We start from the raw sequence: 143,647 nt of genomic DNA, 5'->3' as shown, positions 1-143,647 counted from the left end.
TCCGGGTCTGAATGTGTGGGACTGTGTGAATATGAAGCGGGACGTTACAGAAAAAAAAGAGCATGTGTTCTCAGTCGAGTTTCCCCTGGATAAACAAAAAAGGCACAAAATACACTTCCTCTGGTCTTTTCCGTGTTGCAGTCGGGTTACAGGTGGTCAGTGTGTCCGAGGGCCGAGTCTCCCCTCTGCCGGTATCCCTCCTCATAAATGACATCATGGAAAGTTTACGGGCGACCGGCCTCAGTGGAAAGGATGAATCTGCCTCATAAACTGTCAGTATTGTCAGGGTTTTACAGTATGTGCCATAGAGCCTCGCCTTGTTGGCTTTTACAGAGACACAGGTGAAGCGTAGCACATTACGCGGTTGAGAATCAGGTGGGTGTGTGCGTGCGAGTGTGAGTGTGTGTGTGTGTGTGAGAGAGAGCGAGAGAGTGTGTGTGTGTGTGTGTGTTTGGTACAGTAGTGGTACACTGGCAGCTTTATGCCTGCCTGGTTTGTGAATGCCAGTCTCTGTAAGCAGAGAGGGTCAGAGAGACAGACTGCCCTTAGTACTCTGAGTGTGTGTGTGTGTGTGTGTGTGTGAGAGAGAGAGAGAGAGAGCGAGAGAGCAGTGCTTTGATGATCCCTATTGATCTTTGTTGAGATGACTTTTTAGCTGTTCACCACAAGCGAGCAAAGACAGTAGCTGATACACAAATATAAAACAAGGCGTGCAGACAGATCGGGTTTTTGTTCCAGCAAGAGGAGACACAATTCAGAGTTGTATTCAGAAAGAAGGACCAGTCCAATATCACCGAAATGACACTAAAGTGAGGAGAGATACAGTAGCAGTGCTTCACTTTCGCCTTATTCACTTTGGACCTCAGGGACGGATATTCAAGCCAATTCCTGTGTCTGCAGACAGCGATTTCAACCTATTTCCATCTATTTCCAAGTCTTCTACAGCTATAAGAGCGCGAATAATAGGAGGAGCAGAGCCAGAACGGCCTAACAGATAATAAATAGGGCTGCACAATTAATTGAAAAAATATCTAAATAGCAATATTGACTGCTGCAATTTCCGAAGTGCGAGAGGAAGCAGTTTCTTTTCTTGGAGGAAAAGACGTTTTCAGGCAGCTTTCTAAACAAAGTGTTCTGGTACTTTGCAGGATCCCTGGGCTACAAATCATGTTGCATTAGCATCTCATTTTCTCTCCAACACAGTTTTTTTTTTTACATTTTTTAAGTGCTGAAGAATAAATTATCAAGGGAAAGCTGTTTCCATATGTATGGTAATTCATCGCAATCGTAGCATTTGGCAGGAAAATACGGTTTTTGGTCAATATCATGCAGCCCTAATGATAAGTGTATGATTGGTTTCGACAGATCAGATTCTATGTCGTGATTTCCCTGCAATATCCAGATATGGGTTGATTTCTTTCTTTCCTTCTTTCTTTCTTTCTTTCTTTCTTCATTTCTTCATTCATTACAATCGCGCGTCTAGAAGAGTTTGCGCCGCGCCGATTCTCAGATCATATTTCAAAATCATAACAACCTAGAGTGAGAATTATACAGCTGTGGCGGGGGGGGAAATGAGGACTTGAAATATGGAAACACACTCTATGTATCCCTCTCTCCGCTCGTTTTCTCGCACATTTTAACGACAAATGCGCGGCGGCGGCAAAGAGCGGGCTCTTCTTGAAGCTTTCCCGCCGTCTGAAGATAAGAGAGTCGAGGTTTTCTGTTGCCGTGTACAACACTGATAACGACTTTTAGAGTGAGATTGAGTTAAAATGTATGGGATTCTCGCTCTCCTTTCTCTCTCCTCTCATTTTCATAGCCAGTCATTCCCCATTTGTGTTTTCTCCAAGTTTTGATGGACAAGTTTTCCAGAGAGAATGGATGCGGTTGCTAATAGATACTGCATATGCACTCACACACACACACACACACACGCTCACTCACGTCTAAATCAATATATCTGTATGCTGTAGCCACTAACACTGACCAATTTATCATTTAGTGCAAGCACACGGTGGAACTGCTGACATGAAGGTTTGAGGCTCCTGGGACCTCGACCAATCAAACGGAATTGGCCATATTATGTGGAGCCACTAACTACTTTTATCGCCGTGGTGTAATGACTCTTACTAGCTCTTTTTCCACTGCTGACCCGTTAGTTCACGCCGTCCACAGGCGGGTAACGCGCGGGGAAATCGGTCGGTAATGCTATCTGCTCTCCCATGGGAACGGCTCGACGCGGCCAGAGGTCAGCGACCTCCATCACCGCTTCCTCTGAGAGTCCGATATCTCCTCTCTCATCTCCTCCTCCTCCTCCCTCTTCCTCGCTCTCGTCCCCCCGCTTTCATCGCAAACCACACGAGGGGCTCGGCTGAGTTTCTCGGGGAGGAGATAAAATGGCAGAAAGTAATCCTGTGGAAAGAGGAGCGATAAGGAGAGGCAAACCGAGGCAGAGAGTGAGAGATGACAAGATTCCCTCCCTTGTCTCTTTCCCCCCCCCCTCCCGTTAATTACAGTGCTTGTCCTCCTCTGGGATGGAGGGCTGTGTGGTGGTTGCGAAAATTTGTGTGAATCATAGCTTTATGTCTCTGAGCGGATAAAAAAAAAGGGAGATTTCCATCAACAAAGAGCCGTTATTCGCTCGGCGCTGTTACGCCTTAGTGGGCTTTGATGTGTCGGCGCTGCCATGAATAGGGAGGAGTGGAGGGGAGACAAAGAGAAAAGGAGTGGGCGGGGTAGAAAATGAGGAGTTTTTCTTTAGCGAAGTTGTTCGTCATCCATCATCGCTTGTCGACTTGTGCCTCCCTCGAATTGTATTTGGGTAAATGAAGCACGCCTGGGCTTGATTTGACAGGAGAGAGAGAGGGAGAGGCAAGCGTGGTTGGAGGGGCGAGGGACAAAGAAAGCGGCGGGATGGAGAGAGTGCGGCTACTCGCCTCCCACATCCTAACTGGTTAAAATAGAAAAAATGAGAGAGATGGGAGGTCAATAACTGGAGAAATTCATCCTGATAGAGAAACCCAGATAGCTCGCATGTGAAGCATTGATTAAGACAAAGCTGCACGAGGGTCTGAAAGAGCAACGACCTGTAACCTGTTCTCCCACATGAATATCCGATAATGGGGCTTATTTAAAAAGTAACAGCCTGTGAAACACAACTTTCATAGACATAATTATCAAACATCTCTGTTTTTTCACCCCGTGACTTCTTAATTGTGGTATTTCCGTCCTGGATAATTGATTTGAAGGCGTGGAACTCGTCACAAAAGCGCTTTTGTACGTCGTTGTCATCAGATAAAGAGGTGTAAAAGATCGGTTTCCTCCCATGTTCTCGCAGCAAGCTGTGCACATGATGAATTGGCTACTTGCGACATGGTTGAAGAGTTGCTTCAAACAGCGACACACACAAACCTCTTCAGTCAAGCTGTCTACATGTGTAGCGCGCGGCGGTGGTCCCGGTGTCCAAGAGTTATTTCAGCACTTCATTTCATCGGCTGCCTCTTTCCCCCCCCCGTCTGTAGTCGACGTAGCGCTGAATGGCCGGCCTTGTCGCGAGCGTTATAGAGCGGTAAAGATGCAGGCCGCAATACGATCAATTTAGATTCCCCCGAGGAACCCGGGGCACTGCCCTGGAGGGGAATTCAGACCCAGAGGAAAAATAATCAAGAGGTGTAAGAAAACATTCCTGCTCTTCAGATGCGAAGCCCTCAGGCTCAACCTTCCTCCCCGACTCAAACTCCTTTCCCTTTTCCCTTCCCTCCTGCTATGATTCCTCCATTACAGCGTCACGGTGGATATGAAATATGCCCCAGCTGAGTGATTGCTGACTGGATCCGCGCATATTGAACACTATATATCAGTAATATCTCGCAATATCATTATTTTGCTTTATCCCCGTGGACTAATCTCTATCATAGGCCGCTGAGCGACTGAGATAGGGGGAAAAGATAGATGTAGAGTCAATAAAGAGATGAGTATGATAATAAAGCCTGAGATTAATAACGCTCTCCCACATCTGTCTGTCTGTCATCGTCTCTCTCTTCATCTCGGTCTGTCTCTCTCTCTCTCTCTCTCTCTCTCTCTCTCAATTAAATTTTTGATTAAATTCAAAACACTTTATTGGCATGGTGAGATTTTCCTTGCGTTGCCAAAACAGTTATACAGCATCAACGAATATAGAAAAAAGGCAACAAAAGCAAACAACAAGACAACAAAATAGATTATAAACAGAACGAACTGTAACCATTTAAGAGACATAGGCTATAGAGATTTCTCTCCAATCTCCAATCAGCCTCAGCTGGTGCCATCATGAAGGTCCAGTGGAGAATTGGTGTTAATAATGTGTTAATATAATGTGTTAATATATACCAACCAGGCTAGAAAAAGAGAGATATCTGAAAAAGATAGTGGTGTGTAGATCAATTCAGTAACATTATAAAACTGAATAGTCAGGTTGATTTGTTTCCATATTTAGTCTCTTTAGCTCGTCTCTACTCCAGAACACTCTGAGTTAAGTAAGTTGTAGCTTGAAAAGAGTTGACTGCTCAGTTAACTTGAACAAGCAGTTGGTTTTTGGCTTCGTTAGCTAGCTAACTAGCCAGCAAGCTAATTTAGCACTACTAGCCACTGCTAACACTAGCTTCTACTAGGTAGCCTACGTTAGCTAGTGTTAACACACGTATTAACAAGAAAACAGTAATGATTAACATATACTATGGTACAAAATGTATCAGATTTATCAGTGATGATCAGTTCCCAGTCAAAAACAGCACAGATTTAACCAATTTGTGTGAGCTGTACGTTTAGAAACACAATCAGCGGTTCACAACCACTGTTGCCCAAGAGCTGACCTCCAATATGGCCGCCGGAGGGAAAGTTACCTCCTGAAATCCCTTTTATTTCAATATCACAGCAATATTTCTCTCTCTCTCTCCCTCCAGTCGGAGTTGTCCGGCGCAGCCGTCCTCCACCAGGCCAGGAGGGACCAGGTCGTGGATTCTTGTCGGGTCTACAGCGCGTCCAGCCGGAAGAGGAGAGTCCTGACGCCCGGAGACCTCAAACACCTGGTGGTGGACGAGGACCACGAGCTCATCTACTGCTACGTCCCCAAGGTGGCCTGCACCAACTGGAAACGAGTCATGATGGTGCTCACGGGCCGGGGCAAATACAGGTTGGTATCTATCTATCTCTCTCTCTCTCTCTCTCTCTCTCTCTCTCTCTGTCTCTCTCTCTCTCTCTATCTATCTATCTATCTATCTATCTACACACACAAAAATGAATATTGACAGGTATTAAGACATGACATTGACATGACATTGACATGGATTAAGGTGGTTTTATCCAAATAAACTCAGTTTCAAGAAAATATTTTAAAAAAAGAACCAATTATCTGTCTCTGTCTATCTGATAACAAAACTAATATCGGATATTAAAACTAATATAAGATAGACAGAGACAGATAATTGATGATCTATGTCATGTATTATGATTTCAGTTTGATGGAGATGTTCCATTTAGACACTAATAAAACTAACACATTTGAAATGTATTGGCATTATGAGCACAAATTGGACATATTTAAATTTAGTTAATGTTATTATACTCATTACTAATATTACTACTGAATCATTTTATTATAGCCTGCCACCCTCATAACAGAGGAGGTTCTTTATGATCGTAAGATGTGAATGCATATTGTTTGTTTTGCGGTTACTCTATCTATCTATCTATCTATCTATCTATCTATCTATCTATCTATCTCTCTCTCTCTCTCTCTCTCTCTCTCTCTCTCTCTCTCTCTCTCTATCTATCTATCTATCTATCTATCTACACACACAAAAATGAATATTGACAGGTATTAAGACATGACATTGACATGACATTGACATGGATTAAGGTGGTTTTATCCAAATAAACTCAGTTTCAAGAAAATATTTTAAAAAAAGAACCAATTATCTGTCTCTGTCTATCTGATAACAAAACTAATATCGGATATTAAAACTAATATAAGATAGACAGAGACAGATAATTGATGATCTATGTCATGTATTATGATTTCAGTTTGATGGAGATTTTCCATTTAGACACTAATAAAACTAACACATTTGAAATGTATTGGCATTATGAGCACAAATTGGACATATTTAAATTTAGTTAATGTTATTATACTCATTACTAATATTACTACTGAATCATTTTATTATAGCCTGCCACCCTCATAACAGAGGAGGTTCTTTATGATCGTAAGATGTGAATGCATATTGTTTGTTTTGCGGTTACTCTATCTATCTATCTATCTATCTATCTATCTATCTATCTATCTATCTATCTATCTATCTATCCATTCCTCACTGTCCTCATGTCTCTTTTCCACAGCGACCCGATGGAAATCCCCTCCAACGAAGCCCACGTTCCCTCCAACCTGAAGACGCTGAACCAGTACAGCATTGCTGAGATCAACCACCGTCTCAAGAACTACCTCAAGTTCCTCTTCGTTCGCGACCCCTTCGAGAGGCTGGTCTCCGCCTACCGCAACAAGTTCACCCTCAAGTACAACTCGTCCTTCCACAAGCGCTTCGGCACCCGCATCGTCCGGCGCTACCGCAAGAACGCCACGCAGGACGCCCTGCTCAACGGCGCCGACGTCAAATTCAAGGAATTCGCAGAGTACCTGGTGGACCCGGCCACGCAGCGCGACGGCCCGCTCAACGAGCACTGGCAGACCGTCTACCAGCTGTGTCACCCGTGTCACATCCACTACGACCTGGTGGGCAAGTACGAGACGCTGGAGGAGGACGCCAACTACGTGCTGCGGCTGGCGGGCGTCGGCGATTCCCTGCACTTCCCGAGCTACGCCAAGTCCACTCGCACCACAGACGCCATGACGGCCCAGTTCTTCAGCAATATCAGCACTCAGCAGCAGATCCAGCTCTACCAGCTCTACAAGCTGGACTTCCTCATGTTCAACTACTCCACACCCAGCTACCTCCGGCTGGACTAACGGAGGACGGGGCCGGGACTCTGGGAAAGGCCGCCTTGTTCGAGGAGAGGCGTAAAAAAAGTGAGCGAAGAGGGGGATTTTTTGGAAGCAAACTTGATTAAAAAAACTGTCGTCGTCCCTTGCAGGGGTGGGGTCTGAGGTAGACATACGGACAGAGGCTGAAGGGAGGAAAGGTGATGTGTGCTTGTCTGGGAGGCTGTCCAATCAACTCTGGGTAATACAGTATGTGTGACAGAGAGCGCTGATTGGCAATGAAGATGGGAATTGGGAGTGAACGGACCAAAAGCATGCAAAGACTAAATGTCTGGGTGAAGCAGGTCTTCAAGGTGTTTTAAAAGGGGAACTTAACTTTAGAGGGCGGACGCGCAGGAGGATTCTCATAGAGAGCAGATGATGTTCCCCACATGTTTAAACGAACTGCTGACAAATTAGGCTGCTTCAGATTCTGCAAAGCAAACAGCGGCCTCGCACGCGCCCTGACCCCAATGCATCGTGGGAGCTGAGCTTATCTCCCTCTCCCCCCTGATCAATAGAGAATCTCCGTCAAATTGTAAAACGCATTTCATGTCCTTCACCGCGCTGCCGCCGTCGGTGTGTGTGTGACAGCGCCCGTCACCCTTGCTCTCATTGGATTCATGCATTTCAGACGGAAACTGGCTCATTGCCACCTCAAGGACACCCCATAATAGTTGGCTATTGACTTTACTCTCATGACCTCTACAACTGTAACTATGGCGGCATGGCCTTAAGCCAACAGTTTTAAAGAAACAAGCTCTGTGTCACTGGCCTCAATCATTATAATGTTGGCAGAAGGGACCTCTTGCTTTACACCCCGAGGACCCTGGGAAATCGGAGACTCCCACCGCAGCAGCGAAGTACGCAAGTGCTAAATCATCGCCTGTAACACCAAGCACCCTTAACGCTTTGAGCCGCGGGACGTGGTCGGAAAGGTACGAGATGCGCCCGGTCAGGACGTGAGCGACAAAGTCTTTGGTGCCTCCCACTGAACTGACTGAGAGCGACAGAGAAGAGACGGCCTGTGTGGTTGTGAAAGGGTTAAAGGGACAGGATCTCATAACCCCGCCCTGCCACGCCCCACCCAGGGGCCCGGGGGACACGCCCACAACGCCCCTGCTCCGACGACCAAACACGTCTTTCAGTAAATTAAGATTTTCTTTTTGTCCTCATGCTTTTTTGTTTGTTTTTATTGTCTTATGAAGCGTTGCTGCGAGCAGCAATAACAAAAGATTATTTAATTTGCTTTGTGGATTAAAAAAAGAGAGAAAGATTTAATATTTTGTTTTCTCGGGCTGATGAACATTTTGGGGAGATTTTTAAAAATTGAACTGTTATCATTATGAGTTTTGCTGTTGTTCATGTTGATTTCTTTCTTTCTTCTCAACTTGCCTCCGATACACTCTTAGTGCATCACAACGTTTTCATTCCTGTTCATTTCTGAAGGGCGTACAGTACATTTCAGCCCATGGCTTTGTCCTTCTGTGTCTGACATCTGAGATTTATCGGAGTTATTTTCCATTTCCTGTGGTCAAAGATTTGGTGCCAAAATATCTGTGCGAGCCTCAGAGATATACAGTGCAGTCTGTGCTCAGTGCGTATCTCCGCTGTTCACCATATCCACGGGAAGACTCCCTCTCCTTAGTGTACGTTTCAACAGACTGCTGCCCACATCACTGAATCAGAAATTGCATCGTGTAATGTGACTAATGCTGGCGATGCTAAGCAATGTCAAGGTTAATAACTGCACTCTCCATCATGCTGTGAATTGGATTACAGGCTGTTGTGTAAGCATTATTATGTGTGGAGGAGAGGGAGAGGAGAGGAGGGAGACGGAGAACATCTGACCTGACTAACACACTGGAGGGAGAGAGAGAGAGAGAGAGAGAGACGGAGCGAGTCATCTTTGTTTTTTACACCCCTTTGTAATTTCTCAACCGTTCCGACTACAAAGTGAAAGAGACGTTTATTGGGAAAGTGGCGGCTCTTTGTGGCACTTGACTGTCGGGAGAGGAAGCGGCGACAGCGGCGCAGAAATAATGATTCGCTTATTCGTGCACCTCTCTCCCCTCTCCCTGTCTGTCAGGCGGGGTTTAGCGAGGTTCTGGTTTTAATAAGACGGTCTCGTGAATGTTTCGGCTGCAACCCTCCTCCTCTTGTAGCTTTTGAAGTATCACTGCATGTGTGTGCGTGGGTGAGTTATAATGAGAGAACTGGGTTGTTGTTTTTTTTTTTTTTTTTTACCCACATAGACATCTGGCTCTAATAAAGGGGGGAAAGCTACTGGCTTGGCCTTTATCCCTAGCCTTCATCCTCCTGTAGGAACAATGAGAGCTTTCTGGGCCTCCTCCTGAGTTAACTACATGCACACACACACACACACACACACTCAGCTCGCACATTAGCACTCCTGCCGATGTCGATGCCACGCAGCATCTTACTCAGCAGCTTTAAGGAGGGGAACGGGCAGCACCTCTTCACTTTAACACACTGACTGAGCCTCGGCTTAAACTGCTCATTTAGCCCCCAGAGTGGAAGACGGACGATACACAAAGGACCTCGTAGCCTGCAAACAAGCTATTACAGAGGCCTATTTTCTCCTCTCCCACCTCTCTCTCTCTCTCCAAAAGTGGCCTCCTGTGAAAAAAAAAGAGGTAAGTGCATTTTTCGGTCGGTGTCAGTGATCCCTAGCGTCCCTGCGGGAAAAGGGCAAGACTGCTTAAACAAACAAGAGCTGGTAAAGAAAAAAAAAGAAAACACACACACACACACACACACACAGGGATCCAGCGAGCAGCGAGAGGCCCCCGGCCGTCTGAATCTGGAAAACTGACCGCATCTCAACCTCTTTTGTTCCTATTCTGAACACGGTGTCAGTAAATCCATTTCCGTTCAGTGTCCAGTTGTCTTATACTGTAAGAGTATTTATATTCGAGTCAGGCGAACGGGTATATTTATGTTGTTTCTGAACGACGTCTGTTATCGGACCGAATTACATATTTGCTGTTTTGCTGAAAGAAAGTCTTCTGGAGCGAGGGAGGGGGAGTTTTTCTTAAAGAATTCATCCAACCAAGACTGGGTGATGTAGTGTTATTTGTGCTTATATCTTTATTTTTGTTATTTATGCACAGGTCAACACGTTTCTGTATATAATGCATAGTGTCATTAGTGGGTAAATACCAGTCATTACTCAATATCACCAATATAAGTGCAAAAACCATCCTGGAATATTTCTGTCATAGGCGGGAAATTATTCTTATGGTACAAAGGTCCTATATTATTAACTCTTTGGCACCGACTGCATGATATTTAAAAAATGATTCACTTTTATTCATCGGGATATTATCGCATCTCATGTTCGTCAGCACCGAGGGACAAAGCCGGGAAAAGTTTTTAAACCTTGCTGTTCTCTCTCCTCCTGCCTGTATGTATTGGTTGATGTTTTTATTTGTTTGTTTTATGTTTATGTTGTTCTGCCACAGTCCTACAGTACCGACGCAGGTTTTGGTTCACGCCATAGAGATGTACAGTATAGACCTGCAACACGATGTCATTCATTCTCATGTGTTGTTCTGGAGCTGTGATTGTTGGACATTTAATGGTTCTATATCAATATGTTTCTCTTGTTGCCTCACACACACACACACACACACACACACACATCACATGGCACTCTGTTTTCTCTGTGCCTTTCAAGCCATGAAGCCACCGAGCCGCTGAAATGATCAGAGCGTCTTCTCGGGCTTCTCTCTCCTGTTCGGAGCACTTTGCTCTTATTACTGTGGTCACCTGGGCCTTCTTTCATGTTCACACACACACACACACACACACACACACACACACATCATAGGTATCTTCCATGCTAGCAGGGACAATTTCTTTCCTTCTGGAGTGATTCTTTCCCCAGTCTCAAACCTACAAATCCTGTGTCTGCCATCAGGATGGGTGGTTCTGCATCTCATTGGGTTATTTCATAAACAATTAAAGGTGCTATGTGTAGCATTTGAACATCAATAAATCATTACTACCACATTCATTTTTAAACAAACAAGACCATGAACAAGACGATTGGCAGCTTCTAGCGGCCTCTACACTCCCTTTTACATTATGAGCCACCTGGTCGGATTTGGAAATGTGCTGGATTGAGAAATACAAAAAAACTTTATCTCAGTTTCACTCTTCTCACTGCATAGTTTCAACCTCTAAATGCATATTTCCTGTTATCTGGGGCTCTCATCAGCTCTTATCCTTCTTCTTGCTCTTCAAAACAATCCCACAACACGAGCAGCGACATGCACTTTGCAACTGGAAGCAGAGGGGGTTTATGGGAAATGTGGTTTTAATTTCGAGAGCCGCAAAATGCTACACGTAGCACCTTTAAGGCAAAAGGACAGAGACTACACTCCTGAAACTCACTTCTCACATGACAACAGCAGGAGACTCACTAGTCACACACACACACACATGCATGTACACACACACACACACACCTTGGGCCCCTGCAGAGGCCCATGTGACCGCAGCAGGAGACGAGCAGAGCCTGCAGGCCTTTCGGACAGCCGCGTGGTTTCACATGTACGCCCTTCTTCCCGAACCACAACTCTCCCTCCCTCCATCTCTCAGCTGCACCGCTGTCAAGCAGTTTCATCTGCTGCCAGGTGGCGTGGATGTGCGCTGCATACTGTACAGTGTGTGTGTGTGTGTGTGTGTGTGTGACTTCTTTTTTAGGTCTTAAATCAACGGTGTCGAGAGTTTGGGAATCGACTCCTCTGTTACCGATAACCATGTCAGCATCAGCATTTTTCGTCGTCGTGTGTGTATCGGAGTGCCTCGTGTGTGCCGTACCTACAAGTGTCTGGTGGATCATTGGTGTGTGTGTGTGTGTGGGAGTGTGTGGGAGAGTGTGTGTGTGTGTGTGGACAAACTCACTCTGTGCTGTACCCACTCTGCCTTACAGAGCGTCTCCGCGGACGGCGAGACTCTCGTTGGAACAGGCTCCACCTATTTATTTATTTATTCGCAGACAACTTACCCATACTCCTTGCTGTCACCATGGCAACACACCTAAACTCTCCGCATCTCTCTCTCTCTTACCCTCCCGGGACGGCCTCCCGCCGCTCCCATTTTTTTTTAAATTCTTTTTCGGTTCATTTTCAGGCACACACTCACCGAAAAATCATGAATAATTGACTGTGTATATCAAGTGTGGGAGAATAGTTTCGATCCTACAGCGGCGCGACCCATGGTTCATTCTGTCTGATGTTTTCACAATAAAATACCGCAGAAACTCTTGACTGCTGCTTTAATGCGTGGATGTGTTGGTGTCAGTTTGGTGTCTAATATGCACAGAACATGTCAGCTGGTACATGACTTCATCTGGAGGCGCTGCCATGCCAGAAACACACAAACACGCCATATAGCGCAGGAAGAGGGCCATGAATTCATCTCCGTTTCCATAGTTACCTCCGAGATGTCTCTTTCAGAATGGGAGAAGATGGCAGTGATACCCCAAGAGAGTGTCTTATTTATTTATTTATTTTTAACTGTGATTATTGGTGAGACGGTGATGCAATAGCTGTCTGCCAACATCACCGGAGTATCTGTAATTGCAGTAAAGAAAGTCCTAAAGGGGGTTTACAGCTTCTATATATAATATGGTTACTGAGGAGTGTGTTCTGCATGAAAGTAGTTTACATACATGAGCATGAGACATGAAGAAAAAAAAACTGACCAAAGAATCTCACCAGAAAATGACCAAAATGGATTTAAAATGCAATTTGAAGTCCATGAGAACTGAAATTTTCAAAAGAGCAAAAAACAAAACTGATGGAAACATGGAAAAAATGGGTTTAAAATGCAATCTGAAGTCCACAACAGTGTATTCTGTGTACGCATATTTATTTGATAGCTTTTAAGATGGCATTAACTCATTTTTAACGAGGTTTCTGATCTTATCACCCCGAAAATGTCAAGTGGTGCAACTGTATTAAAACTTTAAATAATGCCCTTTCAATGCATTTACTACCAGTGAAAATCTGATTACTGTAGTGTCTAAAATGCATAAAACTATTTGATTAACAAGTGTAAAAAAAAAAATGTAGGTTTTATTGCAGTTTTGTTCTCTTCATGTAAGTTCGGACGGTTGCACACCACTTGGGAACACCAAAACTCCAAAAATGAATCGCATTTCAATAAAATTAAAGTTCTTTGTCATGAAGTAGATATTGTAGAATAATTTGATACATTACACTGATATAAATACACTACCATTCAAAAGTTTGGACACGCATTTTTCTTAATTTTTTACTATTTTCCACATTTTAGAATAATAATAAAGACATCAAAACTATGAAATAACACAAATGGAGTTATACAGCGACCAAAAAAAGTGTTAAACAAATCAAAACTATCTTATATTTTAGATTCCTTAAAGTAGCCGCCCTTTGCCTTGATGGAAAGGCAAAGGCTGTGGAAAGAAATTCATACATAGGATCAACTTCACTATTTATATTTGTCTAAGAAACACATTTCAAGCATTTAAGCATAAAACCTTTAGATCAAAATGGCTTTAAGAGAATGAAAAATATAATACATTCAGTCAGGTGTGTCCAAACTCTTCGCAACCAAGGGAATTATCAGCGCGGTCTGAACCATCTTTGACCAATCAGATTGCTTGGCTGGAACCTGTTGTGTAATGCTGTAATATCATTCATATATTCCTGATGGGCCACAGTGGGCTAGTTTTCCGGTTATGTTGTGGCCTTCGACAGCTCAGCGTACTCTTGCATTGATGCACCTGCTGTTTCCAAGCTGTGGCTCATTAAAACTGCAGCAGCTGTGTTTGTCTCTCTGCCTACATAGCTGTCCGTCTCAGTGCCTGCGCTGCCTCGCTGGAAGGCCCCGGTCTCTGTCATTACGCCGACCTTCTGCTGCGTTCAGTGGTTCTTTTCAAGTGGCCTGCTTTGAAGAAATGGAAGAAAAAAAACCCAGAGCCAAGCAAGATAGCTCTGATCCCTGAAACTCCACAGATCAGCATGTTGTTATTAATAAAAAACACAACACACTGACCTGCATGACCTGCAGAAACAAGCTGTCACAGAGGTCAGAGGTCAGACAGTCGAGGCTGCCCTGGAGCGTCCGCTGCACCAAAATTAATTCTTCAAAAGACTCTTTCCAGCTCTACAAAGAGTTCCAGAGAGTCGTGAGACATTTGATTTGTTTTATCTTATTGCAACATAATTATTACTTATTTTAAAGATTGTTTGATGGTGTTTCTGCTTTATCAGACAGTTTATACAGAGAGACAGGAAGGATGGGAGAGAGAGGGGGGCGGGGTGACATGTGACAAAGGTCCCAGGACAGATTTGAACCCAGGATGTCACGGTTACATGATGAGCCTTGGCCAAATGAGCCAACATAACTATTTTTAAGCAGTGATTTTGAGCTAAATGACATATGACCTTAGAAGCTACAATCTACTGGTTACTAGGTTTAGACCGATATATTGCTTTGACAATATATCAGGCCTTTTATTAAATACTAACAGTCTGGGTTTCAGTGGAGAGTTTTAGTGTCCCATGATGGTCTAAATGCTGTTTCAGAGGCTTTTCCACCCTGACAAGAAGAAATGATGCGGGAAACACTGAATACTTATAATTTTTGAACATAAATATATTTAAAATTTAAAGATACACAAAATACTAGCTATCGCAACTTCAGTGTAAAAATGTCAGTATTGTTATCGGCCTTCAAAAACAAAAAAAAAATGTCTATTCTCATTTTTGGGCCCTACAGCACGCCATACAGGATCTGTTTCAGAGCTTGGCCTGTATAAAAATGGTGACCGTCATCTTCTGCATCCAGAGGTGTGACCAAGTCAACTTTGCTCGAGTCCCATGTCAGTCTCAAGTCTTGAGGCACAAGTCTCAAATCAAGTCTCAAGTCTAAATGTAGAACAGCAAGTCAAGTCAGAACAAATCAAGAGTGCAGTATCAATTCAATATCTTAAAGAAAACTAAATATCGAGGACTTTTCAATGCAATATGGTTTTAATAGGATAAAAACTTGGTAAGAGCATCATGAGTTTGATTTCTATAATCAGTTTCAACTTCAATAAATTCCATACAAATTCAGAAAACAGAATTTAAATTCAGTCGTCCGCTGGAACAAATCTCATCACTTTCAATCTAAGTCATTTACACAAACACAAGATCTCAAGTCAAGACTTTAGAAACCTTTTCAAGTCATCAAAGTACAAGTCAGAGTCAAGTCCCAAGTCACCAGAACCCAAGTCAAGTCAAGTCTCAAGTCTTCTCTTCATGCATCGAGTCAAGTCTCAAGCAACTTAAACAGTGAGTCCAGTGTGACTCAGGTCCAAGTCTCCACCTCTGTCTGCACCTCTACATAATAACACTGACACCGTACTATCCCGTTATATTCCCGTCCCCGTCCCGTTGTAAACAGGACGGGTGTGTGAATGTGTTGACGGGGGATTGGTTGCTATTTCGATGGCGAGGCCTAACGTACTCATCACGCCCCCCCCGACCTGGCAGCGTTCCTCCTCCCGGCTGACCTTGTGGTCCAGGCTGTGCGATGTCAGAAATACACGCCGCCCTCCCTTCCCTCTCTAACTATACACCCTGTCATTAGAGGGAGGCCAACTCCAGCAGGGAAGTGGTGTGTGTGTGTGTGTGTTTTGGTGGAAAAAGCAGAAAAGCAGCTATATGTTCAAACCGAGAAATGGAGCGAGAGAGAGAGAGAGAGAGAGAGAGAGAGAGAGAGAGAGAGAGAGAGAGAGAGAGAGAGAGAGAGAGAGAGAGAGAGAGGTTTTCCACGCCACCCGTCTCTTCTGATTAGTGACTTGAAGAGACGCATTTTGTCACGTTGTTTGGGTTTTTACGTCCTTTTCTCAAAACAGAGACAAAAATAGAAGTAGTGCAGCCTGAAAGTGATGTTGAACTCTGGTAGTGCCTTGGGCTGCCTGGCTGCCTGGACATGAGAAAACCACAACATCATAAAAAAAAAAATAAAGGTGAGAGACTCGTTTTTTTTATATATCGGCAGAAGATTCCTCCAACCGGATTTCGGTGTTGCACTTGTTCAAATTGAAAGGTTTCATAAAAATAAAGAAAGTGATTCATTTAAAAACAATTCAGCAGAATGACAATTTTTTTTTAATATATTGTCAGAATCTGCTTTGCATTTGTATTTGGTAGAAGTGTGATCTATCTATCTATCTATTTATCTATCTATCCATCTATCTATTTATTTGTCTATCTATCTATCTATCTATCTATCTATCTATCTATCTATCTATCTATCTATCTATCTATCTATCTATTTATTTGTCTATCTATCTATTTGTCTATCTATCTATCTATCTATCTATCTATCTATCTATTTGTCTATTTATTTGTCTATCTATCCATCTATCTATCTATCTATTTATCTATCTATCTATATATCTATTTATTTGTCTATCTATTTGTCTATCTATCTATCTATCTATCTGTCTATCTATCTATCTATCTATCTATCTATCTATCTACTATCTATCCATCTATTTATCTGTCTATCTATCTATCTATCTATCTATCTATCTATCTATCTATCTATCTGTCTGTCTGTCTGTCTATCTATTTGTCTATTTATTTGTCTATCTATCTATCTATCTATCTATTTATTTGTCTATCTATCTATCTATGGTTAGTTCTCAAATCTCCAGTTTTCCGATCATATGTGACACAAATCTGATCTTCTCATTTCCTTCTTCACAGTCTCAACAGATCAGTTTTACATTCAGATTTTAATGTGACTGATATTTTGCCGTTCCACTTCTGTCCAGCTGATCACATGAAATATATTAAGCCTTAACAGCTGAATATGTAAAAGTTAAGATAAGGCCAAAGTAAGACAAGACATAAGTTGTGTCATTCTACAAACTCACATTGATGATTATAATTCCTCCAGACTGTGCAGGAGATTTTGAACGCTACCGTGGAAACCGAGCCGACACACACTGCAGCGAGTAACTGTGATTTTAATGCCTCAGAGTACCAGATAATATCTGAATTACCGAGGTTTCTTATACAGCTTTCACATGACTGGGATGAAGCTTGTGACCAGAAGGCTGCAAGTTCAAACCCCAGGGTGACTTTTTTTTTTTTTAAACCTTTTTTAATCTTTATTTATCCAGGCAAAGTTGACTGAGCAGAAAGAGTCATGAGATGATTTATGGGATAGGAAAAAAAAAAACATATTTCTACAATGCCAATTTCTTACCATGTAGATTTCTTCAGATTTTTTCTCTTATTTTAACCTTTTTCTTGTGAAAGAGGCCTACAGTACGTCCTACAGGCGTCGTTCATCAACTTTCCCTGGACAAATAAAGATAAAGAAGTGCGATCAATACACAGATATCCTGGCAGGATATCAGGACACAATGGATTATCTGATGTGGAGATAAATCACCCTGCTGATTTATGTATCTGATGACACTTAGCGTTAAAAGATAAAGGAACAGAACAGAGCTGCGTCATTCTCCTCAGACACCAGAGAGTTTTCATAAAGGAGGATGAAGCTCTGCTGAAGTGTCCTTGAGCAAAACACCGAATCCCTACCAGCTCTGTACTTTCTTTACTTTTTTATATGGTTTTTCAGTAGGTGACCCTGAGGTTTAACCCACCTGGAGGGGGAGGGAAAGCGAAAAAAGAGGATTTTATTATTTATCGGCTCTGAGAGCGGATTACTAGATATGCAGCACGAATAATCACTAAAGCTACAACTTTTCACCCTGAGGCGGCGAAGTGTATCCCAGCACCTGCCAGTCATCTTGATGAGCTGTCTACTTTGAAACACCCGTCCGACCCGAAGCGGAGGTAAGCGGCGTCCGTAAAGCCACGACAAGTGTTGGAGAAGCAGGTGTTAAACGCAATAAAAAAAAAAACAGCTGTGTTTGTCTGTCGTACGTTTGGCTTCGCTGTTCTTTCCTTTCTTACCGCTTTCCTCCATTGTTTTTGATGTGACTTTATAGCCTCACCTTGATACGCCCACTGCGAATGGTACACGCCCCCCCAAAACGTCCCGAACATCACTGACAAGCAAACACACAGACAGACACAGACTGATACCGTATCATATATCCTGTTTATTGTTATTTTAATGTGAAAGAAGTTACATGTTGCAGCTTTGAAGTCAGAAGGAAACGGCATTTTCATGGCGTCTTGCTTCTGCAATTTGAATTATTTCCAGGTTGAATTTCCAGGATGTTGGTGCAGGACATAACGCGGGGGGGGGGGGGGGGGTTCAAAAGTGGGCAGGTTGGACCAGAACAAACACGGAAATTGTTTTGACCATAATCTTGAGCTGTCACAAGTTTTGGATTCTTCAAAATGAACAAATCCCAGCCACCCGGACGCAACTGTGGTGCTTTATGAAAAGGAAACAGGGTTTTCTGGGGTGAACACCTCAAACTCCACTGCCGTACCTCCGTGTTGACAGATTTTATATGATGGAAGGGGTATGATTGTATTATTAATTGGAATTTGTATGTACTCTTACTGGTACGCCATGAAGTAACCACTAGGTTTTCCAGGAAAAAGTAATGGGATTTTGATTTTAAAAAAAAGAAAAAGAATTTATTTTTTTTTGTAATTTTTGGGGCTTTTATTGTTAAATAGGTGTATGTTATGATATGCAGGTGAAAAAGACACTTTAAATGTCATTGTGACTTTAACACTTTTTTAACTTATATAGCTCCTTTATCCATTATGTTGGTTTCATTTTGTGTATTAATCTGCTGCAATTTTCTCCGTCGTTTTACTTACCTCAGTTTTCTGCTGTTTTTATATGTATTTTATATATTAATATGTGAAGCACATTGCGCTGCATGAATGTATGAAACGTGCTAGACAAATAAATAATTGATTTATTGATTGAACACTCTGCATAGATAATACATTAGAGAGGGAGAACCACTTGTCTGCCAACCAGGATGCTTTGCAAAGCCCATGTATTGCTAAAAACACACTTCTGAAGGACGTTTGGAGGCCGTTTCCCAGGAGTCAGATGATGAGCGGTGCCGATCAGAGGAGCAGGTTATGTCAGTCGGACCGTATCGTCAGTCCGGCCTATTTGTCTCCTCTCCGTCTCTTCCTGGTGACGGGCAATTAGTGTAGTCTCGGGTGTTTCGCGGGGCGGCACGCGTACAGCTGTGCTTCTCCGCCACAGAATAATAGTCGGCGTCCTCCCCCTGCTGCCTCTGTTCGGCTCCGGTGCCAAATGAGATTGATAAAAGCCTAAATAAAGACGGATCGACCGGCGTTTCACTCCAAGAGCACTGAGCACCCACTACAGGCTGAGTCATCTGTCCTCAGCGACACGCCGATCGATCTTCCCTCGCCCCTAGTACAGTTACTGTCAGTGAAACAGCTAGAGGACGCCGTGGGGGGGAGGGGGGAGGGGGGAGGGGGAGGCGCAGAGGTCGCAGTGTCACATCCAGGCCAACCATCTGCTTGTGGGTTTTGGAGAAATGACTCGGAGGCGGAGGGGACAGAGGGCTGAAGAGGAGTCGTTCCCTTCGAGGAGGACAGAACATGGCAGGTCAGGCCGGGTCAGCGCCGCCGCTCCATAAACTCAGAGAGTTAGGAGTCTTCAACAGGGAACCATTCAAACTATGTACAGTCTCTATCTCCATCGGCCCCAGAGGAATGTCACCGCAGGGTGTCAGGAATTTCCCTGTTTACCCAATAAGAACACAGAGGTTTTCCTCCGGTCAGGCTGTCGCTCCATCTGCAGCCTCGACTCAGAAGAGCACAAGGCAGTGAAAGCTGAATAATTAGAACTGGATTTCATATATTCACGTTTCTTACAGTCGATTGTTAGCCATTCCCACATCAGCAACACTGGGACTCAGTCAGATTTAAAAGTGTCATGCTGGATATTTTTTTATAACATGGTTGGCTCTAATAATGGGAATCAAACCTCTTACCTTGGCAATGTTAGTGCCATGCTCCACCTATTGAGCTATACTGTCCTACAAAGGCAAACTGCAGTACCTACTTTTTGTGTATTGTAAAGGTCAAAGGTCATGCTTAAGGTTCAGATTTCATTTCAAATAGAGGCTTTGCAGTGGAGAATTGGCTGGGCACAAATAATGGCAAAATATATAACAACCAGGCTACAATAAGAGCGATTTCTGAGAAAGATTGTTGTGGTTTAGGCTAATTCAGAAGAGTTAAAGTGAATAATCTGATAAATAGATTTCTTTCCAGATGTAGGTTACTGTCACACAGTAAACTGTCTTGTCTTTAGCGCTAGTCTCTACTCCAACACACTCTGAGTTGTATCTTGAGAAGAGTCAGCTCAGTTAACCTGAACAAAAGTTTTTGGCATTGTTTGCTAGCTAGCTAGCCAGCAGGCAAAAAGCAACTCATTTTAATGAAACTATTAGTCACTAACTCAGATTTGTTTACAACACAGCGATGGTCAGCAACCAGATACTGTGATTTGCAAGCTAACAAGCTGACATGACCTAAACACAAAATTGATCGGCTCAGTGGTGAAATGATGAGTTTCCAGGCAAAAACAGCACGGAAATGAACCATGTCTATTGAATTCTGTTAAACCGGTCAAGTTGTAGGTTACACAGAAACACCATCAGCTGTTCACAGCCGTTGTTGCCCAAGACATGAAGACCTCCAATATGGCCGCTACATGGGGTGCATTACGTCACCAGAAAGCCCTCTATAACCACAAATGCTATTAAATGAAACACAATCCACTCCTGCACCAACAACACTTTTGTCAGGCCATGAGATAAACTTTAAACTTGTTTTTCTCAGTTTCACCCCCACGAAGTTACTGCTCTCTGGTTTTGTAGGGCAGTTACTAAGGGACACGGCTCACAACATGCTTGAGCACCCCGACTTGACTGGCTAGAAAAACACGCCTCTGGACGAATCTGTTTCCAATTACGTCGGTGTGTGAAGCAGCTATTGTTTTCTCCAAACGAGGACCGGCACCTCAGCGCCCAGGGAGCCGCTGGGGTTTTCGGATCCGGGCTACCAGCTTACCTCGAGACCCCCCCGTCTGTCTGGAGGCTCCACATTAACATGCTGCTAATAGCCCCTGGGGTCGCTGGGAGACTGACAGGGAAAAGGTCCACCAGTGGATTAGGTTTCACGGGGCTTCTGGTCCTGTCTGGGTCACTTCTTCCCATGGTTCCCCCCCAAAACTCCATACCCTTGTTTATCAAGCTAGGTCCACCTTGTTAAAAAACGGACCGTCTAGACGCCAACAGAAGTGCATTGTTAAGCACATGCACACACACCAAACACACACCAATCAAGGTTTTGCCCTATAATAAAACCGGAGAGACGAGTGCCAGGACTGGCTGTTCGGCGCTCTGATAACACGGTGGCTCCAGAGGTCCTGCTGCGGTCGTTATGGTCGTGGCACTTAACAAACCTCCTCAACCATAAAAACCATTTCATCAGACCCCGATGGATTCTCAGAGCCAGGGAAAAAAAACAAAAAAAAAAAATCCTTAAGCATGAATAATCTATATCAACTACCTTTGGCTTTGATCGCATGAGAGGTAAGAAAATCCGTTTGACGAAGTTGGAAAGTCGGAGCGGTTGGAACGCTTCTCGCCATGTTCAAAGAAATGGGAAATCCATTGGTTATACAACAGAGGGCTTTGCATTTAGACCACGCACCAGGTCTCCACGCACCCCGTTTCCTTTTGATCCCTAACTGCCTTGTCCTGTTTCCAAGGAACGCTGCGAGAGAACACCTTCTGACATTCAACTTTGAAGTTGTATCCCATTTCCATGCTGCCATGTTGGCTCGGCTACTTTCGCTAGACGCCACACAATTGCGAAGACATGCGTGCACTTTTATCTGAAAAGTGCCGGCGTCCTTATCAGAAGCCGGCACAGCGGCTCGCCTGCTGCAGTGAATCGATTCTGCTGCTGTAACTTCTGAGGGAACTTTCAAGTTCTCTGGCGCTGCGGCGACGGAGCGACGCTTCACACTCCAGAGTTAGGAAATCAATCAACTCTTATCCAGAATGACAGCTATCATGCTAATTATCCATCGAGTGGGACGTACTAACTGGAAGAGACAGACGGGCCTGTAGGTGATACAACCGACTGGTCCGCTCCCACACTTCATAATGAGTCCAGGGTCAAACACTTCTATTCCAAAGTGCTTATATTTTATCATTAGCACTTAGCCAACAAGTGCTTATGTTGCCTACTATTCTTTAAAGTGTACCATCATTTGTTTTAACTGGGTGCTAATCATTTTGTAAGAGCAGAGCTGGTAGATATCTCTAGATCTTGTATTGCTTGGTGAGATCCTGTGCTGTTCTCCATCCCCAAGTTCCTCAAAATGCTAATTCAAGAGCAGTTATTACGGGGAAACGTAAGCCATGTGTCGGAGGTGGGTGTAAGTGTGACATCTGTGCAGAAACGCATGTTTTTCAAACAACGAGGTCAAGAGACAAGATGAGAACTGCCTGTTCGTGTTGTCATGGAGACCAAGGGAGAGCATAGATTATATCTAGGGCTTACTTGAGGCAGAGGGGGAAAAAAAATGATATTTACTGTTCATCTCAATCACAGTGCTTTTCTTCCCCGGCTCAGTGTTCAAGCTGTGATCTGCTGCAGTAAGAGCCGATGTGATGGCTGTCATTTCCTAACAAAGCAGTAATGACTCTTACTCTGCATGCCCATCTGGATAAGAGCACAGCTACATGACAAGTAAACTAGTAAAATAATCACAAAGGAGATATTTTCCCCAAACGCGAGACATTTATTAAAACATTTAGGCCATTATAAGCCACAAAGCAAACAAAGGGTTTCATTCCAAAATGCTACACACCCATTTTAGACAAAATAAGCGTTACCTGATGTTGATTGCTCAATATTTCCAAAACACAGATGATTACATCCTGTAGAATTTTCTATGGACAACTTCTATTAGCGCGTTTTGTCAGAGTAGATGTCTTTTTTTTTCTTTTTTTTACAGGGGGGATATCTCATTTTGGAATGAAACTCTTCAAACGTTCAAGAGTCAATGTCTCGATAGAACCGATAGTGAGTACAAAAAGAAAATAAGTCTTAAATTGCACGGTATTACAATGCAGTAGAAAAAAATAACATTTATGGCATGACAGAGAATAATACCTTGTCAACCAGTGAATCTCAAGAGGCACATATCATTGGAATTGGGTTGAAGAGAGCCACTGGCCACGTTTACATGCGCACAATACTCCAGTCAATAATCAGGTGGTACTTTGATTTAAGTGTTTACATATAAGTAATGTGATTTCCCACAATAACCTGGGTTTACACGGACTGAATCAGGTTTATTGGTCGCTGCACATTTTGAAAAACTGAATGAAATCGAGGCCAAATAAAACAATTCATCAGAAACGTAGGTGTTAATCAGATTATGCTTACGCTGATTATGACATTACTCTGAAATGATAAGATAATTAAGACTAATAAGTTGACATGACAGTGGCTGCAGTCGGGTTACTGCCTTGATCCGTTTCAGACTGGATTATCTGTGTGCATGTAGACGTACTCACTGTGCATACATGTAAACAGCATGTGATTGGCGTGCAAACATCCACTGTCAAATGTAAATGGTCCTGCTGGACTGGCGTACTGCTCCCGCTCTCTGTGTGTGCGACTGGACCGCCATCAAGGAAAACAGACAGAGGATAAACAAATAGAGGAAATGAACGAGAGAGAAAGGAGAGAGGGGTGGAGGTGGGGAGGGGGAAGTAATATACAAAGGGTTTCTTGTGGTTTGTTTTACATGAGTGTCAGGAAGTACCGTTTACATTTACATACGTATAATAGAAGGCTGACCGTGCAGAGGACAGCGTAGGTAAACTCATAATGCTGACACGTGAAAAATATTATTGTGCGTGCTGTAGACAGAAGGTGAGACGAGTTCAGACACCGGTAAAACACAGCAAAAAAACAAAAGAAAAACAAAAAACAGGGATAAACACAAGAAGAAACGGTGAATTTCCGTACCAACCGTACAATGACTTATGTGTTAAATGATCCCTTTTAATTTCCGGTGCTGGTACACCTGCTACCAAGATAGGTGTGTGTGTGTGTGTGTGTGTGTGTGTGTGTGTGTGTGTGTGTGTTCAAGCCACACTCCACATATCATGGCCTACAGTCGTTTTCCTTCTTCTTCCCTTTGCTACTGCTACTCCACCCTAGCTGTCTGTGCATCTGCCCTCTGATGTGACGATGCAAGGCAAGAAACAAACTTTCCGCCGCCTTGGGTGGTAAATCCCACAACAATTCACCAGCCACTTCCACTATATGACCAACCAAATAGACTTTTATAATATAAGACCTCCAAATGACGCTTGGCAACCTGCCAGACTGGCTGGTAGAGTTGACAACCTTGCCACCGACGGCAAAGATTTACCAGCATTTTGGGTGGGGGCTGTTATTACTGTTCCCACCTTTTTAAGGGTCCAGCAGGATAATATGCCTTGGTGCAAACAAACACGGGTCAAAATCTCTGACAAACGATCAGTGAGAAGAATCTGAATATGTGGAATATAGTGTCATTGGTGTATATAGAAAAAGAGCCAGGAGCAGAAAATAGTCCAATTTTTTTTTTTTTTAAACCATCATGTGGTTTAAGCACCTAGTTGTCTCTGACAGCATTCTGATAAGTGCAGTGAAGTTTCGTCCGGTACGAGAAGCAGAGGAATGTCCTGGCTAGCGACAGAGAACACCCCAAAATCCCACAAGGCTTTAAGGGCATGAGAAGCTGGACGGCGGGTGGAGAGATTCCCTTCACCGCCCCCACTTTGAGGGTGGGGGTGGGGGGTGGGGGGGCCATCAAAGGTCGCCTCAGTCGCCCACGTCGCTGTCCTGGTCCCCTATGAGCCAGAGGAAGTGGAAGCTGAGTGCCAGGAGGGCGGTGCCCAGCAGGTCGCCCAGGGCCGTCAGGTACGGGATGGAGAAACTGTCGGGGTCTTTGCCGCTTCGCCACATGGAGTGCACCATCCAGTCTGATATACACAGCAACAGAAACACCTGAAGGAGAGAGAGACAGAGAAAGAAGATTAGAAGAAAGAGTGCGAGCGTAATTTATAACTCGGAATGGAAGGAATGGTGAGATAGAGAAAAGGGGAAAAGTAAGTGCATGTTGTCAAGCATGGAAGGAGTAGCGCTTAAAGATGCTACGCACAGTAGCATTAACACCTGAGATACACATCGAAAGCGCACGAGAGAGAGAGAGAGAGGGGGGGGGGGGGGGGATAGAGAGACGAAAGAGAAATGGAGAGAGCTCCAGAGAGCGAGAGGAGCAAGAAAGAGAGAAAGTGTTATTCATAATTCAAGTTCTCAAGTGTGGAAGGAATGGTGCTGAGAGAAAAAAGAGAGAGGTCTATTAAAAGATAAGGACGAGTCTATAATTTAAGGGGAAATGAGCTGTCCAGAGTCGGTAGTACAAACATTACAAAAACAAAACAAAGTCTTGCGTAGTTGCCAATTAGGATGAGCTGCAACACATTCACCGAAAGACACCGACACCCACATGCTAAGAATACAAGCGCTGATGATAGCATCAAAAGGGAGTAGGGGGGGGAAATGATTACATTAATATATCATTTTAAACATTCAGAGTAAAAAACACACTAGATTTATGGCTCTGATAACCTGTGGACTTGTCTTTGAATGTGGGGGGAATTTTGTGATGGAATGTGTAATCCTGTTAAACAACACGGACTCCTCGGTTCCTTTCCAATAACTTTTAGTCGTGACATGATAAAAGAGCCTCAGAGATGCACAATAAACTGTCAAAACTAACTATTCACGAGCGAGCGAAGCAAGGGTGTCACGGGTTTGTCCTTTATTCATTATGACAGGGTGGAACGGTTGGATTTCTTCTCAATTGTTCCTCGCTTTCCCACCAACTCACTTTCATATTGTCACCTGTCTCAAAACTGCCAAGTACAATCGATCATTTACAGGATTTCCTATCTGGGCTATTAGTTTTTTCGTCCCCCTCCACTCCCCAGAACCGCCGGAGAAATAGAGAAACAATGAGCAAGAGACAAGAAAGAAAGAGAAAGAGCCAGAGAGAGAGAGAGAGAGCAAGAGAAAGAGAGAGGGAAAACAAGAAGGAGAGAAGGAGATGAGAGAAAGTGAGAGAGAGCAACAGAGAGACAAAGAAAGCAACAGAGAGAGGGAGGGAGACAGAAAAATATAACGAAAAAGATTGCAAAGTTTTGTGTTGTCAATATTTCAAGGAGCCAGATCCATCCAATTTCAAAATTTAGGGAAAGTAAAAGAGAGAAATATAAAAGGAGATCCATCATGCAGTCTTTTTCTCCGTCTCCACATTTGGTTCCTTAATCACGTCTGTGTGGCGAGAGAGAGAGAGAGAGAGAGAGAGAGAGAGAGAGAGAGAGAGAGAGAGAGAGAGAGAGAGAGAGAGAGAGAGAGAGAGAGAGAGAGAGAGAGAGAGAGAGAGAGAGAGAGAGAGAGAGAGAGAGGGGAAGCGTCTACAGAATAAACCTCAAACATTGTTTGATCTCCTGAGATGGTCATGCTCACCAGCATCAGCCTTTGTGCCCATTTCTCTAATTACAGATTATTTACACAGGCAGGGAAAGGAAAGATATGGTTGAAAATGATTGTTTGAATGTTTAAAAGAGTTTGTTTTGAACGCTGATGGTGGAATAAGTGCAAGACGGAATGCTGTTCCCTCCTAAATATCGCTGGACAGCGGCCGGAAAGATGCCAATCTTCAGTACAAAGATAGTCCTTCATGTGTCTGTGCAAACCCATTGGTGAGGAAACTTGGTACTAGGTTAGTTATATTCATTACCGCCTTTCTTCCATCCTTTATACTTCAGTATAAAGTGACAAACTTTGTGGATGACTTTGTGGAGAGTCAATATATATTCAAGTCATCCCTAAGCATAATTTTATTCAAGTCATGTGCAGGAGTAGGTTATTATGCAATATCTGATTAACTCTGTGAAACAGCTTGTTGTGGTCTGCAAATCAAGCACTTCAGTGAGCATTTATTTTTCCTGACGATAAATAACTGCAGTGTTCAAAACTAGCTATTAGCGTAACTTGGACTGATATAGCGTATGATCCTTCAAGCAGGATTCACAGGTTTCTTTGAACGCAGGATTGAGGGTTGTGTATACTTGCATACTTAAGAGAGGGGGAGGAGGGGGAGTTGGGTACGGAGTAAATCCCTGAGCAAACAGAAGGGGGAACTTTCCGTGCCTTAGAGAGAACAGCCTGAAATAGGGATTGCATTTGTACCAAAGCTGAAATATGCCACGGACTGACAGAAACAAACATCTAATACATGTGAAAAACTGATCTCCAGCATCAAGTATGTCAGTAATTTGATATAATATCAACATGTTTTAATAATGAGCCAAGAAATACAAGGACGTAAACATATTCAAGAAGTCCTCTATTCCACATGCCATTTCTCTGATGAATTCTTAATGTATTGCTTTATTAGTTTCTACCATGGCACTTTGATTTGATGAATTTCATGAAGGCCTACTGGTTACTTACTTGAAGCTCTGTATCTGTTTGTGTTGTCTAGGGGTTGGTCTGTTTGGAGACTATGCTGTTTGATGCTGTGTTGTGCTTTTGTGGTTCATGTGTATTTTATGTATTTTTTACTACAACCATGATGAAGCCAAAGGGAAATTTCCACAAAAGTATCTATCTATCTATCTATCTATCTATCTATCTATCTATCTATCTATCTATCTATCTATCTATCTAAAATGTGAAAAGGTAATGTCCAGTCGTCTAATGTCCAGGTCGAGTTTCTTAGCGATGTTGGTGCCAATGTGTAGAGTAGATATGAACCCTGACCTCCACATCATAAAAAGGAGACCAGACCCTTCTTGTAATCCAGAACCCTCCCATCTCTTGGGGCCAAAGTTTGGAGTAGTAGGGCCTTTTCTCTTTTCTCATTCCCATTTCTCAGGCAATCCAGTAGTCCATTCTCAGAATTCAGTGTGATCTGTCCCTTCTTCTTAACGGACCCTCTGGTCCTTTAAGTCTTCCCCGCCACTTCTGTCTCAAAGTAATACCTGCCGGATGATAAGTTCTGGTGTCCTAGCACATTGGGGAAAATCTCTCTGAGTTGTACGGGAGCTCGTTTCATCACCTGGTTGTCTTCAGACAAGATGAGTTTGGAATGCAACAAGGTCCAGAAGAAGAAGCCACAGCTCTCCTCACAGCGCTCACAGAGAGATGAATGTGGACTCTGATGTCAAACCAGTCCTTGAAGTGGGGAAGGGTGCTCAAGGTTTCATAGTTCATAGGGATGTGGAGGCTACTTCACTGATCCTAATACGTAGCTCTGAATTCCTGCTCCAGCTCTTTAATGAAGCCATCGGCCTGTTTCTCTGAAGACTTCTCTCAATCTGAATCTTTCTTGTTAAGCTTTCTAAATTGTTTCATCTCCTGAACCATCTGCTGTCAGTCCCGGCTCACCTGTCTAAACATTCTCCTCATATTTGCAAGCTGTAACTTTCCTCACTGCGCACTCTTCCTCTACAGAGAAAAGGATAGAGGAATTTGTATTCTGTCTGAGTGCAGAGATGAAAACACATCTGATGAACTCGTCTATACCCGTGACCCCCATCTTCTTGAATTGCTCTACGACCTCCCTCGAGCTTGTGTCGAGATGAAGTTCAAGTCTTTTCGGAAACGTCTCCTCACACACACAGTGGACACTAACTCGGGGGAATTATCTCCCAAAAGTTTTAGATTCACGCCAGGCACAAGTTGTGACCACACTGAACAGAAACAGGAACACTGAAGACATCCAGACTGACTGAACACAGCAACTGCTCCGCAAATAGGATACTGCTGGCAGAGGCTATATCTAGACATAGATCAAGTCAGACCCAAGAAGCTTCATTTTTTAAAAACGTATTTATCCGGTGAAAATTTACTGAGTATGCACAGATCTTTTCAGCAAGGCCCTGCTTCACATTCACACAGTTAGACAGATTCACACCTGGGAGTGGTCCAACACAACCACAGTCTTCTGTTGGCCACTGAGCAGCTCCACAAGATCAGTTGGGGGTTAAGTGCTTTGCTCAAATGTGTCCTGCAGGATCTCTTACCTCTGCAACCATTTCTTTAAAACAGCCAAGAAAGCCTGTTTAATACCCAAATACAGTGATTCTGTTATGCTGGAATACCTGAATTAGTTTGCATCAGTCACAAACTACTACTGTTAATGTTGCAAGACTTGTGTGATCTTGACCTACCGTTGCATTGTTGAATACGTTTCCTTGTACAGAGTTTAATTTGTATTTTCTTGTTTTTACTGTTCTTTGGTATACGCTGTGACCTTGAGAAAGTGTTTCATTTCACTGTGCATTTGTGTAAGGTGAAATGAGGATACAGCTGCACTGAATTGAAGACTTTTAACAATGAGTAAACCATCATGTGCTGTCCCCCCCAGTATGTCAAAATATGCAGAACCGTATGTTGATTTAACTACACTCATCTTCCTTTCCACTCACATGGGTAACTAAGCTGAAGTGGCTCTGTGCATACTTTTGCCATCAGGCCCGTTGAGATATGACAATGAATTGTGCCTGTTCTGCAGAAATGTCTCTCAATTTCCATCCTAATTTTGTATGGCTTTCACTTTAAAAAGAACATTATCAAACCGCACCATGAGCAATTTGTGTCCGCTTATCACTGCTACTAAAGAAACAGACTGGAACAGTACTTTTATTTTAATAGAATGACATTATCAAATTCCACCAAGTCAAGCACTGAGGAGACAGAATAAAACTACACCATAAAGCCTGAAGAATACATATATATATCTTAATCTCAGGTGGATGGGAGTCTGACAATTGGTTATTTACAAAGCTAGGATGGAAATATCTATTCATAGGCAAATTCAACATGTATTTCCATACTCAGGTTTTTTGCAGGAAACACTAAATGCAATACAACTGCATGGATATTGTAATAAACTGATTTCAGTGTTCAGATATGCAGTGACACAAACATCTTTTGAGGGCACAGTCTGGACAAATACTGTCAAATAATCACAATTCGATTTTTTGTCAATATCTTCCAGCCCTAGTCTGAAGTGTCCTCTGAATTGAGTGTCTCTGCTCTATCTCTCTTAGCTAGTAATGGAGCGATTAGTTGCAAATAGGGAAACAAACATTAAGAGGAATGTTCCACATGAAATTGAATTATAAATTACTCTGGGGCCTGACCATCCACACCCCGGCTAACACACACACAATGGTGAGCTTGTGTGTTCATTTGAGTTCATTGTCAGGCGAGATGATGAGAGTGGCAGAATTTTTATTACCATCATTAACGCGGGGGCTGAAGTACGGGTAGAGTGGCTCAGTGAAGGTGCAGCAATGACAGGAGTACAGCTGCAGCATCTTTGTCATAAAAGGAGACCAGACCCTCCTCATAATCCACCCACACCTCCACCTCCACCTTCTGAGGCTTCGTTTTCAGAGAGGACACCAGCAAGAGCCTTGTACTCATTTCCATTCCTCAACCACATAGTCCAGAAGCTATTCTCAGCGTGCAAATTTCCACTTCCCCATCCTGTTGATCGACCCTCTGGCCACTCCTAAATCCCAGTCAGTCTTTCCTTTCACCTGAAACTCATCGGAAAACTTCCTGGAGGAGAATCCTGAGGGACAATGGAAGCTCTTTGGATCCTACGTCTCGTGAGTTTTGGATTTCCAATATTGCTGGATCTGTTTCACCTTTGACACGGGTTGCTTCTCCAACTCTTTCTTGAATGTGTCCCCCACCTGAGCCAGTACTCTCCTCACCAGCTGTTTGGAGGAGTTTGGAGTCAGGGATTGTGTGCTCCAGAGGAGTTGAAAGTGGTCTTCAGTAAACAGGAGCCACTCCAGCTTCATGCTCCTCCTCCTCAGCACAGAGATGTCCTGTTACAGCTCATTTATGACACCTTCAGCTCGCCTCTCAGTAGCTTTGTGCTTCTTCTAAATTACCTCCCTCAGGTCCGTTTCGCCTTTCACAATGGAGCCCACCAGCAAAGAACTGCACACCGTCTCATATTTCTCTGTGTACATTTTTCTTTCTGCTCTCTTCTTGTGTACCAGAGTTCCTAAATCTTTAGAATTTACTCCTGATCTGCTGTTGAACCTCAGCGTTTGTCTTTATGAACCCATCTTCCTTCTTCACACTCCTCTCTTCCTCTAAGAGTGCAATGTGCCCTGTGGTCTTGTTGTACAGCAGTAGTAAGCCAAATCGAAATTGCACAGTGTGCATGTTACTGTATTACTATTATATTTCTTGAAGTGCTCCCACACGTTGCTATATTTTAGTCTTTGTTTCGAAGGCTTGCTTGAGGGCTCGCCAGCCTCTGAACTGCTGCCTGCATCATCCATTTGCACAATACAAACAAAAAGTGAGAGGAAGTATGCTTGAGTATCTGGCGACGAATCAACAGTGATAAATGCTAATCTGTTTTTTTTTTGTCAACATTGTCAATAATGTTGAATAAACCCTAGCTGGCACAAATATTGTCTTTTTTACAACTGCTCATGGGGTCTCTAATGCTTCCTGCACATCCTGTTTTCCAAGTTCTCCACAGGGGTAAAGCCTACGTGACGAGGCTGCAGGCGAATCTGACAGTATGAGGCCAGACACACCAAGCAGAACTTCGTGGCCTTGAGTTTGAGCCAAGGACAAACATCACAGGGAACTTCTGGCAGCGGATTCATCTGTACATCTGACACTCTTTTTCTTGCGATGCTCGACAACTTTTTTTTTTATGCCGGGGTTTGTTTTCAAACATCGCATAAAAAGGCGACACACGTCAGGTTGCTGCTATCCCAGAGCTTTGTGACAGCGGCTTAACAGAAGGTGTGTCCACATGAAGCGGTAATGGGATCAGTGAACACATCCGGACAGAGAGAAACTGGAGCCGTCTTCTGACAAGGGACTAATGAAAAGGACCACATCTAGACAGAGACCAACAATCAAATTCAAAAGCCTTAAAGGGACATTCTCCCTAAAACAAAATTTTGCCCTACAAGTCACTTTTGTATTTTCGGAGAGTAAAGTCAATATTTGTTATTGTGAACAACAGTTGCTTAAAACTATAAAAATCTAATCTAATTAAGATATATGATATAATTAGATCTATTTATCCAGGAAACTAGATTAAACTTGGCATTAACAGACCATGCCTGCTCGTTTTCAGCAACATCCTACGCCACACTCACACAGGTTCACACATGGGAGCTGTCCAGTACAACCAGAAACTTTATTTTGTTGGTCACTGAGCAGCTCAAGAGTACATTGACAGTGATTATTGATGGAAAGGAGTGTTGCCTGATCACTTTCCCTTTCCCAGCCAGTCTGAGGATTCAAACCGGCAACAAGTCCACTACTCTAGGGGTCGTTTATGTTCAGAAATCAAGACGAACTGCGAGATAATAGTAGTGATCTACATGAATTCTGTTTTGTGGTGGACTTTCACCTAATGAATAAACAGTAAATAAACAGGTGACATTTAGCTTGCCATAAAAAGGCTCACATTTCACCATGTCCTAGTTCTAAAAATGAGCCTCAGATTAAATGTATTAGGCAAAAAAAATTATTAAAATCTATAAATGGTATTGAGTATTATATATTCTATTATTATACACGGTATTCAGTCTAATCATTAGTGTCTGCTATTCTGTCGCGTGTCTTTAGAAATGCACTGATGGCCAAAGCAGATGAAGCACAAATTGTTTGAGTTAATTTTGTTGCATGCTTGAGTGAACAATTATTCCATAATCACATTGCTGCTATAAAGCTGTCTAGAAACCATCGCTCAAAGCAAAATCCAGGCAATTTCCTCCAGATGTCACTGAGATAGATCAACAATGACAACAACGGAATTCAGGAATCATTCAGACATGCAACGGCTTGCTGCTTTTGGCCCGGTACACTTTGTAAGCAGTCAAACACTTGATAATCGAAAAGGCAAAGTGTTTTTTATATACTTGCATCCCACTAAAAATGGTAGGCAACAGACTGCTCGGTGCCTCCTCTCTCCGTAGCGATTGCATTACAGTGTGACAGAGGCAGTATCTAGACTGTCTTTCCACCCTCGCAGCCCCGAGTGCCTGTCTCTGTCATTTGAAGTGTTATCTAGTACCGAAGCACTCTTAAAGCAGCTCTATTGGCTACAGACTTAATTGATTTGGAAAGTCTCCAACTCCACAGTGGCCAGGATTACATACTAATGTTGTGTGTATGTGTGCATTAAAAATGTAAGGGACCCTTTCACTTTCCACTTAAAAACATACCGGAGAGAAAGAGTCTTCAAGCAAAGCAAACATCCAGTGCATACACAAACACACGGCACCGAAATGCCTTAAATTCCAGAAAGTTAAGACATGTCATGGCACACCTGAAAAAGTGAAAGCAGCAATTCATATTTCAAGCCTCGCCTTCCATAATTGTCCGTCTTGATTGCCATCAAAACAGAAAAGAAAACGTGCAGACGTCAGATTCCTTCAGGCATTACCAGAAACCAAAGCGCTGTAGGAATTCACAGGATACACACACACCTGTTTATCCTTCAGTACTTCCGTAAGAAGGCAACACATGTCCATGGATTCATCTTTCAAAAAGGACTTATTCATATTCTCAGTCACGAAGTTCATCAAAGGCTCACTGACGTTAACACACTTCTGAAACTAGTGACAGGTGGGTAACTGGCCACTGGGTAAATCATAATTTTGCTTCTGAATAAATATGCAAACCAACAGTATCAACAGGATAATTTCATGCAGATGCAGAAATTGTTTTGCAAGTTCAGACTTAAAAATGCAAACCTGTATTGAACAGTCATGGCTTATGGTGAGTAATGTTGGGTAAATTGGCATGTACAAAAACACCATCCAAAACAAGATTTGCAAAAACTGACATCTTCCTTGAAAAAAAATATTCCTTTCTTCTCCTCTTATCTCCTAACTATGGAAGATAATCGAAGTCATTAGCCATCTTGAAAGCCCTGGTTACAAAATAGTACCATTTATAAGATTCATTAGTCTATTATATTTAAATAGTCAGGTATGAAGGGTTATAAAGGGTTTTGAAATTAATTGCTACCGGAAAGTCATTAGTCAACATTTCAAAAACACAGATAACTACAGTATATCTGCAAAGACATCACTATTTTGTAAGTAAAAGTCTTAAAATAATTCAGAACTTTAGAAATAATGTGTTTTGATTTCAGGACAGCGATCATTTTGTGAGAGCAGGGGTCATTTTATTATTATCATTATTTTTTAAATAGTAGCTCATTTTGGAGTGAAACTGCTTGGAAATAGAACCGACTAGAATATCATTTAATTCATCTTTATAAAAAAAACAGTACCATAAGCTTCAATAACATTTCTGTTTTTGGAATAATGAGCAGTGAACGTCAGGTAGTTTATCCGTTCCAAAATGGATATAGAGCATTTTATAATTTAACTCTTCACACATCTTAAGGCGTGTTGGAATGAAAGTCTTCATGTGCTCACCTGAAGCAGAGCAGCGGCCAGGTAGACGGCCATGAAGATGGGAGTCAGGGTGGTGTGGCCGCTCTTCATCAGGTGGATGGTGTAGAGGAAGATCAGGTGACCTGGGACCACCAATAGGAGAAGCACCTGAGCAGAACGGTGATTGGCTCCTGAGAAAACATGTGGAGGATGGAGGAAGGGACATTAAAGTCACGATGAAACCGCATTTTAAGAGAGCACTTGCTTATGTGATGCATTTCCTGTTGAAACAGGATGTTGGGGCGGGACATAATGCGGGGAGGGACCATTCAAAAGTGTAAATCCATGGGATATCAGTTAGGGAAGGCTGTACTATTAGATGGGAGGGGCAGGATTTTTCAAAAATTCAATGGTTTTATTGGTTGGAATTTTTATGTCTCCTCCTGGTACACAATGAGGTCACCGCTAAATATTTTCCAGAAAGTAAAAGTAGTGAGATTTTGATATAAAAATATAACTTTTTGTATTTTTTTTGCCATAAATTGTCAAATGGGTGTATGGTATGATAGAATGAATTTCAGTGCAACTTTAAAAGTGAATGCAAAGCATCACCAGTAGAAATGAAGAGTTTCACTGCAAAAGGAGACATCCACCATTTAGAAATGTAAACATACTCAAAATAATTGATTGCATACAACTACAACAAAGTACTGCTTTTCCAATATATTGAAGATGGACGACACTGACTGGCTGATATCTGATTTTAATAAAAGGGCATTATCGGTAGTTACCTGTACCGCAGAAGGTGCGGCAGGGGTAGTAGCACCCCTTGGCCTCCTCAGGAACCTCCCCAGGAGCGCTGTGGAAATGCAGATGAGTGGAGATCCTGCTGGACTGAATAGCCACCAGATTCCCCCCGATACCTGGAGATGACAGACAAGGAAAACAGGGCTCACGGTCTATGGTGGCAACACAGACTCATAAGAGGGTAAGGGTAAAGTCAATGACAACACTAGAGAAAAGAGCAACTTTTTGAGCATTTTTCCAAACTTTTTTCCAGAATTTTCAGATCTCACAGCACAGGAGCTCTGAAGGTTGACACCGCTCTGTGCTACAGTCATTTTAATCGCTTTTTTTGGTGCAGTGCTTTTTTCTCGTTGGGACAAAGCATGAGACACCAGTGATGAATGGAAACAGCTTGAGAAGCAATGAATAAACATTGGGGGACAAACAAGTGAGAGAGAGAGAGAGGGAGAGAGAGAGAGGGGGGTGAGAGAGAGAGAGAGAGTATGAGAAAGATATTTTTCTGTTCCCCCTTCATGTTAGATTTTAATTAACATCAAGCAGAGGAACACTCTTCATGAGAATGTGGCACGCCATCTGTACCGGGAAAAAGCGGGGCCATTTTGCATTCAGTAACAGCAGCTATCACTCACTTTCCCTTAGGCAAATAACACACAGACAAACTTCCTCTGTCTTTCATCATCGTACCCGCAGTCTGGTGACTAGCTGGCATCTAGCCAGCGCAGGATAGCTCGCGCATAAACACCAAACCTCCAGACAGTTGGGCACAAAGCAGCTCACGAGAGGAGGAAAAGGCTTTGCTCAGAGTTTGTGCCTCTATTAGTGTCAAAAACCGTGCAGGGTAGAACTAAGGAACGTTGGATAGGATGAATAGGATTCTTCCTAGAGCTCGAACAATTAATCGAAAAAAAAGAAAAATCGAATTCGCAATATGGACTTCAATATGGACTCTGCAATTTAGAAATTGCAGAGGCTGCAATTAATTTCTCAAGAGACAGTTGCATCCAAAATAGATTTCTGAACAAGGTGTTTTAGAGCTGCAGGTAATCTTTGGTCCATGAATCAAGTACAATATTGGTGAAAACCTTTCATCACACTCAAACTCAGTAAATCCTGCACACTGACATCAAATTCTTTTTTTTCCACAAAATCACTTTTCTGCAAACAATTTTAAAGTTCTAACAAGTTCTGACAAGAAAAACTTGTGATGCTATGAAGCAGTTTAAATCACATTTGCAATATTCTGTTTATTCTGCAATCTCAATTTGATCTCTCAGGTTTAATTCTTCCTTCAGAATCAAAAAACATGCATCATTCAAATGCTTGCGGTTCGGCGGGTAAACAAATCCAACATGTGTATAACGTGGTCAGCTGAGTCACTGAAGCGGTCATGTATACCATATGTGAAGAAAGAGAGGGAGAGGGGGAGAGAGAGGGGTGTGGGGGGGGTGTCTCTGTGTTCTCCCCTCCCAGCCATGCTTGTTGTTGTGGTGAGTATATTAAATTAGACCCCACAACAACCTCCGGGCAATGTCCACTTAATTCAATCTATTGTGGCCCTTTGTCTCCCTGGTGACATTTTATTGGAGCAGTACCAGCCGTCCCAGGGCTTCTAGACAGACATAACTTCACAACGTACATTCACACTCCCCCCCCCCCCCCCCCCCCCCCGTCTTTCCCCTTCCTCTCCCCTCTTGCAGCATCTTCCCTGGTGCTTCTTGTCCAAATTATGAAGTCCACTGATGAGGTGAATCCAGGTCAAAGCCATTATCCCTTATTGATTTCCCATATTAAATCAATACCGATCACAAAGGAGGAGATGGAGATAAAGAGAAGCTGACGAGTTACAGAAGGATGAGACAACGGAGAAGTGGATTGTGCAAAACTTAGTATCAGGAAGGTGTCGCTAATATTTTGTACATTCTGTGTATATGCTGTTGAAATGGACTTTAAATTTGGAAATCTGTAAAGTGCAAGCATCTGTAAATCTATCATCAGCCATCATAGCGAGAATTACTTTTGGTCATTAGAAACTCTTGATTTTCATTTATCAATATCCTATTCTTTGCTGCTGATGCAATGACCCGCCTTCCTCTCAGGGATTAATAAAGTTCATCTTATTTTATAATATTTTTGACTATGCCGATCTCCCCTCCTCTGTCTTTTTGGGGGCTTGGGTGAAGGGTGAAGGCTGGAGGGGGGTCGGTGATGTCCTTACACCCCAGCAGGGGGTAGAGGTGGGGTGACAGAGGTTTGGGGGGGTCTTTGCTTATCCAGGTCACTGGGTCTGACAGGCGGGGCGAGGATGAGGAGGATGAGGAGGTTCGGGGTGCAGCGAGGCTACGCTGGAGCAGCAGGGGGTCCCCGCTCCTCTCAGCTGGGCCGCTCTGCCCAGAGGGGGGAGACAGACAAACTGTCTGCCCGCCTGCCCGCTCTCATCTCGTCTTCCCTCCTCTCCTCAAGCTTTTATTTAGTTTTGCTTATTTGTACAGTGCTAAAACAAAGAAGTGAAAGGATAAAACAAACAGTGGTGACATACAATGGGGAAAAAAATAATAAAAACACGGACAGAAGAGAGAAATTGCTTATTTGTGCAGGTGAGATGTAAAATACACACAACCTCAAAACAATCAAAAGAAGGAAAAAGACAAATAAATGTCAAAAATGTGAAAAAGACGAGCAAAGATTCAAGACATCTGACATCAGATGCATGGTGGAAAACAGCAGAGCAACATGGTGCATAACATAGCAGGGTATCTGCAGGTTTCAGGACGCCAAATTTAAGACTTTTCAAAACCTTACGAATGCTACCTGGAATTAAATTAAGACCCAAATGCCAAAATAAAGAAAGGAAGCTGGAAAAAGCAGCCTATTTCCATAGCAAATGGAAGTTCTGGAACTATACATGGCCAGGATAAGAAAAAAGAAGGAAAATTACAGGAAATTAATTGGTAAGGGAAGTTCAATTGTGTTTAGTAAAGCAGATACGGTTACAAAGATACAGATATGAAGCAGAATAAAACATATTCTGCTCATTGTATCATATAAACCCTGTTCTATATTAACTTAAGAGTGGACAAAAAACCTATCATTGCATGGTGAGAAATGAGATTCCTTATAACTGTATTTAAGATATTTTAATACTTTTTAAGGGCCTTAAATTTAGGTTACTTCTGTTGAAATGGTTTTCTCCCTCCATTGTACACTTAACCTGTTTATTTCTTTTCTTCTTGTGCTCTATACATCTCCTTCTCCACTCCTTTCTAATCAAACCATCCCAACAGCATCCTCCCACAGCTCCCTCTGCCCTCTCACCAGCCTCTTTGTTGTGCAAGAGTGTATTCTTACTCTTGTTACAATAGGAGGTACGGTGCATTTTAAACAGCTAAAATGCACCAAAGCCCGCCTCACTGTCTCCTGATCCATGAATAATATGTTGTAAATCAGAGACAGTTGAAAAGGTATGCTGAGACCTGAGTTCTCCCGACACCGCACACACACAACGCAATACAACTCGTACGCACAAACAGACACACACGCGCAATTCCCCAGCTGTTTTGTGCCTGGGATACGTCTCGGCGGAAAACCAATTAGAGACAGAATCATCTTCCATCTCGTTAAATGTCTCTCATTAATGCCGTTTAATTAAAAGCTTATCTGTTGTTGTCGAGGTGCCAGAGCCCTGGCAACCGTGGCCGAGCCCGTTAGCGATGGGAGACGGGCGGTGAGAGGAAATGGAAGAAGAGCAGTTTTATGAGGTGGAGACAGACGGACAGGTTTCCGTCTGGCCGCTGCACAACCCGCAAACCTGTCTCATTATTTTGCCCAATTATACTGATGACATTTTAAGAGTCTTTTTTTTTTTTTGGTAACCTTTATTCATCCAGGGAATGTTGACTGAGCACACTTGCTCTTTTTTTAGCGACACCCTGCTTCACGCTCACACACATTCACACCTGGGAGCTGAAAAGTATGAAATATATTGACTCTATGGCCTGCCATCTATCTTCTGTTTACATATTTGGTTTCTATGTCAGCTCCAAGGGTCACAAATTGCATTAATTACAAAACCGAGAGGGTAATAAAGGCAAACAGCAATACGGCATGGTTTCTGCTTTCTTTGCAGTGTAACATTTTAATGGTAGTTATCCTGCCTTAAGTGCTGTTGGAAATATCATAATTACAAGCTGAGTGCACATGAGCGACCCAACAAACTGGGAAAGTGGGAATTTTCCATGACACCCGAGTTGCTCAGATGTGATTGCAATTATGGTAAAAGTGCTGCTTAATACAACATCTTCTCATAAATACATTAATTAAAACATCAGTTACACAATGAATTAATATAACCACAGTCTTCTACTGTTGGCAACTGAGCAGCTCCACTGAGCCGTTAGGGGTTAAAGGAAAAATCCACCCAAAAAACACTTTAACTGTTTAAAAAACAGCTGTTGGCGATGTACCTTACATTTGTGGCCCAATTTTGTTGTTTGGTGGTGTATCATTATTATTATTATTATTATTATCCCTGCAGATAACTGCCAAAATGTACATGATGTGATGCCTAGAATGGAGTTTCATTTTCAGCTATCTAAAACAAACACCAAAAATCATCAGGTTTTGGTGTCAGTCCCTCAGAATCAAAGAGCGAGGGTTAATAGACCAGAATGCAATGCAGCCATGTTGTGTAGACATGCTGCGTCTTTCCATCCAAAATATTACTATTTTCCACTGTCATCAATATAGCTGTCCAGATATCTAAGAGAGACCATTAGCGAACTGAAACGACTGTAGCAGCTATGTCTAAATTTATAGATCTTTTTTTTTTTTTTTATGGATTATATATAGAAGACCTTTTTGTTTAAATGCGATGGCATGACATTTAATTAACTGCTTTATCGAAACAAGTGAACAGTAAGAATACAACACAAATGTACGGGAAAAAACTAAAAAAGTAACATGCATAACATTGTTTATACTCAGCAGTTAGACATGCACACTTAAATTTACTGTGCATTTTGGAGGTATCAGGCAGAAAAAGGAGCAGTCTGGGTGAGACGAGCACCAACTGCACGCTGCTGGCCGTTTCTATGGTAACCACGCGTGTAGCGCTTCACGTTCCGTCTGTTTACGCGGAAAGCGGGGAGCGTAGCGGAGAGGACTCGCGGGTCTGCGTGCGCCGTCCCGCTCGCCATCTGAAAAGCGCATTACTCATTGTCTTCCCCCACCCACACTTCCCCAGCTGGTGTGGGGATCAACCAGACCGAGAAACAGGACTGGAGGTGGGACGGCCAAGCGCTGTGTCCCAAAATCAACTTGGTCTCAGCCAGCAGGCGACCAGATTTTCAAATTCCAGCACTGGTCCGTCTTCACTTGTGCTGCACTTGCACGGAAGGGTCGATACGGGACTCGATACGGGACTCAGGACTTGAGCAGTCTGTGTCTGAGATTGAGTGACTTTTTTTTGCGTTTATCTCTTTTCTAAATCCCCAAGGATTTAAGAAGCTATTACATTAGAACCCGTATTCGGCCAGCCGCTTGTTGTCTGTGTTTGCACTCGAGATGCAAGTAAATGCAAAATGAATAACAGCGAAATCTTGAAGGCGTTCAGGATGGAGCTAGCCGTGCGTATACTGTGACTCACCGTTGATAACCGGGGTGTACACTACGATTCCAGCCAGGTTTGGGTCGGACACCGTTTTGTCCAGGATGAGCCCTCCGATGCTGCAGAAGACAGAATGAACAGATCATAAACTGATATTATTATATTTGTTTGTGTGTGTATGAGACAGAGAGAGGCACTGACAGAGACACATACTGAGAGAGCGAGAGAGAGACAGAAAGACAAGAGATAGAGAGTGAGAGTTTATTGAATTGACTTCATCTCAGTGGTGTCCAGAGCCAATATTTGTGAGCTTCTCTATAAATGTCAGTGAAAATGCGGCACCGGCTGCACTGAGTGTTGAAGAGCAAACAATAAAGAGACAGGGAGTAAGAGAGAGAGAGAGAGGGAAAGAAAGAGAGAGAAATGGAAAGATATTTGAATTGTTTTCAGCTCATAGTGTCCAGGGCCAATATTTGTGTGCTCCTCTATAAATGCCAGAGAAATGTGATATCACCTGCACTGAGCGTTGAAGAGCGAGCACTAGAGAGAGAGAGCGAGCGAGAGAGAGCGAGACAATTATTCTCTGCCTAGTGGCTGTATTTGTAAGGCTGCCAGGCTCAAGGGTACCCGAGGGTGTATGTGCTCGGGTGCTGCAATTTGTTTAGTGGATGAGTCATCAAGCAAACCAGACACTGTGAGTCGCAGACGCAGAGTAGCTGTTCTTTCCCTTTGAAGACTAAACACTCACACACACACACACACACACACATATATACACACACCTGCTGATGACCATGGCAGTGATGACTGGCTCCCATCCGGAGTACAGCAGGGTGCGGCTGGCGGGATGCTTGGAGGAGATGACCATCCACAGCGGAGTCAGAGACAGGAAGAAGGCGCACACCAGCGACGACACATACGGGTAGGAATCTGGAGACAGAGAGAGAGAGAGAGAGAGAGAGAGAGAGAGAGAGAGACGAGACACCGGTCAAACATTCATTTGTTTGTTTTCTTAACCTGCTTATTCCTGTCCGTGGTCACGGGGGAGGGGGGGGGGCTACTGGCACTGGGGGAAGAGGCGGGGAGACACCTCGGACAGGTCGCCAGTCCATCACAGGGCAAACAATCACTCACACCTATAATTTAGTCTCCAGTCCACCTGACTTGCATGTCTATTGAATGTGGGAGGAAACTCACATAAAAATAGGCAGAACATGCAGACTCCATACAGAAAGGACTGGGAATCAAACCCCGTTCCCTCTTGCTTGCCACCTGTTTATTATTATATGAAAAGAGGAGATTGTACTCTCTCTGACACACACACATTCTCTCTCTCTTGCTCTCTCTCTCTCTCTCTCTCACACACACAATCCCCTCACTTTCTCTCTCCCTCTACACAACCTCTTTTCACTCTAAAACTACAATATAGCACAATGCACCTATTTTGGAAGAGTAATTAGGGTAAAGCACCTGCTTGGTACTAGCTAGGTATCCCCCCCTCCACCCACCCACCCATACACACACACACACACACACACACACACACCACCAGATGTTTCCAGCAGGATCCTGTCCCACACACTAAATAACTGTCATTAGGAAACAGTCCCAGATTTATTATCAGATGGCCTCGTAGGTAGAGTACAGAAAGGGGCTACTGTTCAGCCGGCTGGCTGTAATGGGCTGTAGCGGGCCTGCAGTCCTGCAGTATAAAGCCGAGGCAGATATGTCGTCGTGCTCGGCTAGAAAACAGCTGGAGGACAGACAGAGCCTTCTCCCACAGCGGCCCACCTTCTTATGAAACGAGCTTAGAGACATCGTCGGGGAATCAGACGCTCGCTGAGTTTACATGCACAGAGTAAGCCGACTATTGGTTGTCTTATACGGGTTAAACTGTGTACATGATCCTTTGACACCCGGCGATGGAGGATCGCTGTTGCCATGAATAAACCAGTGAACAAACCAATCAATATTTCTGCCCGGCTATGGCAGAATACATACCACAGATAGAGCGGCCTGCCAGGAAAACAAATGTGAAAAAAGTGAGCCTGCCAGCTGCCACTGCCAGTACATGTGAAAGAAATGATATTATTATTATTAAATATTTATATAATTATAAGTATTGCATGGTTTTTTGATGGTAGAAATGTACCCATAACCCTGTGCGAGTTTGCAAAAACTAAAAGTGAAAGGAATAAGATGTTTCCATGCAGCAGTAACCCGTTTAATCTGGGAGCAAACCAGGCATCTTAACCGGGTTTCCCATAATCGGAGTATGAGCTTCTCCTGGTTATTCTAACCGAGTTATGATGTTTACATGTGTTTCTTGAGATTTCTTGAGTTACTGGATTGAGAATTTTACGTAGGTGTAAATGCAGCTGGAGTCTCAGTACTGAACTCCAGACCCAAGACCAATATATTCAGCACAGCCTACATCCTACTTGACTCCCACCTTACCAGCCAGTCCTTTCCATTTGTCTACCTCATTCGTTCACTTCTCCTGTGGACTGCCCTGGAATTGCCCAGCGCTCTCATATCCACACACACACACACACACACACACAAACTGTGGCCCCATTTCTTGGTGTTCGTGCTGCACTTGCTCTATCTCATGCTCTCATTATCCTTGCTTTTATCCATTGTTGTATCCTCTCTGTAAAGCACTTTGTAACAATCCTGTTTGTTAAAAGCACTCTATAAATAAACCTGAGCAGACCTGACTCGGCTCCAGTGGCTACTTTGTCTAGCCAGTCTCTCATCTCGCCTCCACCGGTTTGCTTCAAAATAGGACCGTTTCTATCGTAGATAATCACGTGATTTGAATTCCGTTTAGCTGTGAGTAAACTGGCCATTAGTTCCAATTTAGCAGAAAACCGCCGGCATGGCTGGGCTGGAGAACAACAGAGCCACTGTCCTGAGAGTGACACAGCCAGACGGCCTCGCTGCACTGCCCTGAGATGGAAATATGGAATCTGAAAAGTGCTTTATTAAATTTAGCTCAGCCTGCTAAACTGTTCCTTTCAGAGTTTTTTTTTTTGTTTGTGCTAGTGATGAATGTCTATTTCATACAATCAGACCTGACCGGGTTAGTTAATTTGCTACACTTTCCAGAGGAAAACAGCTTCCAGTGCGCGCTGTATTAAGTAATGCAAGGTGGCGCAATATTGGTCTGGGTGTGACATGAATTAAACATGTGGAATGTGTGGTGGGAGTAAAAGAGACGGTCTGTTCTGCAGTCGGAGGGCAGCGCTGCCTGGGACAGAGTGTGGCAGGAGTGACCTCTAGTGGCCGAGACAGGGAAGTGTCTTACCGGACACCTTCACCTACAAAGAACCCCAAAAAGCAAAAATCTAGGGTTCACTTTACAACCATTTCTAACTGATGGAATTGGGACCCAATTTACAGATCTTTTTCAAATATTTTTTGGCATTTATTATTTTCTACATGTTTTGCAGGACTGTAACAAAACACTTTTCAAGGTGCTACATGTAGCATCTTTAAACATCAATATACCATTGTCGAATTAATTATGACACCTTTTTAAAAATTACTGTAAACAAAGAGACCATGGTCGAGAGAATTGGTAGCCTTTATCTCATGCTGGTGGTATTGTTAGTGCTAGTGTTTCCCAAAATGAAGACAACATCTCACATAAACCTTCCTGGTTCCTGCTGCAAAGAGGATGTATACACTTCTCCCTCCTCAGGGTGCGCTTGATTTTCTTTTGCTTTACTGAACAGGATAAACATTGTAAAAACAACTAGTGAAACTTGAGCTCCGTTTGTGCTGCTACAACAGGACCCACTTCCAGTTTCATGCTGTAAAAAATCTCGCTTTGTGCTGTAAAGCCAAAATCTGATGACACACAATGTAAAATGCAGAGTAGAGCCTGCCAATGTCTCTGTGATGGATTTGTTTGTTTACGGCAATTAAACTAATGTCTCAGAATGAATGTGGTGATGGTTTACTGATGTTAAATTGTTTCCCTGTGACCGTAGGTGATTCTCCTACCCAGGCAGTTGTAGAGGCCCTGGCTGATCCAAGCCAGGATGGCCAAGGTGATGAGGTCACCAAAACTGGCGGCGATGGGCGTGGCAACGTTGTCTGGGTTGATGCCCGTCTTCTTCGAACCCACAATCACCCCCACCATGATGATACCTGGACAGGACAGGACAGGAGGGTGGAGTGCTTAAGTAATGCTGAAGCGTCGCATTCACGGCGACTTACACACACCACACATATTATGCAAGCATGTCATCATCGAATTATCATAAACACAGTCCTTCAGCAAGAGCTAAGTGTTTTTGTAATCATAACTACTTATTTTTATTTCAGTTAAGCAAGTATGTGAGTCAGGGAGATTAGTTACAGCGATTGTCTGGCGAGGGGACGAAAGTAAACAGGTTTCTCTACAGGGACAGTATTCACAGTTTATTTTGGACTGTGATACTCTTTGGCAATGTGTGTGTGTGTGTGTGTGTGTGTGTGTGTGTGTGTGTGTGTGAGTGTGTTGCTACCTTGCAGCAGGGAGGCTATGAAGGCCGTGGCCACGCTGCTGGAGCAGAGCAGCACAGCGTGGCTCATCTGGAACTTTCCCTCTGGGATCCAACCAAGAACCACAGCTGCCACGGCCGCAAGGAAGCCCACTACAGTAGCCTGAACCTGGAGGGAGAGAGAGAGAAAGAAAGAAAGAAAGAAAGACAGAAAGAAAGAAAGAAAGAAAGAAAGATAGGATGACAGAAAGAAAGGACGAAGGAAAGGATGCAAGAAAGGACGAAAGAGAACGAAAGAAAGAAAAAAGAGAAAAACAGGAAGAAAGAAAGAACAAAGGAAAGGATGTATGAAAGGATGAAAGAGAGAACCAAAGAAAGAAAGAAAGGATGACAGAAAGAAAGGACAAAAGAAAGGATGAAAGAAAGGAGGAAAGTAAGAAAGAAAGCAAGAAAGGACAAAAGGACAAAAGAAAGAAGGCCAAAAGAAAAGATGAAAGAAAGGACGAAAGAAAGAACAAAAGAAAGAACGCACGAAAGAACGAAAAAAATAACAAAAGAAAGAACAAAATAAAAAGGACAAAAGGACGAAAGAACAGATACAAGAAAGAATGCAAGAAAGGACGAAAAACAGGACGAAAGAAAGAAAGGATGACAGAAAGAATGAAAGAAAGGACAAAAGAACGAAAGAAAGGACGAAAGAAACAAAGAAAGAAAGAAAGAAAGGATGACAGAAAGAAAGGACAAAAGAAAGGATGAAAGAAAGGAGGAAAGTAAGAAAGGAGGAAAGTAAGAAAGAAAGCAAGAAAGGACAAAAGGATGAAAGAAAGAACAAAAGAAAGAATAAAATAAAGGACAAAAGGACAAAAGAACAGATACAAGAAAGAATGCAAGAAAGGACGAAAGAACGAAAGAAAGGATGAAAGAAACAAAGAAACAAAGAAAGAAAGGATGAAAGAAAGGACGAAAGAAAGGATGAAAGAAAGGAGGAAAGTAAGAAAGGAGGAAAGTAAGAAAGAATGCAAGAAAGGATGAAAGACAGGATGAAAGAAAGAAAGGATGACAGAAAGAATGAAAGAAAGGACAAAAGAACGAAAGGACGAAAGAAAGACAGAAAGAAAGAAAGAAAGAAAGAAAGACAGAAAGAAAGAAAGAAAGAAAGAAAGAATAAAAGAAAGGACAAAAGAACGAAAGAAAGGACGAAAGAAAGAAACAAAGAAAGAAAGAAAGACAGAAAGAAAGAAAGAAAGAAAGAAAGAAAGGACGAAAGAAAGACAGAAAGAAAGAAAGAAAGAAAGAAAGACAGAAAGAAAGACAGAAAGAATAAAAGAAAGGACAAAAGAACGAAAGAAAGGACGAAAGAAAGAAAGAAAGACAGAAAGAAAGACAGAAAGAATAAAAGAAAGGACAAAAGAACGAAAGAAAGGACGAAAGAAAGAAAGAAAGAAAGAAAGACAGAAAGAAAGAAAGAAAGACAGAAAGAAAGAAAGAAAGACAGAAAGAAAGAAACAAAGAAAGACAGAAAGAAAGAAAGAAAGACAGAAAGAAAGACAGAAAGAGATGAGAGTCAGGAGGCAGGAGAGATGAACAGTGTTGTTGGTGTCAGAGGTGAACTGATCCAGGTACAGTACAGGTGTGTTGTGACGTTGCGTAACAGGCCGCCTGCACACTTAGTTTGTGCTGACTGGTTTTGCCGCCCGTTCTTCACAACACTCTGTCTGTCAGGAAGCAGTTATCTGCCCCGGGGTAGATGATTAGCTCAGCCTGTCCCGGGCAGCGCTCCACGCTGCGTCACGCAGATACAGATCAGATACAGATCGATGCGACGGCCTCGCTGAGCGGCCACTAGGCCTCCACCGATACGGCTTTCTCAACACCGACACCAACGCCAACGTTTCTGGACAGAAGCTGCTGATAGCTGAGATTTAGTGCCGGTATTCAGTATCTTTAAATTTGACAATTTTCATGTCAAATATTAAAAAAAGAATAGAAGCATTCAGCCGTTCCCTGCAGAATTGTATTCTTTGCAGGGTGGAAAAGCCTCTGAAACAGCATTTAGACCGAAAAAAGGAAACTTAATCATGAATACTTGTGTGGAATCTGATCAAAATGTCAGACTAGAATCAGTTCATGTTAAGGGCTTCCCATAGATAGATAGATAGATAGATCAATACAGTAAATATGTAATCAAACAACAGATATCTGAGTTTACCTGCTTCAGTGCCAGGTTTCCTATGATGAGATTCCACTTCTCTATGGGAGAATCCATCTTGCCCACGTTCACCTGTATGGGGAGACAGGACAGAGTCAGTAAGAAGCGTTCACCAGGGTTCACATCGTGGCCCTGATGTAAAATTCCATGACTTTTCCCTAATTAAAATCGGAGCGTTTCCATGAACTTAATATTCTATCCCTTCCCGGTTTGTTAATGTTGTTATTCAGCTCATAAAATTCCTCAAATGGTAAACAGGCTGGTTTCCACTACAGCTGGGTTTGTTGTGAGGGAAAACAGCTGAAAACCACCAGCTAATGAAATGAATGTGTGGAACAAGATGTAAAATACATCCCAGTATATTCCTGTTAAGTGGCCTATTTGTAAAATCCCTGCAAATTCCCTGATTTTCCCTATCTGGACATATGATATTACTGTGCAGAATATAGCTATCTGCAAAGATTTGTTTATTCAGGAAAACAATAAAATGAACTTTATTAATCTGAGGCAAAACTGAAGAAAATAATATATTTTTTTCTAACTGATGATTGGGTTTTAACACGTTTCAAGCTCCCAACAGTCATCAAATGAACTCAATCGACACACAAATGAGTGTGAAAACTTTCAATTCATGTAAGAAAAGAAAATCTCCAATACTGCAGTTACATGGCTTTTCTGTGAAAGCAACAATATATTCCTGTCTGGTTTCCACTACAGCTGAAAACCTCCATCTGATGCAATGAATATGTAAAATACATTCTGGTATACTCCTGTAAAGTGAGCCATTTGTAAAATTCCATTACTTCCTAACACTAACACAGCATGCAGTGTCAAATAGTGAAAAATCATCTATTTGTACTGCTGTGCTGTTTTCATATCGTTGTGTGTATCATTACTTGTTTTTACTGAAATTTATTTATCTTATTTAACAAGGCAAGTTGACTAAGAACACATTTTTTTATTTCGCAGCAACAGCCTGGGGGGAGAAGCTGCAGCAGGAGGGAGGTTTTATAAATAAATCACCAGCTAATTCACAGCTTAGCCTCGGCAGAACAACAACAACAGTACGAAGGCAAACTGGAAAACAAAGCCGAGAGAAGGGGCACGGCTCCTGCGGGGGAAGTTGTTTCCACTGGAGAACAGTGAGAAATATTAGCCCACACTGAGCCGCGCTGTCCATGTTGACACAATACTGTGAATGTGGAGCCTGTCTGCAGGGAGCCGGGGGCGAAGAGGAAAGGCCAGAAACCAAACAAAGAGGGAATTCTGCTCCGTCACTTCATCAGCCTCTTCTGCCTCGACCGCCGAGAGGCAGATACAGTGAGAAAAGTCTCACACTAGGATGCACTTTCTCATCTTGATTCTTTAGGTAAAAGCGTTTTTGCTCCTTGGACTGAGCATGGCACTAGGGCTGCAACTAACGATTATTTTCATTATCAATTAAATGAACTAGGGATTATTTCTTTATTTTTGGATTAATCAATTAATAATCGAGTCTATAAAACGTCCAAAAATAATGACAAATGGCCATAACGTTACCAGAGCCCAAAGTGATTCTTAAAATTGCTTACTTAGTCTGACCAGCAGCCAAGAAAACCCCAAAGTATTCAATTTAATATGATATGAAACAGAGAAAACCAAGCAAATCTTAGCATTTGTGAAGCTGTAACCAGCAAATGTTTGGTATTTTTACTTGATAAATGACTAAAACGATAGACTAATCAATTAATCAACTAATCAGCAGAACTACCACTGCCATAATGAGGTGTTCAATTCCCACTAGGATCACCAAATGCTGGAAATGTAGGCGCTCATGGCACTGTAAAGGCGTTTTGGGTGAAAGCTTCCACCAGCAGGCAGACATTCCACCAAACGGCAAATAAATTCCAGCTCTCTCCCCGGCCCTGCTCCCTTTTAACCCCCGTTTGCTCTCAGCAGATTGAAGTGGAGCGATAAATTTGCCATCTGACTGTTCAGCCTGGCCTCCCGCCTCCTCCACAGGAACACCCCACCCCCACCACCCCACCTCCCATCTGCTAAATCAGCAAATTCCTCCACTAATTCCCGATCCCCCGAGCTATTACATCAAAAGCCGTTCAAGATTGTCTCGGTACCAGACGTGCCAAACTTTTCGCCAAAACAATTTTAACTTTGAACAGGTAGGAGACTGTGAAAGCAGACACAGCTGCATAGACAAATGGGGGCAAATGGGCAAATGGGGTTAGCCGTCCCCCGGAGGCTTTACGGTCCCGTTTCCCTCTCCATTTCACCTGACAAAGAAGAAGAAGTAAGAGCTGTAATGACAGGCTGGGAGGGTTATGTCACGGACACAGATGACCTGACAGATAACCAACAACTGAACAGAGCAACAAAGGCTTAGTCTATGGAGACAAGACACCACCACAGAAAGTATGACATGATTACACAATTACACACACACACACACACACACACACACACAGTGACCTCATACGTCTTGTGTGCCATCCACAGCAGCACACAGCTACAAGGACACGTCACGGTCTGTTTCAGGGTGGTGAGGCAGACTGGAAAGGCTAACTGGAGCAGGACGTTCACAAACAGCCTTAATAAACGGGTCAGTGTGTCATTCTGGCTGTTTTCGGAGAGAGGGCTGTGTGTGGTTTTGTGTGTGTGTGTGTGTATTTTCTCACTTCTGTGGAAAGCCAGAGTCTCCTAACCATGTCAGTGTGTCATTCTGACTGTTCAGGGAGGGTTGTTTGTGCTTACATGTGTATAATGTGAAGCTTTGATGCTTTATCAATCCCTGTAGGGAAATTCTCTTTATGCTTGCCCCGTCCAGGGAGGTCAGAGGTCAGCTACACATCAGCACCCATGGAGCTGGTAGGGATTCACTTGCTCCGTGACACTTCAGCAGCTTGCTGACACAGAGCTAGAACCCGGGTCGTCTGGCTGAAGGTTTAAGGACAGTCTCTCTAACACTAGGTCTCCCTGTATGTGTCTGTGTGTATCTCTGTGTGTGTGTGTGTGTGTGTGTGTGTGTGTGTGTGTGTTTCTCTCACCGCTGTGGACAGCCTCGAGGCCAGTGTCATCTCCAGGTTTCCCTTCAGGCCCAGCAGGGCAGGAACCAGGATGAAGATCTCTGTGATGTACCTGAAAGCCTCCCAGTGCTGCGCAGGACACGAGGAAAACAAGACAAACAAGTCTTAACACGTCTGACCTTACAATCATCCCCCTTTTCACGTAGCCTCATTTTACATTCAAGCTAAAATGCTGTGGTAACGTATAGATAAGGGGGATTCCAACGCAGCGCCGCTCAACAGCTCAATTTGCATGAGGCTATCTGAATGTTTAGCTTAAATCAACAATGTCAGACTGGTTATCCATCCTCGTCTGAAACCCTGTCACTAACCCAATATGGGTTGGAGAGCCTCAGTATGTATGTATTTTCACATTAAAATAACAATAAATAGGATATTGAGATGGGAATGGGATTTATAAATTGGCTTTTCAGTGATGTTCGGGACATTTTGGGGCATATACCATTAGCTGCATGTGTGACAAGTGAAGAACTGGCTGTGGCTATCAAGAAGACGCTAGTGGCCGCAGCGCAGGGAAGCCATAGCAACAACAATGGCCAAAAAAACCCTGAAAAAACAGCTTAATTAAACGTGTGACAGACAAGAACATCAGCGCTGTTTCTTATTTTTGTTGCAGATTGGCTGTGTTCACCATCTGCTTCTTCAACAGCTGTAGTGCTTTACGGATGTCGGTTCCCTCAGCTCCAGGCTGGATGTTGTTTCAAGGTAAACAGTTCATCAAGATGACTGACAAGTCTTGAGGCGACTCGTCAGTCATCTTGACCAACTGAGAGGGAGGAGGGCGGGACAAGCAATACACTTCCTGCTTCAAGGGATAAAAGTTGCATGTTGTGGCTTTAACTGCAGAGGTCGGCTTACCTGAACTATATCCAACACCATGCCAGCCGACACCGTGCCAAACCCAGCCAGCAGGAAAGGCAGCAGGATCTGCAGCGCCATGGCCAGCGGCGACTCCTTGGGCATATTCCGGGCAGCGGACCCCTGTCCTTCCTCTTCATCCTCCTCCTCCTCGTCCGCCTCCTCCCCGGAGAGCCTCCCCTCTGGCAGCATGGGCTCCGTCTCGGAGTAGCGCCCGTCGCCGCAGTCGGACAAGGTCACAGAGGACCGAGCGGCCCGGTCCAGGTGCCGCCGGCCCTCGGCGTGAGACGTTTCGGCCCGGTAGCCGTTCTGGTGCGGCCCGGCCTCCGGCTTGGCTCCCAGGTCCACCATGGCCAGCCGCTCCTCCTGCAGCTTGGTGTATCCGGTGGGGACCATGGTCTGGAACAGAGAGGTGATCCGTCCGGAGGGAGCAGGCTTCAGGGAGAGACCGCTCCACCCTCCACCCGCTCCGCTCATGCGCACCGTCAGGCTAGAGCCCAGGGACTCCCCTATAGCGCCCCCCAGAGTCTGGATGTTCATGGTGCGTTCGGAGGCTGCCGTGTCTCATCTCCTGTCATCCAGTCTAGGGGCAGTGTCAACAGGGGGCTCAATGAAACTGGTTACGCCGGCTCAACAACACCATCCATGTTGTAAATTAGCTGCAGGGTCTTTTCAGCCTGAAGAGATGAAATGAGAGAAGATGACATAGGACAGAGAAGGAGGGAGAGGAGGGAAATCCATCCTAAAGCATGCAAACTGATATTCTGTTCAGCTTAGACAGCTGAGTCAATCCTTGTGAACAGCAACCAGAGAACCAAGGCTCTAATCATCAAGATCCAAATGTCATACAATGTTTAAACATAAACCAACTGTTTAAAGCTATTCAAAGAAAAATCATTCCCAAAACTGTCATTGTTTCCTTAAAGTTGATCATCTCCCATTCGCTGTCATTATAACAGCTACAGGACCTTGGATCTTGAAAGCATCATTGAGAAAGTCTTTGGTTTCCTGTTCCTCTGGGAAAGGCTTATTTGTGATCACAATTCAACACTGGACAATCCAAAATCATATTAGCAACATAGGTAAATAATGTTTATGTGTGGTTTTCCCCCTTTCTGAGGCTACCACAGCCCATAAACACACCAAATTATACATCCCTTGTCCATATTTCACCGTATTATCAGCATAAATGAATTTCTCTGGCCATTAGGAAGATGCAGAAACGACTGTAGTATATCACAATTGTCTGAAGCAAATTACTAAATCAAATTATTAAAAGCTACAACCAAAGCAGGATAGCTCATGTTACAGCAGTGACTGAATATAATTTAGAGATATAGTGGAGGGTAAATCAGCCTCAACTTTAGTGAGTTCAGTTCCTTTACAGACTGACAGAAATCTAGTATGCATCATAGTGAGTAACATCAAACTAGTCACGAGGATAGGGGGAAAACAGAAATTAGTTTATGCTTTTCTGAAAATATATTTTTTGTTTATACGGGTTGTTGTTTGCATTATGTTGATAACAGGCTGGCAGTCATGGGTCAGTTTACCCACAATTTTATTTATCACTAAATCACTATTTAGGCCTTTAAATTATGTGTCTGTCAACGTCGGTTTATAGCATTTCTGTCTCAACGTAGTGATTAACGCGTTATTCGTTTAGACGTTACGACAGAACAAGCTAATGTTTGCTGATACCTAGCTAACCTGACAAACATTACATAGTTATTTTCACAACTCTAGCGCTAACGGTAACAGGGTACAATTTAGCTAACAGTCTGAGCTAGCTTTAGCGGTGGGGAAATCAAAACAGTGGGAATCTCATCTCTCCTATGTTTTGTGCGTGGAAGAGGAAACAGTTTGGCTAACGTCAGTGGCTAAAAATTCAAATTAACGTTACTCGATCTATTCGTGACTTTTAGGCGTTTTTTCTCTTCCTTAACTTACCTTTCGTCCTAACTGAGATATTCCATCCAGGATAAGGATGCGGAGCTTCCCTGACAGCCAGGCAGACAGCCAGCTCGTCAGAGCAAAAAGTGCCACCAAAGATTGTCTATGTTCTAGAAGATGAATCACCCAGTGGTTGAAAAAAATCGCTAATCTTCCGGTCTGCAAAAGAGGGCGTTAACCCTTACGAATGCGCTCTCCTCCAGCAGTTTACCCTCAGGCAGAGACAGGATAACCACAGCTGTTACCATAGTGACAGTGCAGTTTTTTTCTTCCCCCTAGGGTGTCCTGAAAGACTAATTCACTGCTGGAGGCTTGCTATGCCTAGGCCCCACTTACAAACCCTGTATTCGTCTCATTCGTCCCTAAGGCCCTTGGTTTGGTATGGGTATAGTCCCTTCCCCTTCAGAGCACTATAACCCATCCTTAGCTCCCATAGGCCTAGAAGCTGGAAAAGGGATATTCCCTGAGTTCCCCCAAGAGAGAGGGCTAGTAGTTTTACTTTGCTAGATTATGACCTATCCTTGTATCTAGACTCTATTATAGTCAACCAAGTTTAAAGTACCCTGGCGGAAAAAGTGTCACCTTTTGTGGTCCCATGCTCAGAGAAAAGGAAAAATAAAAATAAAAGAACGGTGCAGTCTTGGCGTTGTCTTTCTGAGTTTTTATTAAAGCTAAGTTCACTACACAACAATCCCTTTCAGAGGGTTCAGCTGTCTGAAAAAAAAAGGAAGTGGTCTCTGTCTATCTGCAAGAGAAGAAGCACACTAAATTCTAGCAGCAGCAGCAACAGGCTGGATATATATAGCATACGTCTGTGGGGTGTTTCCCCTCTCCTCTAAACACAATTTATTATCATACATCAGCCACATGACTACAGTCATAGGCGGTTCTTCATTTCTTATTATTTCTTTTGTCACTTGTTCTTAAGTTATAGTAAACTTTGTTATTCTCTGCCTTATGGTGCTTAATCCCAGGCGGTACATATCTTAATTCTTTTCCCGAACATTTCAGTTTCTGCAAGCGAAGCAAAAGGCATAATACAAAGCTTAATATTATTACACATGTCACTTGTGTACAGAGCACAGCAGCATACAACTCACAGACACTTTAATAATACATACATGTCCCCAGCTGTATATATATAATTCACAGGCCCTTCAGCGTATTAAGTTTACATACATGTCACAAAACCTCTATAGTGGCTTATATCATGAGGTTCCTAGGTTACATACAGTTCATGAACTGTTTTTGACACTGCTTGTCGCATGTGACTCCCTGAACTCGCCTAGCTGCCTCTCTCTGTCTCCTTTCCCTTCTCTTTTCTTTCCACACATATTTTTTCATCTGTGTCTTGCTGACCCCTGGTCCTGCCCTCTCCAAGGCCCGTTGCATCCTAGTGGATGGGTCTACAACCCCTCGCGCCATTCCAGCAGCGGGCTTAACAACAGAAAAAAACCTACATTTTTAAACCTGTATGTTGTATAACAATACTTTCATTTTGAATGTAAAATAGCCCAAATAAACCTTGAATATTTATAATGGAAGATATCTGCAACAGATCTCGCAACTTTTCCATTAACACCAATGGACTGAGACAGAGACTCTGGACTACAATTTGTTCCTGCCACGCTCCGAAAACACAGTACTTCATACTAGTTTATAGGATCATATTTGTCAAACATCACAATACTAAATAGTATTCAGCTAGTAGGACAGTTAGCTAATTCATAAAGCAGCTACTTTATGTAAGAGCCTTCATGAATATTCATTACCCTTTAACCATTACCATGCAGGCACGAAACAAGAGCTGCTGCTAAACAAAATATGTTTTTATTAATATAAAGACTCATAGTCTTGAAGATGCTATCAATAGCTTACTAAGACCTCAAACATCATGCTGACTAAATCAAATAAGCCTCCAACAGACAAAAAAAAAGATATTAGGCCAAACGTGAGAGACCCTCAGAAATAAGCAGGAGTGAAACCTCTCGCTTCACTTGAACGCTTTCTGGTCAGAACAAAAAGTGCCACACAGATATTTTGATTGTAGTGCGCAGGCGCAGAGTACACCTTGTCCACTTTGGCAGTTGCCCAAATGTTGTTTGAAATACCATCACAAAGTCCAGTCACACTACATATTACATTTAGCCGATTAATTCAGAGTGAAGCCTTTAACCGTTTTAGAAGGTTGTTTTGATGCTTTTTGTGTTTTTAGATTGCTTCGATATTATCCCACACTGAGTTTATAATCAGTTGGTATGACTCACACATTCATAATAACCGTTGGCTCAATCATTGATAACCAACCATAAACATCCAGGCCTCACCCAACTTTATAATGCCGAGCCTCATCTTGTGAGCTACTCCCAAACAGCAGAGGGCGCTGTATAAAAATGTCGTTGAAATATTTATTTTCTTACCTCCCACCCGGATGTTGCTCTCACCAGCAACACATGTCGATTCAAAACTAATAATCCATGATCCTATCACCTCAGAAATGGATCTAAACAGCAAGAAAACGAGCTCACAAGACCTGCTGTCATGTGGCAGCGGAGGAGGTTTGGATATTTTTCTTTGTTGTTAACGTTTTTGGAAGTGAAATGTAGATTAAACTCGCTGTATTTAGCTTGCGAATATGTCATGTATGTATGAAATGGGTGAAATGAATTTCCATCTGGGTTTACTGAGGTTTAATAAGCTTGTTGGTTTTAATTTCAGGTCTCCACGACAAGCTTCTCCTCAAGCCAAAAACCAGCAGGTCTTTACAGACGGAGAGAGTCCCGAGAAGCAGCGGTGAGACCTAACTTAATGTCCCTGTAACTGTAACGTTACTCCATGTTTTCTTGCTCATAAGTTCTGTTTTCTGTCCAATGTCTGTATTTATTAGGTGATGTAATTTACATTTTCTTGCAGCTTTTGCCGTTTTTCTCAAGCTTTATCCCATCCCATGTATGTCTTGTTTTGGTGTCTAGTTATTTACAGTACAGTAATTACAGTCATTGTATATTCAACTAGGTGTCTTCCTTTAACTCGTTTTTAAAAGCACACTTTTTTTAGGCTTGCTTTTACCTGAATTATGTAGAGTCCCTGTTATTCAAATTGCTCCTCTTGTTTTACTTTTACTCGATGTGAATGAAGCTTTTAATAGTTTAATGTATTCTATTCTCTTATCTTCTATTGTACTTTTATTTATTACACTTATCCTTTGTGAAGCTCTTTGTAAAGCTCTTTGTAACTTTGTTTTGAAAAGTGTTATATAAATAAAGTTCTTATTATTAATTTCAGAGGGATACTATACTAATGTCACAGCAAAACTTTAATATTTCATGCAGTTGCTATAGGTCAAACGATTGCACCACAGAAAATGCTGTTGTATTGTACTATTTGAGATTTAAAAAATACCATAAAGTACAATAAGGCTACTGTAAAATCACTATTGAGAGACTAGAGACAAACTACAAGCCCCTATCAAAATATTAGTGTGTTTTTTTGTGTGAGGCAGGGCTGTTCCATCGCTGTCTTCATGCTGATAAAGCTTTTATTTATTTTCTGCTCTGTTGTGAGCTGTGTCATTACAGCACACCATCACTGTCTGTCTGTCTGTCCTCTGCTGTGTTCAGTGCTGGAGCGGCTGCAGAGCTTCCTGCCCCAGATGGCCGAGGCCAACGACAAGCTGAAGCAGCAGATGGACCAATCTCCCGCCGGACACTTCGACATCGAGAGCGTGGAGGAGGCGGAGAGGGTCATAGAGATGGTGAGTCTCTATCCTGCTGTGGTGGGGAATGTGAAGTCTGTGATTCATTCAACCGCCCTGCAAAGACAAACTGTATGAACTGGAAAAATTAGCTCAAAATCTTCAACATTTTCTTGCCAGGAAAAACTCCCGCTCCGCCATCGCTATCGCTACAGAGCTCAACAGCGACCGCCCACTTTTGAACGGCTCCGGTTCCAGGAAGTGAATTTCAGAAAATCCTTATATAAAGAGTTTTAAGCCTGGAACTAAGCCAACCAACTACGAGATGAATCGTGACCATTTGGAGCAAAAAAAATTGGAAAACAGAAAAAAAAAGGCAAAGTTTTTTTTGTTTTTTTGTTTTTTTCCCGTTTTCCAATTATTATTTTTTTTGCTCCGAATCAAATGTTTTATGGTCACGATTCATCTCGTAGTTGGTTGGCTTGGTTCCAGGCTTAAAACTCTTTATATAAGGATTTTCTGAAACGTCAATGGAGGAATGAATGGGAAATTCACTTCCTGGAACCGGAGCCGTTCAAAAGCGGGCGGTCACTGTTGAGCTCTATTTCTCTCATAGTTCAGGTTCAGGGCCGTTCTCTGGGGGTTGTCAAAAGGCATTCTGGGAAATGTAGGAAATCACTAACTGAAGAAGATAAAGCAGGTTGAGTGGAAAGTAAAAAAAGTAAACTACAACACTTCATCACAAAATACATGAATAAAATGCACTGAACATCATAACTTGATATCCAACACACTGTAAGAGTATCCAGGGATCAATTAATGATTAATTTGTCTGCAGGACGTCGCCCTGGTGGAGCTCAGCGGGTCAGACAGCGACTCGGAAGACGAGACGTCGGACTCGGACTCGGAGTCAGACTCGGAGGAGGAGGAGAGCGAGGTCACCGAGGAGAACCTCAAACTGCCTGGAGACAAAGACAAGAAGCAGAAGAAGAAAGCCAGCATCCAGGTCCTGGACCAGCAGGGGGATTAGGAGGAGTCACAGACTTTTTGGGTCCTTTTTTTTTTTTTTTAAAGATGGATGTGTGTTGGACTTCTTCGCCCTGCCAAGTGATGCGGGTAAAACTCTCACCAAGGACAAACCTACTTTCTTATTTGAGGGAAAAAGAAGGTGAAGGGATTATACACCTTCATCATGGACTGAACCCTGCCATGTGTTACGGACACGAAGGTAACCAGTGAATGGAGAGACGCAGGCTTTCCTAATCCCCATGGGAACAACAAAAACAACTATTTTGTACTTGTTGAGGTCACGGCTGCAGAAGTGCCTTTTGTTTTTTCGGAGCCAGAACGGATACAGTGAACGCCTCATCAGTCTGTAAGGTGTGTTTCAGTGTGCCGGTCATTAGTTTGCCCTCTGACCTTTTTAATTGTATACAGCAGAGTGTTAAAGCAGAAATTTGATGCCCCAGTTTTTATGTTGAAAGAATTTCGGCTGTATGATGCACAGTTTTATGGTGGAATCACGTAATGTGGCTGAAGGCTGACCCGTGTTTTGGACGGCTCTTTCACTATGATATGGTGATATGGTTGAAATCAGTGTCATGATAATCATAAGGATTTTTTTTTATGTCGATATATATCACAATATAGCTCACGTATGCAAAATCACATGTTAAATATAATCAAATTAATGTTCATCCCATTGAGCAGAATGGTAATGCTAGGTGTGATGTCGAAACAAAACAGAAATTTTCACGATTTTCCTACCATACCTCATTTTGTCAGAGTTTTGAAATAAAATGTGCTTGTTATCATCAGTTTAGACAGACAGAATTGTGTCTCACGCTATACCAAAATCACCAAGTGATTCCACTGAAAGACGATAATAAACGATAATATTGAATTATCGCCCAGCTCTAATTGAGAATACACCTCATTATTTCCTTTTAGGCCACAGAATATGTGTTGTTTCATGAGGGAAAATATGCAATTCCAGACTAGGATGCGTTTCTCAAAAATAAGTATTATTATTAAGTCTGTGGCAATGATAATAAAGACTCTGCCTGTACGCTGCTGCATGCAGGTTTTAAAGAGCAGAAGCACAAATGGAAAGCTTGGTTTATGTGAGCTACAGATGCCAGTTTTGCTAGAAATCTGAATTTGCTGGCAAATATGATGCCAACTTCTTTTTCTCTTAAGAGTTTGTGAGATCTTTGGTGACTGTCCCTCCATACAGCAGGGGCAGATGCACAATATCAGTCAGTCTTATGTAACATGACAGCGATAGACTGATGATTGGTTCACAAGAAATACTCGACAGCTGTTTGTTATGCAGACCAGATATCAGAACCAGTTCCACAGCATCAGTTTCCCATAACACTCTTCATATTAATGTCCAAAACAATCCATGTTGGCAGCCGCTGATCCAGCTTCTTCAAAACAGAATGTGACACTTTCTGTTTGTGTCTTTGTGTGAAGACAGTTCAGCTTATTGGCTCGGGTGTTCAGTAGCTGCAATATTCACTGTGAAGAAACATTACTGACGTTTGGTTACTTGCAGGAAGCGTGGGAAATTAACACCAGCCACCAGACAAAAGCTGGTAAATATTGGCTGCGGTTATAAGTTTGTCTCCTCTACTAACTGTCATTTTGAAAGGTCTGGCTGGCTGGTGAGAAAAAGTTAGTTTCCTCATCTGCACACAGATCAGAGGGCCTCATTTTGTAAAAGATAAGGACAAAACATGCAGTAATAAGGTCATGATACCAACATTTTGACTTTGGTACCGATACCAGCCCAGGTTTCACGGTTTTTATTCTAAAATCATATCATGACCAAAAAAAACCCTCAAAGCAAAACAGTCCAGTCTGACAGACAAAGCACATGATCATTTTATAATCGCCTGGAGCATTTCTGGTAAAATGCAATCCAAACCTTAACTGTGCAAACATTTTTATTTATTTTTTAACAAGGATTCATGTTTGTGAGAGAGTTTTATGCAAGCTGAGTATTAAATATAATGTGAAACACTACAAAATAAGAGTACCAGCTCTGGAAACACTGGTATCGTCCCGTAGCGCTGCAGGTTTTCAGTCCCTGTACTCCAAAGTAAACAAAACAGCAACATCCAGTCAAACTCATGTCAAAGTTTATTCACCACTGTACGACATTTAAGACTGAAGACAGACTAGGTATTGATGAGATGGCTCTCACTTTGTGCACAGAGAGTGAGAAAGAAACACTTCCTTCCTTCCCTTTTTGTTTTGATACCGTTTCCCCGGCTGTGAAGCCTCAGAATTGCACATGAAACCTGTGTTTCGTAGCCCTTTGCTGCCCTTGTTGAGTGTGTGTGGCACAAATAGAAAACTAATTTCAGAAGTTCTTCACTTTAGCGATTTATATTGATCTTTTTTCTTAGATTTTCTAATGATCTAAATGTAAAAACATCTAGAGTCAGGCTGGTGTGTCTTTAACAAATATAGTGTTATAACATAGTGTTCCTCTGACAAATACAATGTCAAAAAAAATAGTTCTTTTTTTTTCCCTCTTTTGTTAAAAAATATTTACAAATAAACTAAAATTTGACAAAGGGAGTTGTGCATGTCTAAAGATAAAATGTGGGACCTGAAAGCTGCAAAGAAGTAAAACGAGAGTGTGATGGAGCCAAAATGAAAAGTAGTGAGTCATAAATAAAATGGCTCAGTTACAGACTGAGGTTGTGTTTAACAGACCCGGAGTTGTTTTTAGCATCTCAGTTGTGTGTTCAGGCGTCTTCTTGGATGGTATGGCATGCAGATAAAAAAAAAAAACAAGACGTTTCATCTTTCAGATCCCGTCCAAAACTCAAAATACTACTCCAATGTTTACAGAAAAAAAAGAACCCATTTACAGCTTTAAAATACTCTAACACCTCACATTTGGCTGTCATGAAGTCACTCCTCGTATTAAGACTCGTATCAATCAATTTAAGAATAAAACAATGTCTTCAATCCCTTTTTGTTTTACTTTCTGTAGCTACCATTTTGTTTTCATTTGGATTAGGGATTGGGGATTTAAAGCAGAACTCTGGCCATTTTCAACATGGACCCTATCTTCCCATCATTTTCCCATCATACCGATCAGTTCTGATCAAAATTCCGTCAACTGCTTCACTATTGATCTACTTAAGTCTTGTTTTCCTGGATCCACGGCTCTCTGATACAGTCCTATTGGGCCAAAAGACACACCCAAAGCATGTCTTTCTCAGTCTGTAATGAGACATGTATAGAGTTAATTTCAGTTTATCCATGACCCGACCACTTTGACTATTTATTTTGCACTACTTTACACAATTTGGATGTAGACCGGCAGCTACAGCCGACCGGTAAAGAGTTAAATGCTGAAGGAATGGCCAAGGTAGCATCAAAACTGTGTGAGAAAGATAGTTTTCATTTACATCTTTTATACCGACATGTTTCATTACAGAGCGAGCGATCAATGTGATGAAAAAGACAGGCTTCGGATGCTTTTGAGGTCAATTTTTGGAGTGTCCAACGGCCTTAGAGAGCTGCGAACCCAGGCAAATAAGATCAGTAGCTCTATAGTGAAGCAATTGATGAGATTTTGGTCAGAATCGATCGGAAAAAGAGATGGGAAAACAGGATCCACGCTGAAAATGGCTGGAGTTATGCTTCAAAGTAAAAATGCACTATCATGGTACTGGATATGGAAGAACTGAAACCTTTAAAATACTGTGTGTAACCAGTCAGAACCAGCTTGGCTCCCCTCGGGGACAGCGGCGTCCGCCTCAGGGTCAGACTTAGAGATATACAAGCGGTTTCCTGGTTTGTTGCTGGGGGAAAGCGCATGTGTCCTGTGTCCGTGATGCAAGTTTCCACGCGGAGCGCTAAGAAACGGTAGGCACGTCGTCCAGGCTGCGGCCGAGATGAACAACAACGCTCTCCTCTCACTCACACACACACACACACACACACACACACACACACGCACCGGCCCGGAGCAAAGCTGAAGCTGGACGAGGCAGACGAGTCCCTTCCAATTCAGTCGTGGAGTCAGAGTTCGGGATGAGGGTTTGCGCCTCAGTACTCCACGGTCACTGCTTTGGTCCTGAGGTATTCCAGGAGAGCGTCCTCTCCTGTGGATGAGACAGAGGACAAAACCAGGTCGATCAAATGAAGCAAAAAACACCAAAGCTCCATGGGTAATTTTCTGTGACGGGGCGCCGAAGCAGAAAGGATGATGAAGGACGTGAGATGAAGAGATACAGCGTGAGTGTGATCCGCGTCCAGGGTTCCCACTGTGGCCCTGATGTAAAATTACATGACTTTTCCATGACTTTCCAAAACCAAGTCAAAGCACTTCCATAAGCTAAAACTTTTTATTCCATCCTGGTTTGTTAGTGTTGTTTTTCAGCTCAGAAAAGTTAGGGATAAACAGTCTGGTTTCCATTACAGTTGGGCTACTGTGGAGGAAAAAACAGCTGAAAACCACCAGCTAAAGCAATAAATGTGTGTGTGACAATTTGGAAAATTCTGGTAAATTTGTAAAATACCTTGACATTCCCTGACCTCTCCAGAGAATTGATCAAATTCCCTGACTGTCCCTGTCTGGAATACCGCTCTCTAAATTCGGTGATATTCCAAAAATTCCATGACCAGAGGGAACTATGCACATCTGATATTTCTGTGCAGAATATTACTGTTGAATTAAAAGCATGTATCTGCAAAAATGTGGAATAAAATGAAGAAAGGACTGCTTCTTTTCTGACTGATGAAGCTGTTTGAACAGGTTTCAAGGGTCCAATGGTCAGGAAATTACCTATAAATGAATTCAAGTAAGAAAAAAACACCAGAACTGCAGCTAGATGGTTTCCCATGAAAGCAGCGATATATTCCTTTACTCATCTTCTGCTCAAAAACCTCTCCATCTCCACCCCCCCCCCCCGCCGCTGCTTACCGAGGTCTTTGCCGAAGCCGGACTGCTTGAAGCCCCCGAAGGGCGAAGCCACGTCGGTCTTGTTGTAGGTGTTGACGAACACGGTCCCGGCCTCCAGCCTCTCGCTCACATACATGGCCTTGTTGATGTCGCGGGTGAACACGCCGGAGGCCAGGCCGAACTCTGTGTCGTTGGCTCTCTGCAGCACGCCGTCTACGTCGCTGCAGGAAGACAAGAGGCAGGATGGGATGCTGGTCAGGAACTCCCATCACATCACAGTATCGTTTGCTTGTGTACTAAGAAAAAAAGTGCTCCACCTACCCGTCTTTGAACTTGGACACCACCATGACGGGGCCGAAGGACTCCTCTTTGGCGATGAACATGTGGTCTTCCACACCGGTGAACACTGTGGGCTCCATAAAGAAACCTGCAGAGGGACAACAGCCGTGATAATCACTATACTGGTGCTAGTAATGCTAGTAATACTTCTATTGCTTATAATGCTAATAAGCAGAAGAAAGAGAAAGACAAGGAAGAACTTTTGTGTGCACCACTTCAAAAAGTGAATTAAAAAGTACTTTGTAGACAAAACAAGACAAAAAAAATCCAAGATAAACAATAAAAATAAAAGAAGAATAAAGCAGGCAAGGATTTATATGAAAGCCTGTCTGTAAAATGTGTTTCAGGCAGTGATTTAAAAGATGACTGAATTAATGATTTTGCCAGCTGTAGCTCCTCATTTCCCTGAAGTCACTCTATAAAAAGTTAGTGGTAATGTCTTCACTCACTCCACAGTAAATACTGCTGCTAACACCCTGGAAATTGTGGATCATACACATTGTGTTGCCCGGTGCTTTTACACACACTTATATGCACACACACGCTCTGGCAGCATTTCTTTAAGTACTTGTTCAATCTTGTTTTTATTAGCGTTGTTTTGTCAGCTCCCATTTTTTATCTGTGCCTTTTGTTTGCAGTAAATCACCTGGTGACAAACCTGTGTGTCAACAGTAAATCTGACCTGACTTGATTGTAAGAATGAGTCACATTAGCTATATATGTGGTGTTGGTTGCAGTCAGCAGGTGTGGCAGCCGGTTGGCTACAGAGGCTCAGTGTGTGGACTACCTGGTCGGTCCACCTGTTTGCCTCCGTACACCAGCGTGGCTCCTTCCTTCACTCCGATGTCGCAGTACTCCACCAGCTTGTCCAGGTGGGCCTTGTGGTTCTGCGGGCCGTGGTCCGTGGAGCGATCCAGAGGGTCCCCGATCTTCATCTTCTTAATCTCCTCCACCTTAAAGAGGGCGGGTGGAGAAACAGGAGCAAGCTGCATCAGGCTGTGATCAGACAGGAGGCTTTTTTCCTCCTGCTCACATGCAACAGCTAGCCAACCTGAAGTAACAACGGGGATAACGATGTTGAAAATAAAACTGGACAAGAGAATGTCAGTCCAGTCTGAAACGGAGGAGGTGGTTAATGAGTCTCCTGGTAGGGAGAACTAGGGCTGCAACTAACCATTATTTTCATTATCGACTAATTTATTGATGATCTTTTTGATTAATTTATTAATCATTTAGTCCATAAAATGTTAAAAATAATAAGACATGCCCATGAGAAGTTACCAGAGCTCAAAGTGATTCTTAAACTTACTTAATTAGCATGTCCAGCAGCCAAAAAACACACAAAGTATGAATTTTATAATGATATGAAATGCAGAAAAGCAGTAAATCTTAGTGTTTGTGAAGCTGTAACCAGCAAACGTTTGGTATTTTTTTACTTGATAAATGACTAAAACGTTTCATCAATTATCAAAGTTATAATCGATTCATTTTCTGTCGATCCACTATTTGATTAATCGACTAATTGTTTCAGCTCTAGTGAGAACAGAGCAGAGTTTTATCGTCTCGTCCAAGAGCTCCACCTTGACACCTAGTTGAGACGTGTTCAAAGCATGCAGGACGTTCTGAAAAGCATCCCATGTGATCACAACCTTAAACAACATCTCCTGCCTGTAGGTTTAGTTTCTCAGAGCTCCGTGTAGCGCAGCAGGAAGCAGCTGAGGAGCAGAGCGCAGGATGCTGTGGCTGGTTAATGCATTTTATTCCCAGAGGAGCGCGGCGCCGGTGTTCGGCTCACTCACCACTCGGCTGATGTACTCGTCATGAATGGACTCCTCCACAAACAGACGTCCGGCGGCGATGCAGTTCTCGCCTTTGTTGAAGTAAACAGAGCTCATGCCCTGTGGAATGAATTCAGATACAAACACATACTGGGTTAATAACAGAACAATAGATATTTGATGGGTGTTTTCATCCAAAGTTTGCTGCAGTAGCATGAGTGTCAATATTTGTGTCTAACTGATCTGACTTTTATTTTGTTGTTTTTCTTGCTTTCCCCCCCATACTTTTTATCCAACTCTATTTTATTTATTTGTGGTACTTTCACATCACTGTCTCTTTGTCTTTTATTGTATGTAAAGCACTTTGTAAACACTGTTTTTAGAAAAGTGCTATACAAATAAACTTATTATTATTACTCATTATTATTATTAACTGTGTCAGTGTCAATAAATAAAAGGTTTACTACCCACTGAGCTATACAGGACCATGAGATTAAAAAAAAAGAGGAGCGATAATAAAGAGCATAACAAAAACTAAGGCTGGAGACACATTAGAAGACTTTAAAATCCTAATTGATTTTGAAAAACACATTGCATCACACACATAACAACAGATTTCAACGATTTGTTTGTCTCCCAGTCGTAAATATGCTCACACTACATGATCAGGTAATGATGGGGTATCACACGCTCAACGATATAACTGAGATTAATTAAGATGTTGGGTCGTTAATATCATGTTTGATATGATCGGGGTGGTTAAGACTGAATCTGTAAACCCCTCACACCAACAGATAAGTTTTGCCAACAATTGGCTCCAGCTGAGCCTCCGATCAGGACTTCCCCTCCAATTGTTGGGATTTGAAAATCTGGTGTAAATGGGTCTGATAATCCTCTAGTGTGTCCCCAGCCTGAGACAATAATAATCTCTCTCTCTCTCTCTGAGTCTTGCTCTCTCTCTCTGCCTCACCATGCGAACAGCCTTGTCCATGTCACAGTCGCTGAAGATGATGAGCGGCGACTTCCCTCCCAGCTCCAGAGAAACCTTTTTCAGATTGCTGAGCGCACAGCTGCAGCAGGAACAAAACACAAGGCAAGGGCATGAAGTTTAACCTAACAGCTACGTCAACCAATCAGCAATGAGTTCATCGTGTCGGTGGACCAATCGTAGCGTACCTCTTCATGATCTGTTTGCCAATAGGCGTAGAGCCGGTGAAGCCCAGCTTGCGGACGTCTGGGTGGTCGGACAGACGCTGTCCCACCAAACCGCCTGCAGGAGGAGAGGAGAGAGGAGAGGAATCAGAAAAGAAGGAATGGAGGAGAAGTGATGAGCTTTATTCCCTTAAGGATCTTTGTGTTTGTTACCTGAGCCTGGCACGATGTTGATGACTCCTTTAGGAATGCCAGCTTTCACCGTCAGCTCAGCAAACTTCAGCGCCGTCAGTGGAGTGACCTGTTAATATTTGAAATAACATATGAAAGACAGAAACAGGGCTGAAACTAGTTCTATTCATTTAGGCAGAGCAGGCAGTTCATTATTCTCTGGCAGAAACTAACTTGGATGTATTAGATGAAACCTTCTAAAATTTGTTCTACCAAACTATGTTGCTTCGTACAGACACGGGATGTAGCAGGTTGTATGTGACACTAAAAACCCAAATGCACCAGATGTGATAACTGACGTGTCATTTGATGGCGACACTGCAGGCAGACGATTTGAAGAATCAGCAGCACTGACATCTGCATTTCACCACCACGATGGGTAAAACTGCTCTATCATATCATATATTTTCTTTAGGGTGACGTGAAAGATGCTCCACGGCCTGTTCTGCAGTTGTATGCTAAATTACCTGCTTAGTTTGAGTCACTGCATTACCTTTCTAAGTCATTTTATCTTGAAATAGGTGAATGACCACCGAGGCATGAGAAAACAGACATTGTGGTCCTCTATTGATGCTCTGAAATCAAACTAAGTTGTGTTAAAGTGGCGTCACTTGACACTTTTAGTGCCACTGAAAAAGGACTGCCACATTTAAAAATGAGCTTATCTGTTCCCTCCAGTGCATTTCTGTCTTACTTCCTGGATGACATCTGATGATCTGATATATGTTGAGCAACGCACTGTGTAAGCACCGGCTATTTCAACAAATCTACATGAAGGCTGTACAGTACGTATGAGTTGTTTTTTTAATTTTTTTTATTAGGAATTTAAAAGCACAACAACTCAAAGGAGTATCATGACACAAAAATCCCAGAGGATAGCACTTAAAAGCATTACTAAAAACACTTATTTCCAAAGTGGTCCTCGATGGAAACAAGCAAACACAATACATGGAAACAAACAATTCGATGGAAAACAAACAAAATTACAGGATAAACCTGCTAGTCCCCCTTGCAACCCCTCGCCCATGGTTCAAACTCCCTCTCTTAAAAGTGACCCATCAACACTCCCCACAAAGCCGCCTTAACTTTTGTTTTAAAAATTGCCTTTGTTTGGCTTTGTGACTGTTACAAGTCTTTATGTGAAGTCTGTATGTGTGTGTGTGTGTGTGTGTGTTGCACTCACCTGTGCAGGTTTGAGGACGAGTGTGTTCCCAGCTGCGAGGCAGGCAGCGCTCTTCCAGGCCAGCATCATGAGAGGGTAGTTCCATGGGATGACTATGGCACACACACTGCCAGGGAAAAAACACACAGCACGATCCATTCACTTCAATTCAATCTTTACTGTCCCGTAAGAAAATTTGGGTTTTGCGTGTAGGGTTTACCAGATAGAAACGCACAATAACAGCATAACAAAATAAATGCACATGACAAATCATAACATAGCCGATAAGACAAGACAGAGGGTCAGTGGCTCAATATCGTTCAATAAAGTTATTCATCAGTGCAAAATACAAGGCTCATCATAGACATAACAGGTATTTTATAAACTAGGGCTCTTACCCCAGAGGTTCTTTCTTAGTGAAGGTCAGATTGCGGTTGGGTCTGGCCTGGTTGATGGGTATCGTCTTGCCCTGCAGGAAACAACAGGATGTGGCGTGAGAATTATCATCAGTGATATCTTTTGCAAAGCAGCCGCTGGTAAAACCTGGTGCACGGGAATCTACCTGGATCTTGTCGCACCAGCCAGCGAAGTAGCGGAAAGTCTGGATGGACATGCCTACGTGGGTCTTGAGGGCCAGCGTGTACACGGCTCCCGAGTCGATGGACTCAATGGTGGCCAGCTCCTCCTGGTGCTCCTCCATCAGGTCTGCAAGCCTGGAGAGTGGAGGTCAGAGGTCAGAGGGGCAAGGAGAGGGAGGGAGAAACAAGAAGTGTTGTTTCAAAAATATTAGGATAATTATTATGCAGAGGACAAGACTTCAGCCCAGATTCACTAAAGAATATCACGCAATTCACTAACCGTGCTCAGTATGAGTGGAAAGCATTCCTATTGCGCTGGTCAAACAATAAAGCCTCTTTGTGCCTATCATGGTCATGCATATGTAAATTATGTGTAAATCTCATTATTTCGCAAATTGCACCCAATTCACTAACACTTCTCAACATCAATATGGAATAAAAACTTTGCACAAAGAGTTTGTTCATTCAGAATTACTGTTATTATTGCTGCAAGACACAGGCATTGGCATCAGTGAGTCAGGAAGCAGAGGAGAGGCTTTTCATCCTAGAATCAGATCAGAGAACGCTGTAATTACAGAGGGGGCTTTAAGGTGTAAGGATGCAGCCTTGGTGGATTAGCCTGACAGCTGAAGCACACAATTTGTGCTTGCAACTGGTGATGAAGGGGGATATTTGCTTGTGCAGTTCTATTTTCGACGGCTTGTTTTGCATAAATATCTGAAAACTCTGCGCCTGAGCAAATGAGGTGCAAAAACGAAAAACGAAAAATGAAAAACGAAAAACGAAAAAAATGTGCAGATTACCCTCACTAAGCATTCTTAGTGAATTTGAACCTCCATGTTTTTTCTGATTATGTAACTAAAGCCGACTGCAGGCCTCTAGGTGGTGCTACAGGCACAGCGCTCACTTGTAAAGCAGACTTCCTCTGTCTCGGGGGTTCATCCTGCCCCAGGGGCCGTTATCAAAAGCTTCTTTGGCAGCTGCCACCGCCCGGTCCACATCGCCCACTGAGGCGTAGGCCACCTTACAGATCGCCTGGGGGAAGGAAGTGGCGGTTAGTAGCTTGTACAGACTCCACTGCTTGATGGGAAACAAAGTAATGTACCAGACAATCCATTTTATAACAAATGTGCAATGTGCCAGTGTGTTTTCCAAGTCATTCATGTGTGTTTATGTGCATCAGGGTGTATTAACAAGCTTGTGTGTGTGTGTGTGTGTGTGTGTGTGTGTTCATGAGGCTCACCGATCCGTCAGCAGGGTTGATGGTATCGCAGGCCTTGCCGTTTTCCGCATCCTCAAACTTGCCGTCAATAAAACACTGGTATGGCATTTTCACAGTCATGTTGTTCACTTCTTTGGTCGCCTGGGAGCAAAACCACATTCACAGTACAGCTATCACACATCAAACACAAAGAGATACAACATATCTATATAACGTATATCATCAGTGACCTCAGCAATCTCAGATCTGGAAGACCCCTAAATAATTCCTACAGTATGTAAAGGGATTTATAGGTGATTAAAGAAACACAAAACGCAAATGCAAAAAATGTCAATAGGATGAGATAATACCACTAATTTCCAATTAGTTGATTCAGGAATGTTCCAGAAACAATCATGTTCAGATGTCAATATCTTGAAACAAGGTGGCTCACTCACTAGTGTCAAGGAAATGACACTTCATCCAAGAAAATTCTTGAAGCACCTTGATTTGCATTGGAGACAGGTGAAACTATCTCACCCCACTGGCAGACCTGTTCACTTGTTTTAAGAAAAATCAGCTTATAAAACTCAATACCAGATTACATTTGCAGTGTACTGAGATCACAGAAGTTCCTCTGACTCACGTAGTCGATGACCAGCTCCTCCTCCTGGTCTTCTCCCCTCAGCCTGCGGACAAACATCTGGATGAAGTCCTGGAAGGTGGTGGCCATGTACACGTCTTCAGTCTGCAGCTGAACACCGGCACACTTCTGCTTCACCTCCTCCACCAGCCTGGACACACACACACACACACACACACACACACACACACACACACACACACACAGGTCACCAACGGTTAGAGTAGCAGTAGTCTTTTATTCTTATTTTTAGCCTTTATTTATCCAGGGAAGGTTTGCTGAGCATGCATGTTATTTCTCAGCAACACCCTGCTTCACTTTCTCACAGCATTCACACCTGGTGGGAGCTGCCCAGAACATCCAATCTTCTACCTTGGCCTTCTCCCAGCTTGTCGGGGGATTTGAACTGGTGCCCATCCATTCACAAGCTACTTTCTTTCTCTAATCTCTGGGCTGCTGTTGCCCCTACTGGCACATCACAGTAATGCAGGGTGATTTGTAATCCACTCGGCAATTATCAAACCCTTAACATGAAATCATGAAATGAGTTGAAATTTGAACACCCGAGGGGTTAATCAAGCGGATTTTGGCGACAAACTTCTACTTTCTTAGTCGCTGACTTGCCTGCACACTAACATCAATACGGGACACGGCTCTTCTCAGGCACAAATGCCCCCCGGCACTATTTTGGAAGGTGTGACGATGACGATAATGACTGGTTGCTTGATAATCAAAAAACCCCAACTGTTTTTTTTGCAGCATCCGAGCTCAAAAAAGGGTTCTGCCAGACCATTCTTCTGCACTGGTACAGCCAAAATGAAGTGTGGAGAATGTTCTGGCTATGTGAGACTAATGAAGCACAGCAAGGGGCATGGAATGTCCCGACAGAAGTAGGACAGGTCGGTCCGGAGTGAGAGCGGTTCGGTCGGAGCCGGTCGCTGCGCCGGCCTCCTGCCTCACCTGACCACGTCCATGGAGGCCGCTCCGGACTTGAAGAAGTCTGTGGTGTCTTCGATCGCCGGGATGTTGCTGAGGATCCCCTTCCAGATCATCTGTAGGCAAGACAACATTCACAAGTTATTCAACAACTATATAATGACACAGAGTGAATTTTAGATTTTGCCGGAAAAGAGTCTGAATCCTGGTGATGAACATGTATTTTAAGGGCAGGACAGTGATATATCTCCTTTGTAAACCACATCAGTCACTTGCCTTGATCTCCTCTGCCATCTTCTTCTCATCATCAGTCAGCTCCACACTGGAGCTTTCTCCTGAGGAAAAGTACTTGGAGGCAGGGATCATCTTCCCGTCTTCAAACTGCAGGTTCTTCACCAGCAGCTGTGGAGGAAAGTCGGGATGGAAGGAGAGCGGGGAGGAGAGGAGGGAGGAGGGACAGCAGATGATTTGAATTAGGGTACAACTGAGTTTGAACGACCGAGCGACATTAAAACCTTCCTTACTACAGCCAGTAGAGGCCAAAGCATTGCCACACTCGTCCTGCTCTACTTTTGTTTGTTTTGACTGTTTGTAGTACGACAAACTACTGGAACACTCACGGCTTTCCCGTCAGATCCGTACAGGACGAGTCCGTTCTTGGTGACCAGGCCGGGTTGGGACGCCCCCTCGATGTCCAGGGGCTGACCGGCCGGCACCGGCCCCAACATGGACGAGCCGTACAGGGTCACAGTCTGCAGGCAGGCAGAGGAGCAGTTAGGACAGATGTGTGTGTGTGTGTGTGTGTGGACTAGGGTTAGACTGATATACTATATCAGTTTGCTGATATGTGGTTTTGGCCTTTTATTAAATATCAGAAATCGACCAGTCAGTGTCGTCCACTTCTGATATGATCCTTCCTGACCATAACTACAGAAAAACAGTCAGTAAAACCTGCAATGAAATTTTCTTTTCTTTTTTTCCCACGCTTTTTTTTATTTAATTGTTCAATAATTTCATTAGTCTGGGTTTCAGTGGAGAGTTTTAGTGTCCCATGATGAGGCTTTTCCACCTCGACAAGAATACAATTATGCGAAAAACACTGAATACTTCAAATTTTTGGGGCATTAAAAAGGTCATATTAAAAGATACTAAATATCAGCACAAAATATCTGCCATCAGCAGCTTCGGCACAAAAATATCAGTATTGTATCAGCCTTCAAAACCCCATATCAGTCTAACCCTGGAGTAGACATCTAGTATGTGTATTTTCTTTGCTTGTGTGTTCCAGGAAAAGTACCTGGCCATCAATGAGAGTCCAGGCACCGGGGACTTTGTCATGGCCACGGATCCAGTTGTGGATGGCCTCGGCCGGTTGGGCCAGGTCCACCTGAGCGACAGAGAGACCACACACACACACACACACACACACACACACACACAAAACGCAGAGGAGTCAAATTCATCTTCCCTTTCACAGGAACCTTCTTAAGTTTCCAAGAATGAGAGGGAAGTCCAACAGCTGGCTGCCTGTAGCTGTGCAACACGTGGAAGAGCAGCGCTGAAAAATAACCCTCTGTACTAAGAATAGCGCATTTTGAAATGCTGCCAGCAGCGTGGCTTTAAGCGACAAATCACAAACCGGCAGCCTGCTACGATCAGCCCCACCCCTCCCGTTCTCCCTGTAAGACAAACACACCCCGCCGCCACCCATTCACTCACTCATCATATTTTTGGCCCTGAACTACATGTTCGGTAAACAGGAATTTTCCATGCTGTTAAATGAAAGCAAGTGTTGTTGCACTAAACGGCTCCATGTGAAGTTCTACCCAACTGCTTACTGCAGCAGAGTACTAGTGACTGTATTCTCCCCATGTACAGTATATAATGGGAATATTTTATATTAGGCACTCCTAATATAAAATATAGGAGTGCCATCTTGGGCTTCAGCACAATGTTGCTTTAAATTACGATCCATATTAGCATTTCCTGTAAGATTGTTTTTGTAGATGTGGGGTTGTGGGTAATTTTGGTCCTGAGATCCAGGTTCATTCCTGGGCCCAGTCCAGTATCTGTTCCAGTAGACATTGTAGTTAATAATTTGCACTTATTTGGATATTTATAATGTGATGACAACTGTGCTGTAATTCCTATAGAGGGCTTTCAGGTGATGTAACACACCCTCTGGCGGCCATATTGGAGGTCTTCAGTTTTCAGCTCTTGGGCAAAACATTGACATTGTTTAGAAATAGTACAGAATAGACATGGTTCATTTCTGTATTTGGTTAGCTAATCCTGTGGTTGACACACCTGATTAGCACACTAGCTAACAGAAGCTAGTGTTAGTAGTGGCTAATAGTTGCATGTTAACATTAACATCAGTTGCTTTGCTAAATTAGACTGCTGGCTAGCCAAAAACACAAATGTTTATGTTCACTGAGCTGACACTTTTGAAGCTACAACTTTCAGTTCATTGGGACAGAGACTAGGACCAAAGGGGCAAGAGCTTAAGACAGTTTCTTGTGTCACAGTCACTGAAATTTGGAAACAAATCTACCTTATCAGACACTTTTACTTAAACATTATTGAATGTACAAACACCCACACCACAACAATCTTCTATATATTTTTCTTCTTTTTTGTTCAGTTGTTATATATTTAGGCATTGCTGCAAACAGCCAATTCTCCACTGGACCTCCAAGATGGCGTCAGCTGTGGTTGCTGGGAGATTTATGATGCAGCTGAGCAATAAAGCCAGATGATGAATACAGGAGTAAAGGAGCCACTGCATATTTATCACATCATATCTGCCTCTAGGCTGCTGTCTGTATTGTGTGTGTATGTGAGTGTGTGTAAGAGTATAGAAATCTCACCTTGGAGTTGGATTTCTTCTGAATGCCTTCGTAGGTCGCTCCTTCCTCTGACTGGGGAACGCGAGCGGCTTTTCCATCGGCTATGAGCTGCACCGACTCCACCTGCCCCGGGACACACACCCATCCCAGGTCAGTGTGAGCGTGACGCCTCAGTCCGCCGTGCCACAGATATATTCATAACATTATAGACCTTATCATATGTCTCATGCTTTGTGGGCCGGCAGCTTCTGGTGACGCCAATTTTACAATAGTATCTCCATAAATAACAATAATGGTAATACATGTATATAGCATTATCTCCAAAATTAATCCAATAATCTGTAGAAATTAGCTGTGGTTTGCCCAAAAAAAACCCTGAAAATATTACTGTAAAATATGTCAATATACAAACTAGTACATTTTTGTTACTTTTTTAATTGTTTGATATTTTTCATGTTTACTATTCTGTATTTTACTATAAGATAAAATGAAACTTAAATGATCCCCATGGAGAAATTAGGTTGTTGCAGGAGAATACAAATAGATTAAAAAAATAGATAGAAACAATAGAATACAAAATAGGCAGTAAAAACAGCAAAAATAATAAAACAATAAAAGCAATAAAAATAGAATAAATTGTGGGGTTATATAAACATATGCTTCCAACAATTTCAGTACATGTTGAGAAGTATGAATGGATTGATGGAAACAGAATGGATTTCTTGTATGGATTTACTTACAGTTGTTCCTTACGGATGTTCCTAACAGTCTTGATTGCTTACTTAAATACTGATTGCTAAATAGGTGTTATATATATATATATATATATACATATGAGCTGCTAATACACTGCTGATGACACCTCAGTTTCCTTTAGGGGACTAAGAAGGAAAGAAACTTAGTAATTTAGGCAGTAGCAGTCCATCTGTCCATCTCTCTCTCCATCTAAGCGTAACTGACACATCACAGAGGAGACTCCAGGTGGTTACCATGGCCTTGATGCCCTCTGGGAACAGGAAGCGGTTGTAGAGTGTGTCCACCGTGTCGTTGGGCTCGACGTCACAGTCCCTCTGCAGCAGGATGGGGCCGGTGTCCAGACCGTCGTCAGCCCAGAACACTGAGAAGCCGGCCTTCTTGTCTCCGTGGATCAGGGTCCTGATGATGACACACACACACACACACACACACACACACACACACACACACACACAGTCTTAAACACATGGAACTGTGCCATAACACACTCAAGTACAGACCAGGTAGAAGGTGTAATATAGGCCATAAACACATCTAAGCAGAGCAGAGTCAGATAAGGAGATGATAAAAGGTGATTGTACCTGGAAAAATTAACACTGTGGCCAACTGTTGATAAGTGTGAAATAAAGCTGTCTAGCCACCCATTAGGCAGTGAAACCATGTCGGCCCTCTATAGGCCGCTTAAAAGGTCCAGTGGAATCAGAATTACATTTATCAGTTTCATTGTATACTTTAACAAAGGAACTGTTCATGTAAAGTTACCCAAATTATTAAAACTATCAGCATTGTGGAAATTTGCCCTTTGAAAAACTCAACAGAATCAAACAGATTTAGAATTCCAGTCTACTTCCTGGTGTAAATGATGTCACCTACACCCAGGTTTCAATGAATGCTCTGATTGGTCGACAAGTATGCATAGTTAATCAGGTGCCGAATAGTCTGTCAGACAATAGCCAGCCAGCTACTTGCCAGAATCTCAGTGCCTGGATATCTGTTCCCCAAAGATAAATACTGGCATGCAACCATCTAACCATCAAAAACTGACAAAAATGATGCTCATTGTGTTAGAAATCAACTTCAAACTGTTCCTGATCAAGTTGAAATCATTGCACAGGATCTTTAAAAACACAGGTACAGGTCCTGTGACATTCCTGAGAGCTGAACTGAATGATTTTGTTCTAAAAGTGCATGAAAGTGTGTTTTTTTATTTGCAATATTCAAATATTGCCATTTATAAGGTGATACTGATGTCACCACTCCCAAACAGGTGGGGTTTGGCTGATTTAACAGGGCATAGACCTGCATGTACTGTAATAACAAAGTGCACTAAAGGACTGTCCTCTGCCTCTGTACTGAACCCTGACTCGTCCTGTTGAACAGCAGCAGGGGTGCAAATCTAAAAATCACCATCTGTGGAGGCCATTTAAAAAAATATGAATACAATATAAATTGAAAAAAGTAAGTTGTGCTTTTACAGTTTACAAGAAACGGAAGCTATTCATTTACGCGCGCTGATAGCCGGGGCAGAGTGATAGCAGGGGCGGGACAGATAGCAGACAGAGAGAGAGAGAGATAAGAAAACCGGCTCGCATGGAAGTTCAGGTCAAACAGAACTGGTTGAAACCTCCAGCCTGACCAGTTAGATAGCACCAGACCCTCCTCTGCCCGGCCCTGGGAAACAGGGTGGGCCAGGGCCTGCAGATTACATGTCAGTATACAACACTGGTGGCAAGTAATTCTATTAATGAGCTGCAATTCCCACATGCCACGCATTTCCCTGGTTTGCCGCTTCAGTTTCAAGTCTCGAATGCAGCCACTTGCCAGGCTGACCTCTGCAGTCGTCAGTTAAAGCAAAATAAAGTCTGTGTCTCTGTTTTGCTTTTGGCTCCCTGCCAACATCTGCTCACACTCAGCAGAAAGTGACTGCTGTCTTTCTTATTCATTCAGGGCTGCACAATAATGGATAAACTAATAATCCGGAGCTTGCTTGAGAGGCGTAACCCTTCATTACAATAAAGAAGCAGAGAATTGATCTATCAAATGCTGCTTTGCACTGTGTCTTATGGGGACTATTTTCAGCAAAGTACTGTTATTCATTCCTGGTGGCTGAAATTGCAAAACAAAACTTAGGCAACAATCTCAAATGAAGAAGTAATGTTTAACATATCCTGCTTCCAGTTTTACAATAATGAATTTTTAAGATTCTCAGCAAACAGTGAGTCTCTGCAAGCTGTTTTTGTTGTGATGTGAATGTCACTGTTGCAACTTTTTAACAAATGTGAATCCATGTTGGCAATGAGCCAAAATAACTCCTTAGTCCAGGCCAGCAGACAGGCAGAAACATGTGCACACCAACAACGAAACCTCTCACTTAATCCCAACACTTGTTTTTAACCCCTCCCTGTCTAAGCCCCGCCCCTCCTACTCCTACCCGTCCACCTCCAGCCCTCCCTCCCTCCTCCTCGCTCACCAGTTGATGGCCGAGGCGCCCCTGTGCAGCGGCAGGATGGAGGGGTGGTAGATGATGGAGCCGTGTTTTGGGTGGTCGATCACGTTCATGGGGATGAACTGGGAGCAGAAGGGCATGACGTTGAGCTCGGCGCCCACCGCCTTGTAGGCCTCCACCACCTCCGGGATGGGCTTCCCCTTGACGCGCCACCGGGGGAACTTGAACACCGGCGTCCCGTCCTTCTCCGCTGCCACCGCTGATGGAGAGGGGAAAGGGGGAAAGAGAGTTCAAGTGATTAGATTTGGATGAACGCTCAAAAAATATATATATATGTATTTGTCCCCCATTGGGAAAGTAGGAGTGAGGTTTGGCAGCAGGGTGGTGTAGAGCAGTGGTTCTCAACATGGGGTCCATGGAACACCAGGGGTCCTTGAGGAGGTTCCAGGGGGTCCCCAGCAAATTCATGTATTGTTCAATTTTACCATTATTTCATTTACAAGAAGTTAATACAATTAGTGAATGTAGAAGAGTAACTATTTTGATCATAGTTCAACTGTTTTCTCTCTACCTACAATACAGATAGTCATGGAATTCTGGACAAAACCATATCTAACAATAAAAATATTCTCAGATTTGGGTCCGAGAGACAAAACCTCATCAAATGTGCACTAAATTAGGATATGAAAAAGGTTGAGAATCACTGCTGTAGAGAGTAGGGACAGCAAGCCTCTGCCTGTTGAAGTGTCCTTAAGCAAGATACTGAATCCCTACCAGCTCCCGGAATGCTTTTCATGTTCACCGTGACCTCTGACCTCCCTGAGTAATGGTGCGAGCATAAAGATGATTTCCTCCTTCAGGGGATTTTTAGAGTGCCACATCATTATTATTATTATTATTAAAAAAATTTAAAAATTTAATTTAAGAAGTAGGAAAATCAGAAGTCTTTTTTAGAAGCAGTACAATCTGTCGAATGCCCTCAACAGTTTTCATTAATTGGAACAGACAGTAGGGAAGCTGAGGGACAGAATAGGGGAAACACAAGGAGAGAAGGTTCTGGTGGGACCTCAGATCAGGAGTGTCACATGTGAGTCTTAATCACTTCACCATCAGATCAGTTTTTACTCTGGCCAAACCTAGACCTACTTAGCTGTACTGTAGCTGGACACATCTGAAAATAGTAGTGCAATACACCTGGCAACAGTACAGTGTATAAACTAGCTGGGCGTCAGTGATATGGGTTCTCCAACACTGGGCCACCTGCTGCCAAACCCACGGATGCACGCGCACATGCAAGCGTACCCACACTCTGATAGGGGGGGGGGTGCAAGACAGCAAAGGGTAATATGGGGTCAAGTCTCAGTGTGTGAGAGAGAGAGAGAGAGAAAGTGACAGAGATAACCGAAAGAGGGAGAGAGATATTGGCCTAACTAGCTTCGTAGACAGCAGCTGTAACCATGGTGGTGCTTTATGAAGACCATGCAGTCCTACAGAATGGTACTGGGCCTTTGCTGTTTGGCTCACAGTCGGAACAAATGTGTTGTTGAAGGACGGAAATGTAACATGTCAAAATTCAAGCTGAACAAGATCAGGCACAAGAAAGTAGACTAAGGAATGTGTTTGTGATGAGAAATAAGAAGAGCGGAAATTCTTGGATATTGGATGTAAACACTCAAGAGGGAGGATGGGTGCTTGGGAGAGGTCAGGAGGCTCCAGCTGATGATGATGATGATGATGATGCATCCTGGGTAGATTGCATCATACCAAAGAGCCCGGTCCGATTGTAGACTTTTCACCTCAGTGCTGCATCTCCCGGCCACACAGGGCCTCTCCCCGGACAGACAATGGAGCCACTATCCCGCGGCTAATGCAGGATAAAGGCCTGTCTTTGTGCAGGAGCATTGTAGAGTCAACACGCATCTACCTCACCCGCAGGCAGAGGCCTCCGCTCACCCAGAGGGAGACAGCAGGGCCCAGGCCAGGCAGCAGGAACCTTAGGGTGCGACCACACCTACAGCTTGTTTTCTTTGGTCCGAACCACAGAGGGAGAGTTTACTTTGTTGCATTTTTGTATTTGGCTCGTTTAGGTTCACAAATCACAACCGAACCAGGGCTTGTAAACAAAAGTCACATGGACTCACAAGTAGCTCATTTATTGGACAGAGTTTTGCTGACCTGTCATCCTGCCAGGTTAGAGATTTTGGCAGTGTGGGGGATCAAAACAAATCAGATTCCAGAACTTGTACCTTTAGCTAAGCATGATGGACTTGAACACATGAAGAAATAGCTCAATATGAGCATCGGTCCAGTCTGCAGTTTGACCTCAGTTCATTTTGTTATGCCAGGCTTTCCAAGCATGAGGAACTGCTGGCTATCAGACGTCAACATCCGTCTCCTTGTACCCATAAACCTGTGCAATTTGGGGTCGTTTCCTGTAGTTGGTCTGGATTACATTCCCACTCCTAACAAACCGCACTGTCTGACTGTCTGAGACCTGCATTTCCAGGCGTCTCGGTGCCGTTATTTGGTGCCACCCAACCCAAACCCAACCCAACAAACAGAACTAAAGGAGTAAACACCCCAGAGTTCAAATAAACCGCTCCAAACATGCCTGGTGTGAACCTACAGTCTATGGTGTGAACGCACCCTTAAATCCTAAATACAGCAGTACCTAAGGATTTAAGGATTTAACCGTCAGTCATCATGGCTCTCTGAATGACCGTAATGAGGCACACAAACTCTGCTAAGTCAGTTAGAGTTTGAAAGACAACAAACTATAAACCAGCAATAATGGACTGCCAGGCTGCAATAACTGAGAATCTAGTTGCCAGCAGTTACTCAGTGGTTCCCTACCTGGGGTCTGGGGACCCCCAGGGGGCCTTAAAGAGAGTTCCAGGAGGTCCCCAACAAAATGAGGAATAGTTTGTTTAATTTCACTATTAAATCATTCATTAGAAGTTAGCACAGTAGGAGAATGTATAACTATTCTGAGCAGAGGTTTCACTCTGCTCACTGCTATCTCCCCTCCTACAGTACAGACAGACAAGAAATATCTTCTGACATGGGGAATCCTGAGATAAAACCTTTATCATATAGGGGTCTGTGGTGTAAAGCATCTCCACTTTGTTGTCTTTGATATGAAAAAGTTTGGGAACCTCTGACCTTGATAGTTATTATGACTGAGGGATTTCTAGAGAGAGAACCAGACAGGAGAACAGAAAGCGAACCAGAGTCAACTCACCCAGGGGGTCTGCCTTGCCATCCTTGTCCGGGACGGTGAACACGCCCACCACCTTGTGACCCTGCTTCCTCAGGTTGGTGTACACCTCCTGGCCAAACAGGCTCTGGCCAATTAGAGCTAGTTTCAGCTTATTCTGGTAATAATGCTGTAACAGAGCACACAACAGATTAGGTTAAACTATTATAAGGGAAAACAAACAGAAATACTGGAAATGCTGGAAATGTAATGTCAGTGTTGCAGAATCTCATTAGACCTGCTTTGTTATGCATTTTCAAGTATGTTTGTTATACGGTTTCAAGTCCTTTTGTTCAGGAGAAAGGAATTTACTGCACTCTTTCCTGCTCTCTTGCCAATCCCAGAGATGTTAAGTAACTGGGTGTCTGGTAAGCCCAGTGGGTAATAAATCTGTCATTGGTGAGGGCCTGATCTGGGAAACTATTGGCTGCAGAAAGCACAGCCCTCCTCTCCAGAAAGACATGAGCTCATGTCCAAGTGCATGATGCCAGACGCCTCCTCCCATCTGAGTGTCATGCCACATGTGTGAGGGAAGGAGGTTTCAAGTTTCCCCATGCTGAGATGAATGGCCCTGCCAAGTACATGAGGCACCTTCTTCCTATTTTACATGGCAATGAAAGAGGATTTTAAGGGCAAAGTGTTCATCATGCATGCACAGTCATAAAAGCAACATTAGCTGGCTGCTGTATGGCACCCAGCACACAGTAAGGTAAATTGTAGCGCTGCTGGCTGCAAAACGCCCACTATAACCAGGCATATGAGCTGGAGACAGAATTAGCCCAGTAGAAATGAGTAGATTCCCAGTGTATTAGCGTTGCAGCTTGCAGCCCTGCAGGCTCTACTGTAAGCCGCTGTCAGTCCATGCAGCTCACATGCTGATGCAACTCCTCCAGGTCTTGTACAGTAAAGGCGAGCGGCGTGCGGACAGTAACGTGGCAAACTGGCAACCATACAACTGTACGGCATTCGCACGAAAAGACAGTAAACAGCAGCAGGGTGACTTGGGAGAAGACCTAGACATGAACTGTGACTCGCTGAGCTGCGGTCAAAGACGAGGCTGACTCAGTCCTGTTAATGTCACCGCATCCTGGCGCGCGTTCAGGAATTGCCAATGTAATTATTAAGTTAGATAACGATACAATGTTACTAACAAAGGCACTATTCATTCCGGTGCAGCAGCAAAAAAAAAAGCAACGTTACTCACGGTAGAGGTGGAGAATTTTCTTATGAGTTGATTCGCCGTCCACAACATGATGGCGGTGTTTTGTTAAAAAAATAAATCCAAACACTGCAGAATTTGTCCGACCCGCTGTGCGCTCCTCCTGGCGACACACACCTGCCTCTCTACGTCTCAGTGTGTGTGTGTGTATGTGTGTGTGTGTGTCAGTGGCCGTGGTTTGGTCTTGCCACAGCCAGCTTATACTCGACAGCGGAGTACGTGCTGCCTGGTACTGTACGTGCGCGTTCACGGTCACTACCTCGGCCGGTCACGCGTGGGAATGAATAAACCACACGAGCCACAGCAATAACGAAGAGGAGGATTTTACAACTTAGGGGCGTGGTTTCTAAGAATAGTGGTTGCTAAATCGATTAATTTACTAATTTATTTATTTATTTATTTTTTCAATTAACTGTTATAATGTATAAATGTATTCATAAATTAACTGGTATGTGACTGTTATTTAATTTATAAATTAACTTTTAAAATTAAGCTAACTGTTGCTGTCACAGTTGGGCGTTTGCCAGGGCAACGGCTTCGAACGCGACTCAGCCAATCAGAACTAAGGAGCTGAACTATCCGTTCCATAAAACACATTAAAACCACATCCTTTTGTACACTGTTTCTTTGTTTGATCACCTCCTTTGATCTCCTAGTTTTAATTAAGAATTAAAGTTTGATTTTGGCATGGTGTGTGTGTGTGTCAAAATTTTATCCAACTGCATACAGTCCCATGTATGTCCATTGACTTCTGTGTTCCTCATGAGTTATCATTCCTCTATGCCTTCCACCGACTCTCTCTCTCTCTCTCTCTCTCACACACACACACACACACGCACACGCACACACACACACACACACACACACACACACACACACACACACCTCATCCCAAAAGTAAAGCACAGATCAGAATTTCCACCAACTGCTGCAGGCTTTATGGTTTTTGCTATCTTAATAGTGCCAGTGTGCAAACACAGGTTGTCCTGTGTTGAACTCTCAGGGAGAAACTAGACCTCATTGACACTGGAAAAAAACATACAGCTTTTTACATCTGGCTTTGGTTGTCTAAATACTGCCTTCAAATCCACTTAGGGCCCGGGAACCTGAATTTGAAAGTAATGTGGCCTGGCAGTGGACCTCCACACTGTAAGAAGACAGAGGGAAACACTTTTTCTGTAGTTTTTCGAAGCCTATTCCTGCTCAGTAGCCCAACAAATGGTCTGGAGTTACCTGCAGCCTATCTATAGCCACTGCCAGGAAGCAAAGTTCACGCTGATGGCAAGGCAGTATCCTTAATGATGGTTAAAGTCAAGAAAGGTAACCATGAGTCAAATTAACCATTCCTCATATACCTACCATAAAGTCATTTTCACGCTGTTCTCTACCCTACAAAAGCTCTACGTTTTCATTTTAAAGATTAAAGTTCATGACTTGGGTTGAAATTTCATATCGAGAAAAATGATAGCCCCAAATGCTTTTTAAGATATAGAGTCCACTTCTGTAGCAAGTAGAGCTGAACAATTAATACAAAAAAATTAAATAAATAAAAATAAATAAATAATCGAAATCGCAAGAGACTGAAATTAATTGCTTAAGAGAGTCTAAAATGGATTTCTATTTCTATTGTATTTTAGTGTATTTTTTTCCATTGTATTTCAGTGCTCAAGGGAATCTTTGGTCCATGAATCAAGAAGCCTACTGGTGAAAACCTTTCATCATACTCAAACTCAGTAAATCCAATTGCAATATTCTGTCAAATAATTGCAATTCAATTTTTTTGTCAATATCTTTCAGCCTCAGTAGCAAGAACACTTTTGTCTGCAGTGTTCACCTGCAGCTTATATCAAAGTGCTCTCCACCTGCTCTGATTCCCAACAGGACAAGTCCTGATCAAACAGAGGTCTGGCTCCATCCACACTCAACTGCCCCGCACAGGTTCCTGCGGAGCAAAGGTCCAGGCAGTCATGGACACACACACACACAATTATTCAGGTCATCTGGAAAGTGCTCTATCCCTTACTACTACAACAGGTTGGGGCTGGATTGAACCCTGTAGACATGGTTGACATATTGCCGAGTCATCTAACATTTATCACACCCACTGGATGTCTTTGTGTCCCATAAAGTTTTATTCAAATTATGACGCTGCTTTTCTTGTAAAATACCGCTTTCCTAATGAATGTGTCTCCTTAACTTGCACAGACGTGGTTCATAATTTATTAACCTATCAAAATCAGTCATAACCAAGGAACAAACTGTGTTTCAAGATCATACATAGTTGTACATTGTGATCTCCCCTCCTCGGGTCAGGGTCATGCAGCCTTCATGAAGAAAACTACGTAGCTTTCAGGGAAGAAACATGAAGCACTAAAAATTACCAAATGATGTACAGTGAACAATGCATGAATAAGAAAAGAAAAATATTGCTATAAGGACACATTTTATGTTTATTTAAGTGGTTGATGCAGCATAGGACGCGCCTCCCTCTTGATTTCATACCGTACCGAAATATGTTTTACATTAAATAAGCTTCCCTACATTCTTAGAAATTGCAGTTCAAGAGTTTTAATGCAGAAACAAATGTGTTGTAATTAGCTAACGCACCGTGACAAATACACCAAGGTACCAAGAGAATTGACCTCTGGATTTGGGAACACATCTTTCCTGCTTGCTTGTTGAATGTACTATTTGAGAAAGGATCCAACAAAAAAAAGCAAAACAGGGGAACAGCTGGGATTTATTTGTGTGCAGAAAAGAACAGCTAAAACGACGTCAAAAAGAGGACTAACAGTAAGAGCACTGGTGGTGGGTGTTGCTCGGGGGGAGGGCGGGGGGGTGGGGGGTTTCCACCTCTGCTGTTGGGCCCGGGACACGACACAACATCCATCCATCCTCCCATCGTTCCTCACGTCACACATCTGAAGGAGCGAACCGCTTTGGCATGAGGGTCGATTCCCTTCGTACGCAAACAGACCTCCATCCTGTCCCGTTACATCGGTTTAAAAAGTGCTGGTTTCTCGCGGTTTCATTCCTTCAGTTACATATAGTGCGACTCAGCAGAAACTCATCGGGTCAGAAGAGTGCTTGGTGTAGGTTTAAATCTCAAAAAACAAAATTTTTAACAAGTCATGCTCCTAGGTAGGAAGCAGTCCTGGAAGGCAAAAGGAGAATATGCCCAAATCTCTTTCATATTCCAGAAAAAAATGATTTCTTTGTGTTGCCACGGGTACAAAGTGGGTGAGATCACTGGTACATATCAAAGGAGGGAGGGGCAGGGGGGGGTGGGGGGGTGGGGGGGGGTTTGGGGCACGTTTCCCCCAGGACAATGCATTCTGGTAGGACCCATGCCTAGTGTTTACACTCTACAAACAGGTTACAGGTGACAAATGACAATACTCTCTCCCTTTTTTCACATCGGGGGGGGCCTCTGCTGGAGCACGGAGGGCAGCGGAGTGATGAGGTCACAGGAAGCGAATTCCCGCTCCAAACTGGACGCCGTCGCATATCCTGTGTGAGGAGGGAAGAAGAGGAAAGGGAGAGGAGGAAGGGGAGGAAGATGAGATGAGATGATGTCAGGTAAGGACAATTCCTTATTTAAAAAGGGTGCTACTTGTAACATTTTGTGTTAAGACCACATTTCCCATGAGCCCTGTTGCTCCCTGTCGCTCCTCGTCCTTCCTCCCCCTCCCTGGTGTTGTGCGTTTGTTTTGAAGAGCAAGAAGAAGGATAAGAGCCAATAACAGCCACTGATAACAGCAAATATGCATTCTGACAAGATAAGAAGTTGAAACTTATGTCCTAAGAAGAGTGGGACTGGAAAAACTTGTGTATTACTTCTACAGAGTAAAAACAGCTGCTGTCTTGTACTGTAAAGCAATCTAGTAGATTTTTTCTGAAATCCGACTCAGTGGCTCACAATGTAAAATGCAGTGTAGAGGCCAGTAGAGGCTCTCATTCTTCTCGACAATGGTCTTGTTTGTTTATAGAAATTACACTAATGTCTCATAATTAATGTGGTAATGAGTTATGGATGTTAAAGTAATAGTTCATCCAAAAATGAAAATTCTGTCCTTATCTACTCCCCCTCATGCCAGTTTTGCGATAAGATTCGCGCTCAATAACGGTATAAATATCGGTCTTTTCCACTCACTGTGCGATCGTTTGGCTTGAGAAGACTTGGATTATGCTGCACGAGCTGTATGGAGTAACTTTATGGATATAACTCTAAAGAACTGGTCCCCATTGACTTCAGCTGCTTTGGAGAAGGCTGCTACGTAGCTGTGCTGGCAACCTCCCTGTGTGTTATGTGGACAAATTTCACCTGTGTTTCAACTGGCATAATGACAGAATTTTCATTTTTGGGTGAACTATTGCTTTAAAATGCTACACGTTGCACATTCTATCTTACTTTTTTTTTAGCATGTTTCTCTTTCATGCTATGGCAACAGGAATATTGCTGTGGCTCTGACCCTTACACTCCTTGCTATTGGTTACTTGAAATGTTGCTCATCTAGTAGGAACTGAAGCTTATTCCAATGTTGCACCAGTTGTAAGTTGCTCTGGACAAGCTTGTCACGCCTGAAATGTTAAACAAGTTATATCAATGTTGGTCAGTGGTTTTCCTGTTCAGATGCGTGTGTGTGTGTTCCCACCTGTCTCCACTCTGAACTCCCATGGGCACGCAGTAGTTGAGCTCCAGTCTGGCGATGTTGCCGAGGCGCAGCACGATGCCCGCTCCGTAAGACCAGCGGATACACTCTGCTAGCTTCTGAAGGTGCGCCCGGGGACCCTCACCTGGACACGCAAGACTCAAACACGTCACACCACTTGGGACTTACTGGAACACTGAAGAACACTTCACTGACCTAAAAATGTTATTCCTTCCTGGTTTGTTAATGTTGTTTTTCAGCTCAGAAAAGTGGTAAACAGTCTGCTTTCCACTGCAGTTGGTCTTGCTGTCGTGAAAAACAGCTGAAAACAAGTTGTAAAATACATTCTGGTATATTCCTGTGAAGTGACCTGTGTAATGTTCCCTGATATTCAATTAATTTACCAGAGAATTTATAAAATTTCCTGACTTTCCATGATATTACAGAAATTACATGATTAATGGGAAGCCTGATGTCTGATTATATGAAACTTAAATGGATACCCCTGGGGAAATTTGGATGAAATACACAGTTTTAATTGAGTGAGGAGAGTTTTGAGGTGAGATAGTTTTTTTTTACTTCACCTGCACAAATTAGCAATTAGTTTCTCTCCTCTCTGTGTTTTTTATCATTGAATTTTATCACTGTTTTTATCATTTCACATCTATACAACTATACAACTAAAAACTTAAACTAAATTGATGTCTAAAGTTCGCTCTTTCCAGTGTACCAGCCGTCCCACTGTCGACTTCTTCCAACACAGCAGGTGTTAAGTGGCTCTAATATGTTCAGTCCACCCACCGTAGTTGAGGTTGCAGAGGTTGCCGGCGTTGAGGAAGAAGTGCGTTCGGAAAAGGTCTCCGAAGCCGCCCTTCCCCGGTCGGAAGGGTAGAGGGGTGTAGAGGTGGAGCCCCCCCGCCCAGTACGCCTCTCCACCCAGATAGTCACCTGAAACACACCGCGGGACGTCCAGCCAGGAGGAAGGGTCAGGAATTAGGCAGCAACACACTGCTCTAGATACTCACATCTGTTCTTTTCTGTACATTTCCCTACATCTTGGGCTACTTGATTACAGCTAAAGTGAGAATTCTAATTATTTTACTAGACACTGTGATCCTGATTATTAACGATCATTATTAATCTTGATTTGAGGAACAAAAGTTTACTAGCAATATCCTGTATGTTAACAACAGCTAATATTCTAAATGAAATTAGATTTTTTTTTTAAATATTGCTGTCATTCAAATATACATCTATTACCACACAATTTTCTATGCATTTCTTTCCCCCTGTTCCCCCCCTCACCTTCACTCTGCGGCCCGATGCTGTACATCCCAAATCCTCGCACACTGGTGGGACCTCCAAGGTAGAATCTGGACAAAAACATACATTACACAATCATTTCACAGGCCACCCTGAGTACAATAACAAGATTTCCAAGAATTTGTACGGAAAATTCAAATTAAGTACGAGTTTTGTTCCAAAATGAGATAAACCATTTGAAAAAAGTGAAGCCTATAAATTGACTTATAGCACAAAATTAAACCTAATCATACTACTCTAACAAAAAAAACAGAAGGTAACTTAAGTCCTTGGTTGGCAAAATGATAACACATTTACAGACTATTTTAGAACTATTTAATGATGAACTTAAAGTATTGATTTTCTTCCAAAATACATATTTCACATTTGGAAAGAAATCTCTTTATGTATTGGCCGAATTTTGTGTTAAGAAGAGGCGATTTCTTGAAGTCTATGGCAGCAGCCAGTGAAGTGTCAAAGCCAGATGACGGCTCCGGGACAATTCAGACGGACCTGTCAGCGATGCAGGAGGGCTGTCCGCCGGTGGGATACAGCATCCCGCCCCACAGAGAGGCAGACAACACCTGAGACGACAAAACAGAAAAATATTCCTCTTATAGGCACAAAACCTCACATACAAAATATTCAATAGAACAGAACACAGAACAACACGAGTGTAATTCTCTCCCTACAAACTGAACTGAAACACATGGACAATTTAGCTGTGGTTTGTCGCACCCCTGTGGCTACTTAAGGTAACTAAAATTACATGTGCACCACTAATAGAGCAAATAGATGAGTGTACTTTCAGCTGCCTTTGATAGGAGAGGGACTGAAAACATGACGACCAATGAACCTCTACAGAGCCGTTATACACAGAAACAATACAGAAAGGTTTAGAGAGATCTGTCTCACCGAGTCCCAGAAGAGCCGTCTGTTCAGCTGCAGCTCAAAATCCTCTTTCAAGAAGCTGGCGTCTCCTCCTGTGTATCCAGCCAGCTCCTACAGAGCAAACACACACCTCAGCGGACATGGACACTCTTTTTCTACTATAACACTGTAATATTGGGCAAGATAGGAAGAACAAATTGAGGCTGACAAATGTCTAAAAAAATGCCTTCATCGATAGAGAAAGCAGTGTTTCAGCAGAAGCCTTCATCAAAGATACAGCAGATCTTAGCAGATCCATCTCTTAGGATTTAAGATCTGTTGTTTCTATGTCATGTAACCCTGATAAAGGCTTTCTGCCAAAACACATTGGTTTTTCAATACCAATAAAGACATTGTTTTGGACATCCATCGGCCCCCTAGCAGCTGAAATTGTTCTTTCTTCCTAGATTTTTTTCAAGTCCATGCACCTTGTTTGTAAGGTGATGTAGTGCCAGTTTTGTTTTTCTTGTGGGACACTGGGCAAAGACACCAGTGTGCACACATACAGGCACACACATGCACACTAACCTGGTTGATCCTCAGTAAGGCACCTCTGCTGGGGAAGATGGCAGAATTCCTCGAATCGATTGACATGGTATGCTGGAAACAAAATCAACATCAGTACCGTTGGACTGGAGCAGTGGATAAGGAATGATCCAGGTATTAAATGCCTCCTGGATATCTGAGACGAGTATGGAAAGGAAAACAGATTTGTGAAGAGACATATAGACGATAGAAGAGGGATGAGACTGTACCGAGAGGGCAGATTTCAGCGAGTGTCCGCTCTCTTCTCGCACTGCGAAGGAGGCACTGCGGGCCAGGCAGCCCAGCTCCCTCCACACACCCTCCCACTTCAGCGTGTGGTTGGTCATCCCCAGGGGGAACTGCAGGAGGAGAGGAAGGTGACGATTTTAGTTGAAGAAAAAAAACGCAAAAAGTAGGAATTTCCCTGTTAGAATACACCTGGGACGACGTTTATCCAGGTATGGTTTCTCAACAGCAATTAACCAGGTCGGGTTCCTTGTGCACCCGCTGTATTTGGCGAATTCAAGCGATTCTGACTGTGATTTTGAGTTCAACATGGGTTCATCCCTTCCGAAAAGCAAAACAAATTCAGAGCACACACACACACACACACACACAGCCTCTTACGTTTAGCTCTGCTGACACTCCTCTGTCCGTCTCTTTCAAGGAGCTCCACGGGAACTGACCGGTGACTTTGTACATGTTGAGGGTGAGGCTGAAACAGAGGACACCACCGTTGACTGCGACCGTTACAATAACCCAGAAAGTGACAATTTGCATTCCTCTATAGATACCATCATTTACTTCTGACAAATGAAGGAGTGATCACAGAGGAGAAATGAGGTGAGGTGAACTTCTAAAGAAACGGTGACACTGGGGAAAAGGACAACCTAATTCTTGTCTTTTAAAACAGATGTAGCTGTTGTAAAAGTCCCGTGTTGCTGCACTACCGCTGCACCGTTACTCTAAATATGAGAGGGGTAGTATCGAGAATGTCATGTTTTGTCCTCTTTTCAGTCATCAAAGGGTGCATTGAATGGTCTGGCATATAGTAGTTTGAAAACATTTGCGTTGTGTGTCAGAAAATGTCAATTCAGTTCTATCCACAACAGAGGACAGCAGCAGGACAGACAGGTACCACTGTTGGTGATCTGCAGTGTTACTGATGCGCAGGGTTTCTGTCCGTACTTGCGTTCAAAGTGTCCAGGCTGCGGCTTGAAGAAGGACAGGCCGTACGAAGTCTCCTTGGTCCCGTAGGAGAACTGGAAGGTGAGTTTCTCAGCGCGACCGAACATGTTGGGCAGCTTCACACCCAGCACCTGGGAGACAAGAGGGAGAGGGTCACACACACACACACACACATCTGTCATATGTCAGCCTATATGACCTGTCTGAAACAAAACCGCCCTCCTGTAGACCAAAATAACACCTGTACTTTATGTCTCATTCAGTAAGGGAGGATGATCTGACAATATCTGAGAGGCGCTCTGTCCTGAGCACCTAATAAAAGGAGGAAAACGTTAAGTGGAAGTTGTCTGTATTTTGTGTTGTATTTTTAGTGTTAATTCTCTCACCATGCTGCCTTCGTTGTTGCCAACCATGGTGTTGTAGCTTCCTGTCAGCCTCTTAATCTCCGTCACCTCGAAAGTTACATCCAGACCGTTGGGCAAAGCGTCCACACCTGAGGAGGAGGAGCACATCGGGGTGAAGGCTTGTGTTTTGGTTATTTCTGATGTATTTTAAAGTTTATTCAGATCCCCGTAAACTGGTGCTGAGAGAAAAGCTATTCTTCTACAATACAATCACACATCAAAAGCAAAAATGAAATAAATACAACAAAAAAAAGAAGCGAGCATGCACACACACACACAAGAAATACAGAAATAAAGGAATGCCGTTATTCCCCTATCAAAGGGAACCCAAATACAACAACATGAAATGAAACATGAAATCAAATGAATCAACTGCTTGATAAAAATAAAGAACAACACAATGATAAAAGGATATACACACACACACACACACACACACACAGAGAGGTATGAATAAAGTCGAGTATTCCCCTATCAAAGAGAACCGAAATGCAACACAATGAAATCAAAATGAAATGAAAACAAAGAGATCAAGTGAATAAAACGTTGAGCAAAGCCAACCAGCTGTAAAATGTGAAATTAAAAATGCTTTTTGAGTGGCTTTTTGGATTCCAATTAATGACTTCTTTCCTCTTACATTTAAGCTAGGTTTCTATACTGGTGCTCATCCAAAGTAGCACAAGGGATATCATAGTTACATCAGATCCTGTGTGTTGGTGAGTGTTTTAGAGTAGAGAGAGTATGAATCATTTACCTTCAGACGTGTCGATGAGCACCTCCACCTCTTTGAAGATCCCCAGGCGGAGCAGCCTCTGTCTGGCGATGTGAGATTTCTTCATGACCTGAAGCCAAAACAGAAATAGAGCTCTTTAGTTTGTAATAAACCTCACAACTACCAGGCGGACTCATTCATGAATTAGACTGAGAATGCATGGTAAACTCCAATTCACTTCCTGGAGTTGGAGTGTGAGTGTGAAAGTCTCCCAGCTGTAAGGAAACAGAATGTGAACTGAATTGGAATGACTGGAAACAGAATTGATTCCATTAAATTCCACTTCTAAGAGAGTTTGTCTCGACTCGCTAAACATTATAAATCAAAACATTATGAATCAAATAAAAGACAGTTCAACAAATCAAATATATTCAATCATAATGTATGGATTATGATTACATGTTCTGCATCAAATACCAGCTGAAAGGCTCCTGTAATCTCAGATATGTGGTAAGAAAAAAACAAAAAACATGGAATTTCACAGAATTTCAACGAATTAAATTCTAACTTCATTAAATTCCAATTCAGTTCCAATCCTCAGCTGAAATGGAATTGATGAGTTCATTCATGAATTGACACAGACCTTTGATTTCTTGACTGGATTGGAGGATTTGGGTTGGTGTTCAGTGTGATGTACGTTTATAATTTCTGGTTAATATAGCTGTCCACAAAGCTGAAGATTAATCTTCACAGTTCACAAATATCGCAGCACATGAAATCCCACTGTCTACAATCCCAGTGTGTACACGTGTAGTCCCATGTACATTAGAGTAATATTTAGATTCCATACTTTTCCTAACTCTTTGTCCAATTCCAACACTTTTCATGACCTGTAAATTATCAGATCAGTTTTCTGTACACTTCCAGACTTTCCTGACCTACACAGGAACCCCGAGTCCTGGAACCCCGTGTCAACCCGTGGTTTACAATACTTACATCAATGAGGTTTTTTGCGTGGAAAACTTCAGAGATCTCATAGCCGAGCAGATCCTCTTTAGTTCGTCCCAGACCCTGGATGTTGACGTGTTGGACGACAACCTGTGCAGAAAAGAAATGTTATTTAGACACCGTTCACACCACCAACGTCTATATGTCTTCACATGGCTTTCCGGGCCTTGGATGGACCCGGTGGTGTGGTGGTGGTGTAACAGGAGGGCGTCCTGCAGCTGAACTGTGTTCCACTCCAGAATGAACTCACATCTTTGTTTTCGAGGATCTCCTGCTTGGCCTCCTGCTCCGGCTCTGGAATCTCGATCATGTCGTCAGGGTTGACTCCCAAGTCGCGGCCATGCATCGGGAGAGGATCCAGACTCTACACACGGCACAACGTTAACACAATCACATATAGCTTTATCATGACATTTTAAAAGGTGCAGCTGTCATGGGAGAGAAAGGGCAGGGAAGTGAGGGATGGGCGGGGCTTGGACTGAGGACACAGGAAGAGTCTGGTTTCCAGTGACCAGAGAAACCTGCCACACATCAGGAGATCTGGTGGCTCAGTCCAGATAAAGCAAGCCAAATGATGAGGCTGGCTAAGTGATGAATTAACAAAATAAAAGCCCTATCTGCTATTATAGGTATTACCAAATAACTGCACTAACAAATTAAAATCCAAATTGCACCGTTTTGACATGCACAGTTCAGAAGTACACTCATTTTCACCACTCATTTTTCCTTTTTGCCTGTCTCTTGTTCCAGTCTGAGGTGTGTCTGACAGTACATCGAGTACCAATGCTACTGCAGTCACACAATAGCATACAATACAGACTCGGCAGGGAGGTCAAGCTAAATTTCCACCGACAAGCCCGTTTATCAGGAAGAAACGTGGCTTACCTTGGCATGGACGGTCCCCATGGTGACGCCTCGGTCTTAAAAACCTATTTAATGCGTTTTAACTGCTCTGTACAACGCAGAAATTGATAAATGGCAACGACTAGCTTCTCCAGGACCAATCCCCCTTCAAGGGAGACGCCATGACAGTTGGTGAGGACTCATGCTGCGTTCAAGTGTTCCTCGTAAGCTCCGACTTCTCAGTTCTAAAGTACCATTAGCCCTTGCTGCGCACTCAAGAGGTTTTATAATAACAACAAAATTGGCATTGTAAGAAAGGCATTTTTGCCTTTAATTCATTTATTAGTCAAAAAATCTTGTATATTTAATTGTGTATTTTATTGCATGACAACTAAAACGTCATCAAAATTAAAATAGAAACATGCAACAATACGATTTATTTACATAAAATGCCAACTAATAACACACAATAATAAATACATGCCTTTTACCACCAGTTGTTGACACACAGCTTTTATATTCGTCGCCCACTAAACGTCACATCTCGGCCACTCGAGTGTCACATTTAGAAAATCCCGATTTTTCCCAGTCCCACTTTGTCGTATTTGAGCGTGTCTCTCCTCCTTACGATATTTTTTAACAACGCTTAAATGCAGCATGTTATCTTCTTTCTGTGACTGGCCAGAGATGAGCAAGTGTCAATAAAGTGGGCGGGGCCAAAGTCTTCCCTGATGTAACCATTGCCGTACTTCTTCCAGCAGATGGCAGTATTCGTGTTTTTTTTGCCAATTTCACCTCAAATCGACAATTTCAATCCACACTCGATTGAACCTGGCTCCTTCTGGAAGAGAGCTCATAAATTGCAGCTCTGTTTGGACCGAGCCGAGGCTTCCCGGCCAACTTTGCGTCTGCCTATAAGTTTGTGTTTGATTGCTGTTGCCTATAAAAGTTATTAAAAACGCTGTCAATAAAATTGCAACTAGACACAGCCTTATTAAATCGACCCTACGGGAAAAAAACCCCACCATGATTCACTGCGCAGCGTGGTGCCAGGAGCCGGCGATGCGTCAACGTTTGGCGACGTCCTTTTCACTGTCAAACTCTTTCTCTACGTCTTATATCTGTAGAAAGGTAAAGCTATTTATGGATCTGCATCAATAGTAGTACTTTATTCACTGAGCAGTGGTTCACAAGCTGTGGTCCGGGGACCTCCAGGGGTCCATGGTCGGGCCAAAATGAGGAACTGTTTAATTTAATTCAGTAGAAGTTAACACACTCAGAGAATGTATGAGGATGAGTGTTTTAATCATAGCTTTCAACAATCTCCCAAGTAAAGACAGCTGTATAATTCTGTATAAAATGATATATAACAACAACTCTTGTCTATTTGGGGGTCTTTGAAATTAAAAATAAGGTTTGGGGACCCTGGTCTGGAGCACTGAGACCATGCGGCTGCGCTCATCGCTCGTTAAATTCTCTCTCTCTCTCTCTCTCTCTCTCTCTCTCTCTCTCTCTCTCTCTCTCTCTCTCTCTCCAATATGTGCAAGCCAATCAGAGCGCGCGGAGCGGCTCCAGTCGGTCTTGCCGTGCGCCTCACACCGCCACTCCACCAAAACGGTCCTCTCTTATCAAAGAAACACACACACAACCCCCCAAAAAACTGCAATTCTCACACCGTTTCTTACCATGGGAAGTGCCTGTTTTTCCCGGGACGTTTGTTTGTTTATCCTCCTCATAAATACCTGTGGGGTGATGGGGAATGTCGGACTCGCAGGTAAGAGCTCCCCTTTCCTCTCTGTCTTGCTTTATTGTAAGCCATAAAACGCACTTTTTTTAAGGGCTTTAATGTTTAATGCCGGGTTAACCCTTTGCGCAAAAGAAACATACTAATCCTCTAGCACATTTTAGAAGGATGCTGTAGAAATATGACAGAAAAAACTCTAAGGAATATTATAGGAATATTACCATAGGGGATAAAAAATACCATAAAGTAGCATAATGTCAGTATTGAGGATCACAGACGCACTTTAAGTCTTTATAGGAATATTATAGTGACCTTATAATACTTTATGGTATTTTTTATCTTCTATGGTATTACTATAATACTCCTATCGTATCACTATAATATTATAGGGATATTACAGTGATACCATATGAGGTAAAAATTCCATAAAGTACCATAATGTCACTATAAACTAAGTACAAACACTCTGTATAGGAATATTATAGGGATTTTTGATCAAAACTGGACATTTTTGATATTTAAGTGATGAGTGATATTTGCAGTTTGGATCATAATCAACTTTATTATGTCAAACTCTTGGTAGAAAGGCAATTTAATGTCAATTTAGTCAGGATTGTCATGAATCTTAAATGAACAGACTTCCCTGTAACTTCTATTTATCAGTTTCCATTGAAAATCACAGCTTGATCTCCCAAGTTAACCCTTGATTTGCATTAGGGATGGGTGTTATTTCACCTTATATCTGTCTGTGGAAATAATGAGATGATTTACTTGAAGTGTGTGGTTTTTTTTTTACATGAGTGGAGTCTGCTGCATGGTGAGAGAGAGAGAGAGAGAGAGAGAGAGAGAGAGAGAGAGAGAGAGAGAGAGCATCTTGTCCAGAGGTGTCCATCTGGCCAGGGAGGGAGGGTGGGAGGTGGTGGGATTGGGGGGGTGCAGGAGGCCCCTCAAGGTCCCTGGAGGAGCAGGAGGGACCCAATATATCGACCAGTATTGTTCCCCTCCTCTCTCTGAATGGGCGAGAAGTCAATATTGAGACAGTCGGCCTCCGGAGCGTGTGGGCAGGGCTTTGTCAAAAACCATGAGGGTCTGAGGAAGCTGCTGCAGGTTTTTATTGTCCTCGCCGAATCCACCAAACGTTCTCTGGGCCTCCTCTGGTGAAGATCTGCTGTCTTTACGGTCAAAAAAATCACATTAAAAACTACTCCTGCATTCCCGGGCTCTCTGCATCAGCTCCCCCATAAAACAGTCAACTGACTTTACAGAAAAAATATTTATTGTAATTTCGTTTTATCGTTTATTTATTGCCTTTATATTGTTGAGCCGGGCGGAGGGCCAGGCGGCGGGGCTGGAGGAGCCCGGGAGGAAAGAAAGACAGACAGACAGACAGAGCGCTTCCAGCCAGGTTGCCTCACATGGGCTATTTATATTCTGATGAAAGCAGAGGGAGAGAGAGGAGCTGCTCAGTGAGGCAGCGTTTGTCGAATGATGGATTTGAGAGGAAAAAAAACCTAAAATATCTCGGTGTATGTCTCTCTTTCTCTCTCTCTCTGTCCCCCTCCCTGTGTGTGTGTGTGTGTGTGTATGAATGCTCTGTAATGAGCTGGCCCTCTGCCCCGGGATCCAGCCCCAGATGTGACCGGCTCTTCTATCAATAAGCTGATCAATTAGAGAGCCGCTACTCCCCCTGTTCTCTGCTGTCTGCTGCTGGACCTTGACTTAGAGCTTTCTGAAGCACAGAGATAGATCTATTTACCCCCCAATTCACTGTGATGCAGAAGGGGCTTGTGATTTATTTGTATTGCAGACACATTCGGTGAGGTTGTCCTCTGATTTGTTGAATTATTTGAAATGTAATTCAGTGATATTAAAGCTGCAGGGGGCAACTTCGCATGCCGGCGGCTCCAAATGGCAGAGAGAGGTAACGGTTTGAAAATTTTGAAATTCAATACCCAGAAATCCTGTGCGGTGAGGTCCGTAAACGTCACGCAGCAGCTCATGTTTACTGGTGTGTGATGCTTTATACCAAAGAAACCAAAGAGATGAGAGAGGAAAAGATCTAACGTTGGTGAGTCCAGCTTTCTCTGGACGGAGCGCTGCTCACTGTTTAGGAGACAGATTGGATTTCACTCTGAAGTTTGGATTACCTTGGAAGTTTTGGAATACCTGACACCAGAATTTAATTTGGGCAGATAGTGTGAATCTACAGTGTCTCATTAGGGGAGATGGTTTGTGATTTAGGCTGATAAGACATAAAAATCTTGCCGTTTGCAGCTTTAAATTGGACTATTTTCACGCCAAAAAATGACAAGGGTTCAGTGTTTCCCACAGAATGATGTTCTTGTCAGGGTGGAAAAGCCTCTGAAGCAGCATTTAGAGCATCATGGGACACTAAAAAACTCCACATTCAAACCCAGACCAATTTAGACAAATAGGGCGAATGTACGGCGTCTCATTTAAGGGAGATAGGACACTCTTCCTTTATTGCAGCCTCGCTTTGAGATTTAAGCAGACAAGATGGGTGTATTTTTTTACATTAAAATCTTACCTAGTTACAAGTTCAGTTACAAGTCACCCTGCTGTCTTGTTGACTCCTCCTAAGTGGCGTCTGTGTGTTTTGCAGATGCAGACGAGTGTTCGGAGGCCACCGACGACTGCCACATCGACGCCCTCTGCCAGAACACGCCCAAGTCCTTCAAGTGCATCTGCAAGCCGGGCTACAAGGGAGACGGCAAGCAGTGCGAAGGTGAGTCCCCACCCCACACCCCCCCACCCCTTCCTCCACCCCTTTAAAACCCCACCCATCCTCTCCTCTCCTCTCCTCTGCTCTTCACCCAGCGCTCCTTCACACCTCTTCTTCCCCTTCGTCGTTCTTCTTCTTCTCCCCGCTCTCTGAGATGCTCTCTCGGTGGTAATGGCGGGTTATACATACAGCTGTTTCACAACCCCCCCACCCCCACCTCCCCCCCCCCCCCACCCCCCACCTTTCACCCCCCCCCCCACAGGCTCTCCTAATTAACGGGGAGGAAGTGGACTGAGCGAGGGTGTTAGGGTGAGAGGGGGCAGCACCTGGCTGTGCGTTCACACCTCCGCTCACTTCTGCCTCAAAGCACACCACAGCTGGAGCCCGCCTCGCGCACGTATACCCCTCTCTCTCACACACACACACACACACACACACTTATTCACACACATGCGCACACACAGGTACATATAATAATCCTCTCACATGTACCGTACGCTCCGCTGCTCATAACGTGACAGATTGCCCTTATATAAATGATGCTGCAGTACGTTCACATTTCAGAAAACTTGGTAAGAATGAACCAAAAGTGCAAGGAAATAGGAGGCGGGGTTTATGATGCAACCTATAGAAGTGTTTTATGATATTCTTACACTGTTAAATATCATCAATATGTGAAGTTCAGTGTATTACAGGAGTTTTTTTGTGATGTAATTTACTTTTTGTTGGACCCACTTTCCCTCAACCTGCCTTGTCTACTTCTACTTCAGTTAGTGATTTACTACATTTCCCAGAATGCCTTTCGACAACCCCCAGAGAACGTGCGCGGACTTGTTCCATTCAGCTGTGGGTTATGTGTGTAGGAGAAGAGAGCGATAGTGATAGCATAGTAAGAGCAAGAGAAAGAAAAAAGTGAGTCACGCCCTTTACTCAAAACCCAACCTGTCTTGATGCTGCATTGCATTCTGGTCTATTGAGGCTACTCTCAGTGGAGAAACTGGTCTCTCTCCTCTTCTACGATGGATTTCTCCCTGTATGATTGTTGAACGTCTCTTGGTGCAAAATGGCGGCTCTAGAAAGAAGCCCTCGCTCTTTGATGCTGAGGGACTGACACCAAAACCTGATGTTTACTGTTGATGTTTTAGCTGCCGTCAAACTCCACTGTAGCTGTAGCAATGTTGGAAATATCTTGTGTTTTAGGGTGGATTTTTCCTTTAATCCAGGGATATCTGACACTTTCCCTGTTTGCTCAGCTGCATGTGCTCAAACACACACACACACACACACACTCACAAACACACACACACACACACACACAAAATGAGATGGGACTGTCATGTTATATATGTGTGGTCCTGTGTAGCTCAGTCAGTACAGCATGGCAGTAGCGCTGCAGGGTGAGGGGTTTGATTCTCATTGGGTCCTTGTATTTTGGATAAAAGCGTTTGCCAAATGGCACGATATGTTGTCGGGTGAAAACCTTATATTTCCAAAATATCTACTTTCCAGGCACTGAAAAAACAGCTTTGGTTTCAGCTTGATGACCGTGCATTTTATCAGTTTATCTAATTGGCTTTGAAAAGGTTTCAGTTTTCTCGGAGTATGAAATCGTTCAGTTGAAGTTAAAATATGAAAATGATTACCTGACCACTCCCTTCATCTAATGCATCAGGCTTTTTAGGTCCATAAACTCACACTTGGTCTGGCTGCTTCCAGAATATACAAATGTTCCTTCTCTACAGTAGACTCTCTAAATGAAATGTAACATTTCAGTAGTGCGGATATGCCAATATTCTACACTTATTGATTGTGAAAACTAAAATCCCGATATGCAATCCTACATGATTAATTGTGCAGCTCTGACATTCTGATGCTGCTCGATTTTGTCGTTTCTGGCCCCCATATGTGACTCATTACCCGCCGCTGGGGTGTATCACTCTAGTATCTGATGTTATGCTAAGCAGCGCTGCATGCTGGATAGGTTCAGACTGACAGACAGACACACAGTAGTCCTGGCGCAGGCCGGACCGGCCGTCCTGAATAATAACAGCTTCCATGTCCTCTGAGAGGAAACGGCAGAACGTTTCGACTTTTCAAGAATATGATCTTCCTTCCATAAACCAGCTGTCTGAGCAGACCTGCGCTGCCAGCCGCTTCTGATTACATCACCTTACTGAGTCCAGCTTGTGGATGCGTGTGTGTGTGTGTGTGAGTGTGTGTGTGTGTGTGTGTGTGTGTGTGTGAGTGTGTGTCTGCACATGAATGTGTTTTTGTCTGTGCTTGCATGCATGTGTGTGTGCTGTCCTCGGCATCTACGGAGCTTGACTGTCAACTGTGTTTTATTACATCACTGTTCTAGGTCCAACAATTGGATGTGCGTGTGTGTGTGTGTGTGTGTGTGTGTGTGTGTGTGTGTGTGTGTGTGTGTGTGTGTGCGCTCTCTGCCTGCGTTAAGCATGGTTTTATCCTCACAGCCCACATCTTTCTTCCTTGTGCCTCCCGACTGTACGCTGAAATCTATCGAACTCCCCGTTGACGAGGCAACAGCTAGTGACAGGGACGCCAAATGAAGACGGATGGTGGATGGGAGTTGACCTTTGACCCCGGTGATTAGATATGGGTGCTGTAATTGGCCGGCTGTGTTTTCCATCAACAGGCATTACAGGCCGGTCTGCCGGCCAGCGCCATTAGCGGCTCTGCTATTCCTGGAAGCACCTGGAAGCAGCAGAGCCTTTGTGTCCCTTTCTCCATCTCAGAGGGTTTCTCTGCCTCGTTAGTATCAGCATCTATTAGGGATTATTAGGGATTATTCAACAGTCAAGTACCACATACAATATAGGCTATATAGGTGCTGTGAAAAGGCTTTGGTTTGTAAGGCTAGAATGTTATAATATAGCATTAGAGTAATAATCTGTGACATTTTCATATAAATAAATGTCTGTTTTGTTCCTCTCTATCGCCAATTGCTATAACACAGCAGTGATTTTTCTAAACAGCCGGTGTCTAGTAGCTCTTTCCCAGGAAAAATCCTCTGATGCACAGGAAGTGATGCGTTTTAAGTTTCCGGTTTGTTTGGAATAAACAGAAGAAGAAAAACTGAGTAGTTAGCATGAGCAGCGATAGCCGCCATGGCTGAACAGACAGAGGAAAGAGAAACTCAAACTGCATCAACAGAAAATCCAAGAGAAAAAGATGTCACAGTCCCGCCCACACTGTTTGATTGACAGGTGATCTCTGGGAAGAGCAGTGCAGAAACACCACAGCGGTGAGCGCTGAGCACCAAAGATGTCGCCCAAAAAACAAACAAACATGGATTTTACAGATTAGCACTTTAATGACAGGCTCAGGCAGGCTAACTGGGGCCTGTGTGGCTCCACATTCACAAAACTCGGGCTCTTGTGCTTTTGTAACGGCTGGGTTTCGAGCCCCGGTGACCAAGGGAGACGACCTGTGCTCTTTTATAGCCCAGTGAAGGCCGTCCCGCTAGCTGCTGCTACACCTCCACACTACAAATTAGCAGCTCGCAGGCTGCTTTGTCCTGCCAGGAACCGGCTCCTCGCAGGATTCAACAGGATCACATCCCAGACAGAGCGACCTGCTGGCTCTCACACTCATAAAGGAAGATGGAGATGCGGATGCCTTCCCTCGTTTTTTTTTGCTCTGCGTCTCCTGGTTTTTGTCAGGCTCGTGTCCTCCTCAGAAGTCATTTTCTCAGGCGAATCCGCTGCTCAGAAAGCTGCTCGCCTCTGAAATCTGATCTGGCGTTTATGAACGCTGCCCTCTCTGTAGATTTTTCCACGAGCTGATATTGCTCGCTCGTTATGGAAAAATGTGAACTTTTATCCCCGTGCTGTCAAATGAAGAATGAGAGAATGTGGGAGGAGCAGAGCGCGTTGTGTATCATTCAAACCAGCATTACAGCACATGTGCTAGTGTGTGTGTGTGTGTGTGTGTGTGTGTGTGTGTGTGCAGAACGGTGCCAGACAGCAAGAGTTGAATCCCTGTTTAGAGAAAGATCTGGCAAAGCGTTCTGACTGACTGTTGATAGAGTATTGTGCACTTGTTTACCAAACTGGGAGCTGGGATTGGGAATTCATTCAAAGGAATTTAATATGATGAATCACTGTGAATCGAAGGGACTTTGTTGTTTTTTCAGTGTTCTGGGCAGGAAGACTCCATCAGCAGGAGACTATAGATGGGATGTGTGTTGCAGAAACATGTCGTAACATTTTTAAGTTATTTGATCTAATATTGAGTCCTAAATCTCCTAAATCCCTCTCCAAAATACAGTTTTACTTGATGCTGTGATTTCCTTGAATCAAAGGCCATTATGTTGAAAGTGGTGATTTCTCTGATCTGCTTTATGTCAAGATATTGTAAAGAATTCAAAGTAAAGTAAAAGTGCATTGGAGAAGTGAATGTGAAGAGGTTCATGAGTTTCATTCATCAGAGTGACTCCTATGCTTACTAATGGTTGTATTCCAAATTTCTGTTTGGCAAAACTCAGATTTTGAGACTAGTAGAATAAGATTAAAATAGACATTTTCCACAGTGTGTGATCCTCCAGAGGGATGAGCCGAGCAGACTGGCTGGTTGCCACAGAGTTGTCAGCGGCCTGTGAAAGGCTCCTTGTGTTTACTCAGCATTTGTCACTTGCAGGCTAATTGATTGGTTTTCATTGGTGCTGTCCATTGCACTGAATAGGAGCCTCTTCTCCTCCCTCTCATTATGGGGTGTGTTTTAACACCCAAACTTGCCCATGCCATCCATCGCCGTGTGTGTGTGAGTGTGTGTGTGTGTGTGTGTCCCAAGTCTCAATTTTGGGCTTATGTCCTTGTAGAGAAGCAACTACTCTAGTGTGAAGGAACGGGAGAGAGACTTAAAGGTAAAATCCATCTTAAAACAAACACTGTTAAAAAACAGCTATTGGTGATGTACTTTTACCCATTTTTTTGTTTAGTGGTGTATTTTTCTTATTCCAGTGGCTAACTGGCCAAATGTAGACGACGTGACTTCATGTCAAGAGATTTCTAGAAAATGTTTCAGCGATCATCAGCGGTAAACCCTCAGCATCAAAGAGCGAGGGCTTCTTTCTAGAGCCGCCATTTTGCACCAAGAGACGTTCAACAATCATACAGGGAGAAACCCATCGTAGAAGAGGAGAGAGACCAGTTTCTCCACTGACAGGAGCAGAAAATAGAGTAAGGGACGCAATACTTTCTCTCGACTGGAAAAACTCAATCCCTTGCTGTCACTATGAGGCGACTTTCCTTGGAAACATGTTGACAACACTGCTGTGCTGTCACTGTTTCTCCCTCCACATGCATGTAGGCCCACAGCTGAATGCAAGACGTTCATGCCCATTCTCCGGGGGGGTTGTTGAAAGGCATTCTGGGAAATGTAGGAAATAAATAACCAAAGTGGAAGCTGGTGAGGCAGGTTGAGGGAAAGTGGGTACACCAAAAAAAAAAGTAAATCACAAAATAACTTGTGGAATACATTGAACATCACAGAAGTGATTTTGTTACAAAAAAAAAAAACTATATGTCAGTGTGCAGGATTTACTGAGTTTGAGTGTGATGAAAGATTTTCACCAATATTGTACTTGATTCATGAACCAGAGATTACCTGCAGCTCTAAAACACCTTGTTCACAAATCCATTCTGAACACTCCTCTCTCTTAAGCAATTAACTGCAGCCTCTGTGATTTGGAAATTGCAGAAGTTCATATTGCGATTTCAATGTTTTTTTTTCGATTTGTTCAGCCTCTAGTAGCAAGAATACTGGCAGCTTGAGACTTGCTTGTCTCCTAGCTGCAGCGACGAACACCTGACCTGCTTTACAGAGAGAGAGAGACAGAGAGAGAGGGATGGAGAGAGAGAGAGAGAGAGAGAGAGAGAGAGAGAGAGAGAGGAAGGGCACCTCATGGGAAGAATAGATGGCGAGGGAGACAGCGCAGGCAGGAGGGCGTGAGGGAGAAGTGGCAGACAATTACTAGGCCATTGTCTGCCTGGCGTCTGCATCTCCGTCATCAGTCAGCCGCTCTCCTCACTGGCTGGCCTCAGCATCGCCCTGCTGCCGACACACACACACACACACACACACACACGCACACAATCAACCCCCCGACACACACCCACCCACCTCCCTCTCTCCTCGCTCTCTCTCTCTCTCTCTCTCTCTCTCTCTCTCTTCCTTGTACACACTCAGACTCGGTGGAGCAGGTCAGATTCATTGAGGCTTTATATAGACGCAGTTAAATCATGCAACGTCTCCAGTCTGGCTCCTCTGCCAGATGAAGACACACACTGCGTCCAAACAGAGAAAATTCCCTCCAGCTCAGCATCGACTTTACCTTTCACACACCTGACATTACGTTTTGCATGCGTTTTCTGTGTCTTTATATCGATACGCACATGCAAAACACTGATTTTCAAACATCCCTCAAACACATATCCTTGCATATACTCCTCTCTCTTTGTCCCTCTCCATCTTTCTTTCTTTCTGTGTGTGTGTGTGTGTCGGTTTCTTAGCTACTTAGTTTAAAACAACACTCAAAGAGAAAATCCCCGCTAATGTTTGGCCTTGACTTTAAAAAGCAGGCGGTTGCTTTGCGGCCATGCTCCTCTCTGACGGGCTAATGGAATGTGACACGGTGTAGTTTAAAAATGATAATATTTGGATTGTTTCTGGTTTTGCCCTGTCATACAACCTCTTGAATAAGCACACATGGTTGTTATTTCGGGAGAAGGTAGAGTGGAAATGGTAAAAGAAGTCTGCTGAGACTCTTTTCTCTCCTTTCAGAGATAATCTGAGACTTTTGTCACGCGCTCTTACTGCGGAGATTTGGCTGTCAGTCAGTAATGCAGAATTTATCCTCCATATAATACAGTTAATGCTACAGATGTGGACAGATGTGAAGTCAGACTTATTACTGCAGGCTTGCAGAACGGCTGCTGCACTTTCACTGCATCACCAAGAGGAACTGTTTGGAAAAATGTTTCTTTTAAACTGTGAGAGTGAAACAAGGATAAGGAAGAACACTGCAGAAAAATCTCCATCTTAACAAGTCATTTAGTCTATTATTGAGTCCTAAAATTGTAATTTTCTTAAAACAAGTGAAAAAATCTGCCAGTGGTGTTAGATAATTTCACTTGTTTCCAATGCAAATCAACTTGTTTCAGGAATTTTGTAGAATCAAGTGTCATTTTCTTGATAGTAGTGCAGTGATCTGCCTTATTCTGACTTCTAATTTCTAGAAAATTCCTGAAACAAGTGAAACTGCTCTGGAAACAAGTGGAGTTATCTCTCCTCACTGGCAGAATTTTTCTCTTGGTTTAAGAAAAATAAGATTTGAAGGCTGAATATGAGACTAAATGACTCGTTAAGATGGATGTTTTTTGCAGTGAATAAAAGGAATAGCCTCGTCACCAGATGGTTGAGAGTTTTGATTTACAATATGTAAATTTGATTCTACTGTATTAGAAAGAATTGCCGGTAGCACTGTGTTTAACGCAGGATAGATGCAGGATAAATGCAGGTTAAATGCATGAAGGAGGACTTCTGCAATGGCTGCCACTGTATGTACAAGCCAATTAGAGTGTGATAAGTCTCAGTTTACATACATGAAAGTAGTGTCATAGGTCTGCATTTCAGTCTCATAATCTCTAAATCTGGCTCTCTCAAAGAAAAATTGTCTCCTTTAAATTAGATTAGATTTAATCAGGTTAAATGCCCATAACAGGGTGTCTGCATGTCTTTAATTGATTTATATACTTTTAAATGTCTTAAATACAGTTAAATAAAGTCTTTAAATCTTGTAGATATCGTAAAAATGTCCTACGCTGCTACTTTTCTAGCGAGGTTTCACCAATTTTGATATGTCTCCTTCACCGAGTATATTCCGATTTCACTTTTCATGTCGATTTTTGTGGAGAAAATGGTCTTAAAAGTCTAAATTCTAACTTTCTAACTGGCATTAACGGTCTTGAATTTGGCCTGCTGAAACCTGCAGACACCCTGCGTGGGATGGAAGCGGCATACCTCGCCCCTCCTCCCCCCCTCCCCTCCTCCCCTCCCCTCCCTCCCCTCCGGCGGGGGCGCGGGGCCGTCAATGAAGGTGCCTAATTCACTTGATGAGATGTGGAGCATAAACATTTCCCCGCCAATTAGAAAACGTGCGCATGTGAGCGGAAGCGGCGGGCAGTCAGAAGCTGTCGGGGCGCCGCCGTCAGATGTCAACAACAGCTCCGGGGCAGGAAGTGGCACCGACCCTGCCAGGCACCTTCCTCCTCCCTCGTCATCCTCTCCCACCTCCCTCCTCTCTCTCTCTCGCTCTCTCTCTCTCACACACACACACACTTCAGACTCCTTTTTCTCTCTCTCTCTCCATCATCTCCAGGTTTGTCCTTCTGTGCTTTCACTCTGCATGCTGATCACTTGAATCCCAGAATCCTTTGGCTCGACCCGCACTGCAAATAGGTGCTTGTTTTTAAAACTAGGGTTCAACTGATATGGGTTTTTGAAGGCTGATACCAATAGGTGATATTTTGACCATTTCCCATGCCAAAAAATTACAAGTATTCAGTGTTTCTCGATGAATTTTCTTCTTGTCAGGGTGGAAAAGCCTCAAAAACAGCAGTTAGACCATCATGGGACACTAAAACTCTCCACTGAATTCAACTCTTTTAGGGTTAAGAGGGAGACCCACCCCACCTATTCAATGGTAGGGGAAACTCTGGGATGCATTAAGCTTTTAATTGAAGGGTTAATTTACATAAAAACATAATGAAACAATTAAATGAATAACTAAAACACGCAAAGGAAATAAGATTTCATTGCTTTCAGACTGTTTTTATGTAGCTGTGGTCAGGGAGGAGCCTCCATCATATCAGCAGTGGATGGCATGACGGTCCAATATCCAATATTTTAAATAAGGCCAATATCAGCAAAGCAATATATCGGTCTAATTCCATTTTATACAACCTCTCAGCTGTTTTTTTCCTCTACAATAGTTATTAGCGTGCCATTGGGATCAGTTTTCACGCTCAAAATGTGTGCAAACTGATGCGACGCAGATGCGATCCCTGAGTGTGAACCATGCTTCAGGTCTGAGGCAGGTGTGAGTCTCAGCCCTCTCTCTCTCTCTCTCTCTCCTGTTAGCGGCTCTGCTCGCTCGCCCCGCTCCCCCGCCTGCAGCCCCGCTCCGCCGCTGCCTGTTTGAAGCGATTAAAGCGCCAATTAATCACCCGCTGCTTTCCCCTCACCCTCAGCGCCGAGCCCCTCTCCCCTCTCCCCCTCGCGCTCTTTCACTTTTACTCTCTACCTTTTTATTCTCCGACGCTGACAGATGAAAAGCGGAGCTCATGGGAGGTGCCGCGCCGCGCCGAGCCACGCTGTCCGGCAGGGCCGCAAAGCGTCCAAACAGTCATTACCCGAACGCCCTCCCGCTCCAGCTCGCCCTAATTGGTTGCAAATGCCTGTGGGATGAGCCGCTGATGGCAGCGAGGGGTTTGTGTACACCAACGCTCTTTAAAGCACCATCCAGTGTGATTGGATTGACTGATTTGTTACGTTTTCCATTCATTTAATGTGAATTCTGACTGCTTCTACATGCAGACGCCACAATTAACAATATTTCTTAACTAGTTTTGCCAAACCTCTCAGGCTCATTCGCCCTCATTCAATTCGGCAAACGGCATAGAAAACAACTGGAGACTTCTAATTCGGTCGGTAAAGGTAATCTGTTTTGCAAAGTTGCATCAGGCTATAAACTTTTACATTTTAAAAATAAGTTCTGTTCACTGTAAGATGTACGTTTCATATTAAAGGAATAGTTCACCCATAAATGAAAATTCTGTCATCATCTACTCACCCTCATGCCAGTTGAAACACAGGTGAGGTTTGTCCATATAACACACAGGGAGGCTGCCAGCACGACTCCATAGCAGCCTTCTCCAAAACAGCTGAAGTCAGTGGGGACCAGTTCTTCAGAGTTCCAAAAAGACCTACAGTATATTTACACCATAATTTAGTACAAATCTTAACTACAGCTGATTGATTTGCAACAAAAAATGGTGTATAGGTCTTTCTATTCACAGTGTGATTGTTTGGCTTTTTGTTTTGGAACTCTAAAGAACGGGTCCCCATTGACTTCAGTTGTTTTGGAGAAGGCTGCTACGAAGTTGTCCTGGCAACCTCCCTGTGTGTTAAATGGACTAACAAATTTCACCTGTGTTTCATTTGGCATGAGGGTGAGTAGTTAATTTTTGGGTGAACTATTCCTTTAATGCGCGCATTCGGGAACATCACGAAAACTTCCGGTTTTGGCTTGTAAAGAAACAGCAAAACTTTCAGGTTCACTATGTATCCGATTTCCACTTTTTCCTCTCAACCAATGGCTAACATTTTCTGCGGTTAAGTTAGGACCCGCCTTCTGTCAATCAAAATCCAGGGAAAGACACTTCCACCAGCTACTGTCTGTAAAATGAAAACAAAATTAAATTAAAGCTAGATTTTACTTTAATTTGCCTCCTTCTTTTCTGGGGGTAACTTATTTGTTTGTCACGCATTTGTTTTAAAGTATTTACTTGTGGGAAAAGCATTAGAAGACGATGTACAGTGATGTAAAACAGTGAGGGAGTGCAGGGAACCAGCAGAGAACCTGAATGGTCCTTTAAGGCAGAGGAGGCAGAGAGTTCCTTTGTCAGTGTGGGAGAGAGAGAGCAAACAAACAGAGAATTAAAACGCGTCAGTGTACGCCGGCTTGTGTAATTGGCTCTCGGTAAACACGGCACATCTCCGTCTCCGCGGTGTTCGGCGGTGAAGAAGTTCATTTGGCTTTCGTCTCGGGGTTTTTTCCGACCGAGTGGAACCTCTCAGACGGAGATCTTTTCATGTCCGTCTGCTCCCGGACTCTTCAGAGTGAGACGGACCGGAGCCAGAAACACTGCAGCAAACTTCTGCTGATCAGCCGAGAGGAAATGTTTTGTGGACAGAAGGTCTCTGTGAAGAGCGCTGTGAATGTGTGTGTGTGTGTGTGTGTGTGTGTGCATACTGGCATGTGTTCTTGTGTCTATGTGTTTCAGTGTGTGTGTGTATTTATGTGCGGGTGTGTGTATGTTTGCATGTATGCATTTGCATTTCTTGTGTCTGTGTGCATGCTTGTGTGTGTGTGTCCTTAGGTGTGTGTGTGTGTGTGTGTGTGTGTGTGTATGAGTGAGAGTGTGTGTTCAAGTGTGTTCTTGTGTGTGTGTGTGTGTGTGTGTGTACAGTATGTGTGTTTGTGCACGCTTGCATGTGTTCTTATGTCAATGTGTGTGAGTGTGCGTCTGTGTGTCCTTGCGTGAGTGTGTGTGTGTGTCTGTGTGTGTGTGTGTGTGTGTGTGTGTGTGTGTGTGTGTCCAGGTCTGGGTTATGTCCACACACAGGATGTGGAGGCTGAGCGCTGTGCCTGTCTGTCTGTGTGTGTGTGTGTGTGTGTGTGTGTCGCCCACCGCTGCTCAGTGCCAGCGTCTCATTCCTTCATGGAGCCATCAGCCTCCACCCATCCATCAAACCTGGCAACCTGAATCTCTGACAGTTTTCCACCCAGTTTCCCAACAAGTCCTGCTGTCCAGACTGGGGACAGACCGACACATCAGGCCGATATTGACCTTTTTTGTCAGCGTCGTCCACTGCGGATACAATATACCTAAAGATTCATCTGTACATCTGCATTATTCTGCTGCTGTCCACATTTTTGAGTGTGAAAACGTATCCAAATGGCACACTATCAAAATGTGTCCAGTACAATGTATATTTCTGTAGTAACTGAAAAACAAAAATAATACACCTATTTATAATTCATAACTAACACTAAAAGCATGATGGGTACAGCTTGTTCATTGTTGTCCGATGAAGGAACCCTCATATTACTTGATATTTTGTGGGAGGAAAACATTCAAAAACAGCTGAGAGTTTGTGTGAAAGCGATGTTGCTTCGCCAATATTGTTTTTCTTTTAAATACCAGATATCGGCCAGATATCGGTTCCTCCCTGACCACAACTACATAAAAACAGTCTGTAAAACCTGCAATGAAATTTTTGTTTCTTTGCACACTTTATGTATTTGTTTGATTGTTCAATAATGTTTCTTGTAAATCAATTCTTCATTTAAAGGCAGAAATGTATCTCAGAGTTTCCCTACTATTGAATAAGTGTGATGGGTCAACCTGCCTTAAAGAGCTGCTGACAATAAACTAATTTTGTTAGCATTGGTTTCAGTGGAGAGTTTTAGTGTCCCATGATGGACTAAATGCTGTTTCAGAGGCTTTTCCACCCTGACAAGAAGAAAATCCTGGGAGAAACATGGAGTACTTGCATTATTTGGCATGAAAATGGTCAAATTTAAAGATACTGAATATGGGCACAAAATAACCTCATATCAGTCGGACCTTAGTCCAAACTGTCAGACAGACAGACAGACAGACAGACAGACAGACAGTCAGACTGACAGACTGACAGACACACAGACAGACAGACAGACAGACAGACAGACAGACAGACAGACAGACACACAGACAGACAGACAGACAGACAGACAGACAGACAGTCAGACTGACAGACAGGTAGGCGGACGAGATGCACACTGACACACAGCAGTGATGAAGAGTCAAACGAGAGGAGGCAGAGAGACAGACAGACAGACAGACAGACAGACAGAGAGGCTGGGAGGGAGACAGGAAGAGAGAGCGAGGGTGGGATGTGGCCAGACAGCGGACTGAAACGCCAGCGGTCAAACCGACATCGTATTCATCACGCTGACATCGGATTTGGCGCGGGGAAGTGAAAGAGGAGTCCGCAGATAGATCCAGCAGAGCAGAGCGGAGCGGAGCGGGGCGCCTGCTGGGAACCGAGAAAACAGATACCTGAACTGTGTCTTCCTGCAGGAGGAGGAGGAGGAGGAGGAGGAAGAGGAGGAGGAGGGAGAGGGGGAAGAGGAGGAGGAGGAAGAGGAGGATGTGGGTTGGGGTCTTCCTCCCTCGCTGCCTGGCGGATCTCCTGCTGTTCACACGGAGGGGGGGGACTGTTTGTTTAAGTGGCTCCGCATGGCAACCGCTTGTGAGTGGCTGCTGTGAAAGCCTCCGCTGGCTCAGCAAACACCGGCTGACACTCTCCTTACCCCCCCCCCACCCCCCCCTCCACCCTCCACCCTCCTCCACCCCCCCTCCACCTACACCCACCCACCTCTCCCTCATGTCCCCCTTCACTGTAAACCTGGTGTGAGATGTCAGATGCAGGACTCTCTTCCTTCTTCCTTCTTCCCTCCCTTCGTGTCATTTGTCATTTCTTTCTCCTACAACTCAGTGACATTCTGACATAATATAATGATATTGAGAGCACTGATGACAGGCTGAAGCGTTCGCACTTCACTTATCACTTTTTACACCATGTCACATTAAAAGTCCCTTTTTTTTTACACTATCTCAGCTTCTTAAAGGAGAATACCGGTGTCATTTAGGGTTTTATCCTTTATGTTTATGTCTAGTTTTCATTTCCCCCAATCATTTTGCAATGCATGCTGTATGTAATTAGATTTTTTAACATTTACGGTGTCAAACCTAGCTTGAAATGAACAAAGACGCCCTAAATAAAAAGACATGGATGTGACAATAAAGTGTTTCTGAGGGATTATTTCCTGGAGGAGACTGGCAGCGCTGAGATGAAAACACTCAACTCAGCATAATGAAATAAGGAGAAAACAGAAAAGTTTGACCAAACCAAATGAAGACTTCATGTTTTCTGTGATGGATTCTCTCGCTCCAACTTCTGTGGAAGATGTTTTTTATACTGGACAAGAATGAATGGCAGCAAACTTCTGAAGAGAGGAAAACGAGCGCTGATATCTCCAACTATGCTGACTGTGTGCAGACAAACCAGGAAGAATATAGAGATGATTTGCACAACACCTGTCTTATCCTTTAAATCTCCCTCTATCCCAGTAACTTAGGTGCCTTCCTCCCGCTTCCTTCCTTCCCTCGCATCTCAATCAGTGACTTTCAAAACATTAAATCTTCTCTCCCCTCTTCCTCTTTCAGACATGGATGAGTGTGAGAACGACTACAACGGCGGCTGCGTCCACGAATGCATCAACATACCAGGAAACTACAGATGCACCTGCTACGACGGCTTCATGCTGGCACACGACGGACACAACTGTCTGGGTACCGACTCTCTTTCTTCCTCTGTGTGTGTGTGTGTGTGTGTGTGTGTGTGTGTTTAACAGGGTTCCCACACTCACTTGGACATCAAGTTCAAAGACTTTCAAGGTAAAAAATTGTCATAGAGGCCTCATTTTATTTACTCCTGATCTAGTCAAGTCAAGAAATCCTGGTGAAATTAATAATTTTAATTCAAACTGCTGTTATCAACACAAAGGAGAGAGAAAGCTGAGGCATATTAGTGAATTTGGATGCTGTATTTTAATTAAAAAATCCAGTATTTTCAAGGCTATCCATTCATTTTCCAAAACTTTTAAGGCCTTGCCGAAATCCACAAACTTTCAAGGATTTTCCAGGACTGTGAGAAGCCTGTTTTAAGTGTGTTTGTGTGTATCTGAGTGTGTCTGTTTATCTGTTTATCTAAGTACGTGTGTATCTGTCCTTGCTTGTGCATTAGTGAGTGTGCTTCTGTGTGTGTGAGTGCGTGGGTGTATGCATGTGTGTGTGTGTGTGTGTGTGTGCGTGTCCTTGCATGAGTGTGTGTGTGCATCTGTCTAAGTATGTGATCGTGCGTTGATGTGTGTCTAAGTGAGTGTGTGTAAGAGTGTGTGTTTCTCTCTCTCTGTCTCTTCCCCCTCCCCTCTCTCTCGCTCTCTCTCTCTCTCGCTCTCTCTCCCCCTCTGTCTCTCTTTCTCTTCCTCCCCCTCTCTCTCTCTCTCTCCCCGCCTCTGTCTCTCTTTCTCTTCCTCCCCCTCTCTCTCTCTCTCTCTCTCGCTCTCTCTCTCTCTCTCTCTATCCCTCTGTCTCTCTTTCTCTTCCTCCCCCTCTGTCTCTCTCGCTCTCTCTCTCTCTCTCTTTCTCTTCCTCCCCCTCTCTCTCTCTCGCTCTCTCTCTCTCTCTCCCTCTGTCTCTCTCTCTCTCCCTCTCTCTCTCTCTCCCTCTGTCTCTCTTTCTCTTCCTCCCTCTCTCTCTCTCTCTCCCCCTCTGTCTCTTTTTCTCTTCCTCCCTCTCTCTCTCTCTCTCTCTCTCTCTCTCTCCCCCTGTCTCTCTTTCTCTTCCTACCTCTCTCTCTCTCTCTCTTTCTCTTCCTCCCCCTCTCTCTCTCTCTTGCTCTCTCTCTCTCTTTCTCTTCCTCCCCCCCTCTCTCTCCCTGTCTCTCTTTCTCTTCCTCCCCACCTCTCTCTCTCTCTCGCTCTCTCTATCTCCCCCTCTGTCTCTCTTTCTCTTCCTCCCCCCCCTCTCCCTGTCTCTCTTTCTCTTCCTCCCCCTCTCTCTCGCTCTCTCTCTCTCTCTCCCTCCCCCTCTGTCCCTTTCTCTTCCTCCCCCCCTCTCTCTCTTTCTCTCGCTCTCTCTCTCTCTCTCCCCCCTCTGTCTCTCTTTCTCTCTTTCTCTTCCTCCTTTCTCTCTCCCCCCCCCTCTCTCCCCCTCTCTCTCTCTCTCTCTCCCCCTCCCCCCCCCCCTCTCTCTCTCTCTCTCTCTCTCTCCCCCTCTTCCTCTCTCTCTCTCTCTCTTTCTCTTCCTCCCCCTCTCTCTCCCTCTCTCTCTCTCTCTCTGTGTCTGTTAAGCCTGTCTGGCTCGGCTCTCTGTTCTCTGGAGAGTCACTCTGTCATCGGTTGGAGGGCTTCCATCCTCTCTGCAGTTTGTGTCGGTGTGCTTCTTGTGGGAGGTTGCAGATTCCTCTCCCAGCGATATCGCCTGCAGGTCGCTGGCCGGCCGGCCGCCGCTCTCTGCTTTATTACCCGCGGCCCCGGCCCATTTAGCCCCAGCGCTGCGCTATTGACTCAGCGTCAGCCAGACAAATGTTTTTCTGCTCTGCGCAACACGCAGCCTCATCCCCCTCGGTCCCCAGCCGCCGACCGACGAGAGCAAAATGATAATAAAAAAATCTGTCATGTTGGATGCCCCGTGTAACCCGAACGTCTTTGGTGAGAAATGTTTTGGCGCTTGTAAGTATTGTAGCTCATTCTCCGACCCTTTGGAGAGATTGAGTGGGAGCAGCAGCAGCGCAGAGTCAGTTTCAGGCAGTTGATTTTTGAGTTGTCCAGTGATTTTATTTTGTTTCCAGACCTATCAAGCTTATTTTGTGATCTGCACTGGCAGATAATCTTGCTGGTTTCTAAAAAATTCACTTGATACATGCCAATATGACTTCTTTCAAGAAATCATCATAAAACAGTGAAGAAAACAAGAAACTTTCTCCAAGACAATTTCACTTTCACCAAGTAAATGTCCTGAAACAAGTTACATTATCAGTCAAATTTGTTGAAACCGGTAAAATTATCTGCCAGTGCAGTGAGATGATTTCACAAAAATCATCCTAAAATAAGCTTGATAAGTCTGGAGACAAGATAAAATAACTTAAAGAATAAGGCTGGTGTTTTTTTAATGCATTGCTTACCGTCAACAAATCCTATGAAAATAACAAAATCAGTCTCATCCATGTAGCCGGTGCCCAATGAAGCCTCATGTCCCAGCAGCCATAGAACTCCATTGTATTAAAAAAAACTATTAAAAACACATCAAAGAGCCATGCCGTTGCTCTGGGCAACATATTTCATCATCGCGATGCACCGGGCCGGCCGACTTTTTCCTCAAACAACTTAATAAGGCGGCTGTAAACACTTTGCGATCTCAGGAAAGTAGTTCCGTAGCACCGAAAATAGTCCCCGGCGTAATGAAGAATTTGTTCCCATTTGAATTTGATTTGGTAATAACTACAACAGCCTGACTTTTCGTGGTAACAGTTAGCGATTTTTAAAATGTAAACTATGTCTTTGTGAGCTGTATTTCAAGGTTTTTAGCTTACAATTGGAGCCAATGACTTCCGGGTTGACGGCTAAAAACGATACGTGGGAAGTCAGAAAATAATCAGTAATCAGTAGTCAGCCTTATCCTTTAACAAGTCTGTCAGTTTTTGCAGTGTAGAAATGATCAAAGATGTTTAATGAAGAACTTGTTCAGTTTTAATTTAGTTTGAGTGGGTAAATTTAAAGTTATTCCTTTTTTAAAAATTCACCCTTTTTTCCAGGCAGTTTCAGACAAACTCCAGTGAACGCATCACAGCTGGACTTGATCCTGATTGGCTCTCCTCACTAAGTTTGCAGCATTTGACCTGGAAAGCCTCCACTCAGCAGGTTTACCTCATTTGAATTAGAGGAGCTGCTGCTGTCAGCCAATCAGGATCCAGTATTGTGATGACTTAGCCTTCAAATTCCTTCAATAAATACACTTTTAACTAAACTACATGTATTTGCAAAACATCATGAAGAGCCTTATTCTTATCCTGATCCATAAGAGATTTGAAAACAAAATCATAAAAACTGAATCATATGGCACCTTTAAATGATCTTCAGGTTGACTTTTCACTTCTCCCTTCAGTCATGTAAAGAAAGATGAATCCTAAGTGTGTTGCGTCAATATAACAATGGAATTTAATTTTCCATCACCCACTCACATCACATTAATGATGAGTTACATTTTACATTCAAAACATTTAGCTCTGATCCACTTAGAATGAGTGCAATGGAAGAATCAGCTGCAAGATCATCATCATAATAACAACCAATAGTAAACCAAGAGTGCAAAGGTCACAGTGATGATGCCCTGATAATATTCCTGTGTGAGAAGAGCTAGAGAGGAAAGAAAACAGCTAAGGAGAACGGTAGAAGGCGAGGAGTGGAGTAGAAGAGATATTTTGGAGGAGATTGGGGAGTCATGAGAGAAATTTACAGCACAGATTCAGTTAGCAGCTACAGACGACTACAGACAGCGTCTCATTTTTCATTTCAGCAGTATACTTACAGGTTTTCAGTGTTACTGCAGGCCGTCATATCAACATCTATTCAGCGTCTAAATGTTTGCTGGGAAACCTTAACTGAAATCTCCTCTGCTTACTCGTCCCGTTGCCCTAAAACATGACATTCAAATACCAGCCAACCAGTTTTGTTTCATTTGGCGATCAATATTTATGTTACTGGTAAATGTCATGAGGGAAAGTTATTAACTTCAAAATGAACAATCAACAAAGGAATAAATGTTTGCTGCGACTTTTTGCTTTTCGCTCTTTTGTTTTTTTGCTGCATAAATTATGAATATAAACAGATTAGTCATCTGTGCGCCAAACATTTATAGGATTTTTTTCCCCCTGCATTGAACCGGCACTTCACAGACTTATTTCTTGAAAATGAATAACTTTTATTGAACAACAAGGAGTTTACAGCATGCCAGTTTTCTGTTTGTGTTGTTTGGTGTCAGTGGAAATGTGTCTGATAGTGTTTTGAGTTGTTTATTTCCTCGGCTGGCTGTTTATTGGCTCTGAGTGTCTGCAGCTGTGTGCTGGTTGGTTAGCTTGGTGTGTCGCACTTTGTGTTGTGGTTATTTACCGCACCGCCTCAGTCATGTGACGGGTGTCATCACCTGACTGCAGCGGGGAGAGACGCTTTATTGGACGGCGCCTTAACGAGCCGCCGCTCGTTAAAACCCGGGATCAAACGAGGCAGTAAAGTGTGAAATCAGACGAGTGTGAAGGGAATCAAAACCAGTGAAGTCGACGCTTCGCTTTCTTTCTCTCCTTCTTTGTTTCTTCCTTTTTTTCCTTTTTTTCCCTCCTCCTGTCTTTCTTCCCTCTGTTGTTCCTTGTTTGTTTGTTTGTTGGTTGGTTTCTTTCCTTCTCTTTCCCTCCTTCTTTATTTTCTTATTTCCTTCTTTCTTTTGGCTTTCTTTGTTTGTTTCTTTCGTCCTTCTATCTTTCCTTTGTTCTTTCGTCCTTTGCTGCTTTCTTTCCTTCTGTCTTTTGTTCCTTCCTTCCCTTCCTCGTTCTTTTCCTCATTTCTTTCTTTCTTTCCTTCCTTCCCTCCTTCTTTCCCTCCTTCCTTCCTTTCTCTCCTTCATTCCAAGACAGCTTTCCTTCCTTCCTTATTGCTTTCCTTGTTTCTTTCTTTCCTTCCTTCGTCTTTCTTTCCTTCCTTCCTTCCTTCCTTCTTTCCTTCTATCCTTTGTCCCTTCTTTACTTTTTTATTTCCTTCCTTCCTTCTTTCCTTCCTTTCTTTGTTTCTTTATTTCTCTTTTTTCTTTCTGTTTCATCCTTTCCTTACCTCTGTGTTTCCCTCTTTCACTCCTTTCTTTCCTTTTTCCTTCCTTCCTCCCCTCCCTCTCTCCCTCCCTCCCTCCCTCTCTCTCTCTCTCTCTCTCTCTCTCTTGCTCTCTTTATTGAGTGTGTAATGTTGAGCTGGATGTGCTCCAGGCTGTTCTTCTTCTTCTCTCTATTTGACGTCTTTATAGTGGAACGTCTCAGATACAACAGACTGATGAAGGAGCAGAGGGCCGACGCTGTCTCACTGCTTCTTGTCTCTCTCTCTCTCTCTCTCTCTCTCTCTCTCTCTGTCTCTCTCTCTCTCTCACTCTCTCTCTGTCTCTATTTCTGTCTTTGTATTTTCCTCTCTCCCTCCATCTCTCTCCTTTTCTCCATGTCTGCCTCTCTCTCTGTTTCTATCTTTTTCTCAATTCAATTCAACTCAGTGATTGACCTCTCAGATGAAAAAGACCTGATGGGTGGTTTTCGGGTGCTGGATCTCAGTCTGGAGTTAAACCTCTGACTGACTGACAGACTGACAGGCAGAGTGTTTCTCTTGAAAGCTTTCAGACACATGTCAAACTTACGATGCGGTTGGTTGGTTTAACTTTAACTCGCCTGGCACAGCAGCAACCCCCGAAAGTGAACACAGCTAAACTGAGGGCTTCTCAAGTTTTCTCTTAAATTGTTTAGCATGTTTTCTCTGCTAGATATTAGATAATGTGTTTTTATGCAGTCTAGTGTATGGAAGCCCATTGAGGACATACAGTATATTCATACATTTTATTTAAGCAGTTTTCCCATGAGTTCATTTTCTGTGTTGTCTTGAGATATCGAGTTATGTCATTAACTCGAGATAACACATTTTGTTTTCCCAAGATAATGATAACATGATCTCTATCTACATTATCTGTAATAGCAGACATAATGCTATTTCAGCCTGTGCTAGGCCTTGATTAAAAAGAAATGATGCGGTGATCGATATACTCCTGTACATTTCTACACAGAATGATTGCATGTTTCCTGAAATCATTTTAAGAGCAAATTTTCTTATTATCTTGTGAAAATCTATTTTATAATCTCGGGAAAACAAAATATGTCTCAAGATAATGACCTAAATAACTTGAGAAAACAAAGAAAATTAACTCCTCAATGGGCTTCTGTACTAGTTTACAGTATGTACCAATAAGGGAGCTTATTGGAGCAAGTGGCAAGGTGTCACTAAGTCAAATTTGCAGCCCCCTTCTACTCAAGGACATGGATTTATTATAGGATTAATGTGATAATAATAGGGATGCACCGATACTGATACTAAAATGGAATATCGGTATCGGAGATTTTACCCAAGACTAAAATCTGATACCGAAAGCCATGAGTAACATGTAAGAAATAAAAGCAAACTGTCTTGATTTTATGCATTTGTGGCACATAGAAGCCTGTATTTCTCAAACAGTGGGAAAACAAGGATTTTATCTCAATAATTTTGTCCATTGACCCCAAACTAAGGAAGTAAGCCTGCACTGTTCAGTAAAAGTAATGGATCGGATCGGTACTCAGTATGAGCCGATACTTAAACTTTCATACTCGTAATCATTGAAAAAGTGGCATCGGTGCATCCCTAGATAATAATATACAAGAATAGACCATAGATTGAGGAATGGCGGTCCTCTGTATTGGATGAAGTTTACATCATAAGTGTTGTTGGTCTTGTGGTCTTTTGTGTGTTGTGTTTATAGATTTATATTTTCATCACCGCTACAGTTTGTGTTTAGATCTTAGGGAGGATCTGGACTGAGATCCAGCTATTCTAGAAAAGAGTTTGTTTACGTATCTGAAAGATTTTGAACTCACCACATGTATTTACTTTTTGATAACGGACATTTCACCCTGGTTCTGAATGTTTTAACACGTTACGTTGCTGTATGTGTATGTATATTTGTATATATTGCTACAAAGAGTATTGTAATACTTTCATCTGCTTCACAAATGATGTTTGTAAAGTTGTGGTAAACCCAGGCGTCAACTACTTCTGGAAACATTTACTTGAAAGTACAAAGAAGTTTTGGAAAACGGTCACACCGCCTAAACCGACCAGTTGTTGACTTTGTTCGGTTTTGGTATTCGCAAAGTGATTTTCTCGTTTTTGATCATTTATTTTGCTCAGTTCATGTTGGCTTCTTTGTTTTTGTATCTTGTTGAATTTTGTTCTCTTGTTTCTCGCAAGGCTCGCATTTCCAAATGCTGCACGTTCATTTTGGACAAAGTTCGCTTCCTGAAATCCATCAAGTCAGTATTTAAAAAAAAAAAAAAAACAGATGGTACCATCCTCAGAACACACAACCGCTTTGTAATCAAAGGTGTTGAGATGACTCATAACTTTAATAATAGCCCCGTAATGTGGCTTCCTCTCCTGCCAGCAATACGTCACTTTATTCCAAATGAGGGTTTTGGAATTAAATCCTTGAATTTCACATCGACCTTTGAAAAAACCTCATAAAAATAAGTAAAATAAAGGAGTGCTGCTGGCGGGGGGAAGGCGGCGAACAAAGGATGAGGTTGTATTTCAGGTATGATGCGCGTTACGTAGGAATCCGTCTATATTTAGCCCACTTTGAGAAGATATACGACGCGGCGGGTTGAGTAATGCGTTCCTGCGTCTTGACTCATGGATGCCGTAGCGTCAGCAGCCCCTCTGATGCTTTATGTTTACTGTCATCGCTGACTGTGGGGGTAAATAGCGGCCCGTGATGCATGGTAACCGTATAAACACAACTGCTAGGGAGTGACATGCAGGCCTATTGTCAGACCACAGTTTAGGCTGAGCTCTCCCAACCTTCGTCTTCGCGCTCCCCGTCAACAAGGACCTCAGTGTTTGTTATAATGTCTCACTCTCAAGTGTCTCATTCAGCAGGAGATTTACTGTATGGAGGAGGACACACGCTACACCACACACACACACACACACACACAGACTCTCCCTCTCCCTCTCTGCCTCTCTTGTCCCGTTTACATGCATACACGCAATTAGCATCGGCGGGCTGTGTACATTCACAGACAGAGCGCGCCCCGGCTCTTGTATGACGGCTTGTCATAACACGGTGCGTCAGCGCTGCGGCTCGAGTCAGCTGGGAAGCGGTTCAGAGACGCTGCAAATTGAAATCGTATGTCTCCCGCGACCCGCTAACTGCAACGGCTCTCCGCTTTCTGACTCATTAATCAGAGCTGTGAGTGTGAAGTCAGGCGCTGATAGTAGTTTTAGTTGTGCGAGACTGCGTGGGTGACAGCTTCTTCTGCCGCTATCAAAGATTTTATCCTCGAGACCCTGAAGTGCATTCTGGGTGAACTGTAGCCTCCAGGTCGCCGTCACAGCGTAACAACTCCATTTTGAAAACAACATTTTTGCTGACCAGCGTGTTTGTTTTCCCTCTGAAATGAAATTCACGCTCAATTTATGTCTTATTTTTCTCACATTCTTCCCGGCCGCCCCGTGCAAAACAATAAAGGCTTGGTGGCTTTTAACAGGCCTAAAGAATGATATCCAGAAACCTCAGGACCTTGTGGTGCTTTCAAAGGGGCATGGGATGAAAAACTACACTTTGGAAAATTGCAGAGGAGTAAAAAACAAAACAAAAAAAACAAAAAAAGCCGCTAGTCTGCGTGAGCGCAGGAAGTCGCTCCGTCGTCTCCCAGATGCGTTGTGTCAACAAGTTAGGGCACTAATTGGTTTAAGATTGCCTAATTGTCCTCTGATTAAAGAGCAGTCCCGTTCAGTTCCTCTCCTCCTTTTGATTTTGAACTCTTTATTTATTTTGTTTTGCCGTGGACACAGCTGGGCCCAATGTGTCGATCTCCCCGGTGCCCGACATGAGCGTCTGGCGCGCTCGCGTGAGTTTATTTTCCTTCCGACGCGTCCTTTTCATTCCGAGGCGAGATCTGAGAGGTGCCTCCGCCGCGGGGAGCCGGGGGGCCCGCAGCTGAGTCACACAGCGCCGAGGGCCGACCACGCCACATGTGACGGAGGAGGGGGGGGGGGGCGGGATAGTAGAGGGGGGAGAGAAGAGCGGATGAGCCTATAGCTTGACAAGCTCGCATGAAAGGGTTAAATCCACACATGCACTTTTCTTTATTTTTACTGTTTTCCACATTTTACAATAATAGTAAAGACATCAAAATTATGAAATAACACAAATGGAATTATGCAGCGACCAAAAAAAGTGTTAAACAAATCAAAACGTATATTTTCATCTTTTCTTCTTCTTTCATCTTATATTTTAGATTCTTTAAAGTAGCCGCCCTTTGCCTTGATGGAAAGACAAAGGCTTTTGGAAAGAAATTCAACAACTTCACAGTTTATATTTGTCTATATTTGTCAAATTTCAAGCATTTAAGCAGAAGCCTTTAGTTCAAAATGGCTTTAAGAGAATGAGAAACACAGAACATTCAATCAGGTGTGTCCAGACTTTTCACTGGTAGTGTGTTTCAATCCAAAATGAGACGGAAAAATTCGCACCTACTCTTAGAAAAATGGTTCATTACAAACCGCAGTATTATAAACAAAATCCTTTGTACGGCACCGTCCCCAGTCAGAAACATCTTTGTTTTTTTTTTACTTATTTTTATGGATTTTTCAGAGGTTGGTATGAACACAGACGATGATGCATTTAATTTTCAGGCTGGAGGGGAGAGAGAGAGAGAGCGAGAGAGAGAGAGAGAGAGAGAGAGAGAGAGAGAGACTAAAGCACATTATGAGTTACTGCTGAAATTATGAATCATCTCAAGACCTCTGCTTACAAAACAGTTATGTTTTTGAGGATAGGATCACCTGTGTTTTTGAAATATTACCTGGAGGAATTTCAGGTAGCAAAATCCGTTGTGTAATGAAACCACTTCACTTGTTTGCCTCTTCACTCTTAGGTTTTTCCTCTCCCCCCCCCCCTTCACCCACATCTCTCTCTCCCATTCCTCTCGTCACCTCCCTCGCTCTGCCTCCTTCCTCCTTCCAGCCTCCCCCCCACCCTCCACCCCCCCACCCCCCCACCCCCCACCCCCTCTTATGTGTCAAGCACATCCTCGTTGTGTCTAAACAAAAGTTTACGCAAGTTTACACAAGCACAATCAAACAAAACAGAGAGGCTCCGGTCGAAACTTGCAAAATGGCCCCGTTTGCCTGTGTTTATGAAGAAATGTTGGCAGAGATCAATTGAAGTTGGAGATGGCTGCTCTTTCTTTTCTCTCTCTCTCTCTCTCTCTCTCTCTCTCTCTCTCTCTCTCTCCCCTCCAGCCTGAAAATTAAATGCATCAGTCAAATTGATGACTACGGGAAAAAAAACAGCACAGAGTTCAGCGAGGACACCGTTGTAGATCAGCGCTAAAATGAAGTATGCTTGTAAATGAACTGGAGATTAGGGACACTGTATGAATCAAGAGGCAGAAAGATGAACAAGGTACAGTTTGACTGGAGGCTCTGTAAGCCGGATTCATGTTCAAAATGAGGCGAAACGACACGTCTGGAAAGTCAGGAACTTTATGGAAAAATAATTTGGTTGAAACCTGCACAAAAAAGTTTATGAAAGTATAGAAAAATATTCTTGTACTGTCCCGATATACAGATAAATACATATTTTCTGTTGTTTTAGACCCCTGTCATCTTGCATATCGTCACTGTCAGGTGAAAATCTTGTAACTCCAATTTTGGTAATTTTTATGTGTTAACTTAAATTGAAGTAATACATGTTCCTCTATTGGTTGAGAAAATTCTACAACCCTTGGGTTTAAGAAAGCATTTCAAAACCATTTCATAAACTCAAAAATGCCTGGTGGTCAAGCTCAAAACAAGGCTGTTCGTCATTCGTAGTTCCTGAAAAATTAACATTTTGGATATACAAAATTTTTACCCGACAAGCGTTTTTTTTTTTTTTTTACTGCAGAATAATCTTGGATATGGCATTGTTAGCAGGGACAGGACGAATATCTGCGTAAATCGGATTGAACATCAAAATCTTCAAATCAAATCAAGAAATGAAGGTCTGGAAAAAGTGCAAAAGGCATTTTGAAACTGAAACGGTGTAGAAACCCTGAGTTACGTAGACGCGCCTCCATCCAGGACTGTCTGAATGCAGAGGAACTGGAACCACTGGCTGCATTACAGTGGGATTTCTTGTTTCTTATTGGGGGGATTTGGATAGCTGAGATTACCCACAGCGCCACCGAAGTACGAGAGTTTCCAGGCGCGTGGTCTTCAAGAAGAAAACACCAACCAGGCACAAGACCTGAATGAGTGTGTTGGTGTTCACTGAAGCGGCGGTAGCGGGTGTTACAGAGGCAGAAGAGATGCGACAGACTCTTACCAGCTGTATCCCAGAAGCCCCTGCGGCACAGAGAGAGAGAGAGAGAGAGAAAGAGAGCTGAAGCTACAGTATCCGTTCATCTCTGCAGTGTCTTTATGTGTTTTTATGGCCTCCTTCCCTCTTAAATGAACTCAGTCTATGGGTTTGTAATGGGAGGAGCGGCAGCGCTGGCGCCTGTTTTGTTCCTCGTTTTTTTTAAGGTCCCTTTGGAGCCGATCTTCCTTTCTCCTTAAATCTACGTGCGGGACGCTTTAGTAAACAGCCGGAGAGGAGGAGCACTGCAAAAAAATCTCCATCTTAACAAGTCATTTAGTCTATTATTGAGTCCTAAAATCGTAATTTTCTTAAAATAAGTGAAAAAATCTGCAACAATTTACAATGCAAATCAACTTGTTTCAAGAATTTTGTAGAATCAAGTGTCACTTTCTTGATAGTAGTGCAGTGATTTTGCCTTGTTCTGACTTGTTTCAAGATACTGACACTCATTTCTAGAAAATTCATGAAAGAAGTGAAGCTGCACTGGAAACAAGTGGAGTTATCTCTCCTCACTGGCAGGATTCTTCTCTTGGTTTAAGGAAAATAAGATTTGAAGGCTGAATATGAGACTAAATGACTCGTTAAGATGGACTTTTTTTTGCAGTGAGGAGGAAAAAGTGGAGGAGAAAAGATGAGGGAAGAACAAAATAATGGTATTTTCTGTATGACTGGCTCTCTGACGAGGATGAAACAGATGAAAAAGGAGGCTCAGTGGAAATAGAGCATAGATTAAATAAACCACGCACAGCATAAAGACCGCTCTTTTCCTCCTCCTCCTCCTCCTCCTCCTCCTCCTCCTCCTCCTCCTCCTTTCTCCCGCCTGGGTTAACATGATAGTAAAGCGTTCCCTCTCTCTCCACACGCTGTTAACAAGGCTCTTAAAGGCGCTGTCCTCTCCGCGGGGGTTTAACGAGCCCGCCGCCACCTTCTAAAAGTAGAGAAATATGACGCCAGGTAAAGCCCCGACTGAAAAGCCCACTGTAACTCCTATAGGGAGAAATGTCAGGAACTCAGAGAGTCCAGGGAGATGGAGAGAGAGAGAGAGAGAGAGGGATAGAGAGAGAGAGAGAGAGATTTTTCCCTTCACATGTGACTCAGATCTGATGTTTTCTAATCAAAAAGCTGCATGGAGTCACATTAATATTAATTCTGGACCACATGTGGATGTGTGGTATAGATCCTGAAGCATGCGACCTACATGTGACTTGTATTTGAATGCACAAATCAGAATTTGTCATGACAGTGTTGCCATGACAGCGAGTAAATCTTACATCATTCAACTGTCATCATTTTGCCGCTGGGTTGGCAAGGAGGACAACGGGACACAACAATGGGAAGAAAGACTTGATGTTGACTTGATTGGTATTTTGGGGAGATGCCTCAGTTCAGTCTATTGATTTAATGATCGATTATTATGATATTTTTGACTTTTCACATTGTCACGGTTGCCGTCTGAATCTGGTTATAATCTGGTATTTTGATGAATTTGTAGAGGAAGGTTTTGAGTGCATTTTTGGCATAAATTTCAAGTTTTGCTTTGCTAAATCAGGAAGTGATAAATTGTAAAATCTTGACGTCAGACTGTAACTGCATCCGGGGCGCTCGTGATTTCAGCAGATTTCATTATCCTGTGCGAATGCGTCTCACGAAGCATCAGAAGTCATTAATTATATGAGGTTCCCACATGATACTAGTCCCATGCAAATAAGGCTGTAGAGACAGAGAGACAGCTGCAGACAGACAGACAGACAGACAGACAGACAGACAGAAGACAGACAGACAGACAGGGGGTGGAGGGGTGGAGGGGTGGAGGGGTGGAGGGGTGGAAGAGGAGGGTAATACAGCAGATAGACTGTGTGCCTCTCTGTCGTCAGGCGGCTGTGAGAGAGTCGCCCAGTAATCCCGGCCTCAGCACCAGTGTGTGTGGCTTTTTAGAGGAGAGCCGGTGCTAACTCCCGGTAAAGCCTCGCCATTAGGACAGTCCCGACCGCTCACTCCCCCCCGAAATATGAACTGTGTGTCAGACAGGCCGACTGATGACTATGAAAATTATATTTACTTTTTTTTGGACAAGGTTTTATCGTTGTGCAGGTGCTGATAAGACGGCAACTGGTATTGGTTTTGCTAATGCAATTGTACAAATGTGATAATGTGATAATGATAAATTGGTTTATCCAGTTTATATCATGGTACTGATGCAGATAATCATGTTTCTGATTATCAGTAATTATGTTCTGTGCATTTATTGTTTTGTGTTTTGTTTTTGTGAAATGACAATAGGGGGATCAATAAATCTTATCTAATGCATGTCGTTTGATGTCATGTGATCTCATCTCATCTCATGGTTTTGTGATAGGCCCTAATAGTGATTTTGGGCAGCCTGTGGTGTGTGTGTGTGTGTGTGTGTGTGTGTGTGCGTATGACTTAAGTCACTTTCAGGGACACACACCAGACTTACGACCAGTTGATTGGGGACGGCTTGTGCAATTGGGGACAAAAGCCGTGTTCCCAATTGGTAAAAAGCTGATTTTTGGGTCAGTGGTTAAGGTTAAGGTTAGGTTAGGGTTAGGCAAGTAGTGGTTATGGTTATGGTTAGGGTAAGTCTCCAGGAAATGAATGTAAGTCTATGTAAATACGTCAAAAGTGACTTAAGTAAGACGTGTGTGTGTGTGTGTGTGTGTGTGTGTGTGTGTGTGTGTGTGTGTGTGTCACCCAGTTGAAAGTAAACCAGGGATTGGAGCTAATTTGAGGCTTGGTTCACACTTCCTGTGTGGCTAGACGTGTCGTCAGTCCACCTTGGCATTCACGCTCCTCATGACGACCGCGCCTGAAAACTCTTTTGAAACACTTTTGTGGCGCTGTGGGAAAAAAATCATTTCTTTCTCCATCCGAGCAAAAAAAAAAAAAAAATATGAACAGGAGAGACGGCCTTCAGTAGTTCCGGTTTCTCTTTGTCCAGCCAATCCTGGACGCTGCTGCACTGTCCGCGTTTCTTCAAATTTCCGCAATGATGTCATTTTGCAAAATCATGCATCTGTTTCTGCATTAAGCATGAAGCAGCTTTGAGGCCTGTGTTGGGGCGGCTGGAGTCAGTGTTTAGTCACTGAGGCTGGGTGAGGTTACTGTAGGTGGGTGGTTAGGTGAGACAGACTGATGCTGGGAAGCCTTCGTCAAACCTGGGAGGACTGACGAGAAACTGAGAAAGAAGGAGTGTGAGAGAGAGAGAGAGGGGAGTGAGACTTTTCCTCCTCTTATTTACTCCCCCTCGTTCTAATCACTAGAGGAAACAGCGACTGGTGTCCTCTGTTAATTCGCGGTGGCTTTGAATGGAGCCAATTAATTTCTGAGCAGGATAAAACTTTTCATGCCTTATTTGATGTCCAAACTCTGCCTTTTTAGGTATGTAGTTTTAGGTCTCAATTGGTGCAGGTACAGGAAGTGGTAGGAAACCTGCACGTTAGAAAAAGACAAGGATGGAAGGTTTCTTATTTCTTATACAAGTCCATTTTATTTGAAAGTGTGAAGTGCAGTGCAGCAAACTTTTTCAGTTCAGGATTGTCGCTCTGAACCAGCTGGTTGGATTGACTCTCTTATCCAGAGCGACCTCCAATGAGTCTAACATTAGAGTAAACCTGAATTCCTACATCACCAACATGACATGGAGGTCAAAGGTCAGAGCCACAGCGCCCTGACAGTATTCCTGTAACCTTTAATGATCATGTAAGAGAGAAATGCTGGGAAAATAAATAAAAAAAAATAAGAGCTAAGGAGAGATGGGATTGTTTTTATTTAGTTCGAACTTTGGAACACTGAACTTACTTTCTTTCTTTCTTTCTTTCTTTTCTTCTCAGCAGTGTGTGTGTGTGTGTGTGTGTGTGTGTGTGTGCGCGCACCGCCTAAAAGGGCAACTTCTAAACACACAAACACATGGGAACAACCTCAGACTAAACACAACACAAAAGTCATCCTGGTCAGGGATGGGGTTAAGACACACACACACACACACACACACACACACACAGACACACACACACACACACACACACACACACACACACACCCATCAGTGTGGCTGTTTTCCACAGTATTTCCACGGCTGTGTTTGATCCCTGTTAAAGTCAGTCAAGGGTGTTATATGTTTCCAGCTCACTTCAGCCCCATCAAAATGCCCCATTGGTAATTTACGGAGCTTTCAGCGGCACAGTGGGGCCCTATAAACACGCTCGTGCACCAGCATGCGCACGTAACACATTCACACTCTCACACGCACCGGGGGCGTTCACGTCGACGGGCCAGCAGTTTGGTTCTGCCACCTACTGAGCCTGTTAGGACACTGTCTGCCCTGTGTGTGTGTGTGTGTTTGTGTGTGTTTTGCCCATGTCTCTGAGTGTGAGCATGTGTGTTGCATGTGTGTATGTGTGTACACGTGTCTGTGAGTGTGTGTATTTGTTTGTGTTTATGTGTGAGTGTGCACGCACCCTTGTGTCTTTGAGTGTGTGTGTGTGTTGCTTGTGTGTGAGTGTGCACGCACCCTTGTGTCTCTGAGTGTGTGTGTGTGTGTTGCTTGAGTGTGCGTGTGTGTGTACGTCTGTGAGACACATACCCGTATCTCTGTGTGTGTCTATGTGTGTGTGTGCGCATGTGCCTGTATGTGTGTGTATGTGCGTGTCTAGCTTGTGTGTGTGCGTTGCTTGTGTGTGTTTTTCTGTATGTGTGTTACTTGTGTTAATGTGTGTGTGTGTGTGTGTGTGTGTGTGTTCACTCGCATCCCTGATGTGTGTATCTGTGTGCATGTGTGTGCGTTGCTTGAGTATGTTTATGTGTGAGTTTATGTGCACTTATATCTCCAAGGGTGTGTATCTGAGTGTGTGTGTTGCCTGTGCATGTATTTGTGTGTGTGTGTGTGTGTGTGTGTGTGTGTCGGCCACATTCCTGCCCCTGGTGTCATCCCCTCTCATCAGGACTTTCCCGGCATATAAACTCACACTGACACATGTTTGTTTATGAAACCTAATGGGCTGCTATTACCTAACGGTGCCATGGCTGACCTCTCTCTCTCTCCCTCTCTCTCTCTCCCTCTCTCTCTCTCTCTCCCTCTCTCTCTCTCCCTCTCTCTCTCTCAGATGTGGACGAGTGTCTGGACAACAACGGCGGATGCCAGCAGGTGTGTGTCAACACCATGGGCAGCTATGAGTGCCAGTGCAAGGACGGCTTCTTCCTCAGCGACAACCAGCATACCTGCATCCACCGCTCCGATGGTGAGTCAGAGAGAGAGAGAGAGAGAGGGAGAGAGAGAGAGAGAGAGAGAGAGAGGATGTAGTCCAAATGATTTTTGCACTTCCAGCTTCTGCATACTGTATTATTCACTTGAGAGGCAGAGGCAGAATATGAAGGGACTTCATTTAAAAACATTTGTGAGTAAATGGGTCAAGGTAGCTAATAACTTACTATGTTTAATATGTTTTAATAGTGAGTCTTACTTTCATGCGGTCATTTTATGAGAAGGACCCTACATTCAGACAGAATGTGAACAAAAGTTTAGAAGTGGCGTGAATGCAAAGTTAATAGTGAATAATGAACTGAGGCGAAGAGGCGATTCAAACAGCGAGGAAGAAAAAGCAGAAAAAGCGAGTGAGAAATTCACCTGACGCAGTGAGACGAAAGCCAATCAGCTTCAAGCAGGACTCTGTAGCCAGGTGCCTGTAAAGTGTTTGCGATCAAACCTCCTCGCATGTCGTCACGCCAGTTTCTGCTTTCCGAGTCAAGCAACCCAAGTCATGCAAGTCAAGCGAGGTGAAATTTTCCCCCTCTGAACGTAGGCTAACTCAACGTTTTTCAGTCTCATTTTGGAATGAATCTCTATTTATTTACACCCTGTCCCGTTCTCCTGCTGTTTCCCTTGTGTGTGACCGACGCGTGACTTGTGACACGTGCGTTTGGCTTCCTTCTGCGATGCCGATTGCATTTTCTTTAATCGTTTAACCCCGGTACCCCGGCATCCCCGGCCCATTACGCCTGTCAGACTTAATTTATGGGCTCAATCTGTGGCGGCGAGCGGCGCTGACGGAGCGGCGATCCCGAGGTGAGGAGGGGTAGCAGAGGGGACATTCTCCTCCCTCCCTCCCTCCACCCACAGAACACACTCATGCCGATGCACTCACACATACATACACTCGATACACACAGATGGACGGTCGCACACACACACACATTCTCTAAACACAATACTCACATGCAAAGCGTCTGTGAATGGGGACAGTGTAGAAGTTCAAAGACAGATGACAGGACAGTCATCTGTCATCGGTGCTGTGGGACAAGGAGACACTGTGGAGGAATGTGGCGAAGACAGAGGGGGAGGAGACAGATCAAATAGAGGAGGAGGAGGAGGAGGAGGAGGAGGGGGCGGAGACAGAGTGACCTCTCCTTCATACTCTCCTCACCTCCTTCCTACGGTGTTTCTGCTATCCTTGTTGAACACTCTGGGTTTGTGTTCGGAGCCAATGTCACGATATTAGAGGGATTTCAGTGTGTACTAGGATAGGAAGACGTGACATGGTCTCAATATTCCAAAATATCTCTTTATTTATTAGTTATAACCACGACGTTTCAGTCTTGACGAAATGTCAGAAGGTCTAGACTTCATAGACCGAAATGTCATGGTTTTATACACTTTTAAAAACTGACAGATTTTTTTCGTGAAATCATCTTACTGCAGATAATTTTACCGGTTTCAACAAATTTGACTTTTTTTTCAGGAGAACGTAACTTGTTTCAGGACATTTACTTGGTAAAAGTGAAATTGTCTTGGAGAAAGTTTCTTGTTTCAAGATTTTCTTCATTGTTTTATGATGATTTCTTGAATCATATTGGCATGTATCATGTGAAATGTATTGAAACCAGCAAGATTATCTGCCAGTGCAGTGAGATAATTTGACTAAAAATATCACAAAATAAGCTTGATAGATCTGGAAACAAGATAAAATCACAACTTGTCATTTTTTGCAGTGTACAGATCTATTTTTGGATATTGAGAGAGTGTCACGCCTTCCTATCCTAGTACACACTGAAATCCCTGTGATATCTTTTATTTATTAGTTATTTATTAGTTAAAACCGTGATGATTCGGTCTATGAAGTCTAGACCTTCTGACGTTCTGTCTAGACTGAAACGTCACGCTTTTAACTAATAAATAGAGATCTATTTTTGGATATTGAGAGAGTCTAGTATGGATTTTCACACTTAAGGTAGCTGCTCTGCTCTTGTTGCCGGAGCGGATCTCCCTCCGCAGGGATTTCACTGCAGGAGCGCTCAGAGAAAGAGCTGAAAGAGACACAGAAATAGAAGCGTGTTTGCTCTCTGGAAACCCCACAAACCAGCATGTGAATATCTGCCTTTCCCTTCTCTCTCTCTTTTTCCTCTCTCATCCCACCCCTCCCTCTCTCTCTCTCTCTCTCCTACTGTATCTGTCTTAACCCTCCTTCTCTCTCTCTCTCTCTCTCTCTCTCTCTCTCTCTCTCTCTCTCTCTCCTCCTTGCCTGTTATATATATATTTTTTTACATCAAAGTCGTTGCTGTGTCAACATGTGTAATTCCTGCTCCTGTCAGAGGGATGTTCGGGGGGTAAACAGGCGGTAAAGTTGCTTGTGGTATTCGTACCCTCCAGTCCTGCAACCCACCCCCCCTTTACCCCCCCCCACCCAAAGGCCCTCAATCGGACGCTTGTCTCCTCTCTCCTCTCCTGGACAGGAATAGCAGCAGCATCCGGGTGTCCCAGTGGACTGTCTATGCACGTTTATTTCCATCTAACACACCCCCCTTCCTCTCTTCTTCCATCATCTCTTTCATTCTCTCTCTTTTTTTTCATCTCTCCTCTCCTCTCCTCTCCTCTCCTCTCCTCTCCTCTCCTCTCCTCCTCTCCTCTCCTCTCCTCCTCTCTTCTTCCCCTCTCTTCTCTCCTCTCCTCTCTCCTCTCCTCTCCTCTCTCCTCTCCTCTCCTCTCCTCTCCTCTCCTCTCCTCTCCTCTCCTCTCCTCTCCTCTCCTCTCCTCTCCTCTCCTTGCCTCCCTCCCTTCCTCCTCTCTCTCAGCGATGACAGGTTTCCACCTCGGACCTGATTATGACCCCTCACACTCCCACACGGCTGTGTATCAAACACACAGACAGTGTATTAGACACACACACACATACACATAATACTGTACAGTATGAAACAGCTCTAGTGCTGTAGCTGTCTCTGACCTTTGACCTGTGGAGGGGGGGGAAAGAGAAAAGACAATTTGTCGTTCGGGGATCAGTAGAGTATCACTCACACACAGCAGCATCCTTTACACCCAGCATTAAAATGCATCTCCGGTGTACACACTGCAATGTGTCTCTCTCCCTCGCCAAAACGCAGATTCTCATGTACATCACTTCCTCTTGTGATATTTACATATTTTAAAATGGACAGTAAACGCCTCGTCCCGTTTGTTCCCCATCCACAAGTATCTTGACAATCCATTTTTGACGGGGGACATTACTTGCGGCCTGTTTGATTTGTCTGTGTAGATTAATTTCAGTCATCCCGGTAGTAAGATGCCCAAGAAAATAGAAGCAAAATCCACTGGAGTCCGGTGGATTTTGTTTCTATTTTTGTGGACGCCTGTTTGATTAGTGTGAATTTCCTGTTTGGATCTACATGTAAAAGTTTATTTCGGTCTTACGTAGCTCCTACATGTGGATTGGAGATGCCCTGAATTTTCACTTTGTTGTTAATGAGGCCAAATGTGTCTCGGACCACATTTACAACCTGGATTTTATGCATTTTTGCGATCTGACTACCTACGAGGCATGCTGATGACAGGTGTACAGTGGGTCTGTACTGTAGGAAACACATGCATTCACTCACACACACACACACACACACACACACACTCTCTAACCCTAGATGAACCTCAGACTCATTCAGTCCCTTCACATCCTGACTCACTCTAACCCAGCCACCTCAGGGTGTCACACTGCTGTGAGTGTGTGAGAGAGTGTGTGATGAGGGAGAGAGAGACGTGTGTGTGTGTGTGTGTGTGTATCTGTCTGTGAGTCCAGGAGGTGAAACACCCCCGACCCACAGACACATTCGAGGCAAATCTTTTCCCGTTTTGGACCACAGCACATTCCTCTCCACCGACCCGCGGAACGCCAAATAGAGCAGAGCTGAACAATTAATATAAAACAAAAATCTAAATCGCAATATGAACTTGAATGGATTTCTGTGCTCCGGGTAATCTTTGGTCCATGAATCAAATATTAGTGAAAACCTTTCATCAGACTCAAACTCAGTAAATCCTGCTAACATCTAACACTCACACACTGACATTTACACACTTTTCTTTACACAATTTTAAAGTTCTAAAAAATTTAGGACAAGAAAAACTTGTGATGATAATATTAATCACAGTTTAAATCGCAATATTCTGGCAAATAATCGCAATGTCAAGATCTATCAGTTCTACTCCAGAGAGGTTTTAAACGTGTTGTGGGTGATGATGTGTGTCCTGGCGAGTGACGCCCGGTCTGCTGAAGAAATTTAAAAAGAAATATAGAGAGAGAGATCTGCTGCTGTTAATCTCACCTTGACGTGCCGCAGTCACCGCTGGAGTCCTGGACTGGAACCAGCTTCTCAAATTATGGTCTGATAGATACAAATGATGTCACGGTCGGTGTGTGTGTGTGTGTGAGTTAGTGTGTGCGTGTGAGAAAGAGAGACAGTTTGTGTTAGATTGTTGCTGTGCATATGGTGAGTGTCAGCTAGCGGCTCATTTCTTTCTCTCTGACACTCGCCCGGGGGATAATAAAGCCTAGCAACAATTGTTTGTTCCATGATGGTGTGTTTCCACTCTGTTGTGCCTCACTGTTCTGTCTGAACCAAAACTTTGGCCCGCTCGGTCCGACCCGGAGTTGGGAAACAGCTCTCCCAAGCAAAACGTTCCTGATCTGTCAGGATCTAGGAGAGCTATTACCACATGAGTCAGGTATGGCTCACAGGCCCAGCGGTCACACGCATGTATAATTGAGCTGCTCGTTTCCATTTTGGGAAATCATGACCTGAAGTTCATCGTTTGGCATCTCTAAAATGTGGAGGATCCGGCCTGTGAAAGTGTTCATTCTGCCAACTGAGCGTTTAGATTAGCTGTTATCCTTAAGAAAGTGTTAAAATTTGTGGTGATTTTGTGCCTTCAATCATGTATTTCAAATGCTGGACGTCTTATTTTGGACTGAAAGTATGAGTGTTTTGTGTGATTTACAGTTGAGATTATTTTCGGTGTAGTATTGGATGTTAAATTGATGCCTCAGACTTGACTACGGCTCCTGGTCTGTAGGTATGATTTATTAATTATGCCTTTTGGACAATATGGCAGCAGACGTCCCGCCCCAAACAGTGAAAACAATACGCTTGTAAATTCTTCTCCCAGCTCAACTCCAAAATTCCTGGCAAATTTAGAGCTGGCAGTAAATTGGGAAGTTTAAACACCATCTCTCGCCGACAGCGTGCCTGGCGCTCCGAGCTGCACAAGAATTAAGAGAGAGTTTGGTCATAGGAGTCTGGACTGGATTTATTTTACCTGCCGCTCCACATATCTGCTGTATAGAGTCTTGCCTTGGAGTCGTGATTGGAGCAGTTGGCACTGTGTACACACCGCACTTTCTGTGAGATCCCAAAAGGACATCAGTGTGTGTGTTTGTGTATGTTTGTGTGCATATGTGCATGTGAGAGAGAGCGGGAGAGGTGCTGTGTCAGACGGGGTGTGTGTGTGTGTGTGTGTGTGTGTGTGTGCGCTAGTGCCCAGGGTCAGAAATTAACAGTGACTCGGGGCAAAAATGTCTGTGAAATTAAAAATGAGGGAGCAAAAGATGTCCTCCAATAAGTAGGAGTACCTCTTTTTGCATTTCACTGTGGTCAAATTGTTTTGTTGAGTTGTCGTATTTTCATCTGTGAATGTGACAACTGTTCCCTCTGGGCCACCATAGGTGATTTGTGGGAGCCTGTGACCGGGCGATTCTTTCCAGTGCATTCTGGGAGAGACAAATTGAGCATTTTTTGATATGAAAACAACCAAGCATGCAACCTGAAGCAGTAGAAAAGTCTCTGATTGCTTATGTGATGATAGATTAGTATGTCAAATAAAACTAATCTTAGTGGTACAGATTAAGTGTTTATTTGCCAATATGCAACGGAAATATACTGTATTATTTCATGGTTCCATAAAATTGCCCTCAAAAGGACCAAAGGGCCCCTAAAAAATGAGATCAAAAGCGCCCTCTGAAAAAAGCATTAATTTCTGCCCCTGGTGTCGACGCGGCGGGACGCCCTCCTCTTCGCGCCTTTCCTCACAGTTTGGAAAGTCATTAGCCGGCTGGAGTCTGGCCGCGCGGCGCCGCGGGTATGAGCCCCGGGCCGGGTGGGAAAACGGTGGCTCTGTGTGATTTACGGGCCGAGCCGGCACAGATGAAAATGGCCTGTCGGCGGCTCCTGAGAGGGCTATATATAATGTTAGGGATTAGACCTAACGGGAGGCGATGGGCTGACGCACATGGTGCTCCAACACACACTGCTGGGGCCATGGAGCAACTGATAATGTAGTAAACGGCCGGATAATGTAATAACTTGTCAAAATGTAATAAAAACGTCTCTCTAATGAGGTTGAAAATGTAATAAAACCTGTTAAAGTAATAATCCGCAACATTTTCATATAAACAAAGGCTCATTTTGCTACTCTATATCACCGATTGATATAGCACAATACAATATTGTATCTAATGTCTATATAACCGGGGATTGCTTCGGTTCTTTACATTCATATTCCATCATGATGATTCATATTATGTAATCACACCTTCCTCTTCCTCATTTTGTTTACTTCCCTCCGCAAAGTCGATAGCAGCAACAGAGACGGTTCAATAAATTGTAATAAATATTAAAGTCGGTCCAAACACAGAACATAAAGTTTGTTATACAAACAAAGTCTCAACCTGGATTGGCCTTCGCCAGGTGTGTTAATCATTACCCACAATGCAATTTAAATAATATCTCATTCAGCGTTCAGGAATTGGGTTGTGTTCAATTCATCGTAATTTCTTACTGACTGAAGAATGTCACGCGCAAAAACTATAACATTAATACAATATACAAAGATACCATAGACAATAAAACAATAATACACAAACTCTGTTAAAAAACTTTTTTTTACATAACCACCATACCACTAGAAATGCTTCCTACTCATTGCTACCTTTGTTTAAAATAATGATGCAGTGCACACAATACTATACACTTCATCCCATGTGCTGAGAGAGACTTTGCCCCCCCCCCCCCCCCCCCTCCCACCGTGCAGAAGGCAAGGGATTGTGGGAGCAGGAGGGGGTGGAAGGTAGGGGGGAGGAGGGGGGGGAGGAGGGGGGGTGTAGGAGAAAGGGAAAAATAAACATGGAGAGACAAACACGGTCGAGTGGACCAATGGAAGTTGCATGTGTTTATTTGGAGTTGTGTGAGGAGAGGAAGCAGACGGAGTGAGGCTGCTGCTGCGCTCACACACACACACACACACACACACACACACACACACAGACACACACACACACACGCACATATACACACTTATAGACACAGATGTACGCACACATACACACATGTCCATATACACACACACCACACGCACACTTAAACACGGACACTCACGCGCACAGACAAATACACACACACCACACACACACACACACACACACACACACACACACACAAGAGCGCACACTCTTCATGACGGAGGAATTCTCACTTTAAACAAACAAAAGCAGGAAATCGGAGGTACAGGGAGCTTTTAAATGACGGCCCCGGGGCACGTGGGAACTCAGGCTGCGGGGAGCTGCGTCTACCTGGCTAGTGTCATCATCAATTACAGCCGCCATGAAAAGGTGGAAACACTTCACCTGTCACACATTAAACACTGAGCGCTTTATTTCTCCCTCATGCGCTGTAAACCAGCTCACAAGTCCTAATGTAAGAAGCCCTGATGTGCCGGTCTGACCGCACGGCAGTTGGTGGAGGTTTTGATTCAAAGCATACAAAAGAATCAAATCAGAAACGCTGAAAGGAAATAACAAAATTCAAGTTTTTGCTCTTGCTTGAGTGGAAGAGGAAGAGCTTTTTGTTGATAAAGACGTGATGAATTGTTGAATAAATAATGATGTAAGCTTGGCACGAATTCATAAGTGACTTTGGAGATCCTGAAATGTAAAATATCTGTCCACCATACTTACATAATCCACCTATCCTGGTTGTATGGCCATTAGTTGGTACATTAAAATATTTCCAAGTGCATTTCTTTGTTTTCATCTTCAGATGAAAGCATGAAATATGGTCAACATTAACTGATAAAATTCAATATTACATCCTCAAAAACACCTTTCAAACTTCATTGTCCCATCCAAGTCTTCTTATTTAGGGTTTCTTGACGGGACAGCAGTTCATTTCAAGCTAGGTTTGACACAGTGTGTATTTTAAAAAACGACAAAATCGAGTAAACGTTAAGAAATCTAATTACATTCATTGAAAAATGATTGGGGGACTGTAAACTCGACGTAAACAGAAGTAAATAGGGTATAACTCTAAACACCGGTGTTCTCCTTTAATGTTTGTTCCATTGGCCCAGCGGCCCTGAGAGTCCCAGGACTGAGTGTAATCTGGAATTGGAGTGGCCGGTGTTTGTGTTTTGTATTAAACCCCCTCGCCTCCATCGCACTCGGCAAACATCCTGGTGTGTGGAGGTGAAATCCTGGTGTGTGTGTGTGTGTGTGTGTGTGTTTGTGTGTGTATTTGGATTCTTTGTGGCTGTAAGGATTAAGTTTAGCAACATTGCGGGGAGTCCCGGCCGTTGCGTTTGCCCCCTTCTACATTTTTCGTTGCTCTTTTGTGTCGGGACGGTGAAACCTTGCCAAGCATCTGTCCAAAACCTGTTTGATTGCCGTGAAGCTGAAAGTGTTTTCCTCTGTGCTGCTTGGTTTTGTATGGCTGAGACCTCTGCCTGAACTTCCCTTGAAACAACGATGGTCTGTTACAGGCGGATCACCGTGCGTCCACACACACACACACACACACACACACACTGGGTCATCAGAGCATGCCGGAGGTGCTGAAAGTGACTGGGCTCAGACTAATGCTCTCCCTCCCCGGCTCCCACTCTTCCTCCATTTTATAAATACTTTGTTTAAATATTATTCCAGCATGCGCAAAGACTTTGAAAGCGAGCTCTAATGACTTTACTAGAAGTCTCTCTCTCTCTCTCTTTCAGGTAAATATGAGTTGTTATTTACCCCTGAGAGGAAGATGGAAGACATTTTTTTTTCTTCTTCTCCTGCCTCCGTCCTTCTCTGTTTTTTCCTCGGCGCTCCCCCCGCTGTATTTTTAGGCCAGAGTTTGTCTTTGGCCAGTGGAAATGTTTAATACGAGGGAGTGGAGCTGACCCGGTGTGTATCTGCTCAGTAGCAAACACATCGGGGAAGCAGGGGAGTGGATTCTGCTGCCCCCGACACACACACACACACACACACACACACACACACACACACACACACACACACACACACACACACAGCACACGAAGCAAACATTCTCCTGTCTCATCTTTTCCTAGCCTTTACAGGAAACTAGCATCTGTTTACATGGTCTTCAGCCGGGACCTGTGTGTGTCTCTCTCTCTCTCTCTCTCTCTCTCTCTCTAACACACACACACACACGCTTTGCAGCCATACCGAGGGTTGTGTGTATCAAACAGTCCCCCAAAAGTTTTTCCTCTCGTTAACGTTAGCAGCTGGACTCTGTTAACTTAACACACTGAACTCTGCTCAGCCCACTCACCGGCCCATCCAGCCTGGACGCAAACGCTGCTGCTTTCATGCGATAGCTGTTGCTCAAAGGCACGAGGAGAGAGACTGTTTGGAAATTAAAGGTGTTATGTGGAGCGTTTTTAAACATCAGTATATCGCTGTCGAATCAGTTGGTATAATACCGTAAACAAATGAGACCATGGTTGAGATGATTGGTAGTCTCTAAATCATGCCAGTGGTATTGTTAGTGTTTCTCAAAATTAAGACTACATTTCCCATAAACCCTGTTGCCGTTGCTACTTGTTCCTCTCTCCCTGTCATCGCTCTGTGTTTCTTTTCTATTTGGCTTTACTGAAGAGGATAAACATGTTGGAAGTGATTTTTTTCCATCAGCCTCACACTCGTTCTACCATCTGCCACTGCGAGAAACTCTGAAAGCTTTAGCTCCGTTTGCTCTGGAAGAACAGCGCCCTCTTCCTGTTTTGTGCCGTAAAGCGATCCGGCATAATGTACAATACAGAGTAGAGGCTGCCAGTCTTCTCGCCGACAGTCTTGTTTGTTTACACTAATTATCCTAATGTCTCAAAATGAATGTGATAATGATTTATTGATGTTAAAAAGCTACATGTAGCACCTTTATAAGTCCTTTTACTGTGATATCAGTGGAGACAGAGCGAGAGAGAGAAAGTAAAAGAATCGGAGAGAGGGATGTCTGTGTGTGTGTGTGTGTGTGTGTGTGTGTGTGTGTGTGTGTGTGTGTGTGTGTGTGTGTGTGTGTGTGTGTGTGTGTGTCGTGCCCGTTTCCCCTAGTGTTTGAAGAAGAGATTGGGGAGGGTTATTAGAACGGCACAGTCCGAGTTGAAGAAAAGCGCTCATTGAAATTCATGGCTTAGCACCTATAGCATTGTGGTTTCAGCGGACCGGCGAGAGAGAGAGAGACACACAGCCAGCGTCTGACAGATTTCAATTAAAATGGCATTTACAAGAGCATGGATGGAAGAGGGGGGGGGGGGGGGGGGGGGGGGGTGGGGGTGGGGGGGGATAAGAGTGTGGAGGACTTGGAGTCTGTGGCGAGCCTTTTCCTCCAACGGGACTTTTCACACAACCCACGTTTGAAAGTATCGCAATACTCTTAAAGAATATTTAGTCACACTTCACACATCATATGCCTAACTCTCCAGTTTAATTCCTTTTGTAACTAATGACTAAATGGCCTTGGTACGCTTTAGTTACACAAGCCTTCCAAGTTAAAGGAAACGTCCATCCTAAAACACTTTAACACTGTTAAAAAACAGCAATTAGTGATGTACCTTCCATTTCTGGGCCCATTTTGTTGTTTGGTGGTGTGTTTTTCTTATTTTCTGTGCATAACTGGACAAATGTAGACCATGTGACGGGATATTTCCAGCAGCTACAATGGAGTTTAATAGCGTAAAATGTTTCAGCGATCTAAAACATCAACGGTAACATCAACCCCAAAGAGCAAGAGCTTCTTTTTAGATTCACAATTTTACACCGACGATCAACAATCACACAGGGAGAAATCCATCGTAGAAGAGGCAGAGAGACCAATTTCAGCCTCAATAGACCAGAATGCAATGCAGCATTGTTGCATTTTGAGTAAGGGGCACGACTCTCACTTTTTCTCAACTGAAAAAACTCGCTCTCCTGCTCTTATGCTATCACTACACATATAATTGTCAGCTGAACGGAACAAGTTCAGGCACGTTCTCTTGGGGTTGTTGAAAGGCATTCTGGGAAATGTAGGAATGTAGACGAGGTAGAGTGAGGGAAAAGTTAAATTACAACACAATTACTAACTTCTAGAACGCACTGAACATCACAGATTGATGATTTTTCCTTTAATGATGTTGTGTGTAGATATAAAAATAAAACTGGACTGAACTAGAAATGTGAAAATAACCTTAAAATCTATAATTTCTCTTGTCTCTTGAAGGCTGGAACCGGTCTCTCAGCCCGTCTGCACCGGAGCCGTCTTTGAAGAGGAAGTTGTAGCAGCAGTATAAATTGTTGTACGCACTCTTTGAAAGGAACTTCCCGTTTGATATTGCGTTCGGGGCTTTTTAAAAGGTTTATTTTAAAGAGGCCTTTTAAGTGGAGCGCTTTATGGGCGGCTTTGTGCCTGCCATGCAGTCACAGTACAAACACTGGTAATCCATACGTGTGTGGGCACACACAGGCATGCACACGGTCATTAGCCGGTGTGCATATACAAACACACGTGTACAGGAATACACACACACACACACACACACACACAGGCTCGAGGCAATCATATCTTTACTGAGATATGTCCGCTGTATTGTCATTTCTCTGTTTCTCTTTCTCCATATATATATCTTTATAAGTGAGAAATTGTCTAAAATCTCAGAAAATAAGTTATAGATTTGTACCATCTATTCCAATCCTCCTTCTTCCCTCTTAACTATTCCAATCCGTGTGCCATCTATACGTATACGCCCTCTGGAGGCGGCGTTATGATGGAATTTCAGCTTTCAGGACACATTTTATTGAAAGTATTAAACGTTCATGAAAACAACAGTATTGAAATAGTGTTAAAATGTTGATTATCATGACGCAAGCCAACATTATCTGACACAAAAATACTCTTAAAATGCTCTTTCCATTCATTGTGGATGTGTTTTATTAACAGTTACTAAAAAAAGTAGATTACCCTTTTTAGTAGGACTAACAATATCTGTGGATTTTGCTCCTTGCACCACAAAAGACAACACAGTGGTGTCTCGTGTTATTTCTGTCTATTTGTGTTTTATTAACATTCACAAAGCCTATTTGTTCGCTTCAATCTCTGTGATGGAAACGCACCTAATTTTTGCGTTCTATTTTTTGCAATATTTTCAGAAGTATGCGTAGAATTTGGAAGCATAGTTTATGCCTCTCTCTCTCTCTCTCTCTCTCTCTCCCTGTGGTGGGAGACCAGGAGGAGATCAGGTTGTATGACTGGCGTTCAGCATCACCTCATCCCTCATCTGCCTCAGAGGAAACAGGGAGGAGAGCGACCCCGAGGCTCTAAATTATACCTCTCTGTCTCCATCTGTCTCTCTTCCAGCTTCCTTTCCTCTTCCTGCCTCTCTTTCTCCATCTCCGTCCTTGTTTCTGTTTTGCTCTCTCCCTCTCTCTCTCTCTCTCTTTTTCACTCTACTCCTCTTTTATTTTCTGTCTCCCGTTTTCTCTGCCAGCCAGACTTTTGGGGCTTTGGGGTGTAACGCTGTGAGAGTCAGGTTGTAATAACATGGCTGTGATATGCTTGGACCTCATTTGGAGTAGGGGCTCCTGAGAGAGAGAGAGAGAGGGAGAGAGAGAGAGAGAGAGAGAGAGAGAGAGACTGTGGCCTGGGGGCTCTTACCATGGTCCCGGGCCAGGAGGACGTGTCTAGTGTTTTATCTGGACCTGCTGTGGCTCCTAGCGAGGAGATTCAGTAGTTGTAAACCGGCTGACCTCCCCAATCTAAACAAAGGAGCGCACAGAGCCGGAGCGGAGAAACTGCACCATGTCAACCTCTGTACCTCTTGATTATTAATTGAAGAGTTTCAATCTAAAGTGAGGTATCCAAAATTGTCACAAAATAATTACTGGCATGAAAGTAAAACACATTAAAGCTGCACTCAGCAAGATTTTTAGGTAAAAATACACCCGTCTTATCAGCGTAAATCAAAGTGGGGCTGCAAACGAAGAATGTCCCATCTCTTCCCAACTAATAGGCATTATAGATGCGCCCTATACACCCGTTTAAGTTCAAGTTCAAGTTTGTTTATTTCTACAAGTCTTTATCACAAGCATGTCTCAAAGGACTTTACAGAGAATGAGCCAAACTAGATCTAACTGATCAACAATCAACCATACAACAGAATGATAAGGAAGAGACACACAAAAGCAGATTTTAGCAAGACATTTCACTTAGTTCGGAGGTTTGTCATCGTTTTTCCAACAGCAGTATAATGTAAGTGCGTTCAGTTATGTTCCTGAGGCTTACTATCTTGGCGCTATCTCGTTTTACCTTCGTCTTTGCAAAGATTCTGTAACGTAACAAGCTTTACTCTTTACGTTAGCATTGCTAGCTAACAGCAACTTCAATGCAGGAACTTTAGTTGCTTAAAATGCCGATATTACCCTAATGTAATTGGCTATCTCTTATTATCTTTTTGGCTGTGTCTAACAGTCATTTTGCTTAGATTTCTAGAAAGAAAGAGCTACAGAAGTTTAGTTATGTAACAGTCAAGCTAGCATGCTTGCTGATGATTTGACAGCTAAGCTTGGCTAAACTACTAGCTATGCTGCACTGGGTAAAGGTTGAATCACTATTGTGTTAGTAGCAAAACAGACATGTATTTCTATGAAAATGTTCCAGATTATTACCTTAAGGGTTAAGTTTCTTTTAACGCCATGAGCCATCCTATCATCCCTGCTTACAAAAACTATGATTTTGTGAATAAAATCATCTGTGTTGTTGAAATATTGACTGCTGGATTTCAGGGAGCAACTTTTTTTCCCAAAATGGATACGTTGAGTTTTTCTTGTAGTCACTTTTATGCTTATTTCATTTCCATATGAATCCATCTATGTCCTCTCCAAATCAGAGCTCTCATCTGTCTCTCTTCTCTTCTCCTCTTTCTCTTCGGTCTGTATCTCGGTCATCAGCGGGCGGACGTTGACGTTGAGCTAAACAGAGCTTGACATCAGATATGGCTGAATATGTATCCAATGACCCATGTGGGTTTCCAGGCCTGACAAGTGAACGTGTCAGGGGGCTGCAGGCTCTGCTGCTCGGCCTCGCCGTCTCGTCACATCGGACACGTTGAGAGGCCACGGCTCACGGCCGCCCCTCTGTTTGCTGTTTCAGGCTCGATTGTGCTGAGTCCCGGGCCTTCCTCCGCCGTCTCCCTCTCCCTGCGTTTATTTGACTTCTCCCAGGTTTAAATTGACTATAGATGGAGTTAGACACACTGCTTTCTTATGAATTTAGTTTTAAAACAGGGCTAATGCATGCTTTGCCAACTGTTTAACTCAAAGTTTTTTTTCCCCTGGATTCATTGCGCTGCCAGTTTCCTGAGTTGTATAGGGACCAAATTGGACCGCCTAACAGCAGTACCTCCCTACCTCCCTACATATTTCATGTGAACTGAACTATACTGTCCGAATAATATAATGTTGAGCAGGGGGGTGGATTGTGTTTGATGTTTTGTGAATCGGACATGTAAATGCAGCATCTCCATTCAACATTTGGGTCCTTTGAGTTTGGACTTTGATGAAATGTTCGTGTTGGGAGTGGGCAGCAAGAATGGAAGTGTTTGATTTAAGAAAG

The 143,647-nt window shown here is 43.4% G+C and overlaps 6 protein-coding genes across 7 annotated transcripts in view; 3 read left to right on the top strand and 3 right to left on the bottom strand.

The window, feature by feature from the left end:
* chst11 (carbohydrate (chondroitin 4) sulfotransferase 11) overlaps window positions 1-8,293 on the top strand; it is a 62,268-nt gene extending 53,975 nt beyond the window's left edge. For both annotated transcript variants that reach the window (XM_078282005.1, XM_078282004.1), the window contains exons 3-4: window positions 4,941-5,170; window positions 6,376-8,293. In XM_078282005.1, the coding sequence (XP_078138131.1) occupies window positions 4,941-5,170; window positions 6,376-7,000 (855 nt within the window). In that variant the 3' untranslated portion in view covers window positions 7,001-8,293. The remainder of the gene's footprint in view (window positions 1-4,940; window positions 5,171-6,375) is intronic.
* Window positions 8,294-22,819: 14,526 nt separating this feature from the next.
* Window positions 22,820-53,692, bottom strand: slc41a2b (solute carrier family 41 member 2b). Its single transcript, XM_071910097.2, has 11 exons — window positions 53,568-53,692; window positions 51,618-52,294; window positions 50,721-50,828; window positions 47,680-47,751; window positions 45,495-45,639; window positions 44,989-45,135; window positions 41,760-41,907; window positions 41,017-41,096; window positions 35,360-35,491; window positions 34,611-34,759; window positions 22,820-25,098 (listed from the first exon to the last, which is right to left on the bottom strand). Exons 2-11 carry the CDS (start codon window positions 52,155-52,157, stop codon window positions 24,913-24,915), a joined length of 1,707 nt encoding a protein of 568 aa, XP_071766198.1. The 5' UTR covers window positions 52,158-52,294; window positions 53,568-53,692; the 3' UTR covers window positions 22,820-24,912.
* A 2,323-nt stretch (window positions 53,693-56,015) lies between these two features.
* nopchap1 (NOP protein chaperone 1) lies at window positions 56,016-59,273 on the top strand. Its single transcript, XM_071910098.2, has 4 exons — window positions 56,016-56,128; window positions 56,289-56,363; window positions 57,191-57,324; window positions 58,103-59,273. Exons 1-4 carry the CDS (start codon window positions 56,068-56,070, stop codon window positions 58,292-58,294), a joined length of 462 nt encoding a protein of 153 aa, XP_071766199.2. The 5' UTR covers window positions 56,016-56,067; the 3' UTR covers window positions 58,295-59,273.
* Window positions 59,274-61,657: 2,384 nt separating this feature from the next.
* Window positions 61,658-81,863, bottom strand: aldh1l2 (aldehyde dehydrogenase 1 family, member L2). Its single transcript, XM_071910099.2, has 23 exons — window positions 81,728-81,863; window positions 80,509-80,653; window positions 77,292-77,526; window positions 75,055-75,220; window positions 74,087-74,188; window positions 72,514-72,603; window positions 71,837-71,968; window positions 71,493-71,618; window positions 71,241-71,332; window positions 70,284-70,431; window positions 69,680-69,799; window positions 69,344-69,471; window positions 68,421-68,571; window positions 68,257-68,327; window positions 67,880-67,985; window positions 66,679-66,766; window positions 66,490-66,583; window positions 66,284-66,383; window positions 65,335-65,433; window positions 64,323-64,488; window positions 63,518-63,623; window positions 63,218-63,417; window positions 61,658-62,396 (listed from the first exon to the last, which is right to left on the bottom strand). The coding sequence occupies exons 1-23, from the start codon at window positions 81,773-81,775 to the stop codon at window positions 62,341-62,343; spliced, it is 2,769 nt and encodes a 922-aa protein (XP_071766200.1). The 5' UTR covers window positions 81,776-81,863; the 3' UTR covers window positions 61,658-62,340.
* A 2,601-nt stretch (window positions 81,864-84,464) lies between these two features.
* On the bottom strand, window positions 84,465-93,489 carry samm50l (sorting and assembly machinery component 50 homolog, like). Its single transcript, XM_071910109.2, has 15 exons — window positions 93,349-93,489; window positions 92,714-92,827; window positions 92,452-92,553; window positions 91,498-91,585; window positions 90,726-90,832; window positions 90,340-90,470; window positions 89,779-89,866; window positions 89,382-89,510; window positions 89,155-89,226; window positions 88,612-88,698; window positions 88,210-88,280; window positions 87,700-87,767; window positions 87,196-87,342; window positions 86,398-86,539; window positions 84,465-85,252 (listed from the first exon to the last, which is right to left on the bottom strand). Exons 1-15 carry the CDS (start codon window positions 93,367-93,369, stop codon window positions 85,207-85,209), a joined length of 1,413 nt encoding a protein of 470 aa, XP_071766210.1. The 5' UTR covers window positions 93,370-93,489; the 3' UTR covers window positions 84,465-85,206.
* Window positions 93,490-94,954: 1,465 nt separating this feature from the next.
* scube1 (signal peptide, CUB domain, EGF-like 1) overlaps window positions 94,955-143,647 on the top strand; it is a 106,694-nt gene continuing 58,001 nt past the window's right edge. Inside the window, exons 1-4 of the mRNA XM_071910107.2 lie at window positions 94,955-95,080; window positions 97,674-97,796; window positions 111,872-111,997; window positions 128,572-128,706. Of these exons, the coding sequence (XP_071766208.1) occupies window positions 94,993-95,080; window positions 97,674-97,796; window positions 111,872-111,997; window positions 128,572-128,706 (472 nt within the window). The 5' untranslated portion in view covers window positions 94,955-94,992. The remainder of the gene's footprint in view (window positions 95,081-97,673; window positions 97,797-111,871; window positions 111,998-128,571; window positions 128,707-143,647) is intronic.

The sequence above is a fragment of the Centroberyx gerrardi genome, chromosome 24 (assembly GCF_048128805.1).
Source record: "Centroberyx gerrardi isolate f3 chromosome 24, fCenGer3.hap1.cur.20231027, whole genome shotgun sequence".
NCBI classification, from domain to species: domain Eukaryota; kingdom Metazoa; phylum Chordata; class Actinopteri; order Beryciformes; family Berycidae; genus Centroberyx; species Centroberyx gerrardi.
This window is presented reverse-complemented; position numbering and strand designations above follow the sequence as displayed.

Excerpts from the sequence above, each read along its gene's own strand:
- slc41a2b (XM_071910097.2), bottom strand. The coding sequence starts at position 52,157 with ATGAACATCCAGACTCTGGGGGGCGCTATAGGGGAGTCCCTGGGCTCT. Across the intron at positions 45,640-47,679 it reads GAAACCTGGCACTGAAGCAG|GTTCAGGCTACTGTAGTGGG; the intron begins GTAAACTCAGAT and ends CTCTCCCTCCAG. Across the intron at positions 35,492-41,016 it reads GTACACCCCGGTTATCAACG|GTATCGGGGGGAATCTGGTG; the intron begins GTGAGTCACAGT and ends TGTCATCTCCAG.
- nopchap1 (XM_071910098.2), top strand. The coding sequence starts at position 56,068 with ATGGATCTAAACAGCAAGAAAACGAGCTCACAAGACCTGCTGTCATGT. Across the intron at positions 56,129-56,288 it reads GTCATGTGGCAGCGGAGGAG|GTCTCCACGACAAGCTTCTC; the intron begins GTTTGGATATTT and ends TTTTAATTTCAG. Across the intron at positions 57,325-58,102 it reads CGGAGAGGGTCATAGAGATG|GACGTCGCCCTGGTGGAGCT; the intron begins GTGAGTCTCTAT and ends ATTTGTCTGCAG.
- aldh1l2 (XM_071910099.2), bottom strand. The coding sequence starts at position 81,775 with ATGTTGTGGACGGCGAATCAACTCATAAGAAAATTCTCCACCTCTACC. Across the intron at positions 71,333-71,492 it reads AGATGGCAGAGGAGATCAAG|ATGATCTGGAAGGGGATCCT; the intron begins GCAAGTGACTGA and ends TCTTGCCTACAG. Across the intron at positions 70,432-71,240 it reads GCCTCCATGGACGTGGTCAG|GCTGGTGGAGGAGGTGAAGC; the intron begins GTGAGGCAGGAG and ends GTGTGTGTCCAG.
- samm50l (XM_071910109.2), bottom strand. The coding sequence starts at position 93,369 with ATGGGGACCGTCCATGCCAAG. Across the intron at positions 87,768-88,209 it reads CCCTCCTGCATCGCTGACAG|ATTCTACCTTGGAGGTCCCA; the intron begins GTCCGTCTGAAT and ends GTTTTTGTCCAG. Across the intron at positions 85,253-86,397 it reads GGAGTTCAGAGTGGAGACAG|GATATGCGACGGCGTCCAGT; the intron begins GTGGGAACACAC and ends CTCCTCACACAG.